At 36.5% G+C, this 144179-nt stretch overlaps 5 protein-coding genes and 5 long non-coding RNA genes across 15 annotated transcripts in view; 8 read left to right on the forward strand and 2 right to left on the reverse strand.

Moving 5' to 3' along the window:
• Positions 1-9718: 9718 nt before the first annotated feature.
• On the reverse strand, positions 9719-58494 carry LOC113504330 (dymeclin). Its single transcript, XM_026886591.1, has 17 exons — positions 58366-58494; positions 57122-57267; positions 54379-54525; positions 18203-18365; positions 17722-17867; positions 17268-17387; positions 16664-16806; positions 15858-16070; positions 15551-15627; positions 15029-15151; positions 14446-14571; positions 13537-13699; positions 12863-12961; positions 12615-12673; positions 11981-12154; positions 11432-11557; positions 9719-11065 (listed from the first exon to the last, which is right to left on the reverse strand). Exons 2-17 carry the CDS (start codon positions 57259-57261, stop codon positions 10916-10918), a joined length of 2169 nt encoding a protein of 722 aa, XP_026742392.1. The 5' UTR covers positions 57262-57267; positions 58366-58494; the 3' UTR covers positions 9719-10915.
• Positions 24733-26309, forward strand: LOC113504333. Its single transcript, XR_003401552.1, has 2 exons — positions 24733-25026; positions 25675-26309. It is a non-coding gene; the product is annotated as an uncharacterized LOC113504333 (long non-coding RNA).
• LOC113504332 lies at positions 37655-39133 on the forward strand. The gene is made up of 2 exons (XR_003401551.1): positions 37655-38096; positions 39000-39133. It is a non-coding gene; the product is annotated as an uncharacterized LOC113504332 (long non-coding RNA).
• Positions 45001-47423, forward strand: LOC113504331. The gene is made up of 2 exons (XR_003401550.1): positions 45001-45555; positions 47100-47423. It is a non-coding gene; the product is annotated as an uncharacterized LOC113504331 (long non-coding RNA).
• On the forward strand, positions 50993-52761 carry LOC113504334. The gene is made up of 2 exons (XR_003401553.1): positions 50993-51339; positions 52005-52761. It is a non-coding gene; the product is annotated as an uncharacterized LOC113504334 (long non-coding RNA).
• A 328-nt stretch (positions 58495-58822) lies between the features above and the next one.
• Positions 58823-65841, forward strand: LOC113504108 (putative ATP-dependent RNA helicase TDRD12). Of its 2 annotated transcripts, XM_026886222.1 has the most exons (3): positions 58823-59650; positions 60719-61317; positions 61599-65841. In XM_026886222.1, the coding sequence occupies exons 1-3, from the start codon at positions 59379-59381 to the stop codon at positions 65780-65782; spliced, it is 5055 nt and encodes a 1684-aa protein (XP_026742023.1). In that variant the 5' UTR covers positions 58823-59378; the 3' UTR covers positions 65783-65841. The 2 variants fall into 2 exon arrangements, with proteins under 2 accessions (XP_026742023.1, XP_026742024.1); XM_026886223.1 differs by lacking the exon at positions 58823-59650 and having other exon boundaries at positions 61202-61320; positions 61601-65841.
• A 9967-nt stretch (positions 65842-75808) lies between these two features.
• LOC113504109 lies at positions 75809-81036 on the forward strand. The gene is made up of 2 exons (XR_003401535.1): positions 75809-76757; positions 77324-81036. It is a non-coding gene; the product is annotated as an uncharacterized LOC113504109 (long non-coding RNA).
• Positions 81037-81172: 136 nt separating this feature from the next.
• The window catches only part of LOC113504196 (WD repeat-containing protein 7), a 108111-nt gene continuing 45104 nt past the window's right edge, over positions 81173-144179 (reverse strand). For 4 of the 5 annotated variants that reach the window (XM_026886365.1, XM_026886368.1, XM_026886369.1 and 1 more), the window contains 14 exons: positions 93332-93498; positions 92737-92900; positions 91696-91842; positions 90990-91135; positions 90382-90493; positions 89859-89985; positions 88294-88435; positions 87327-87386; positions 86383-86568; positions 85585-85711; positions 85138-85315; positions 84626-84752; positions 83804-83974; positions 81173-83086 (listed from right to left, as the gene is read on the reverse strand). In XM_026886365.1, the coding sequence (XP_026742166.1) occupies positions 82914-83086; positions 83804-83974; positions 84626-84752; positions 85138-85315; positions 85585-85711; positions 86383-86568; positions 87327-87386; positions 88294-88435; positions 89859-89985; positions 90382-90493; positions 90990-91135; positions 91696-91842; positions 92737-92900; positions 93332-93498 (2027 nt within the window). In that variant the 3' untranslated portion in view covers positions 81173-82913. The remainder of the gene's footprint in view (positions 83087-83803; positions 83975-84625; positions 84753-85137; positions 85316-85584; positions 85712-86382; positions 86569-87326; positions 87387-88293; positions 88436-89858; positions 89986-90381; positions 90494-90989; positions 91136-91695; positions 91843-92736; positions 92901-93331; positions 93499-144179) is intronic. The other variant, XM_026886367.1, reaches the window with a different exon arrangement.
• LOC113504198 (cuticle protein 38-like) lies at positions 118830-120430 on the forward strand. Its single transcript, XM_026886371.1, has 2 exons — positions 118830-119393; positions 119592-120430. The coding sequence occupies exons 1-2, from the start codon at positions 119382-119384 to the stop codon at positions 120306-120308; spliced, it is 729 nt and encodes a 242-aa protein (XP_026742172.1). The 5' UTR covers positions 118830-119381; the 3' UTR covers positions 120309-120430.
• Positions 131853-137606, forward strand: LOC113504197 (pupal cuticle protein PCP52-like). Its single transcript, XM_026886370.1, has 2 exons — positions 131853-134600; positions 136695-137606. Exons 1-2 carry the CDS (start codon positions 134589-134591, stop codon positions 137565-137567), a joined length of 885 nt encoding a protein of 294 aa, XP_026742171.1. The 5' UTR covers positions 131853-134588; the 3' UTR covers positions 137568-137606.

Below are 144179 nucleotides of genomic sequence, written 5' to 3' on the forward strand. Positions count from 1 at the left end.
AAGTCCATCGTAGAGATGTCCACAAAAGCATTTTTTCTTTTATGATATAATGAAGGTATGGTTAGGTAAAATCTCACGTGACGTCACTTACCAGTACTAGAAATTCAATTTTATTACATAGTCGGCGCATAATTTGAAAATCATACTACTGTTATAAATAAAACAGATTGATGATTTTAAAATTGTATTAAAACATAGGATGCCTAAGCCTCTATGCCATTCAATTCAGTATTTAAACCTGCGGGCACTAAATTCAGAATATAAATATAATATAATATAAATAAAAAGTTAACTAATTTATATTACAAATTAAAACTAATGCACCCGTATTAATCTTACGACTCTGGCAGACACAGAAAAAAAATCATAGAAAAAAATACTCTATGGTTAATCTTCTATGTAGGCCATAGACATTTGTCATCGCCGGCACATCCTGATACACCTTTATGACAAGACAAATTGATCAGCTTAGTTTTATTTTAATGCTAAAGTTAATGGTTACCATTTATTTCAAAACTATGCAATGGTTTCCATAAGTGTTATGACGGATTAAGATTCACAAACAGAATTTATTAAAGTTTTTAAATATCTTAATTTGACAAGGAATGTCGGAATCTCGCCTTGTTGTGGGTAGAGCTAGATTTAAGATGCTCTTACTAATAATTATCATGAAACAATTTTAGATTTTATAAAATGGCTGAATTGATAGATACTGTATACAGTAGGATTTAGTATATTTTCTCACTCAAATTTCTGGTTTGCTTGTCGTTCCAGTTGGATTTTTGCAGCAGGCTGAAATTTTCAGAGTATTTACAAACCCGATGACAAAGCAATTTACAACTATAAAAACGACAGGACTGATTTTGGGTCATCGGGTTTGAAAATACTTTGAAAATCCAACTGGCAAATAATGTTCAGAGGTAATAAGTTGTGTGTTGTGTAAAAGAAGAAGCCACTCAACGCCATGTAGTGCTCTCTCGCTTCCACAACTGCAACTACTTTAAACATGGCGGTACCCAGTCTCGCTACAATAGCTGGTTAACAAATAGAAGAAGAAAACCTAATTTCAAAATTAGAAGTCGCAAATAATGTTCAGATGTTTATTGTCTACGGCTAGACGTGCGTTAAATAGTATAGAGAATAGAGATGGGAAAAGCAAGCCTTAACTGAACTCAGACTGACTTGCATCAGGCTTTGTAAACCAGCATATTATCTATGACTATAATGATATTGTGTAACTTAAATGTATCATTAAGGGCCTGTTGTGTCCGTCCGCCTGTCACCATGATGTCTCACATACCTATGCACGTAGAGGTATAAACCTCATGGATACATTGTATTTAACATTTCTAAAATTTACTATAGCCATCAATAAAAACACTTAACTATCCATCTTTTACAACGCTGAATAGTAAATTCAGTTTTCTTTTTTGTGCAAATCAATCTAATTTCAGCCTATCGAGCACCACAACTCGACATACCTAATCCTCCCGAAAGTTGCCACAGAACACCCGGTATTCCGTCTTCCGCAGACCGCATCCATTCCAAAACCAAATTATGGTTTTTGTCTGTACTTTAATATGATATCAAAAAGTCTTCAATGATCCACAATAGAGAGCAGATTTTTTTTTGATTTTCAGAAGATGAAGAAATCTGTAGCTGAGAATTGCAGTAGATTTCCAATTCATACGTCGCTATACCCTCATATTTTGCGAATAACTAAGTTAACAAATTCAGTAGAGAACTGAATTAGTACAATTTCGTTCGTTGCAGTGTTGTTTGACATCTCTAGAGCTTTAAAGTTTGCATGCAGTGCATCTTTGGCTTTTCGCCAATACGGGTGCGTCGACCCCTTGCTACTATTTCTTTTTTCGTGTCTGAGAATTTCAGATAGACTCGTAATAGGCGGATCGGTTTATAAATATGAAGTTCGTTTAACTAGTTTGATGCATTGTTATTGCATTTAAAAGTTAAGTATCAGCTTTTGGGAAAGTTTGATTTATCATAAGGTTGATTTAAGTATGACTTTTTTTTTAAGTAGGCTATGAACTACATTAAATATTTCGTTCAAATGAAATAATTTCATAAGTTACAATTCGACCGTATTTACCGCACTTTAAAATAACAATTTTGAGTCAATTAAATTAATATATCAACCACATACACTTTAGTTAGGTGATATAACAATAAATTTGAACCGCAACGCAATATAGCCACCGCAGGATGTGATACCGATACCGCGAGACTAGTACTGACAAATCTATTCATATTATTATAAACATACGAGTTGGTAGCCATTTTGTGCTAAAATTTAATAACGAGGTTTACGAAATAGGATATTACTTGAAGAAGATATCTTTGATGATCTTTTATCCTTGTCCCAAATGATTTTAGACATCAATTCTGATCATTGGAATTGTATATCGGATATTTTTTTATTGTAATTTTGTTCTTTTTGCGTTTTGTTTTATTTCAGGTGTTACAGAAATGACTTGTCGTTTTTTAACCCTTATCGTGTCAGAGGTGGCTAACACGACTGCTAGGCTCTAGTTGTTGGGTTCGAACCATAGTGGGAGAATTTGTTGAAAAAAATCACGAAAATCGGAATCATCGGTATATGCATGAAAACCCGACCGATTTAAAAAGTTTCTTTTTGAAGACAACAGAACAGGCAAGATATCGGAGTCAGAAACTATGGCGACAACTTTCCTGAGAGAACAGAACAGTCAGATCAATGAAATTTTGTAAGACTAGAAAGAGGTCCTTACAAATTTTCTTTGTAATTAGCCTTGAAAAATCAATTCAACGATTTGTATACACACTGCCATAAGAGATACGTATATACACAAAAAAAGTAATTAATAATAGTAAAACAAACGAAACATATAATTTTCTGGTACATTCACAACGACAGGATACCACGCTTGGCGAAACCCTAGTACAGTCAAATCCACATCAATGGCGTACATTTTGACACCACTTGAGCTTTTATCACACAGTAGTGAGTTCAATTTTTGTATTAATTTGTAACTTAAACATGGGGCCAGCTGTACTTGTATTATTTGGACAAACTTATCGAGTAACAGATCAAAAACATGCATGAGATGATACTGGTATGTAGTTGGTTACGGTTTTTGCAATATTTACGGTTTTTGCTTATTGCCTAGCTAGTTAGGACGAAAGTTTTCGGTTAATATTTTCGTAGTTAATTATATGTTTTTTTTTACACTTTAAACTTTGTCATTTTAGGCTATGTATTTTGTCATTCCATACATAGCAATTACTTTAAAAAAATACACAACATCCAAAGAGCCTGTATTTAAAAGTACAAATATGGGTCAGAAACAATCACTTCACGAGAAAATCAGTTAATAAGCCGCACTCAACTTTCAACACAACAATTCAACCATATTTCAAAAACTTTCCCGCCTTAAACGTCAACACATACTTAAAAAACAAGTCCAAGTTCAAAAAAGTAATTAACTCATCAACTGTCAATATACAGCCTACGATACAAAAACTTTTTATACGAAAATCAAATAGTAAAAAAAAACACACGGTTCGCGTTCCATTTCGCGCCACTCACTGCACGAAAATATGGCGGGAAACGTTGACAGACTAAAAAGGTATTGTGATAAATTGTTTCAATTATCATTCCAGTTGTGTTCCCGTCCAAATAAGAGTTTGTAACGTTGAGAGAATATATGAGGCGTCGGAAGCGGGTCAATGGATAAATAATTGAGTTGACGATTATGGCAGCTAGCGGTCAAAGTAGATAATAACAATTATTTACATTGCCTGTCATATGGAGGCAGTTTAAATACAGTTCCGTTTCATATTGTATCGCGTTAACACTGTCAAGCACAGGAAAACTTAAAACCATCATAACAAGACTGATAAGCAACCCTACCGGCTACCACAAAGCTTAGTTACCGCTTAAAGTTATATTTGTGGAAGAAAGTCATCTTTCTAGGCTATGTGACATTCAAAAGATTTACAACCAATATCTGCATTAAACGCAAAATTTTAGTTGTTTTTTTTTTAACAACTCCACATACAATAAACCTACATAGCGGCTTAGGCAACTGCTTTGTACAGATTTGACGATTTCAAAAATCACGCATCAGTATTAAAAACTATTAAAAATATAGTTACCTAGTACCTAATTCTCTCCCGGCTTTCTTCTATATACCCGGTAAAAATTCTCGATCTAGTATCACGACATATTATTCAATTTCAGGTCTTATTCATCAATCTGTGACACAGACAACACTAATCTCGTCTCGTCGGCAATCCATTTGACTGAGGAAATTATTCATTCAGCCGGGAGTTAATAAAGTTATGGCATGAAGTTTTTGCTGCCAGAGCGCGCTTAATATGACTGCTACGGGACTGGACGGCGCTATCCGCGGTGTATTATGCTGTCTCTTTTCTACAATCGCAATGTTTCTGATGTGAGTTCTCATAGTACAGGCATAAGTCTCTGAAGTAGTTATTTGTTTATTGTATGTTTTATGCTAATGTTATTTTGATTTTCTTTTTATACGTGTGAAGAGTCAACTCTCTCTTTGGACCGTTGGATGGAAATTAAATTCTGTTTTGTATGGAATTATGTATGACATCGTTTAAATAGATTTACGGATATAGAACCTCTGATACTTGGTTAATAATTTAATTATACGAATCAATGACCGACTGAATTCTTTAGTATCATTTATTACAAATACGTAGTTTGTGTTGTTGTAGAACATCAGGATAGACCGAATCGATTTTGAAAAAACTTTGAAGAATTAAAGGTCGAGTTATTCGTAGGTGTCATAGTCTATTTTAACCCAAAACTTGGGCCGGGTCATAGTTCCTAATAACGGGACGGCTTTTCTTTTTAATGATTTAATACAATCCCGTGGACGTCCCTTAGAGTAAATAGCTATTAAATAATGCAACGGCTTATTTATGTGTATTTATCGGGAAAGCCCTACTAGTTACGGACCGGAGTCCGGAGCACTAATACCAAATATGGTGAGTTTTAAATAAGAATTTGGGAGTACTCAATTACGTGCTTCAAATACTTCTTCATTTGTCTTAAGAATTCAAAATAAATTAATCTGAGTGCCTCCAGTTAGCAAGTGTCGTCAATGCTTAATACTTATTCTCTGTAATTGTTACTGGTTCACACAACAATGGGACAGGCTGGAAAAACATTTGAGAAGTCACTCTTTAGCGTAAGAGCTGCGAGTAATGAAACTAGAACAGTTTTTTTTTATTTATAAAATAAAATCCCTCTTTTTGGCGCCATTTTACCTGACAGCTAACCTAAATTGCACAATTTAATCATTTCGTTAAAGATCCCACAGCAGAAAAGTTTCTTCTCCTTCCAAACTTCTCCATTTTTTGCAATTTCTGGCCACAAGCGCCCCGAATTTAAATGCTAAAACACACATGAACATAACTGTCTCCTATAACCTTCAGTAAATTGAGTAATAAGTTATCTATAGAATCCGCAGATAACAACATTCTTGCGTTATCTGCAGATTACTTAGCTTTTAACCTTAATGCATGTGACATCTATTTACTTAGACCTTGGACTTCCTTATAAATGTCAAAGGTTTTCTATTGACTTGCGAGTTACGAGTTATTTTTTGCGATGCAATAACCATTTAGGTTTTATTTACTGCATTCGTCATTCATATATTTTTTATATCTTAGTATAAATCAATATTTTTATGAATAGCTAATAATTAGCCGGGATTTTTTGAGGTTAAGTAGTTTCAAAAATAAATGAATTAAATGTGTACCAGTATTAAACATAATAATTCTTATTCGAGAATTTGGGACCAGCTCTAAAAGCAATACAAGCAAAACTTTACATTTTCTAGTAACTGCAGAAAAATGAATCAGATTTTTCTATATCCACATTAAATTTCTTCTTCATATACATCCAGTCCAATCATATTTTTTTTAAGACGTGATGACTTTTGAGTCCTGTCATATAAGTTACAATAAAATTCTTTCTAATAAGAATAACGGACCTCCTTTTTCGACGACTCCAAAACCACGTGCAATAATGCAATAGTCTTATTAGTCTTATATTGCATTTTTTTCTGACAGGTGACTGAAAATCTTTCGTTTTAATTATTTTAGGTAAAAATTAAATAAATTCTCGCAAATACCAATAGCCATCGACCGCATCGCAAATTACTGAGTAATTAATTAAACAAACGAACTGAAAGGTTTAATTAAGGCTAAACCATTGGGTATTAAGCCATTAAGTAATTGGTTTAATTAAATAGACATGCAATGGTTACGTACACAGGTTACATTCCAAACAGTTGCATGTGTGAAGCAAAGTATGAAATGTAATTAAAATATTATGTTATGATTGGTCAGTTGAAAAAGGGATGGTCAGTATCATCGGATGGCAAAACGTGAAAATGTCACAGTATTGAATTATTATCGAGATTGTTTCTGTGGACGACAGCCAGATTTTTCACTATTTATTTAATAACAGTTTACTTTAGCATCTTATCGGGTTAGCTTTCGGACGGATTGGGTTCGCGAGTCAAACTTTCTTGAGATAACTTCATGGGAAGAAACCCGGTATTTTCTAAAGGGGTGCATGGAGGCACGTCCAACATGCAGATGCCTTGTCGAGAAATTTAATCTAAAATGTGACGGGGTATCTACCAGGGCTCATTCACGCATGCTCTATGGGACAAGAGACATGAAGAATCCGAAGTACATGCAGAACTATTGCATACTATGTGTGTAAGAATAATTAGACATTGTATTGTGGATGCTATGTGGGTCAGTTCCTAACATTTGACACATAACTGCGGCATCTACTTGCCTTTCTACGCATGGTAATGTTAATTGGCAAGTGGTTAGTCGCTGAGCACTAGCTTGACCCCACTCTATCCTACTGCCACGATAGGCAGCAGTGGGCAACACCAGTGAAGAGAGATGCGATGATGAGATATAATTTCACCACTATTTTTCATCCTTTGTGAAGTATGGTGTCAGAGCAATATGCAGTGGAATTGAATAAACATCACATAAACATCAGGAGCTTTGTTCAAAATATTTCATATAGGGTGGCTTGGTAAAGTTTGGCATACATTCTGGTAGATCAGTGTCAGCATTTTGTGAATTAAAAGAAAATGACCTAAATGTTTCCTTATTAACTTTGTTAGACAAGTGCTCCATCAATTTCGATTATATTGAAGGATCCTTTAAATTGTCCTAGGATGTGTCTTGTGGCTCTGGTATTAATAATCAGTTATCATGTTAGATCCTGACTTACCATGAGTAGAGGAGAGGACTATAAAAAAACTACAGAGTTTGCAAGAAACAGAAGAGATATTTTACTATAAATAATATTATTAGATATAGTCTAGTTAAGTCTAGACATTTTATTCGGGCTAGGATGTTGATGTTTAAACTTTCTCATGTATGTCAATTATTGTTAATTCTTTTCGTAAATAAAATATATCTTTAATCCTAAACCAATAGATATTAAGGTGTTGATAAACATCTATTGACAGTTTAATTAACCCTTATAACTATTTTTTTTTATAGTAACTGTCTCCGGTTGGGTCCGAAACTAGTCGGGCTACCCCCATAAATATGCGTGACTAAACCGTTAAATCACTTATAACTATTATTTCATCATGTGAAATTTAGATCAAATTAATGTAAAAACAGAGAGACTGCAATGCCAAGACTATAGATTTGAATAACATTAATAGGAGTAAACAATTTCAAGGATAAATTTAAATCTTTACATGGTATATAGCATTTAAAAGATCAATTATATTTTGGCACTAAACTAAAAAGGTAATATTTAAATTGACTAATACTTTTGTTATGAGTAAACAAAAATTAAATATGGGTGTAAAGAGGTTTTATTTAAATTAAAATCATAGAAAAATAACATTTTGAAATTAGAATCTTTTCTCAGTTCTTCAATGGTCACTGGTTTGTTTTGAATTCTTAAATGTTTCTGTAGATTTAAAAAGGTTAATTAGAGAAATAAAAATAAATGTCAATGATACCAAATTTGATTTGACTGTTTTGTTTATAAAATCAATACTATCTACCCTTAATAGAAATAGAACTACTCTAAAGTAAAAATAGCGATACACAGAGACAAAACTCACAGTATACACAACACTAACAATAATCTAATAAAAACAAATGCTATATAATAAAAATATCAAATAAAAACATAAAATGACGCGGCACGGTACAAGAGCCGTAAGTTAATTAAAATAAATACAGTCTTAGAGCTAAAATACAGAACACATAGCTTAAAATAAAGTAAATACGACAGATTGTATTTAATTGTATGAATAATAGAAATAAACGAAATATGAGTAAAAACAATATTAAACTTACCGAAAACGTTCAGTCCAATTTGTCTCGTAAAAAATACAGTTAAATGCCACAATTAATTTCACCAGTAAATAAAAAGTCTACATTATATTATATTAAACATTCCCGGTACAAAATTTATCCAGAAATAATAAATTTTGTATAAAATAAGTATTGTTTACGCACTTCGTTCACAACACAACACTTCTCCGATTGTCCATTGATTTGATTTTGAATCAGAAAGAAGTAGGATTGTCTATAGCTTTTTTTCTTACTATTTTTTTAAATTGATTATTATGAAACTAAAACGATATTGTTGATATTTCAACAGTTTAGCAATAAATTTTATACAACAAATTATGGAAAATATCTATCAGGAAAATCAGAAATCTAATTTGCACTTTTGCACGATTCCATATGTTGTCTATGCTGTTGTGTTGCAAAATCATTTGGCGGGAAAACTTAAGTGAATCTGAATTCAGTAATCAGTGGGTATAGTCTGATTAATCTATATTCAAGCCCATTTTTCAGTGGAGATTTCTTATTAATTTTTAATTTCTGCAGTGTATAAAATATCTAATTAGTATAATACATATTTATCCATGCTTAGTTGTGTCCAATGCTTTGCAGTGCCTTTAAGGTCAAGCGTTTTCGGTAAGTCGTTTAGGATCTGTTATCAGTATTTCATTTTTGATAAGTTCTTTGATAATCGATAAAATTCTAAATGAAAATTAGAAATATGTTATTATTCTATTGAAAAGTTATAGGAAGTACTTGGTATTCCCATTTTTACCACGGCTATTGTCAATAGTTATTATTTTTATGCACGTTAGAACTTGCAGATGGCCATCTTTAATTTAAATAAAGGTTTGTTTGTCGGTTTTCTATGACTCATGTAATTATTTTATTAATTACATTAGTCCCATCGTTATATGCAGAATGCAGGTAAATAAATTAATAAAACACATTTTGTTTAAATATAAATTATTTATTGATTGTTCACTAACTATATTGCGTTTATACACTACTTGTAAATGTAATTAGACATAGTGACGACGGGCTGACCCGTTTATTTAAAAAATGAGCACATCACTGTTTTTAATTCAATTTATTAATAACAACCAGGGTAGTTTTGTATTATTTTTATTCGATTTTTTAAGAAATCCTTTTCACAACCGAAATATTTTTGGGTATGTCAGAAAAAAAGATAAATCTGCACAAAATAAACCATCGGAATAAAAATATTTTTCCAAAAAATAACAGTGATATGCACATCAATCAATAAGTATAAGTAATTTTACATATTATCATATTAAATATAAAAAGAAATAATAATAATTTATTAAATATAAAACCCTCATGTAGGGTACTCGAAGAATAAAACAAAACAACTTCTACCTTCAAAAAACTTATTTTTAAAAATGGTAGTTATACTATTCGTCTTACATATAGACTTTATTATAGTTTTGTGAAATACAAATAAGTGTTTAAAGTACAAAAATCACATTTTCAAAAATCTTTTTGGTCATGTCGCGTCGATTGGCGCCAATCTTACTTTGACAGTCCGTCATAATATTAACGTGTAACATTACCCTCTTTTTGCAGTCGGATAAATATTTTGACAGTATAATGACATTTATGCAGTCGCGGTTCTACAGATTTCTAGACAAATATCTAACACTAGCTGTTGCCCGCGGTCCCGCCCGCTACAAATCGAAAATGATCCCACAGGAACATAAAACTATTCTGTGATTAGTTTTAATTCAGGTTATAAGCCATATGCGTATCAAGTTTCGCCTAAATCCTTAAGTTTTCACGATGGTTTCATCACCGTTTTCCAGATATCTCAGGATGATAAAAAAACACAAATAACATTAAAAATCACATTGGTACTTCATCTAGTGTCTTTTTAATGTCATCGCGTGGGGATCGAACCTGCACCTCGGGCATACAAATCCATACACATAACCGCAAGGCCACCATGACTACTAACGACAACACGATACACTATCGGAAATACTAATAAAAAAAAACAGTAATAATTGTACAAATGTTGCATACACTTGCTTGTACGAGATAAGTTAACTGAGAGCTTACTACCACCTTTTAAAGAAGATAGTTACAACTGTGGAAGCGAGAGGGCGCTACATAATATAGTGTCTTCTCCCTTCCACGTTAGTTAGTCTTTAAGAGGTGGAATGTAAGCTACCTGGCCTCAAATTCCGCTATTTACAATGTCTGTCTGAATACGGATTAAAATGACACATTCGTATTCCCCTAAGCATTTTTCTAACACAATAATTGGAAATTCAGTATTCATTTCAGGACAATGCAAAGAATTTCCGAAATTTCTAGCAACACAAATGAAATGTTGGCTAGAAGCTAAGGAGAATACGAATAGTGTCAAATTTAATCCAAATTCCATTCATTTATCGGGCATTGTTAAAAGCGGATTTGTTGCTTGCCTATCTCCCAAACACTAACACAATATGGTTCTTAGAGTCCTCAGCACTTTGTCGACACAGTTTTCTCTGTAGTCTGGTAATCAGCAAGCCAACAGGTCCAGGGCTCTGGCGCCGCCCTCGCTGGCCCAGTACACTCCGCCGCAGGAGTTGACCAGACCCCATACGTAGGGCGTGAAGAACTCCTCCGGCCTATCTTCTTCCACGTACCGGAATTTAAGATCGGGGAATTTCTGGAAAAGTTTTTTATTAATCAGTTATTAAGTCTCGAATTAAAGAATTTGGTCACAATTTTTTTTTTGCATTCAATTATATTGCATTAAATCTTTATTATAATTTGTGGATAAATTGCTTTTGTTCTAAGGCAAGTAACATAACACTTAGAATTCTTTATGGTCGTTATATATAATTTTAAACAACTCCCGCTTTAAGTAATTTAATCTGGTTCACACTGGTTTCTGGTTACAATGGTTTCACCATACATTTCATTCAAGTGAGATGCACAAAGACAAGCATTCGTGGGGATCGAGCCTGCGACACACTCTGTGGGTGTGGCGTGGTGACCACAACCACTCGGTTATACGTGCAGGAAGATATACCTTAAGTCTATCACTGGACCACTGCTCTGCTCCCTTCTTGATACACGCCAGCACCTCGGTAACGCCTAGGTCACCGCCGGCGCCTTCTTGGACCCGCTGTAACCGCGTCGAGAAGTATCCTATGACCTGCAGAAGTATGACACACTATTAATAAAGATTCAACGACTTTTTAGCGTTCCGTAACCGAAAGGTAAAAGCCGTAAAAGGTTAGTCTGCTAATCCGCCACCAGGCGTCATGCACCGTGATAACTAAATTGTTGAATTTACACAGATTAGGTTAGGCAACGGTTGCGAATGTAATGTATTTATTGGTAGTTGAAATTTGAGAGTTGTTGTTGTTCATAAGCCTATTTTTGTGAATCCTTCATAGTCGTAAGCCTTAAAACCCGCTTCTGTGAGCACTTACGTCCGTTTTATTCAAAATAATTAATAAATAACTTTAATTTTTGATCCCCAATAACGCAATTTACTACATTAAAAAAAAACGACGACCAAAACAAAATACACGAATGGAAAATTGGTTTCAAAAATCTGGTTAAAAATCCCCACCATATCAATATTCTGTGCGACTGGGTGTTGGTGGTGATGCTGCTGGAACAGATGCCGCTTGTGCAGCAGAGCGTACACCACGTTCAGGTTGTTGCACAGCTGGTGAGCCACGCACGAGTTGATGATCTCTAGCAACATGCGAAGAACCTCGTCCAGGACACTTATGTGATCCATCTGTGGAAGTAATAAATATAAAACATACACAAATATACAACCATCATTACCGTCCTAGCCTTTTCCCAACTATGTTGGTTGGAGTCGGCCTCCAGTCGAAGTACCAGTGTTTTTTTACAAGGAGCGACTGCCCATCTGACCTCTTCAACCCAGTTACCTGGGCAACACGATACCCCTTTAGGGGTAGGCCGTTAGGCTGGTTGTCAGACTTTCAGGCTTTTGACTACCTGTAACGAATGTCAAAGATATATGAATAATAGCCGGGACGCATATTTTAATATGCCTTCCGAAACACGGAGTTACTCGTAGCTTAACCTGTAATCGATTCGCTTATGCACTTATAGCTTAGCCATGTTTTCTCCTCCTTGTATGGGACCAAATGACAGATATTTTACGTTGAATGAAAGAAGCATTAACGAAATATTTCATTTCCTTACAATTACAATTACTTTTTACTTACAATTTCTTCAGTTTTCTCTTCAGCGTGATGTGGTAATTCTAAACTATTGATGTCGCCTCCTGAAACATACAATAATTCTGTTTTAAAAACAATTCTTCACCAATTGCTCGACATCTAAAAACATTTACCATTTCAACATTATATTTGATTTACTTTTTTAAACAATATTGGCAATTTTTTTCTTATAACTATAACCAAACTTATTAACCAAATATTTGTTGTTTAATAGAAGAAAATAATATTATTACCTTCGATCTCACTGCATAGCCTTGCTCTTCGTTTTGTTAACGTTTCAAATAATGAAACTAATCTTTGCGCTACGTAGGGATGTAGATTTCTGAATTCACCTGTGGAAAAAAACTTTTGTGAACGAATTCGGTAGAAACTCGGGCTTACGCATACAGGCATATATTCAGGGTCGGAGGTAAATATTCAAGTTTTTTAGTTTATAAATAATCTCAACAAGTCATTTGACTTGAATATTTATGAAACCCAATTTAACCCAATGCCACACAAGGATTAAAATTATTGAAAGCGAAGTTATCGATTAGGAATAAAAAAATTAAATTCTGATCCTAACTTAGTTGACAATCTCTTTTTTTGCAATAAGTAGCCATTTCCTCTTTCGTCTCCCACTTGCTATGGAGAGAAACGGAATATTTTAGTTGGTTTCATTAGATTCCGATTCTTTAGATGAACGTGCCAGGCAAAAAAATATTCTCAAGGCGACGATGCTGGTCGGTAAGGGCACGGGCATGGTCGCATACTTTTTAATACAGAGATTTTTTTTGCCGGACACGTTCATAGTGGTGTGGAACGGTGCAGTGGGCAGTCGCCTTTTAAGGAGTTGCAGTAACGGGTATATGTGGGGGGCAGCCTCAGGCCAAGTTCAGCAGAAGGCCAGGCCTGGTGTGGTACTGACTGCTCATGTTGGCGATGGCGGCGAGGCAGTTGGTGTGCAGGTACTTGTCCCGCACGCGCGCCATGTTGTACTGCAGCGCGCGCAGCAGCACCAGCACCACCAGCCCGCCCAGAGAGATCTCCGAGATCACGCGCTCCGTGTACCACGACAGGTTCTTCAGCATCTACGAATATTTAAACAATTTATTTAATTAAAGAGTATTTTGGCATCGATTTTTATTTACTTAATCATTTATGTACACACAGAATTGGAACAAACACAACATTACAGATTGGATGTAAAAGAGTGATGTAATTTGTTGTTTTAGCGGTAACAATAATACATCTGTGGTTTTTCCCTAGTTTAGGTTAAGTTTGAAATGAAGGAGGTTAAGTTCAGTACTCTAAATTACTAAACAAGATTATACTGGAAATACCCTTCAAAAAAAATAAATTATTCCAATTCGATTTGAATTTAACGGTGTAGCCGATGTAGCAGAGTGTTATTAGGTACAGCCTGGTTACAGAACCTTAATAAGAGGGTTCCGTTTTTACCCTTTTTGTAAGGAACCCCAAAAATTTTGGAAGTCAAGCAATCAGTCGCTGAAACAGTTATCGCTTGAGGCCGACTACAATATAGCTCGGCAAATCGGATTGCTATTCTGTTAAAAATATTGCATCTTATTCTTTTCCGGATTCCTATCCGGTATCAAATGACTCCTTCCTCTTAGGGTTGAGCGGAAGGGAGCGTCAGACTTCTACTGACCAAAACCCACCCATGTTCCATCCATTGCCCTGCGTGTACCGGGGCCACGGTAACCCTATTGGACAATCCCTTTGCCCCACATCGGTTAACCCGGAATTCCTTCCCCAGAATTTCTATAAAAAAATCGACTACTTGACCAATAAAGCCCAAAAAATATATACTTACAATTAAATGCACGCCTTTGATAAGCGCTTCATCCTCAGTCAGTATTAGCAGCACTATTAGCGACATGTATATGTGATGTGAATTGTTGTCGGGCGCGTTGTACAACACTTGCAGGATAGGCACTATCTGTGGAATAAGATAAAAATGAAAAAGTGAAGCAAATATTCGGAAACAAAACTATGTAAATGGTGATAGTGATTCATTTTTAAATGATAGAACGGTTTACTGACGCGCATTTATCGGGATTGCCTGACTAGTTTCGCGACGCCTCATGATTTAGGACTCCGTTTGGCTCAAAACTAGTCGATCTATCAAGAAATATGCGTGAATAAACCATTGCATCATTTAATAATTTCCCCTCTTTTATAATTTCTCCCCTATCTCTCTCCTCTTTCTCTGTAATTAATATCGATGCGCGTTCCAAGACACGAACATCTATATTATACTTCTTTAAAATTGCTATTTAGTAGTCTAATTTCATTAAATGACTTTTGATTTAATTGTTTGGACTGAATAATAATCCAAATGTACATAAGTTACAACAGATCATATATTTTAGATCACTTTTACTTTTTGTACTCACCAATTGATCAATTTTCTCGACGTTGCTTATGTGCCGTTTGTACGCTGTACACGAATGCAACATTAGATACAGCAGCAGTGTGGAGTGCTCGCAGCCGGCCGTCGCGCAAATCGCTTTGTGGAGCTGTGGAGTTTGAATGGTTTATTACTATTTTCATTATATTTTCATGTCGCGGTGTTTGGAGTTAAAGTCTTCTTTAAGTCTACACCTAAATAAAGGTATGTCATAATTTTTCTTCACGAGATATTCCCTGGAAATATTTCAAATACAACAAAATGAATTAAAAAATCTTACATTCGTAAAACTGTTTAATAGCTCGACCGAAATTTATCAATCATTTATAAGAAAACTCACAAATGATTCACTTTAATAAAAAACAAATCATTCGGGAGCTATGATGCCACAGACACATTGAAACGTCAAGATATAACACCCCTCTGTTTGCGTAGAGGGTAAAAAAGATAAATTAAAAGGGTTCCGATTTGAGGCTAAATTCATTCAATTATGTCATTGAATACTCACAGCTGCCATGTCAATTCTTGGTGGAGTCAATTGTGGTCCACCATTTGATTCTTTCTGTGGTGTGGGCGCAGACGTTTCTGTAAAGAGAAGTATTGTACAATGATTAATGTACAGTGTACCCCTGTATTAATGAAATATTTTAATAGTACCTCCTTCAAAAAACTTCAGAATTAAAGAATTTAATCTTTGTGTCTCGGGGGGTTTCACAAACATTGAAGTCACATGCACAAAGACACCCAGACTCAGGACAAGCATTCGTGTCACTAAGTAGGGATGAAAAGACGTGTTACCCAAATTAGAATCTTACCTGCAGTATCCTCACAGCATAACAAGGCGTTCCTATACAGGTTATCATCGTTCATACAGTGGTTCGCCAGCGTGAGTAACAGCAAACAGGACTGGTTAGCTAGAGGGTGTTCTCTTTTGACCCTCTCTTTTAGTTCCTGTCTATCTAGCGGAGGCTGCGTATAGATCGTCGGACGAGACGAAGAGTTGAAGGTTATCATGTTCCAGAGACCAGCTGAAAATTGAAAGTCATGTTTTTATTATTTACTAGCCGTTGCTGCTGTTTTTGTTGCCCGTCTTGTAGTTTAGTGTAAACACAAGGAGACCTATTTTTTTGTATTCATCCCGCAAAACATAAATTGATCAAATTACTAAGAGTGACGTCACGATTGCTTATAAATTTTACGAAATGGGTTCGTCACAAGACCTGTCTCCTAAACTTTAAAGCAAAGTTTTTCAGATAAAGGTAAAAAATACGTGACTTATATTTTTCAATTTTCTAAATGAGGGCCAAAATATTTTTTTTTCCATACCCTGTCATCCCTATTGTAGCAGGCTGGCCCGCTAACAGCAAGCAATAAATAAATAGTGGTTTCTTAGGTTTGCGCGAATGTTAGACATTGAAATGAAACTACTTTTACGGATTTTATCGCGGTTTAATAAATAAATGAATAAATGTTTAAAAATAAATAAATGTTTGTACGCGACCCGCCGCGTCAGCTTGATTAAGGACTCCGGTTGGGTCCGAAACCAGTCAGGCAATCCCGTTAAACACGCGTAAGTAAACCGTTACATCATTTAATGAATGTATGTATGTATGAAACTTACAAGCAAAGTTAATGAGCAGACTCCCGCCGCCCGCGTGCGCGCCGAACATGCTCGGCGGCGCGGCGAGCATGTTCGACAAGTTGTTCAGTAACGTCTTCACTAGTAGCGGCGCGTGCATGCCGTAGCGGCCTTGGAAGAGGGTTCTGAAACAAAGGAATTTAATGATATAGCAACATACAAAAGATTTTTAGTATAAAAACTACGGAGAAAAAGTTGATGTAATTTTTAAGGGATCAGATTACAGATATTGCTCGTTAAATGAAAATTGATCCCTGCATTTTGCCAAAGGCGCGGAGAGCACGCTTGAGTAATTCCGTGACTCTAGCTTAGACAAATGTAGGGGACTGGGGAGTTTTAAGTCAGCGGATGTTTTTAATCAGCGAGAATCCATCCATCCATCCTTCCAGGTTGATATCATTATCTTTGCACCAAAAAACAGGACAAGCATTTGTGTGGTCCATGAATGCTTGTCCTGAGTCTGGGTGTTTTTGTGCATGTGACGTGAATGTTTGTGGAACACCCCGCGACAAAAGCATTCAAATCTTTAATGTGAGAGTTATTACAAAAAAAATATAGATTATAGGTGATTATCGGAGTATCTCACCTATAAATTAAAGAGGTATCGACCAGCCTCGTTTGTCCGTGGACCCCGGCGAACATGTACACAGACATGAGCACCAATATTGTGTTGATGCACTCCAAGTGTAGGTAATACGTGTTGTCTCTGAAAATAACAAACGACATTTATAATTAAAGAAATAATGCTTATTTATGTTAGATAGCTTTTAATAACCAGCCTATTTACGTCTCACTGCTGTGCTCTGGCCCTGGAGGTCCACACACCAAACCCAATTTGCGCGAAGTGCCTAGTGCATGTGAATTATATGTTTGTGAAACCCCCTGCGACACAAGGATTAAATTCCTTAGTGCGGGAGTCGTTTTTTTAAACAAAACAAACTACCCATTTCATCTCCCGAGGGAGTGGATGTCCATGAGCATTACCCCGCCCTGCCATATAGTAGTAATAAGTAGGTAAAAATTATATGTTAAATACTTACGTGACCGGTACATCTATGATGATTCCTATCAGGGCATCGATGAGCATTTCCACACGGCTCTCGGTGCCGGTCAGTTTCGGAGATGTTTGTACTTCTAAATCGGGAGTCGACGGGACTGCGAGTGGTGATGGCGTTTCTTGTGGAGTCTGGGGAGAAAATAATGATTTTGTAAAACCTATGTACTGATGCAAATGCGGTATAAAGATGATTGCTAAATAGCGTAAACTTCTTTCGAATAGAGCGATTTTAGTTCAGTTTGTTTTGTATTAAAAGCAAATTATGCGCGATTTTTCATGTCGATTATTCGCAAATCTAAAATAACCCCATGGGAACATAAAATCGGGATACAAACTCCTATGTCTGAAAACTGGTTATAAACTATCTGTGTACCAAGTTTCGTCAAAATCCGTTCAGTGGTATTTTCGTGAAAGAGGAACACACACATACAAAATTTCTCCTTTATTATTAGCAGGTTACGCACATTAGACTCTTCCCTGGTATCAACAGGTCCATTTCCCACCCTCCTTTCCGCTTGAACGTCCAGATGCCTGCAGAGCTCGTACTCAGGCACCATTTCTACTAAATACTTGCTCACGGCGCGGATCACGAACAGTGCGTTGAACGTCTGCCATGCTAACATCACGCTGTGGACAAAAAGACAAGTTTATGTTAGAATGAGAGGTAGAAGGTGAAAGGTTATCTAATACCAGCTGTTGCCCGCGACTTCGTCCGCGTGGTTAGAAGATATAAGTTAGGAATTTTTAAACGGCTGCCCTCGAAAATGAATATTTTCCCAGTTTTAGCCACATTTTCCATTGTATCTTCGCTCCTATTATTCGCAGCGTGATGGTTTATAGCCTAAAGCCTTCCTCGATGAATGGTCTATTCAACACAAAAATAATTTTTCAATTTGGACCAGTAGTTCCCAGTAGCGCGTTCAAACAAACAAACAAATAAACTTTTCAGCTTTATATATTAGTATACATATCTAATATATAAAATTCCCGTGTCACGATGTTAGTTACCGTACTCCTCCGAAACGTTTCGCTAGTATAGATATAAAATTTCCGTTTCACGATGTTAGTTACCGTTCTCCTCCGAAACGGCTTAACCGATTTCTACTAAACTTTATATGCGTATTCAGTAGGTCTGAGAATAAGCTACTATCTATTTTTCATAGCCCTAAGTGATAAGGGTTGTCCACCGTTAATATTTTGTCTTCACTGTGTCAATCATCGACTGTTAGGCGGTACGCAGTTCGTCGCTTTACATACATATATAACAAGATGTCCCTAAACGCGAACGAAAAACTACATTGTATACTAATGTGAAATTCATCATTGATATAAAAAAAAAATGCATTTTAAGGTTTCTGGGCGTAGATATGCTAAAGAAAAGCAACCGGTTTAGGGACACATCAAGTGGCGGTTCCCACGAATGTATTTAACATACCTGTGTCATAATATTTATAATTTTTAGAAGGCTTACGAGCCAACCTCCATGAATAAATGACCGTACCAACGATAGCTTAAACCCAATTTTAATTTTCATAACATATTGTTAAAGCGACAACGCCGGCAACCGAAATACATCATCTGCCAATGTTTCAATCGACTAGCTATCACGGTTCATACAGAAAAAGTATTGAGGCTTTTTTAATGCGCAACTTATTTTTTTACAATTAATTTGACAGGTTTTATTGAGGTTTCTTAATTATTATGTGTTATACACGTGTAAACATTTTGAATTAATAAATAATTTTATTAATTAATGAGTCACAGTCCAACTTATTCATACATTTAAAGCAGGGCAATAAATCAGTTGTAAGAAAATCATGTATGGAATAACGTGAATATGTAATATATTATTATTATTTTCTTAATTATTCTAAGACACCACCGACAAACGGACGGACTTAAAAAGATTTTACCTTTAATACCCAGTCATCTTTCTTATGTCATCATCATCATCGGCCTAGCCTTTTCCCAACTATGTTGGGGTCGGCTTCCAGTCTAACCAGTTTCAGCTGAGTATCTGTGTTTTACAAGGCGCGACTGCCTATTTGAACTCCTCAACCCGGTTACCTGGGCAACACGATACCTATTGGTTAGACTGGTTGTCAGACTTCTCAAGCTTCTGACTATCTGTAACGACTGTCATAGATGTAGAAACAACAGCTGGGAACAATTCAACGTGCCTTCTGAAACACGGAGGAACTCGTTATGACAAAGATGGTCACCCATCTACGGACCAACCGCGTCAAGCGTAGCTTAACCTGTGATCTCCTCTTCTTATGTCACTGCGCTTAAATAAAATGAAAATATTTGTCGCAATGAAAACATGTGCTCGATGAATGATTCTCGAATTAAGTGTATTGGTAATCCCCGTAACTAAATTATTACACTAACTCTTGTTATGCGGATTCATAATTATAATTACAGTTTGTTTATTCACACATATTCACGTTCTCTCAACTTACCCTTTCGTATTTTACACCCGACTAGTTTCGGACCTAGTTAGCCGACAATAGGAAATCATCAAAAATGAATCCTTCCGCTTTGGGTTAAGTGGAAGGGGGTGGGGAGGGTCAGACTCCTACTGTCTAAAACCCACCCATGTCCTTCTTTTGTCCATCGTGTACCGGGGCCACGGAATCTATATGTATAATAATATATAATATATAATATATAATCTATACTTATAAATAAAGCTGAAAAGTTTGTTTGTTTGTTTGTTTGAACGCGCTAATCTCAGGAACTACTGGTCCAAATTGAAAAAATATTTTTGTGTTGAATAGACTATTCATCGAGGAAGGCTTTAGGCTATAAACCATCACGCTGCGACTAATAGGAGCGAAGATACAATGGAAAATGTGAAAAAAACAGGGTAGGTATAAATCATCTTATATCTTCTACCCACGGGGACGAAGTCGCGGGCAACAGCTAGTGTATAATAAACATCGTCTACGATTAAGGTTCTTATTTTTATATTGATTGCTAGCTAGCCGCCTTCAGCTCACGCTAAAGGTTCCGGTTGTGTCCGAAACTAGTCGGGAAAGCAAACTCCAAGTGAGCCCTTCTTGAGCAATTAGGATCAATACTAGTCCCGGAATGAAATCAGGGACCAGATGACCTTGTGCTCACACAACGGACAATAATATTAATGTGTGTTATGTTAGCGCATAAGGAAAACTCTATGATGATTAAAAATTATAATGAAGTAATGCTTTACATAGGTCGCACCAGTGTACTTATAAAAGACGTGCTTTCGAGAGTTACGATCATAGTTTGTTTTGAGACTACACAAGTTATTTCTTTCACAAATGAAGTTAATATTATTATTTTTTGCTTTACTGTCAGTTGTATATTTCGCTGCGGGTGACCCTCCTGGAAGTACGTATTAAAATAATATTATTTTATTCGAATTTAGGTATTCTTTAGGTGTAATAAAAAAAACTAAGAGTTCAATCAACTCTTGAAATTGTGGAAGCTCGGCTCTGTAACGAATTACATCGAAATCGGTTCACTTTATTCGGTATACTTTCGCGTTTATTGTGAAACGGTATTTTTTAAACACCTATTTACATTTAATATTTAGAGGTTTCCAAATATTTAAATCCGATGAACATAGGCACCCAAACTCGGAACAGGAACAGGAGATCGAACTCCCGAAAAGACGCTTATGGTTATTAGAACGGTGGGGTTACTTTCGCCTCAGACCTCTTCCCGTATAGGAAACGTTTGAGCATTGATCATCACACTAGCTCGGGTTGGTCACAATACAATGTTGCATAGACATTTACAGATTCTAAGATTTGGAGAAAGAAAAAAGAAAAGTAGACTAAAACAATTAAAAAGAAGAGACTTTAAAAAAGAACACATTTTTTCAGATACCACAAAGACACGGCGTACACCAACACGCGCGCGTTTATCAGCATTAAGGATTAAAAAACTTTACGACGCGAACATACCTGAGGAGTATAGAAGATATTTTCATAAAGCGACCACCGAGAGCCCCAAAAATGTTTCGACTCACCCAATCTAACAAGAATGAGTCAATCGTTAGGCCTTTGTTGGAATCGTTCGAAACCCGGATCGCTTTAAACAGCGCAGTGCAAAATAGGCCGCAAATTAACTTCAAACAATCGAATATCTTATGAGTGGATACATGTTTTTAGTGATAACTAGTTCTTGTAGTTGTTTAGAATTTTATAATAATAACAAACTATAATTGACCATTTTCTTAAAATATTCTATAGTAATTGCAATCTCAAGAACTACTTTATTACTTAATAAAGAATTAAGTGAGATTTTCCGTGCCCGACCGGGACCACAAACGTACATAGCTTTAAGCATACTGTAACAACTTCAACACATTGTGGAATGCAAATAAATTATATGAATATGAAACAAGTAAACATGTTTCTTTGTGTCATGAAATATTCTAGTTATATTTTGAGTATCAGTGACGAATCGTATCGTATCCTTGACTAGTTTCGGACCTAACCGAAGTCCAAAATCGTGACCTTACGCGACGGGAGGGGTGGTGAGTTTGATTGATGACATACGAAAAATCACCATCGTCCTAGCCTTTTCCCAACGATGTTAGGGTCGGCTTCCAGTCTAAACGGATGCAGCTAAGTACCAGTGTTTTACAAGGAGCGACTGCCTATCTGATCTCCTCAACCCAGTTACCTGGGCAACACGCGATACCCCTTAGTTAGACTGATTGTCACGAGTTTCAAGCTTCTGACTACCTGTAACGACTGTCAGGGATGTATGCACAACAGCCGGGAACTACAACTTAACGTGCCTTCCGAAACACGGGGGCAGACAGACAGTTGCTAATAGTGTCATAATATGTACTGTTGATTATGGAAAATCAACAAATGACTGCCACTTTGGGTTAAGCAGAAGGGACACTCCTTCTGCTTGATCCAAAGTAGAAGAATAAGGATTCCGATTGGGTCCGAAACTAGTCGGGCAAAAAACCCTTCTTGAGAAATTAGGATCAACAGAAGTCCCCGAATGAAACAAGGGACCAGATGACCTTGTGCTCACACACAGGACAACAATATTAATGGGTAATGTGTTATGTTAGAGCGCATAAGGAAAACTCTATGATGATTAAAAATTATAATGAAGTAATGCTTTACATAGGTCGCACCAGTGTACTTATAAAAGACGTGCTTTCGAGAGTTACGATCATAGTTTATTTGACCCTGCACAAGTTATTACACAAATGAAGTTAATATTATTAGTTCTTGTTTTAGTGTTAGTCGTTTATTTTGCTGTGGGTGACCCTCCCAAACGTATGTATTAAAATTATATAGTTCTCCTAGTATTATCTGATCACAACTCATAGAATAGTTTTTATCGCGATGTTTCGTTTTTGTGCTATGTTGTGGAGTTTGTTGCGCCGTTTCTTTTTCACAGCTAGAGCACTTAGGAAGCGGTGAAGGGTGGGCGATACGGGGAGCTGTCTGTGTAACTTTGACATTCAATAAGTGCTACTTTGTAGCCTATTTTGGGATCATTTTCGACTCGAACAGCTAGCAATACAATATACCAGCCTGTATACGTCCCACTTAGGCAGAGGACTGCTCCCGTATACGGAGAGTTAGAGCATTGATCATCAGCTAGCCCGGTTTGGTCACATCACAATGCTGCGTTGTCATTTACAGATTCCAATATTTGGAGTCCAGGTTTCCTTCCATGCTGTCCTTCTTCGTTTATCAAGAGCGTATTAAAATAATAAAGAAAGTACTTAAAAAGAACATAATATTTGGTTACAGATAGGACAAAGAGACGGCGAGGTATACCAAAACGCGCGCGTCTACCAGCTTCAAGGATTAAAAAACTTTACGACGCGAACATACCTGAGGAGTATAGAAGATATTTTTATAAAGCGACCACCGAGAGCCCCAAAAATGTTTCGACTCAACCGATGTGAAATGAGTGACTCCATCGTTAGGCCCTTGTTGGAATGGTTTGAAGCCCGGCTACCATCAAACTGCGCAGTGCAAAATAGGCCGCAAAGTAACTTCAAATAATACAAGATCATATAAGTGAAAAAATATATTTAACACATAGCTAAAACACCATGTTTTTAAATGTCACTCCATTGGGTCATCGGGTTTGAAGCTACCCTAAAAATTCAGCCTGTTCAAATCGGGAAGTGCCTCAAAATTGAGTTGCAAAAATTCAACCGGAAGGACAAACAAACAAACAAGAAAAGTGTGTATATATAAACTAAAAAATATATAGATTAAAAAAATCTAAAAGCCCACATTTTAAAATATCGCTCAAATCAAATAATTTCAAATCATTTTTATTCAGCCAATAGGATAGACGTCATCATTTTTACATGTCATTTTAAGCTAGCCGACATTTCTGAGCTGGCTAACCCGAGAAGAAACGTCAAAACAAACTCAGGGGTCATCGCCTCTTTTAAAGTCCAGACAATTTATTTTCTGTAGTAAGTCAATAAATGCAGTGCCTTTTCTGGACTGGTCTTTGGCAGAAAGAGCCAGATCAATCTGAGCAAGCCTGCGCCATCAGTATGAAGGATTGCAACGCATTGCCATACACCGACACAAAAACACGGATGACGTAGCACGGCGGTTCAGGTTAAGTCAGTAAGAGTCTGACACTACCCGTTTCCTCCCCCGAGGGAATGGGTGTCCATGAGGATTCCCCCACCTTAACAAAAAAAAAACGACATTATTCGGCTCGCATGCCCCGAGTAGCCTCTTGCATCTCAACCATTTATAATAGAGCCGCACAGCCCACACGACACACGACGATACCGCCAGAGGCACGGTAAAATTAAATTGACTGCACGGATAGCTAAGTGTTTGAGGTCACCACACCAAACCCACTGAGCAAGACGTGTCGCGAGTTCTATCCCCTTGTTTTACAAACATTTGTGTGATCCACGAATTCTTGTCCTGAGTCTGGGTGTCTTTGTGCATGTGATTTGAATATTTTCGAAACCCCCCGCGACACAAGGATTAAATTCATTCATGCGAGAGTCGGTTTTATAAAAAATACACTACATAAACAATACATTAATTGTTTATGTGTTAGCGTATAAGGAAAACTCTATGATGATTAAAACTTATAAGTAATGACTGTATAGTTAACATAAACCACATCACCGTACATATAAAAGACGAGCTTTCAAGAAATACGATCATAGTTTGTTTGAGACCACACAAGTTATTACTCTTACAAATGAAGTTAATATTATTATTATTTTTTGCTTTAATGTCGGTTGTATATTTCGCTGTGGGCGACCCCAAATGTATGTATTATAATTTATATTATTTTAATAGCATTTTGTACTCCTGACGCAAAAAGTCTGAACATTCGGAAACGGTTTGAGTAATTTCAATTTCTTGTTTTACGTGAGTGTTTTTGGACATGTGGTTGTTTTACGTGACATGGATCAAAATCGGTGAAAGTGGAAAATAATAATCGAATATACTTGAATAGGACCTAAATGAAAGCGCACTGAAATAGAACATTGAATTATCAAGTGTTCTAAGACTGATGAGGAAATTGTGGTGGAAAAATGGGATAGGGAAATCCAATGATTTGTCGTGAGGGTTTTTGTCCGGATTTTTTGTTATATATCAAGACATAGCTATGTATGACTCTTATAATAAGTATCACCAGCCTATATAAGTCCAAAGTTTTGGACACAGATCTCTTCTCGTATAGGGAAGGTTTGAGCATTGATCACCACGCGCCACGCTAGCTCGCTGCGAGTTGGCAATTCTGGATCCTATATTTGGAATTTCTGGTTTTCTCAAGATGCTTTTATAGTTCCTCAGGGGTGTCCTTCAATAATTATATTTAAGGAAGTATTTAAAACTGAAAAAGTCCTTTGGCCCTTTGCCTGCGTTGGGATCGAACCTTCATCGGTTGATAATACATGTTTATTTTTCAGATACTAAATGGAGACTAGGAGGTATAGAAATAGGCACGCATTTACCAGCATCAAGGATTAAAAATCTTTACGATGCAAATATACCTAAGGAATACAGAAGATATTATAATGAAGCCAAAACCGAGAGCACCAAACAAGAATGACTCCTTCGTTAAGCGTTCTGTGGAGCCCAGTAGTGGGATTGCCCGAAAGGGTTACCGTGGCCCCGGTACACGAAGGATCATGGGTGGGTTTTATTTATTGGAAGTCTGACACTCCCTTTCGCTCAACCCAAAGCGGTAGCGGGGCTTCGTTGGCAGCCCGGCTACCTCAAAGTGAACTGTCCCAAATAGGCCAATAGGAACAACAAAATATACAAATTTAATAAAGGGAACTTCAAATAAATGCACATTTTTCTTCTGTCATTATAGGTATACTCATTAGTTATATTGTAGATATAGAAATATACATATTTTAAGTTTAAAACTGACGTTACTGCATAATAAATGCGTAATATGCTTTATGATGCACCTGGTCGAAAAAAATCTTAAAATGTATACAATACACCACATTTCGCTTAGATAAAATTTTCTTCCAAACCTCCATTTCAAAAATACATCCTGTAGAGTCTGATCACTCAATAAATCATTATTATATCATATGTGTTTTGATTGCTATATTATATAATTTCCTGAATCGATTTAAAACCGCAAAAAGTGGTTGACCGGGCCGACAAAATATCAAAAATGAACCTTATGTCCTTGTATCAAGGCATAACCCCTGGCATAAACAAAAAATCAAAAAGCAATTATAAAGAATAGAGATAGGTATTTAACATGCGGTAAATTAAAGTGACAGTTTAATTGATATTTTATTTGATTATCTGACCTGCTTTTATCTGAATGTTTGTAGACCGGTTTGTAATTTTACACTATTTCACTCGAAGATGTAAATAAATGCGATCAACATCACATACATTGTTCTGAACCCAAAGTAAGTTGCTAAAGCACTTGTGTTATGGAATTCAGATACAACGGAGGTACCACAAACACCCAGACCCAAGACAATGTAGAAATGTGAATTTTTACATTCACCCGGCCGGAGATAGAACCTGGGAACTCAGAGCTAGCGACACCTTGAAACCGGTGCGTACGCCACTCGACCACGGAGATTGCGCCAGATATACAAATATCTGCAGATAATGTTCATAAAAGCTTATGTGTATAGTTTTTCGGACTATTATTTAACTGCCATACTTAAGCGAAAACGAAAACGTGTGTAAATACAAGTTTTAAAACAATCAAATTACAAGAACTGGTCAACAGAATAAATAAATGAATTCATTCGTAAACAGGTGCAAAATCTCGAACTTTAGAAGTCAACAATAACTATACGACACCAAGACAGTACTGACAATCGCTTCTTGAGACGAAGGTAAGAAAAGTCCAGATAAAAACAAAACCGCATCTAAATAGGTTCACCCGTTTAAGAGGTAGGGTACCACAGAAACACATCAGTCAAACACCCCTCTTCTTGCATCAGAGGTTAAAATTAGAGAGAACAAAACAGTAGAATATAGCACTGATGATGTATGTTAAGAATATGTACTATGTGAATGAAAGACGGCCTTACAAATCAGCGAATCCAAAAAACAAGAGCTAACATATTTGGGTTTTCGATAATTTTTTCTCAGTTAATTTTTCAATCATCAACATAGACACAAAGTAAAAGTTTAATTCGGTTTTTGTACGTCTAGTTCAATTTGAAAGTAAAAGGGAAAAAAGCTCTCACCTATCAATATAGTCAATAACCAAAAACCGAACATCCTTTACATCATGGGCTAACTAATCCATCAAAATTAGCATCTCAATTCGGAACAGTATTACACAATAGTTGAGGACACACCCCTTTTTGAACGTTGTGCAATCGAAATTCGTTTATAAGTGGGGCTTACTTAAAGTTAAATACGTTGAACTCAAAACACAGTTTGCGATAGATACGGGCAGATAGACAGAACTATGAAGATATTATATATTTTTGTCTTATTTTTCGTGTTGGTCGGCGCTCAGAAGAAAATAGCACCCGGTAAATATTGAACCTTATTAAAGTAACTATCGTGATGAATGATGATTCATTATTAATGATTTATTTTATTTTTTATTTAATTATCAGTCTAGTCCACCATTACAGGTAACTTAACCTAATGCGGTAGCTAGGACTAAGCAAGGGTATAAAATGATGATTAATTATAACTATAGCTCTTGATTAAGGACTCCGGTTGAGTCCGAATTTTTGACAAATATTTTTTAATTTGTCTATTTATATAATAATTGTATAGCTATTACGGGTTATGAAACAGCCCGCTGTCAGAGGGACTTACAGATATCGGAGCCTTAGCTATAGTAGTATTCCATCTTCCCCTTTACGAACGGTATCCAAAAAACTGGTTCCGGCTATATTTCTACCGCAATATCCCCATAATTTGTCCTAGACCAAAATTACAATTTATCTATAAAAAGAAATATGACACAAATATTTACAAAATCCTCTAATTTTGTTCCAGTTCCCAACTTATCACCAGCACAAACGGGAGGATTACTGCCTTTATCATCTTTATTTGTATTCCAAACCAGTAATATAAACTTGAACAAAAGGAGACATAAGCATAACAAAAAATAAACTAAACAAGCATAGAACAAGGAGGAATACCATCGTGTCTTAGAGTGAACATGTTGCAGTTTTTGAAGCAGGATGGCAAAAGGAGCACAGTTTTCAATCCAGTATAGACCTACTACCGACGGAATATAGTTCTTTTTCAATCATCTTTGTGCATGTGATTTCGCAAATGTTCAATTCACATGCACAAGACATCCAGGCTCACAATGCTTCCCACGCGGGGATCGGGCCCGCGACACGACGCGCGCGCTGAGTTTGCCGTGGTCACCTATACCACTCGGCAATCCTTGCAGTGAAAGAAGATTGAGTTGGAATACTGTAACCAGCTTTAAGGCATGCAGTAGGGAGAGTTTGAAAGGTCGATCGATAGCTTACGACGCTGATAAAACTGGATCTATGGGATCTTGGATAGTCCCGGCCAGGACAGATCGGGAATCAAATCACGTTTTGGGAATAAGCTTGGCCTGTGCCACTAGTTTCAATACTCAATACTTTATTGCTTCCATGATGTAGATACAGGTGCCAATTTTAGGTACAATGAACAATTATGAACCCCGTAGGGCACAGCATTATGGTAGAAGAGAGGAAGAGCTCTGTTTTATAATTAATTAATTATTTCGCTTTTGTATACGACACTTTGTATTGTTTCATTTCTCCGAGCGTGTTTTGTACACGTATTAAATCGAAAAGTCATGTCACTTATCGGAAAGGCATGTCATTCTATTGACTGGCATGTTAGTCTTGTGGTTGGTGGCCGTGGATGCTTTAATGGAAGGCGTAGGTTTGAATTAGTCATGGCTAATATAACCATCAACCAATAAAAATATCGATAAAAAAAAGTAACACTTTTATTAGATAAATAAAATTATCATAACCGAATAAAAATATCGTTTAACAATTCACGAGTTGTGCCTAACAGTAACACCTGCACTCAGCGAAACGGAAATATCACTATGCGATGCGAAGCATTCAAATTTCAGCTTTATTTCACTTACGATGAGATTTATTTTCGACTTTTATAGATGTGTCAACTTAACATCTTAATATTTTAATATGATGCATTCGGAATGTATGCTCTATTTTGTTTAAAATAAAGATCAATATTGAATTCAAAGTTTTATTCTGTTATTGTAATAACTTTTGTTTGAAATAAATTAAACGATATTTTTGCTGTGACGACGATGACGTGATTGGTTGATTGTTTCAACGTAATTTAGTAAAAGATATTTCGGCCGGTCACAGGTCAGTGCAGATTTACTACTGTGACGATAAAGTTGCATTGTTGTTTTTTTGATTAGGTACTAGTGTACTACGATAATAAAAGACTTTTTTAAGAAACTTGTAGTGTGTTTGAGACTTGTACTTTGTTTGTGAGCGTGCAGCAATATAATTTAAAATGCCGAAACGAAATGCAGAAATTTGGGAGCATTTTGAAAAGTGCACGGGAATGGAAAAAATAGCTAATTGTAATTACTGTAAGAAAAATTTATCGTATAAAGGTACTACAAATAATTTAAAAATTCACTTAAAAACAAAGCACCTCAGCGTGTATTCAAATTTAACACGAGGTGCACATGGAGTAAGTGGTGAATCTGATGGTCAGATAAATGTCGCAGCTGGTGGTGTGGCTCGTCGAGGTGATGGTGTTGGTGGTGGTGGTGGTAGTGATAGGGGAGGTGGCAATGGTGGTGGTGGGGCTGGTGCCGCAACCATTCATCCTAATCTGGACGGTAATGGTCTCGATTCAGCAACTTTTCCAACTCCAAACCCTGTTGTCTCTAGGGCTGCAGCATCCTCATCTCATGAACCACCTAATAAAGTACAACGCATGATGTCTTCCTACTTACCTAAGAAGCTACGGCCAGGCGATAAAAAAATCATAGACAAATGCCTCATCAAGCTAATAACATACGATTGTCAACCATTTTCGATAGTTGAGGATATTGGGTTCAGGGAGTTTGTTCATGCTTTAAATCCATCGTACGAGTTGCCAAGCAGGAAGACAATTTCATCGTCACTACTACCTGCATTTTACGAAGAGCGTAAGCAATATTTTCTTGATTATGTTAAGGACAACGCGGAAAGTGTATGTTTAACAGTTGACTGCTGGTCCTCAAGAACCATGGACCAATATATGGGTGTTACTGCTCATTTTTTTTCTAATGACTTAGAAATGAAGTCAGTTTTACTACAGTGTGATCAACTCGATGGCAGTCATACAGGTTCAAGAATTGCGCAGGAGCTTCAGAATATAGCAGATGCATGGGGTATATCTCAAAAAGTTATATTTTTTGTGTCAGATAATGCCTCAAACATGCTACGAGCAAGCTCTTTACTTAATTGGAGTCACTTTGGATGCTTTGAGCACAAATTACATCTACTGGTCCAGGATGCTTTAAACATTAGCAAAGATACGATCGACAAGGTTACCAGAACGGTATCGTTTTTCAAAAAGAGCTGTATTGGTAAAGAAAAGTTAATGAAATACCAGATGAATAACCAAAACGTCCAACAGCCTCGAACTCTTCTGAAAGCCATTTCCACCAGGTGGAATTCGACTTTTCTAATGCTGGAGAGATTTTACTCTTTAAAGGAAGCAATACAAGCAACAGTTGCTACTATGAATGTTGCTCTCCCTATAATACCGAACGAAGAGTGGGAGTGCATCGCGCAAATGTGCGTTGTTTTAAAACCATTTTACGAGGTTAGTAAAGTAATGAGCGGAGAAAATTATCTGACCGCGAGTACCGCTATGGTTTTGACCTCAAGCTTGATGTCTGTTTGTGACAGTCTGGCATCCAGAGATTTTTACGCACCTGTGATAGATCTATTAGGAAAATTAAAACAAGGGCTGACAGAAAGGCTGGGTGATATTAAGAATAATCCACACATTACCATGTACAAAGTCGCAAAAATACTACTTCCAATAATAATGAAACACACTTTCAGAGCAAGACAACTTTAATGAAATATTACCGCGGTGTCATTCTTCGGCTGAAAATCTTAACACCGCGATACAGAAAGATGACGTCACTGACATATCGCCATCTATTAGATTTTGACAAAACCACAACAAATATTTTATAAGCCTAAACATTAAACATTCCGCCCACCATGGACGGCTCTATCCATCAAACAACATCAAAAATAACTTAAATCATATAATAATAACTTAAATTACAAGCAGCACTAATTACAAAAGTGACAATAAAACCAAGTAAAAGACACAAGTTCATTCAAATAAGTACACACAAAAGAAACCTGAATATAATATAAATTTAATTAATAAGCTGATAGGCAATCACTAAGCATTCACAGGTAAAAAAATTAATTTTGATATAGGTCTTTTGATCTCATTATTTTTACAGCGTATCGTTACCACGCGAGTGATGTTGTCCAAACCTGGATGCTTATTTTTAATGATACCGTATAGCCATCTAGCGGGTGGAAGACCATCTTCCTTCACCAGAACTACGTCCCCAATCTCAGGTTCAGGTTTACAATTTGTCCATTTATATCGGTGCTGCAATTGAGTCAAGTACTCCAGCGACCATCTACGCCAGAAGTTTTGAACCATTTTCTGTGTAAGATGCCATCGCTTCAGGTTACTAACAGATGAATTTTCATAATTAACATCGGGTACAATTACCAGAGGTTCACCTACGAGAAAATGCCCAGGCGTCAATGGACATGAGTCCTCTGGGTTGTTAGAAAGCTGAGAGATAGGCCTCGAGTTTAGACAGGCCTCAATTTGAGCCAGCACAGTTGTCATCTCTTCAAATGTCAATGTACTAGTGCCTATAATTCGTTTTAAATGGTGCTTCGTGGATTTTACACCCGCCTCCCACAATCCTCCAAAGTTTGGAGCATGGGGAGGTATGAAATGCCAGGTCGTGCCATTCGTAGATAAGAAATCCGCTATTTCCGAAGCTACCGTAGACCTTTCAGCATTGAATAGTTGTCGCAATTCCCTTGCACTACCAACAAATGTGGTCCCGTTATCACTCCATAGGTCCACTACTCGACCACGCCTGGCTACAAAACCCTTTAAAGACGCAAGGAAACTCTGAGATGTCATGTCGCTGACTACCTCGAGATGAATAGCCCGAGTAGACATGCAGACAAATAAACATATGTAACCCTTAATGGAGTGATGACCACGACCTTTCGAACTTCGGATGCTGATTGGACCTGCGTAATCCACACCACTGCATTGGAAGGGTTTCTGAACAGACACCCTAGCCTTCGGTAATTGACCCATCATTTGTTGATGAGTTTGTGTGGAATGTCGAATACATGTTGCCTAACAAGAGTCTTTGCATTAAGTATCCAGTATTTGGATCTTAAGTAATTTAGCATCAATTGTGGCCCACCATGCAAAGTTCTCTCGTGAGCCTCTGCAATCAAAAGATTGGTAAAGTTTGATTTATGCGGAATTAGAATGGGATGCTTCATATTCTCATCAATAGAAGCCCGGTGCAAGCGCCCGCCGACTCTTAAGATCCCGTCATCGTCCAGGAAAGGGCTCAACGAGATAAGTCTACTACCCTTACTTAATTTACGGTTATTTTTTATAGCTTCTATTTTCTCGTTAAAGGACTGGAGCTGACAGAGTTTGATACAGGTGAGTAAAGCTTCATTTAATTCCTTTGTAGTTAGCCAAGTAGTTTTATTACATCCCAATTCCTTCCTTCGTAGAAATCGTTTACAATAAGATATTACTCTTATTAACCTACTGAACTTAGAAAATCTAGTTAATAGACTATCATCAAATTCTATTGCATGACATTTTGTTTTTATTTTCCTTTCTTCTAATGTAGTTTCTTGTATATTTCCTCTATTATAGTCTATTTTTTCATACTGTAACCATAAAGGGCCTCTCTTCCAGAGTCGCAGGTCGTTACATTCGGAAGGGCTAACCCCCCGATACGCGCAATCTGCCGGATTACAAGCACCATATTTACAAGCAGGATCGCTTGATCTGAAGGGCATATGTACAATATAACGACCAGATTCATCTCTTTTAGTCGTGTCCTTAAAAATCTCTTCACACTTCTGCTCCTCCGGGGTCAAGTAGACTTTATCTTTAACACTTTTGGGCTCAACTTCTAGTTCCCAGAATTTTTTGAGGAGTGTATTCTCATCTAATTCCATTGAATGCAAACTCACAACAGTGTTGTGACACGTCTCGCTTTGGCTGACTTGTTCGCCGACTTGACCAGACAAGATCCAACCTAGTTTCGTATTTTGTGCGATAAGTAGACCAGGTGAACCTTTGACTAAACCTTCTAATAATATCTGGCCGTAAACATCAGCGCCTAATAGCAAAGGCGTCTGCTAAAACCAAAGACGAGATTGAATTAAATACATTCGTTCTAACCTTCCTTTGCGGTAAAAGAGAAGTTAGTTTGTTTAAAACATAAGCCTTAACTTCAACAACAAAACTAGGGTCGATGCGCGATTTAACCTTTACAAGGACTGAATTTAACGAAACCATTGATTGCCCTTGATCACCACCTATACCGGACACCGAACTCCTAGTTGGTATCTTTTTTAACCCTAAGAGCTGTACTGCGGACTCCGTTATGAACGAAGCCTGAGAACCCTGGTCTATCAGAGCTCTTAAAACAATAGCAGTACCGCCCTTTAATTCCACAGCTATTAAAGCCGTGGCCAATAAGATTTGACTATTACTATTCGCGAAACAACTTACAACTTTGATGGACTTGCTCTGGTTGGAAGTAGTTGCGATAGGCTCATCACTGTTCTCTCCAACTTGATCCGTTGCTTTGCTATCACTAACGGATTTCGAAACATTCCTAAAATGAAGGAGAGTATGATGCTTACCCCGACAAATATGACATCTTGAAGATTGGCGGCATACATAGACGGAGTGATTTCCACTTAAACAATTGTAGCATAAACTGTTTGTTTGGACAAAATCACGACGCTTCTCAACATCGAGGACACAAAACTTTTTACAATTCGCTAACTTATGATCGTCTTTACAAAAAGGACATAATGCAGAAGAAATGTGGTACGTTTTAATTGGAACATTACGGTTCATTGGACGTTGCCCTTTGGTATTCAGAAATTCTAATGCCCTAAATCTCTGTTCCAAGAAAGATTTGAATTCCCTAAAGCTAGGTAACGCGTCTGAATCACTTATTTTTAACTCCCATTGCTTACGCGATTCGTCATCTAATTTTAAACTCAATATATAAATAACAATAATGTCCCAATTATCAACGTTAATACCCAAATTTTCTAAAGCATGTAAACATTCACTAGACGTGTCCAACAATTCTTTTAATGCACTTGAAGACTCAGTTACAACATTTCTTTGGCTCATAAAACGTTTCAGTACACAATTTGCCAAATATTTCTTATTATTATATCTATTTTCTAATTGCGACCAACAAATTAAGAAATTATCACTAGTTATAGGAATATGACGCAAAAGACTCTCAGCTTCACCCGATAAATGAGTTTTTAAATAATGTAATTTTTGAATATCATCTAAATGTTTATTATTATAAATTAAAGACGTAAATAAATCTCTAAAAGAAATCCATTCAGAGTATTTTCCAGTAAAAATTGGCAACTCAATTTTAGGCAATTTAACAGTACAGATATCCCTGATGGAATCCCTTTTAGAAGGTTCAGATACCTCACCTTTACTATTCTTACTGAGCACTGTCTTCAAATCTTCATTTAGCTTGGCCTTGTAATCAATAAATAGTTCTTCTGTAATTTCATGTAAATTTTTCAGATTATAATCACTAATTTCAAGTTCAGCAGGGCTCGAAGATGTTATAATTTTTTTGTGTGTATCACAAAATGTATCCCAATTAGATTGTAAATTTTCCAATCTGGCTTCAATGTATGAACTCGTCATACGTTCTTTGGGCGATTTCTTATAATTACATTTCGCCCTATTAATGGCCGTATATAAATTGAATTGGAGATTTGATAGAGCTTCCATGCTTGCAAAATACAGAATAAAGTTAAACGTCGTCACCCACTATAATATATGAAAAACTGCCGTTGCGATGTAGAGTCCCTCTCCGCGACGCAGCTGTAGCAAACCTGATCCAGCACCGCGACACAGCAGCACGATTGATCCAGCGCCACGGCACTGCAGCACACTTGCTCCAGCCCCACGACTCAGCACCACCTCACTCGCTCCGCTGACTCCACTATGGCTGTTGAAGCCGACCAGCTGGAACTGCTGCACTGCTGGAACCACTGCACACTTCTTCGTGTATTACTACAACTCGATCGTACTCCGCGGTAGATAGATAGGTAGACTTTTGCACACCAATCCTTTATCCGGCTCGAAGGACCATGTACAAAGTCGCAAAAATACTACTTCCAATAATAATGAAACACACTTTCAGAGCAAGACAACTTTAATGAAATATTACCGCGGTGTCATTCTTCGGCTGAAAATCTTAACACCGCGATACAGAAAGATGACGTCACTGACATATCGCCATCTATTAGATTTTGACAAAACCACAACAAATATTTTATAAGCCTAAACATTAAACATTCATGTGCACACTTTTGGACCCTCGGTACAAGGAAGTGGCATTCCCTGACGCTCCATCACTAGATAGAACTAAATCATACGTTCTGTCATTGATGGTAGCATTACTGCAGACGAACGTTGAAGATCTTTCAGCGACGATGGATAACCAAGATCACCAAATATATAGTAGCGATAATTTATCAATATGGGGTGAATTTGATTCCAAATTAAGATCATCTCATGCTCCAAAGACATCTGAGATGAAAGCCAAAGAAGAACTGGATATGTATGTAAAGGAGACAATAATTTCTAGAAAAGCATGCCCACTGAGTTGGTGGCGAACGCATAAATGCATATATCCCATGCTGTATAAAATATTCAAAACTAGATGTAATATTATGGTGACGTCAGTTTCTTGTGAACGGGCATTTTCCAAAGCAGGATATATTGTAAACGATCGAAGAACCCGTCTCACAACATCTAAAGTAGCTCAAATTATGTTTTTAAACTGTAATAAAATGTAAATAGTGTGTAAATAAGTAAAACAAAAAAAATACAAAAAAGTTATAAAAAAAACTATGGGTATAAAACAAAAAAATACAAAAATACACGTTATTGTAAATAAAAAAAAATTGTAAATAAGAAAAAATGTGAATACTTTTATTGATACACTGTAAATATTATGTACAAAAAATCAATGAACTTTTAAATACGCCTAAATAAGCTGATAACTATCCATTATGTCAGCTAGACAGTCCTAAGCCTGTGAAAGTATGAAGGAAAGTTCATTGAATAAAAAATTACGTAGATATAATCAACCATTCACGATCAACATTAGCGAAATTTATTTTTCAACGGAATAAAATATTCGATATTTCCAACCAATAAAATTATCGATAAAAAAAAATATCAATTATCGGTTAACAGATAAATAAATTCAACCAATAACGCCATCTTTAGTTTGAATCCCACCCAGGACAATGTTTGAGCAATGAGTATGATCATGTCTAGTACTCATGATACAAGCTTTGATCAATTTGAGACTAGATGGCGTTGTGGGAAGGGACTGAAACATTATTCTAAAAAAAATACTCTTGTGTATTACTAGTCCGTTTTTTAAATAAAAAAATTTTTTTTCTATAAAACGTCTTTTATTTAGACATTCAAAAGATTTATCCAAAGAATACTTCCTAATGTCACATGTCCACGCGAACGTGATGTTAAAATGTTTAATATATAAAATTTTTTTCCCTATTGATGACAATATAGATAAATTACATTGATTTATTGATTAAAAAATCGAAATATGTCTAAATAAATGGGCAGATAATGACAATTATTAACATACCATCCGTTAATATTAGGTTGGATATACACAGGACATTATCTCGAACGTACCTAGTAATATACTCAATACTCAATCATTTATTGCATTCCATATGTTACAGAGATGGTAGAAAGAGTTCAATATGGACCCTGTTGGGCACGCAAAAAATATAGGAGAGAGGAAGAGGGCGAAATAGCAATTTGGACAAATTAATATTCGTTCGAATCCTACTTAATAGTGAAAGTATGGATGGTAAGTGTATGTATGAATGTTTGTTCCTCTTTCACGCAAAAACTAAACTTGGTACGCAGATGAACACATCGATATTATGTTCCCGTGGGAACATTTTCGATTTCTAGCAGGCGAACCTGTGGGCAACACCTAGTTATAGAATACAGAAAAAAGGTCAGGGGCCCATTTAATTCATTCTTAATTCATCGGTTACCTCAAAAATTCGTACAACATAAACCGATTTTGTTAAATCTGTTTTCATTTACCCTGAAATTTCTGCCATTTTTCCCCCCCAAATGACATCAAGTTTATCTCAGTACTTTTTCATTTGAAGTCGGTTGCATGTTTTTGTTACAACAATATTATATTGAAATATCAAACCTCGGGCATAGGCTAGCTATCACCCGTAATATAACGATACTTTCAAACATTTCACGAACGTCTCATCTCATCTATACACATCCTTAGAATTCCAAACGCGAAAAGCCGTATAGATAAAAACCCTATATTAAAAGTTACATAATAAAATTAGCATACAGGTATATAAGTGACAGGCTACTTATGAACGAGGAAAACTTATCCGAGCTCATTACTTCGGGAATATTCAAGAAGACAACATGAGAATATTGTTTTTAATTTTGCTGTTCGTGTTTGCTTTTGCGCAGAATAATCAGAGTAAGTTATTTAATTATTTACTAGCTGTCGCCCGCGACTCTGTCTATGTGGACTTCAGTTTATATCGCGCGGTAAGTTCTCATTATTAAAAAAAAAAGTGTCAATATATCCAAAAAGCACCTGAAAATATTTCTTCATTTTAAATAAAAAAAATTAAGCAATTATATTTGAAAGCCGTAGTCCATTCCCAAAAAAGTTTTGACCCTCCATGGGTTACGGGGGCTCAAAGTTCATATTTCTACGGGAGTGGACGAAGACTTTGAAATTTTGCTTAAAAATTGTTAATTCAAAATCAAAGTCTAAGTCTAACTTGGAGGAAATATTCCGGTGGTGGTGTGGTGGTTGGGGCTAGTGGACCGTGCGTAGCGACCCTAATTTAATATGCGTTGTAAACAAAAGCGTACTAACAAAAGAATACAGGTTTCTTGTTATTTTCCTGTTCATCCAATAATTAGGTATACGGATAGTAAAGACCGGTTATTTATAAGTTTTGATCACCTGCAGACTCCCACTCGGAAAGTTATATTTTTACAATAGTGTATTGTCAAAAAAAAATCTGTTAAGACCTGCAGTTATTTCCAAAAAATATTGGATACGTATTTTGGTTTTATCTCGTAAACGAAAATGAAAAGGATACAGTGATTTAAAATCTCGCGTGACGTCACTTACCAGTACGCTTTTTACAAGTAAGTGATGTTACTTGCCCCCACTGACATACATTTTATCATCTTTAATATTCTTTGTTTTTTAATGATGTAACAAAATAGCGTGAAAGCGAGACAGACAGACAGACATAGATACTTTGGCATTTATAATATTAGTATGGATAATGTCACGAAACTCTCGCTGTGTCCGTTTTATTTACTTCTCTGCTTTGACTTAGAACTATTTTCGTTGTTACAGAATCCAGTTCTACAAACTACAAAAGACCGGGTTTCAGGGGTGGATACTTGCCGAAATCGAAAATCGTATCGCTGTACAGGTCACATAACATTAGAAATAATGGCTAATTTCAATAAAACCGAATTAAAAACTCATAGAATCTATACACTTACACATAAGTATTATTTTTAAAACTGTTTCTATCTGATCAATGACCATGAGGTATAAGATCGGTTTGATGTAAACTTTCAACAGCATCGTATGAACGTAATAATAAAGGAAAAGCTATTTGAACTTACAGTTAAAACATATTAAAAATATTAGACACGATTTTTTTCTTTACCAAAATAGTAAAACAAAATAGAAACCTAAACAAAAACTTGATAAAATTATAAATATTAGCAGACCCAGCAAACGTCGTTTTGCTATGGTGCAGAAAACAATATACGACTGAAAAATAAAACCACTTAGGGGGATGAAAAAAGATTTTCCGAAGAAAGTCCGATTCATAATCCTACCCAATATGAATACAAAATTACATAAAAATCCCTAAAGCCGTTTCTAAGAATTTGACCTACAAATACCACGATACCGGAATTTAAGAAGATTGTACCGTTAATAGCGTATTACACAGAGCAGAGCGGCTATAGCAATATTAGTCTTAGGGTCTGTTTCACAATCACTGATTAGCTATCTGGCAGTCATTCTTTGTATGAAAATATCTGTCAAGTAATTTAACGGGAACGTGGCGGTGGTAAAACAGTCCCTGAGAGTTGGTTGCTACCACCCAGACTTAGTCTTTAGGAGCGGCTGGTGACGTAACTAGGTGCCATAAAAACAAATTATGACAGGGTTTAAAATGTATCAATTGTGCGCAATAATTGTGGTGTGAAATACTGAATCATTTCACACCACAATTATTGTGTTGTATATATTTGTATGATTTTATTTCATTGTATTTTAGGCATTACTTGAATGTATACTTAATAAAAATAGATGAATTTATGGAATGTTATTTTTCATTTTAATGTTAGTTTAAATATCTCACAGCTGGAGAAAGATTAAGCATTGATAACTACGATTGCGCATTTGCGGGCGATTGCAAATTAAAATCCAAAAGATTAGTGTCACTACATATTATAAAACAGAAGGGCTTTTTCTGTCCCTGTTTCCCCTTGACTACTTAAATCTTTGAAACTACTTGACGGATTTTGATGCGGTTTTATTCTATACCAATATTATAAAGAAGTAAAGTTTGTGTGTTTGTTAAATTGTAAGGGGGGTAATCTTGGGATCTACTGAACCGATTTTAAAAATTCTTTCACTAATAGAAAGCCACATTATTGCTGAGTGTCATAGGTTATACAAAAAACTGAAAAATAAAAAGGTGAAAATGGTAAAATCGAAAATACGTATAACCCTCCTTTTGGCAGTTAGAAATTAAAACATGTACTAAAAAGGATTATCAACATTATACCCAACGAGGTCAGCTAGTAATAGATAAAGTGATTTATGAGGAAGGTTTTTCAGTTTCTTCTTGCATAATTTAGTAGAGAAACTGAGTAAATTTTGGAGGTTTCAAATTTATTTACTATTTTTTTACAATGAAAGCGTCATTGTAAACGCTGGCTTAACCGCACGAGATACATCAAAATAATGTTCTACAATATTGTACAGCATAAAGAGATCTACAAAAAAGTCAGCGAGAGCATATATTATCTCTATCTTTTACGGTTCGCTCACAATAACCACTTCTTTTGTAACCATTTAATTTTATACTTTCATCGCAAACGCTGGCTTAACCCTATGACATCAAAATAATGTTCTACAATATTGTACACCATAAAAAAATCTACAAAAAGCCTCAGACATCATATGTCTATCTTTTAAGATTGACTCACAATAACCATTTTTTTGGCTAATAATTTTATTCCAAAACAAAACTTCTTTGCGAAGCTGTTTTTGTTGATATGGTACTGATCCTTATCAAAATAAATACGACTACTGTGACAAGTATTCAATTTTTCTTTCGAGCGCGAAGGTTAGTACTTGACGTCGAATGGTAAGTACTTGGTGTCGGATGGTAAGTACTTGGTGTTAGATGGTAAGTACTTGGTGTTAGATGGTAAGTACTTGGTGTTAGATGGTAAGTACTTGCTGTTAAATGGTAAGTACTTGGTGTTGATGATAAGCACTTGGTGTCGGGTGGTAAGTACTTGGTGCCTGATGCTAAGTACTTGGTGTCTGATGGTAACTACTTGGTGTCGGATGGTAAGTACTTGGTGTCTAATGTGTAAGTTTAAATAAATAAAATGTCAGACAGTACCAGTGTTCGAAAAACCGACTGCTTTAGAGAAGCTCTCCACCAAGCCACCATTGATGGTCACCCATCCAAAGACCGACCGTATCAAGCGTAGCTTAACCTGTGATCGATCCACTCGTGCAGTTGTGCTTAGCTACGAGCTCCTTAAGTGCTCTGAGAATAATGAATAAATACTATTCATTTATCACCTAGCTCTTGGTCTATAATTTAATCCATTACCTATTTATGAAGAGTTTTCCTTCTATTTACCTGAGTTTGTTATTTATTTGTAAACATACGGACGTGTAACATTTACAATGAAGATTTTATATATTATATTCTTATTCTTATTATTCGTGCTGGCTGCTGCCAAATCAACATTGAAAGGTATTTATTAAGTTTAGTTATTTTATTGTAATATTATGTCTATAAACAGACCTAGGCTTGTTTTTAACGAACGAAAATAGTTATTGCTAGATGCTTTCATGGCAATTTTCAACTGAATCTAAAAAGGTGACACTTCCAATATTGACCATTAAAATCGGTCTAGCTTAAATGGAGAATAAATCGTAAACATGCAATAGAAGATAGTTTTCTATCAAAAGTAAATCTAAACTTCTGTTTCAGAGAAACCACATCATAATCTGGGACTATCAGCAGAAGATATCAAAAAATATTACCATTCTGTAACCCATGGTACAACTCAAAATTAAAAAGTAAACGAAAATGTCAAAATGTGGAAATAAATTTAAGCGATTTCACATTCAAATATCTGTAGTCAATGTACAAAAACATTTTAATCAAATCAACCACGTCAACTTATACATACATAAAAATGGGCCCACAAAAAGCACCACGTGTATTTCATCAAACGACAATCATCATCATTGGAGAATAAATGTTTGCCAGAGCTTTCAAAATAGCTGAATTATCAATATTTGATTGGAATTTAAAAATGTGTCTATGAAAAAACATCTCGGGAGCTCTAGAGAATATGTGAAACAATAACAATTAACATTCAACGATCGCGTAAACAATCAATCATAACGATGCTTTATTTTCTATAATAATACTACATTTTCTACCACTTTGCTCACCTTGAGATACAGGCGTTTGTTCCACGCTTATCAATATGTCCATTAGGCACAAATTGATCTGTCATCTGGTCTAATATTTTGGTTGCCACGATCAAGGCCAGCTTTAATTTTACAGGCAACTGTTGGCCTTTGGTTGTTGCGACCAGGAAGAACGCTACAACAAACTCTTAAGTTGATTTCATTCCAGTTTTGGATACTTAACAGCGTCCGCCTTCTCTTTCACAACTGTGTGAATATAACATTAAAACGTGACGGTAGGAACACTGCGTCAACCGTGACGTCAAAGTTTGATTGGTTGACGCGCGCATGGTTTCAGCAACCAAGCGTGCAGTGATGACTATGATGACTATTGGGCACATATACTGGCATTCATCAATGCCTTATTTTTACTACTACTGTAATGCTACTTTTTAATGGGATTAGACATTTTTAATATTATCATTTATACCAACCATATATATCTCAACGCACAAATATCTAAATTCATCATGCTTCACACAGTTTTTATACATACATATATCAAGATTAGTCTCTTGTATCTCTTACTTTAAAATATCGGCGGCAAATAACATAGTGTAACATATACAGTTCATTTTATTAATACTTTAATTTCATTTAATTAATATTTTACCATTTTTAGTAAAATTTGTAATTTAAAGTCAACCATCCGTACTCTTAACAGATAAATGTAATTTTTTGTATTATTTTTGTGCATTTATTTTTATTACTTGTACCTCGTTCAGAAGGTGGAGAATATCGGACGAGTTGCGGTTGCATTTTTGGCACAAATTCTTTTGTGCATAAATCGTTATTTGTAAGTGACATAGGCTATACAAGTACATCGAGGTTAAGCAGGGCTTGGTACGGTCGTAAAGGTGGTGTGACCTTTCCCTCTTCGCAAAATAATGCCTGTCGCACTTGATCTGTAGTTGTAGAGTTGGTTCAAATTTGTTTGTAGGAGTTCTGAGTAAGAGACGTGGTTTCTCAATGCTGTTTTATTTGCTACTGACTTTAAAGAATAATTTATATTTAATATTATAACGACACATGCAGGTTATACATATTTAAAAGGAGTTGCACACATACATAAGGTTCTAACACAACATCGGTTCTAACACAACATCGGTTCTTTTCAACTAAAAGTTAAAATACGTTGTGTCTTAATTTCTGTCTGTAATATTCTAAGCTCGTTTCTTTTGTTAAGTTATTGTAAATTAAGTACTGGGCCTCGTTGGATGCAGGTGGTAATGAACCGGCCGCGATGAAGAAGATGATGATGAAGTACCTACTATAAAGACATATGCAAAAGGGATAATGCTTTCGCATAGATGTATTTTGTCTGCAACACGAATTAAAAACACACGATTATAAAACTAGTTACGTACTTAGTAGCGATCGTTTACAAACATGCAGAGACTTCCAAGTATTTAAAGCAACATATTATAAACATGTCACAGACACCACAATCGCATACAAATTACACATTACAATTACCTGCAATAAGGATAAAACAGTTAATAAACCTGGTATTTTTATAAAAAAAGACGCCCGCTTAATGGAATTTAATCCTTGTGTCGCGGTTTCATAAAAATTCAAGACTAATGCACAAAGATAATCAGGACAAGCAGTCGTGTAACACAAAAAAGCTTGTCCTTCGCGGGGACCGAATCCGCGACGTGTCGCGCACAGTGAGTTTGTCTTGGTGACCTATACCGCTCGGCTGTCCGAGCAGAGGAAAATAAGAAAACTATATTTTTATATGTAGTAAATATTGTGAGAATGATTCGTTATGAAATGATGCAACGGTTTACTCACGCGTATTTATCGGGATTGCCCGACTAGTTTCAGACCCATCTGGGGTCCTTAATCATGAGCTGACGCGGCGGGGTCGCGAGTCTTTTCGAGCAATCATGATAAATAAGAGTTAATAAACCGTTGCATCATTTAATAACGATGACGTGAGGAATTCTTTCCTTAAGCATTATTATGGTTGGTGGAAGCGAGACAGCGCTATACACGGTGTAGAGTGCCATCTCTCTTCCTCACCGACAACATTACTTTAAGTCGTGGCGGTAGGCGGCGGGACATTTTCCAGGTAAGTACTAAGAAAGATATAGATCTGGCATTTTATTTGCCATTTCCCGTTTATGACTCGTTCTAAGATTCTCGTTTGTGAGCAATCGGGGAAACTATCATGAATAATGTTGTTTTTACAACAAAAACATACAACAGACTTCAAATAAAAGACAATGGAGCCAAACTTTTAAGGGACCAGATGACAGTTATTTCACGTTAAATGAAAAAGGAATCAACAAAATCGGTTAACCTAGTCCAAAGTCCTAAGTTAAAAAACAAAAAAGTGGGTAGATAAGCTATTTATCACATGTTCAACCTACCTAGGTCAGAAAGTAAACACAGTTTTACAATTGTTGCCGATTTCGGTGAGAACAAATTCAGGTCATTCCGCTTTCTTTTAAATTGCTACATATTATAAGAATTGTACTGGCCTAGATAAAGAATAAACGGTACCTAATTCGTATATGCAAATTTTTTTAACTTTATGATATATGATCTCCTGTTGGATCCAAAACTAGTCAGATAATATGATTAAACCGTTAGTGTTTAATAATTTATAGAATTTAAATTGTTGAATTCTATTAATTATTAAACGCTAAAGGTACATAGAATAGTCCCATAAAACTAACTGTGAAGTAAGAGCCAAATTCAATGTTATGATATATGCCCGACTCTAATGCTGCACTAACTGTGCGCAACATGTCGGGGGTTCGATACCCGCGTAGTACAAGTATTGTAGTGTAGTGGTGACTACTTGAAGTCTTGAATGTTCGTAAACCCCCGAAACAGAAAAATAAAGTTTCTTATTGCGTTTAAAACAAAATACTACACAAAAATAACTGCCAATCGACAATCATTACGCATCACAAAAATATAAACAGAAAAACCGTTCCACGCAACTTTGAACGGGCGTCGAATTATAACCTTCTGTTGTCAACTTGTATGATGGCTCAGTTTAAGAGCGAATCATTCATGTAGCTTGCCACACTGTATTTGTATTCCTAGCAGGATAGACGTACTGTCACAATAATGAAGTTTATTTTCGTATTGTTTTTGTTCCTCGTTTTCGCTTCGGCGCGGAAATATAAAGGATTGCCTCCAGGTATATATATTTTCACATTCATATTAATTTTAAGTCGTAAAGTTGTATTTGGGTTTAAAGGTCATGTTAATGTTTTGCAATTTTCTTTCGTATCCATCCAACAGTTTTTTGCGTAACATTTTAGTTTTGAATCTAGTTGTGAGACTTGTTTTTTTGTTCGCTTTTTGGATTTTGTGTTTTTTAATCGGTGAAACTTGCAACTTGCAAATGAGCTTACCTCATTTTATACTAGTGCCATTGCCCGGGTGGGCGATTTAACTAGTTTTGTTTGACCTTATAAGGTACCTAGTATCAACCTACCTGTTTGTAAGCATACATTGCGAAAGAGGTTTTATACCAACATTTACTTAACTTAGATATACAGTTATCTTCATTTCATTTAGAATGTTTTACGCTGGGGTATTTATATATTAATCCGACAACTATTAATAAACCATTGGATCTGATTCACAAAATAAGTCGTAATAAAACTGCATTACGCTCTAAAACAAAGAACTACGCTATATCGGACATTCTCATACACTCATTCATTCCATTCAATCATTCGCTCACATCTCAAGGCAGACGAGTGATTTCTCAAGCCTTACAGTCGTTTGACATTCGATATTTGTTTTCTTTGTGACGTCTGTTACCTGTCAGTTTGACGCTGTCAATTTGACAATTATCTTTTTAATGCACAGGCGACAATGTTTTATGTATTCCGTAAACAGTATTTTTTTTTAAGATTAATTAAGGTTAGGCTTGAGTGATGAGTGATGAATCACACATAATAATTATTGTGATTTAAATACGAGCTTAGACCTTATCTCGTTAAGGGGAAGAATACTTTACTGTTAATTTTGATATGATACCTATGTATTGTCAAACGACGCGATATTGATTAGAGCTATTGTTAATTGTTGGATACAATTATTCTAACGGGAAAACATCGTTTTACTATAATACCAACATAATATTTTGTACCTCAGACGCATACAACATTATGTGACATTAACGGTAAACAATCGTATCATCATTTGAGATCCTATACCCGTTACAAGTGCTCAGATTTAATGTCGTATACAACTGAATATCTCTTTTTCTAGATGCCATGGGACTTAAAGTCGTATACCAGTGTATAGAACTGGTTCTTGCGAGTGTAATTTGCAAAAAACATACATTTTATAAAAAACGGAGTTTACTATTGTGTACGTCTGAGGTACAGATTATATAACGTGTCATAAGCGCACTAGGTTGTTTGTCTAGACACAAGTCTTCACCACTTGAAGTAGGTTGTCGTGCCTACCGCCATACCTTGAGTAACTTATGGAGTTGCATGCTGATTTTTCTAAATAGAAATAACATTTTAGTACTTCACAGCTAGAGTTACTATTGTACTATTTTAGAACTGGTTTTTTTTGTGTTCTCTGTTAAAACACGCAAGGAATAAAAAAATTCTTATAAATTTTCGCCAAGAAATCCGGTGGAGCTGTCAAATGAAGCTTAGACAAAGTAAAAAAAGGCACCAACGGGCTAAAACTAAAAAAAAACCTCTTTGTCCCCAGGTTACACGATAGATGACAACTTCGGCCTACCATCGAAGAGAATCCAAGCCCTGTACAGATCAGTGTCCAGCCCGAGCCCAAACGCAAACGAAACCACGAGATAAAAAAGAACAGTGCTGTGTTTAGTGTTACAAACTATTAATATGCATGAAGCTACCGTGAGCAGTAATGTAAAAATTAACGATTAAATTATTTGTTATGTCTAATTAATGTATTTTGTATGACGTAGTTTTAAAATTGTCGGTGAAATAATGGCGATGACGCACGGATGGTATCATAAAGTCATAGGTACATTTCATCATAATAATATTCCTTTTCAGTAAATCAAATCTTATTAAATGATGTAACGGTTTACTCACGCGTATTTATCGGGAGTGCCCGACTAGTTTCGGACCCAACCGGAGTCCTTAATCATGAGCTGACGCGGCGGGCGAGCGAGTCGAAATTTAGTCGGGCACTCCCGATAAATACGCCTGAGTAAACCGTTACTTCATTTAATAATGAATCAGTCTCACGATAGTTATTATAAAAATCAAATTTTAGATTGATTGGGGACAAATGGAAAACGAATCTTTCCCAGCTTGATCCAGTCACAGTTTAACCCTTTGGCATCTGACGTGGCCTGACACAAGGTGACACAACCTTAAAAAGTTGTCAGATGAGTCAGTTTTCTCACGATGTACTCATAGACATGATCTTAACTATATTTTTTTGTTTTTAAAACGACTCCCGCAGTTCGTAATTTAATCCTTGTATCGCGAGGGGTTTCACAAACATTCAAGTCACATGCACAAAGACACCCAGACTCAGGACAAGCATTCGTGGATCACACGATCTCTTGTCCTACGCGGGGATCGAAACCGCGACACGTCCCCCACCGTGGCACTCAGCTATCCGTGCAGTCAAAAAAAATGTAGACACTACAAATAAATGATAACCTTTACGATAAACTTTGTTTATTTCCTTCATCAGTTCATTTAGACGAGAAAAATCACACATGTCGCAATACATTGCCGGCTATGATACATCACTTTTGATACTTGCTTCGTGGCTACGCAATGTATTACAACCCGAACGGTAATTCTCGCATCGTAAGAGAGTAGGAGTTGTTAATGAGACGTTATGACGTCACACAGCAAGCTGCGCATGAGTTGCATTTCCGCATTTTCAAGATCCACTATCGTAACTGTTATGTCTTTCTATATTAATACTATGTGACTACCTGTGACTTCACCTGGATTTTTCCTTGATAGATCGTTATAAGGGAAAAATCCATCAAGATTGTTGTATTTTGGAAGTTGACTACCTGTAACCAGCATCTCCATCCGCCACGACTAGAAAATGATCGCACAGGTACATACAATTGGGGGTAAAAACTCATGTGTCAATCCAGTTTATAAACTATCCGTGTACCAAATTTCGTCAAAAACCGTTCAATGGTTTTGGACATGAAGGACTGGACTAGGCCAGCAATGGGAGAACATAAACTTCTAATAGTAAAAACTGTTTTTTTTTTCATTTCTACTTCCATATAATTGCAGAATTATTTACGTACCTAATGTTTTTGAACCGGATCCAGTTGACTGCTGAGTCTACGTAAGTAGAAAAACACTTTCTTGGGAGATAGTTACTACATTGTCTGATCTCATATGATGCGTTATATGACGATTTTTAAATAGAAATACACTAATACTATTCCTATTCCATAGTCCTTATTAGCCATCAGCGCAAGGGCCGAAATCAAAATAGCTACTGTTTCATTCATCTGTCACAGATGTAAAAGGCTACTGATTATTATGATGATTCATCATCATCATCATCCTAGCCTTTTTCCAACTATATTGGGGTCGGCTTTCAGTCTAACCGGATTCAGCTAAGTCAAAGTGTTTTACAAGGAGCGACTGCCTATCTGACCTCCTCAACCCAGTTACCTGGGCAACACGAAACCCCTTACTTAACTTCTGACTACTCGTAACGACTGTCAAAGATATATGAATAACAGCCGAGGCCCAAAATTAAAACGGCCTTCCGAAACACGGAGGCACTCATTATGACAAAGATGGTCACCTATCTACGGACCAACCGCGTCAACCGTGGCTTAACCTGAGATCAATCCACTTATGCAGTTATAGCTTAGTCACGAGCTCCTCGTGATCTCTTCTATTATGATGATTCCCGATAGAGAAAAAATAAAAATTGATCTCTGATTTTTGCTAATAGAATTAAGAAATCGGCACAGATCGCCAGTAAGTAAAAGAAATAAAGAAGCAGTGGCTTCTTATGCGTATTAAGAGATGTTACATAAATTATGCAAAGATTGTTGAACAAAATATTTATTTATTTAAACTTCTTATACAATACATGTACAATGGCGGACTTAATGCCTTAAAATGTGAATAAAACTATGTGATATAACAATGCATCTAATGTTGATTACATAGATCAGCGTGTAGTATAGTTCACCTCACTAATCGCTAATGACCATTGAAACGAAGAGCGGGTTCGATCCCCGCGTTGGACATACAAGCAATTTTGTTTGATGTAAAAATTAAATGCTTGTACTCTTAATTGAATCCTAGTAACATAATGATTCCTAAATTCAAATGCGCATGAGTCGATTTGATAAAAAAAAGTTTAAAGGAATATTTGAATACGTTTTTTACGGAAACCAATTTTTTCCAAAAAACCTCTAAACTTCAAAAAAAAATGACTAAAATACCTTTCGTAGATAAGGAAATTTTTAGCGACAACTGGTTTGCTTCTAGCTTTGTTCTCGTGCACCGAAACACTATTCTAAATATCACTGGGGCTATTTAAAATAAAGATTTTCTTGCACTATAACTAACAAATGCTCAGAACAAGATTGCTCTCAAACGAAGATATTTGAATCAAAACCAGTTCATCTATTTTAGAGATCAAAATGCGACAAATAATAATATGCATTCTATACACAAGCTTTTTAAAACACACGGATGAATTTAATTGATCACACGAAACATATTGATATTCATTATTTATACACCGTGATTTTTTTATTCGTCTTACAAAAGCAGCCCAGTTCATGTATCCAATGACTAGAACACGTTCATGATAAAAAAAATAGGTATTTATGAGATTTCAATAAATTAAAAATGCAATTTTTATTCAATATTATGATGTAATTCGTAGTTTTTTAGAAACACAGCTCTGTTGCGAGCGCGGTCCGAGCCTTGTAACAATGGTGAGGGGTGCGGGCGGCGGCGTTTTTATAATTTTTAAGAATATATTTCAGATTTCTTTTGTTTAATTTTTCTTCGTACTTATTACCTTAAGTTGACGATAAAAAAAAAATCACGCCTAGGGGCATTTTACGTCGGATACATGAACTGGGCTGCTTTTGTAAGACGACTAAAAAATCACCGTGTATAAAACAGTTCACGTTGTTTGTCGTAAGTGCAACGCGGGTATCCCACGTTACATGCATTTTCTTAATTACTCTAAGACACTGACAAACGATGAAGAAAAACATCGTGAGGAAACCTGGATCCCAAAATCCCAAATATAGTCATCTGAAATCTCCAACATGGTGATCAATGCTCAAACCTTTTCCATACGGGAAGAGGCTTGTGTCCACCAGTGGGAAGTATATAAACTGGTATTATTATAACGTATTTATTTATAGAGATATCCTGACTCCTTCCGAACCAAACCGGAGTGCTTAATCATGAACTGACGGCGGGCGAGTCCAACTCATGAATAAGGACTCCAATTTTATCCGAGATTAGTTGAAGTATTTGATAGAAACTCTAGGCCACATTTAAATTATTAGCCCTCCTCCAAATTCTTATTTTTGTTATGCCCGACAGGGCCCACAATGCTCCAAAACTAATGTATCTTGTGTACCTACCACCTAAGTTCACATTGTGGAATGCAATAAACGTATTGAGTATTAAATAATATAGTTATGAATCTGTCTCACGAAACTTGTTAAAACAAATAATATATTTTTGCATATATTTTGATATTGAGTCACGAGTAAACCAGTTATCATTCTTATTCTTAATGGAAACCTAAAAACCAGTTTCGTACATAACTTGTGACCTCTTGCAAGTTAAAAAGCGAGGACCAAAAACAGACACAACTGAATAAGATTTGTGAATTGATACTTGTGGCATCATGAGGTTTTATTTGTTATTTATTTTAATTAATATATTTATTGTTTATAGTGCAATAAGTACGGAAATGAATACCGATCATGAAGGTACGTTTTATTCCTTTTTGTTTTTTTAATTTCTATAATTTTTGTTGGAGAATTACGGGATTTTGATTCAAGGTTAAATCTTTTTATAATCATTATAGTTTTCTTCATTTTGAAGCTTCCTAGTAAAATAATATTTATAATATAATGTTTGTGCTATATCTCCTGGTATACAGGGTATGTTTTGCCCCTTTTTTTTGCTTTTTTGGAAGGTTATTTACCACAAAATCCTGTTTTGACACCGATATCTATTATTTTTTTAACTTTTGGAACAACCAAAAATTAACATTTGAGCTTGAATATTTCAAGCACAATTTTGATGATATTATGATGGCTGTCATAGTTTTGAATATAAATTTAAAGAAGTCCGATGTTTAAGCCGTAAAATTACCACTAGATCGGGTACTACGCAAATTGGATTAAATTTAAAACTATTCCTATTCTCTTAAGCATTTTGCCAATACAATAATTGGAAATTCATCGTATTGACCGTGAGTGTTCAGCCCCGTACGGAATTTAACGAACAGTGCCAATTTAATCCTATTTCCATTAATACATCAGCCACCGTAAATAGCAGAAAAAGGGCCTTGATAAACTACTAATAGTCATCACTATGCTGACGATGATGTAATGAACGTTTAATAAAATATATATTTCTTTCTTTCTAGATCCTTGGAAAGACAAACTTGGCATTTCGAGCAAGAAAATGGTTAAAATCTACAACAGATTCGGCGGTGCACATTAATGAAACAAGCTGTCTTCTTGCCTCAGCTCAGACTGCACTCCAGACCCTAGACCCTCAGACCCCCGGGATCATCAAACATGATCAAAGAACAATTCAATTCTTATTACATGGTTCACCATAAAATGAAAATCAAAAGTTTTTTTCAAGTAGGCCGTTTTCCAGGCACTTTCAAAACTTTAAGGTGATGGCTCTAGCTGCGCGGTTCTAAAGTATCGCTCTTATGGAGAAGAACCAGCAAGAACTTCATAATCATCATCATCAGTCCATATTCTTCCACTGCAGGACATAGGCCTCCCCAATTGCACGCCGCATCGAGATCCTATCTTCGACTGCTCGTATAATCTTTGTACATTTTTTTTGGTAACCCTGCTCAACCCTTTGCCTGTCAAGGACGTTAATTAACTCCTTCGTCTTTGCCTGAGTTTGTCTGCTTCTTTTAGCCTTGACGAAAGCGGCAAATAGCATATGGAAATTCATGTTAAGTATTCTATTTGATTTAATTCCACAGTGAAGTTTAGATTCAGAAAATTATTGCTGTTTATCTAAAATATATTAATATAATCGCTGTCTGGGTTTTTGAAAAAAAAAAAACATGTTTTGAATCATCTTTTTCGTTTCTTAATTTTATATATGTGTTAACAACAATAAACTAAACTGGTTCTACTGGCATCTATTTAAAATTATCACACTAAAAGGTCTAATTACCTTTTAGTTTTACTCTACAATTGGAAGTGTTTCGGAAGGCACGTTAAATTGTGGGTCCCGGCTGTTAGTCCTACATCTTTGACAGTCGTTACAGGTAGTCAGAAGCTTGAAAAAGTCTGACAGCCAGTCTAACCAAGGGGTATCGTGTTGCCCAGGTAACTGGGTTAAGGAGGTCAGATAGGCAGTCGCTCCTTGTAAAAACACTGGTACTTAGCTGAAACCGGTTGGACTGGTAGCCGACCACAACATAGTTGGGAAAAGGCTAGGCCAATGATGAGTTTTACTCCACAATTTAAAATAGTTTTGTAGCTACCCTGGGCCGTCCATGTCTGTTCTTCTATAGGGCAGGGGTGGATGGCCCCTGGTTACCCCATGTCATTTTAGATTAATGTTTTCAAAAAGGCATCTGCATGTTAGACCTGTGTCCCCGTGCACGCCTTTAAAAAGAACCGAGTCTCTTAACATTCACTTATCCCGTGATTGAAACTGGTTAAAAACGGTGTAGCGTTTTAATCATAATTTGAAAACCATGTATAAATGTTATGATAATTAAATTTTAAAGTAAAATAAATAATTTATAAGCTCTTTAATATAGATAAAATAGCAATAAGGAAGTGACTTCTTGGTATATATTATGAATATTTTTTAGTCGCAGAACACATTTAGCGCATAATAATTATATTAAATGATGCAACGGTTTACTCACGCGTATTAATCGAAACATGCATCGAAACCAACATCTTAACTATTTTAAATGATTCATCGACTAGTTTCTGGGTCCGAAACTAGTCGGGCAATACCGAACACGCGTGGGTAAGCCTTTGCAACATTTAATGATGAATCATTTAAAATAGTTGAGATGTTGGTTTCGATGCATGTATTTGTCCAATGATTTTATTTAGCTTATAAAAGTGGAAATTTATAATAAAAATAAAATAGTGACTACTTTTGTCCTTACTTTTCTTTTCCATTTAGTAAATCCTTGTTTTTTGAACAATCAGCCGCAGAGGGTCTATTAGGGACGATGCCTGCCAGGCCAGCGACATTGTCCGAAAGGGTTAACGCGGTTCGGGTCGGGTTTTAGTCAGCAAAAGTCTGACACTCCTTCCGCTTAACCCAAAGCGGACTTTCTTAAGACTTTTAGGAACACATTCGATTGTCCAAAATATACTCTATTCTCTCTTCAACAGGGTGGATATTCCCTTAATTTCACTTCTCTTTGAAATAGGTAGGAAACATGACTTATAACACTTATAATAAAAGGATAGAGGAAAGAGATCGCATACCGAATTCTTATCTAGAATCTTTTGAACATGGAATGTTCTTACAAAACCCAGTATATAAACTTATTTGTCGCGTCCAACCCTCAACAGATCTCTAATATTCAAAATCCGACCTTATGCCTTCGCAATAAGGTATGACAATGAAAAAAGTCCTTTGGAATCATGTCTAGAATCTTTTTAACGTGAAAAGTAATCGATGTAGGTACAAAACCCCGTAAATTCGTTTATTGGTCGAGTCCAGCCGTCAAAAGACCTCTAATATTTAAAATCCTACTCTAGGTCGACCAAATAAGGTATAAATTCACTTACTTGTCACTATTCGGTGCTGCTAGTAGCTCAGTGGCCCTGGTGATGAAGACTTGCACGAGAGAACCAAGGTTGCCGGTCTGTGGGTTGTTTTGGAGAAACTTTTGAAGTAACGCTTCTGCACTGCCATCGAACATTAATTGCTCTTCACTGAAATATAAAGAAAAAATAATTAGAATTAGATTTTAAAAATCTAAACAACCACGTTTTTAAATGTCATTCATTTAAAATTTTACCGAAATCGGTCCAGTCGTTTTTATAGTTGTAAATTGCATTGACATCGGGTTTGAAGCTACCCTGAAAACTTCAACCTGCTAGCTTATCGGGAAGTGCCTCGAAATTGACAAGAAAGATACATACAAGACAGTGAGTGTATAAAAACGTCAGAAAATGGTTAAATTGAAAGCGCCTATTTATTGAGTGACAAACATTCAGCATGTAACTAGTATTTTTAATTATATGTATAGCTTGCATATGAATAAAAAAAATCTTTTCTTATACCTTTACACCAAACTTTACATTTTTACAACACATTATACAGGATTGGATAAAGATAAATAGATACATGGTGCCACAAATACGTCTTATTGTTAAAAGCGATCTTTTATAGACAAAGTTTGGATGAACTTTACTCTGAAGGAGTAACATTGGTACCGGTAATACCTAGTTGCTTACTTTGGCACTAGATGGCGTTGTTTGCATGTTGTAGAATATTATTATGATAAACTAGCTGTTGCCCGCGACTTCGTCCGCGTGTTTAGAAGATAAGTTAGGAATTTTTGAACGGAATAATTTTCCCTGCTTTTTCCACATTTGCCATTGTATCTTCACTCCTATTAGACGCAGCGTGATGGTGTATAGCCTAAAACCTTCCTCGATGAATGGTCTATTCAACACAATTTTTCATTTTGAACCAGTAATTCCTGTGATTAGCGCGTTCAAAAAAACTAACTCTCCAGCTTTATATATTAGTATAGATAATTTGGTCTTACCCCACAGAAAATTACAATAAACAGTCAGATATTAAAAATTGCACAGAAAGTAACCAGTACCTATTGACGTATGAGTAAACAATTATTATTTATATTATTTTAATAATTTACATGCATGCAAGGGAAAATAACAGAGAAAATTAATATAATGATGAAAGCTCTGCACATTGCAAAATAGCCAATGTTTAGTGAGTGAGTATTGTAGTGTTTATGTCTGCGAGTGTGTGTATATGTATAATTATGCGATTATAAAAAAAAAGTCGTTCATAGATATATCAACGCATACAAAAAAAAAACTATTTAAAAACCAGTGTTAAACTGTATGTAGGAAACAAAGTAACAAATAGTTTTAGATAATAATCATGGGAACCAATTATAACGATAACGTTCGTTACATGTACCGTTAAGTAACATTCATTTTACTCTGATAAGGAATAAATAAAACAACGAAAACTCTGTTAAAAATGTATTCGTATATATTTACTACTAGCTTTTCGCCCGCGGCTTCGCCCGCGTCGAGATCGAGTTATATCGCGTGTCCAAGAGAACTCTTCAAAAGTCCGGGATAAAAACTATCCTATGTTCTTTCTCAAGGTCAACTCTATCTCTGTACCAAATTTCATTAAAAGCAGTTCAGTGGTTTAGACGTGAAAGCGTAACAAACAGACAAACAGACAGACGGACAGAGTTAATTTCGCATTTATAATATTAGTAGGGAAGTAGGGATGTTTTGTAAAAATAATAGGTCAAGTTCGACGAGGAGTATTGCGTACAAATGGGATTAAGATACACAAATCCGTTGAGTATAAAATAAATTTATAGGTTACCCTCAAATTTATTAAAAGTATTTATTATCCTCATATTTACAACAATTAGCTGTTGAACGCAGGCCCGGTCGATAAAAAACGAAAATGATTCTACGGGCAAATAAAATCGGGATAAAAACTCTTAAAAATCCAACGTGTTAATCTTGGTTACAAACTATCTTTGTGCCAAGTTTCTTCTAAATCCGTTTAGTGGTTTTTGCGTGAAAGAGGAACAAACATACACAAACTATCACATCAATATGTCTGCTACATCATAACTGTTTTATTACTGTCCTTATTAAATAATTAATTTTGCGTATAATAATTTTCTTGTATAAAATTTGGAAACAATGTATATGGGTAAAAAAATGGTGTTTTTTATACGTAAATCGTAGTCGCAAACGGTAATGTTGTTTGAAACCTGTCAAAACAGTCACACTTAGCGAGGACAGAGTATAATGAGCATAGCATGAAATTAAAGATTTGAATAACCATTTGTTTGTTAGAAGGGTTCGGTTGTTCAAGTGCTCAGAAAAATACAAAATCATCTACACAAAACCATGGCTTCTGTAGTCAGTTAAGGCAAAAGGCAAAGATTTTTGTTGTTGAACGGCTCGTGCCATACGGAATTTAGTCCTTGTGTCGCGAGGGTTTCACAAACATTCAAGTCACATGCACAAAGATACGCGGACTTAGACCAAGCATCTGTGGATCACACAAATGCTTGTCCTTCGTGGGGATCCAACCCGCGACACGACGCGCTCAGTGGACAGACCTCAACCACTTGGCTATTCGTGCTGTCTATCCATTAAAACTATCTTAAAAACCTTTCATAATTATAACTAACAATTTTTTATAATAGCAATGATTATTCAATTACCAATCACCTCATTAGAAATATCCACAACTGTGAATGTATATTCTAATTAAATGATTCTATATACTTACGCGCTTGACGGAGGATTAATATTGAATGCCAGCAACTGATTCCAGAACGGATCGTTAGGACAGACGGCCTCGGACGAACAGAACTTCATCAACAGCTCGTTGGAAGACAACTCCGAGTATTTGCTTATAGCTACACCCATTTTCTTCTGGAAAACGCAATGATAATATAATTAAACTTTAAGTCATATTATTATTAAACCTTATTTGAGCTGGCAACATCCTGCAAAAGTACTACAACAGTTTCTTTTTTAATCCTAGTCTCAACATCATGAGAAGTAAAATGATCTGCATCATAATATTCCATGGATTTTGAAAAAAAAATAGGTTTTCAATAAATTAAACTACTATTTACTCTGTAAAAGTATTATTATGTACAATCATTACATATTTCTTTGATCATAGTATAATTAATATATACATAGTTTCTTTATTTACAAAATTTCAATTTCTATTTATTTGTACGTCTGCAGTATATTATTAGCTTGTGTGGTGTAATTTATGCAGTATTAACTGTACTTATTGCTACTTTCTCCTTGCTAAATAACAATAGTGTTTATTTAACCATGACATATGTTGGTGAACTAAAATTGAAATCTAATAAACAAGTATAAAAATAATGGCTATAAATAGCTAGAAAACATTAGAATAGGTAACAAAAAATCATAAGTCACATTTATTTTATTATAATATAATTATGGTGGGATATGCACTCTTTTGGGGTAGGCCTACATTCAGAAGTGGATGGCAATAGGCTGAGAAGATGATGATGATGATGATGCACTTTTTTTAATGACCAATAAGTAGTTTGAAATACAATTTAAGTGAATGGAAATCTTTTTATAAAACTAATTATCTTTTTTGCATAAAACTTCTTTTATAAAAGAACCCACTCACATCATATGGCTCTTAAAAAAATATTTGAAATATCTATGACTAACACGCTATCGATTATACTAATTTGACTCAATGAGAAAAATAAAATTGAAAGGTACTCAATGGTAAATGATTTGCCCGATGACAGTACATCACGCACTTGAAATATAATAAGGATATCGTTATTCTTCATATAACTATTATACTTTACTGCAAGGTATATGTTATTAAACAATAAAACTAAAGGATAACAAGATTTATGGCCGTAAACAGATATGTGTAATGTTTCTTTCCCCAAAGTAAGGGAATTTGCCATTATACTAGCACAACGTGTGTATAACAATGAAAATTAACATGTCCAGAATACTTACCAGATAAATTCGTACGGTCTAAGCTAAATTTAACATTAATTAAGCGATTTAATTGTTAATTTAAACCTCAAATTGTTTAGCCACGAATTCATTGCCGATTTGACAACAGTCTGACGTTTCAGAGCAGTGACAATGACAATTTGAAAATTATTGCGTTCATAGTCAAGGCAAAGAAAATCGATTGATCAGAACTAGATATGAAGGTTCTAATGTTTTTCTTTTTACTTAAAACTGAAAAAAAAATTTTAGAATTTAATGAAGCCTTAAAATAATCAGATTCTTTTTGTAGATGTAGATTGTGGATATTTTATCTAAAAAACAATAATATGTGCACACCTTCAATTCAACAATTGTTCTTCAAGAGTACTTTAAGTTTGAGTTAACTATTTATGGTATTAATCGTTGTTACAGAATGGTATCAGAAGTAATATCATCTATGCGAAATTTAGCCTTCATCCTTTTGTGAGACGGACGGACAGGAATGTTACAATTTATTTGTAAAATACATAATTACCAGAAACCTTGGGAGATTCTTTTTCCTTTGCCTTATGCTCTAAAATTACCCATCTTTCAGTCTGAGGCACAAGTAAATCATAAGTAATAATAATCGATACATCTATACAAACATTATGAAGCTGAAGAGTTTGTTTGTTCAAACGCACTAATCTCAAGAACTACTGGTTCGAATTGAAAAATTCTTTTTGTGTTGAATAGACCATTTAAATTCCATCTGATGTATCACTAGGTGTAATTTGCTAATAAATACATTAGTTATGTCTTTACAGTTTAAGATAACCGTGATTCGTAAATATAATGTAACTCACTTGTTTGTTGTTCACTTTCTTTAGTTCCCGCCTCACCGAGTACTCGTTCAATAAAGTTCGTTCTCAGTTCCGTCATTTCCAGAATCTATCGTTCATTCTTGCGACCATATTTTATGAAAAGTTTTCTCAGCGACCGGTGTTGTACTTGTTTTTCGTTGTTTTATGAATTGCAATCAATAACATTGTAATATGGAGTCTGAAAGCTATGAAGTAAAAGTACTGCATTATATAAATCCACATTTGATATGGGTTTTAGTTAAAAATGACAATGAAGAAAATAAAGTTCACTTCGAACAAATAGGTATTTATGGTATATTGCCACAAAATGTAACTTTGGAAATAGATTGCGTGGTGAAAACTGAGCAAAGCGAGGAGTGGATGCCGGCTGCGGTTTTTGTTATGAAAAGAATATTCATCGAATCGTCAAGACTTTGGTTTTCTCCTACCTACTTGGATAAAAAGTAAGTCTAAAATTTCGAGTTTTGAATTAAGCTTTTGAAATCTGATACTTATATCCTTGGTTTCTCAAATATCTGTAAACAAAGGCTTGGATTTAATTATCGTGCTTGGCAGAACACTAGTAATACTCAATACTCAATTATTTATTGCGTTCCATATGTACATCAAGGTCTTAAAATAAAAATCGAATAATACAGAACCATTATGGACCCTGTCGGGCACAGCAAAATCTTTGGAGAGTACCTACCTACTCATTCTTTTTAACAACACAAGCTAGCTTCAGCCTTTCTTGATAGCGAGACGATCAATCGTCCATCAATCGATCGTCGTCAGTCACATTTCTTAATGTTTCAATTAAAACAATGTTATAATGATAAGTTATGTGTTATAAGCTAGTTCTTCGGAAACTTGTAGGATATTATTAAATTTATAATAGCTTACAACTGTTACTGCAACTTACACATTTAACTTTAAGTGATAGCTGTACAAATATTATCATAATAAGACAAAAACCAATATTTAAATATGTATAATTAATTGTAGGCTACAATAAATATCATATTATGCCCAGTATATGTTTTACCTATTTTGTGGTTAAGCTGGTCTGTGTAATTTTTTGTTGAGTTTATTATATCACATGTTATAAACAATCACATCAATTAAGACTGTACTTAAATCTTTTAATTCTCTACTTAATTGGTATAGGTAATTAGGTACTCAATGAAATAAATCCATCTTAAAAAAGAGAATCTGAATCTTGGGGAGTGTTTTTATAAAAAAAACATGTTTAAAAAAATTAAGGACTGATTTGTTTTAGTGGTTTATTTGACTAAGTAGTTAGTAGTTTATTGTTGTTATACATTTTATTCTCAAAATGAGTTCTAGCCAAAATCACACCAAGATTTGCTATGTTGCTTAGTACCTATTAAAATTGAGTAATGTGTTTACCAAGCAGGTCAGCTCAGTCTAATTGGAATCTAAACCAGATATCAAGTAGTTTTTATTTGTGACTGCCTTTAAGACCTTCACCACCCTCTGTATCATACAACATAATTTCCTTTGTCTTCCAGATCATCCATTTTCGATGACAACACTCATAAATATGGTGACTTAATTATAGAATTAAAAAGCGGGAAAATTGTCAGCCTATGTGACGAACTTATAGAATCTCAGTTTGCTATCGGTGATCATGGCCTCTTCCACGAAGCAATACGTGACAACATATTAAATGTTAAAGTTAACGATGTAACTGATATTATTAAGAACATTAAAAAATCCTGTTTATTGCTAAATGTTCCTAAGAACGTATGGTTGAATGCGTTGAATAACCAAACCGTAGTACTGCAGGAAGCCCAGCAGTTGGAAGCAATGATAAATTCTAATAATTTTGATGGGCACAACGGTGACAATGTTAGTATGTTGTTGACAAACAAGATGAATGATTTGAAGTTATGTAAGGATGTTGACGAGGAGTCCGCTGGACGAGCCAGTTCTCGTCAGAGTCCCAGGCCCAGTCTTTTAAGCGGAGCCCTGAAAAAGAAGCTGGAATTACTTCAAGCTCAAAGTCAGGATACTACGGACTCTGGGCCTCAGAAAAGTGCAGTTGTTTTGTCCCAGGAATGTAAAAAAGAGAAAGCTCTTATTGATGATGGCTATAAAGCTGAAAAAGGTATGTTTTTCATGTTATATAAAAGACTGTTATTTTCGTGTTTCAGAGTTATAAAAGTTATTTATAAAGTTAGGTGTATAAAATCTTAAAAGAGGGTTTATAATTTAATAAAAATAAAAAAAATCTAATTCTCTATTTTTAGTATAAAAAAAGTATAAAAGTTGATTGTTTCATTCTTATCACATCAAATTTTTGTAATGATTTTTTTATACATTCCATTGTATCTATCTACAAGTACCAACATACAACAACAAAAACAAAATGCAATTCTTTCATTACAGGTAAAAAACAAAGAAAGCCAAGCACCTCACACAAAAGAGAAGTCACTTATGTAGCCTTTGGACCTGCTGGACTCAAGCCTCAAGAATTCGCCGTGCACAAGCAACAACTTCTAGAAGACGAGGAACCGGTTAAGAAGGTTCCAGAACACAAGAAGGAACCCCAAATAGAAGTAAAACGAGATGTATACTCTAAAACCGACTCTGAGGTAAACATAAAAATAACTAATCTAGATATACTACAAAAAATAAAAGCTAAAAATGATTTGTTTGATAAAAATACTAAGAAAAATAATACTGCGACTAAAGCTGAAACTCTCAGTGCTATGACAAATAAACTAAGGTACCTAGAAGATAAAATATCCAAAATTAATGACAGTATGTCTTCTACATCGGATAAATCTAGTTCTGTAATTGATGTAGACTCGGACAACGAAAGTGTGACAGCATTAGAAATTAAACTAGGCTTGAACAAAACTAAAGTTAAGAAACCAGTTGAGTCTGAACCGCTAAACTTTGTGGAAGACATAAAACCTCATGTGAACCCATTTAAAAATCTAGACGGTAGTGTATCTATTTTCGTTGACAAGTTAGTTAGTCCCGTCCTCATGGTACATACGAAAAAGAATAATCGAATTCAAACGGTAAACAATATGAGAGACATTCCCTTCGGTAAGGATATTCATGTGGCTCTAAGAAATATGTCCGTAAATGAACCAATGAGACCTCAAACGGTCTCTTGGTCTACAGTACTTAGAGGCCACAGTTTGTTCTTAATAGGCCCATTCAATAGTGGAAAATCCATGGGATATTTGCCGGCAGTTAGTCGCTTAGTTAATGATTATAAAAACTCGACTCAACCTATTTTAGGACTTAGTACTATAATACTATGTGCGACTTCCCATTCCGTGGCGTCGGTCGAAAGTGCGTGTAAAATGTTCCTACATGGTGCTAAGATCTTCGCTTGTTATGCAGGTATAGATGATTTAAAAATAACTACAGCGTTATTGAATGGGTGTGATCTTTTGATCTGTACTCCGACGTTGCTTGTTCGTCTCATTCGAGAGGATTTCAGTCTTGATCTTCGCAGCTTATCAACTTTCGTTATTGATGACTGTGAACATATGTCGCAAGTGTATCCGAACGAGCTCAAGTTTTGCCTTTTAAAAGTTAGAGACGTGGTTAAAGCTCGCGCTAATAAAGAATGGAAGGTTCAGTATATAGTAGTGTCTCGGATTTGGTGTGATTTCATGTTATCCCTCGCTAGAAAAGCACCTGATTCCGTTATATGTATCAGTGCATTTGAAGAGTGTGTCTTATATTCGAAAGTAGCCACTTCTGTAGAGTTCCTTGTTAGAGAAAAGAAATTAGACTCGGTTATCCAATTTCTGAAAGACACAGACCGATCTAAGAAAACTGTCATCGTTTGTCGATCAGATGATGAAGTTGATATTCTAGAAAAAACTTTAACCAAATTAAAGTATGTCACATTTGCTTGCAATAGTTCTATGACTATTCATAATTTGTACAAATTGGGTAAATCTTTGAACGAATACGTTGAGCCTGTATCGGGACCGATATTAATTTGTTGTGACGGTAATTTAGCCCACTTAAACGTGACTGATGCCTTTTATTTAGTCCACTATTCCTTACCTGCCCTGTTTTCAACGTTCTGCAAAAGATTTTCAGTTTTGAACGACAATTATCCATCCATTTTCGTAGATGAGGAAAGTCCCTTAAAAATTAAGATTCTACTTGATGATACAAATATTGAACAATTGCCGAAAATACTTCATTTCATAAAACGATGCTCGAATGATATTCCACCTCTGTTAGACGAGATTAGTACGAGCGTTCTATCAGAAAAAGACCTTAAGAAAGCTCAGAATCTAGTTTCAATATGTAGAAATCTTTTATCTCTCGGAAAATGTCCAGATTTCTGGAATTGTAGTGATAGGCACGCGGTATTCAAAGATTTCGATGAACCAAAGGCTTGGGTACCGAGAGATGGAACTATAACATTCCAGATACTGCACTATCATTCCGCTGTTTACTACTCAGCTCGAATTACCTCTTGTATCACTAAAAGTACCACTACAAAGTACCCTCAGACATACAGTTTACTATCTATTAAAATGGGAATGTATTATAGCAAAGAAAGTAATCGAAGGCTCCATGGGACACCAGTAGTAGGAGATATATGCGCGGTTACTTTAAAACAGAATCTTTTCATGAGATGTCAAGTCACGAGGATATTACAAACTACTGCCCACGGGCAGCCAAATCTTGTCCGAATTAAATTGATCGATGAAGAGAGATATGAAACGACAAAAGATGTCCAGTTGTACCATTTACCTGATGATCTTAAGAATATTGAAACACACGTAGTTACAGTTATAATGGCTAACCTCATGCCGCAGGATAAAGACGTAACATTCTCAAAACTAGCTAGAAATAAGTTGAAAAGAATCACAGATGAAAACGAAGACGTTTACTTGAGAGGTCAAATTAATTTGGTCATAGGTAATCATGTGTTCGTTAATACTGTAGAAGTCTGTCAAGATCTGTCATCGCTTGACGAAATTGTAGTTAAAAATGATTTCCGCAAAGAACTGTTAGATGGGCACGCATTAGATAACCCTAATCACATTGTAACTTTAAAGAAATTGTGTTATAATACGCCATGTGAAGACAAGGAACAAGAACTAGCAGTTGAAGTCCCAAAACCGATTAAAACATTACCTAAAGGCAGATGGGCTCATCTAGAGAGCGATACATTTTCCTCAGTTTTCTTCATGTCCGCCGAAAATCCTTGTAAATTCTTCGTCAGACCGATCAAATTCGAAAAATGTTTGACTACATTGATTAAAGATATACAGAAATATGTAGCTGATGACCCTGAACCTCTAGAAGGTGTCAATGTAGGTGATATCGTCTTGGCTGAGTTCCCCGACGACGCTACGTATGAAAGAGCAAGGATAGATAAAATTATTGATGAAAATAAAGTCAGTTGCTTCTTTGTAGACCAAGCGGACTGGAGAGTAACTCCAATTAATAAATTAAAACCCATAACTGAACAATTCATTAATTTACTTCCATTTCAAGCGATTGAATGCAAGCTAATAGGAATACAGCCGGTTGGCGACGCTTGGTCTGATTTCAGCACAAATTTCTTCGCCGATAATTGCTATGATTCAGTTGACAAACTCAAACATTTATACACAAAATACTTTACAAAAGAAAAAGCTGAATTTACGGATGGGCACAAATATGGAGTAGTTTTAGTGGACACATATTCTGAAAATGAAGATGTTATTATCAATCAAGTGTTGATTGATAAGAATCTAGCTGAGGAAACTGACGAAATACATTATTTAAATGATATACAGTTCAAAAGAGAATCATCGAAAGATACAGATACAGAATCGGATGTTGAATCTGATTTAGCAAAACCTCTTTTTGACGATAAGGACAATTTTCAATTGGTAAAGAAGTTACCTAATCATATTCTTAGGTCAGTTCCTTTAGTCGATTCTGATGACAGTCTTGACAGTTTCGATTTTGTAACTGACAGTTTCGGAAATCTGGGTTCCGTACCTATTTCTGAAGTGGTGGCTTTAAAAGAGATCCCTGAAAATGTAAATAAAATTGATACAAGTACAGTCACTCCAATTGAAAAAGTTATAAAACCAAATGATGAATCTAAAAATAGCTTAGTTACTGAAAATTTAGTAGCACAGCATTATGGACAATTTAGTAAACCGAAATTACTATGGCGACAAAATTCAAATACAGTAACAGTTAAAATAAAACTAATAGTTGACGAATATGATATCAAAATCCAAGAAAGACACATCACATTTTCAGCTGAAGCTAACGACACGAAATACGCGTTCGATTTCGAATTATACGGCGTAATTGACCCTAAAAGGTCAAACCATTCGAATAAAGGTCAATACATCCAGGTCAAGCTGTGGAAAGTGATGGCCAGAAATTGGTTGACCTTGACTAGAGAGAACGGTGTTAACAAATGGATTGTTTATGATGTGGAAAGTATAGATGTGTCATCTGGTGATGAATCTGATGATGATGATCAGAATAAGGTTAGGCATATAAATACATTTCTTGATAGCGATAGTGACGATAATTTACAAGATGATATTAGTTTCTCGTATAAGCGGGAGTAGTTTCTTGTGCCATGTTTTAAACCAACAATTTTATATTTATCATTAAAATTAAAATTCATTTATTCAAAATGGGCTGCTAATAGGGATGATGACTGGGCATAGAACGTAGAAAACTTCACGAAGTTTTAATAAAGCTTTTTATTATTATTTTTGCCAAAAGGTGGTAATTTGAGGGTTATTAAGAACATGATTAGAATTTACCTGATTGATGGTTTTACACCGTACCGTAAAAAATATGATGAATTTAAGATTCACATTGAAATTTAAGCAAAACTAATCTCGCGCTCCTTAACCTATCTATACTCTTGTTTGTCTTTTGTTTTTCGGAAATGTACGGCACCTGCCTTTCTACACATGGTGATATAAATAAATTGGCAGGCGGTTGGGTATGATACCGTCATGATTGACAGTAGGCGGGAAACACAGTGCGAGCGGCTAGGGGTGTAGAGAGATGCACCACCGATTCACCAACGGGTTCCACCCCCGAGCATATAGCTCTAGCGACCACTCTAGACAGGTGGCTAAGGCAATTAAAAGCTTGTTGTCCTGTACAGAGTGTATGCCCCCCCCCCTCCAACCATTATAGGTGCGACACCGATTCCAATTATCGTTATTACGTCGTTAGACACTCCCACCCGCGAGCATACAGCTCTAGAGACCACTAGACAGCGGGCTAAGGCAAGTAAGAGCGTGAGTCCTCGTAAGGAGTGACCCCCGGGGGCATTCAGGTTCCGTTGTATTGCTACTCAAGGCTCGCCACAAGTTGTCCTACGGCAGTACGCTCCTACAACCCACCCCTGTTCTATAAAAAACTAGACATAAGCGGCCCAAGGTAGCTGTCAAACTATTGTACTTAGTGAAAATAAAACTAGTACTAGAAGTATTAGTATTACGTTGTTAGACACTTTCACCCCCGAGCATATAGCTCTAGCGTCCTCTCTAGCCAGCCGGCTAGGCAAGATAGAGCTAGGATTCCACGTTAAGAATTACCCTCAGGGGCATTCAGGTTCCGTTGTACCGCAACTCACTGACTCTCCACAAGTTGTCCTACCGATGTATACTCCTACAAGAGACGTTCAGATACATTTTTATATCTCAAGGGTTACAAAAAAATACTTATTTACCCTCTGGTCTTTCGTTATTCCCATAGTTTGGTAAGGAATCGCCCCGAGGGGTTATTATTATCTCTTTTAAAATTCACGGGATAACCTCATGTTAAGACAATACTTTATTTCAAATAGGCCGTTTCTCAGGCACTTTTACAACGTTACATTACTGACCCTATTTGCACGGTTCTGAGTGTCATTCTTATGGAGAAGAACCGGCAAGAAACTCCATAAGAGCGTGAGTCCTCGTAAGGAGTGACCCCCGGGGGCATTCAGGTTCCGTTGTATTGCTACTCAAGGCTCGCCACAAGTTGTCCTACGGCAGTATGCTCCTACAGTAGACCTTCAGATACATTCTTAGATTTCAAGGGTTGCAAAAGTATACTTATTTACCCTCTGGTCTTCCGTTAGTCCCATAGTTTAGTAAGGACTCGCCCCGAGGGGTTATTACTAGCTCTTAAAATTCACGGGATAATTTCATGTTAAGACACTCCTTTATTTCAAATAGGCCGTTTCTCAGGCACTTTTAAAACGTTACATTACTGACTCTCTTTGCACATTTCCAAAGTGTCATTCTTATGGAGAAGAACCGGCAAGAAACTCCATAAGAGCGTGAGTCCTCGTAAGGAGTGACCCCCGGGGGCATTCAGATTCCGTTGTATTGCTACTCAAGGCTCGCCACAAGTTGTCCTACGGCAGTATGCTCCTACAGTAGACCTTCAGATACATTCTTAGATTTCAAGGGTTGCAAAAGCATACTTATTTACCCTCTGGTCTTCCGTTAGTCCCATAGTTTAGTAAGGACTCGCCCCGAGGGGTTATTACTAGCTCTTAAAATTCACGGGATAATTTCATGTTAAGACACTCCTTTATTTCAAATAGGCCGTTTCTCAGGCACTTTTAAAACGTTACATTACTGACTCTCTTTGCACATTTCCAAAGTGTCATTCTTATGGAGAAGAACCGGCAAGAAACTCCATTAGTTACTCTTTTCAAAATAAAATATTATAGTATCATTTTACCACCATAGACCACTCTAGACAGCGGGCTAAGGCAAGTAGGAGCGTGAGTCCTCGTAAGGAGTGACCCCCGGGGGCATTCAGGTTCCGTGGTATCGCAACTCACTGACTCGCCACAAGTTGTCCTACCGATGTACACTCCTACAATAGACGTTCAGATACATTTTTATATCTCAAGGGTTACAAAAGCATACTAATTTACCCTCTGGTCTTGCGTTATTCCCATAGTTTGGTAAGGACTCACCCCGAAGGGTTATTATTATCTCTTCATTACTACACATTACTCTACATTACTGACTCTATTTGCTCATTTCCAAAGTATCATTCTTATGGAGAAGAACCGGCAAGAAACTCCATTAGTTACTCTTTCAATTCACGGGATAGCTTCATGTTAAGACACTCCTTTATTTCAAATAGGCCGTTTCTCAGGCACTTTTACAACGTTACATTACTGACCCTATTTGCACGGTTCTGAGTGTCATTCTTATGGAGAAGAACCGGCAAGAAACTCCATTAGTTACTCTTTCAATTCACGGGATAGCTTCATGTTAAGACACTCCTTTATTTCAAATAGGCCGTTTCTCAGGCACTTTTAAAACGTTACATTACTGACTCTATTTGCACATTTCCATAGTGTCATTCTTATGGAGAAGAACCGGCAAGAAACTCCATTAGTTACTCTTTTCAAAATAAAATATTATAGTATCATTTTACCACCAAAGACCACTCTAGACCGCGGGCTAAGGCAAGTAGGAGCGTGAGTCCTCGTAATGAGTGACCCCCGGGGGCATTCAGGTTCCGTTGTATTGCTGCTCAAGGCTCGCCACAAGTTGTCTTACGGCAGTACGCTCCTACAACCCACCCCTGTTCTATAAAAAACCAGACCTAAGCGGCCCAAGGTAGCTGTCAAACTATCGTAATTTGTGAACATAAAACTAGTACTAGTAGTATTAGTATTACGTCGTTAGACACTTTCACCCCCGAGCATATAGCTCTAGCGTCCTCTCTAGCCAGCCGGCTAGGCAAGATAGAGCTAGGATTCCACGTTAAGAATTACCCTCTGGGGCATTCAGGTTCCGTTGTACCGCAACTCACTGACTCTCCACAAGTTGTCCTACCGATGTATACTCCTACAAGAGACGTTCAGATACATTTTTATATCTCAAGGGTTACAAAAAAATACTTATTTACCCTCTGGTCTTTCGTTATTCCCATAGTTTGGTAAGGAATCGCCCCGAGGGGTTATTATTATCTCTTTTAAAATTCACGGGATAACCTCATGTTAAGACACTACTTTATTTCAAATAGGCCGTTTCTCAGGCACTTTTACAACGTTACATTACTGACCCTATTTGCACAGTTCTGAGTGTCATTCTTATGGAGAAGAACCGGCAAGAAACTCCATAAGAGCGTGAGTCCTCGTAAGGAGTGACCCCCGGGGGCATTCAGGTTCCGTTGTATTGCTACTCAAGGCTCGCCACAAGTTGTCCTACGGCAGTATGCTCCTACAGTAGACCTTCAGATACATTCTTAGATTTCAAGGGTTGCAAAAGCATACTTATTTACCCTCTGGTCTTCCGTTAGTCCCATAGTTTAGTAAGGACTCGCCCCGAGGGGTTATTACTAGCTCTTAAAATTCACGGGATAATTTCATATTAAGACACTCCTTTATTTCAAATAGGCCGTTTCTCAGGCACTTTTAAAACGTTACATTACTGACTCTCTTTGCACATTTCCAAAGTGTCATTCTTATGGAGAAGAACCGGCAAGAAACTCCATAAGAGCGTGAGTCCTCGTAAGGAGTGACCCCCGGGGGCATTCAGGTTCCGTTGTATTGCTACTCAAGGCTCGCCACAAGTTGTCCTACGGCAGTATGCTCCTACAGTAGACCTTCAGATACATTCTTAGATTTCAAGGGTTGCAAAAGTATACTTATTTACCCTCTGGTCTTCCGTTAGTCCCATAGTTTAGTAAGGACTCGCCCCGAGGGGTTATTACTAGCTCTTAAAATTCACGGGATAGCTTCATGTTAAGACACTCCTTTATTTCAAATAGGCCGTTTCTCAGGCACTTTTAAAACGTTACATTACTGACTCTCTTTGCACATTTCCAAAGTGTCATTCTTATGGAGAAGAACCGGCAAGAAACTCCATTAGTTACTCTTTTCAAAATAAAATATTAAAGTATCATTTTACATTATAATTAATGTCTGCAAAAACGGTTATTATTATCTTTTTGAATTCACGGGATAGCTTCATGTTAAGACACTCCTTTATTTCAAATAGGCCGTTTCTCAGGCACTTTTAAAACGTTACATTACTGACTCTATTTGCACATTTCCAAAGTGTCATTCTTATGGAGAAGAACCGGCAAGAAACTCCATTAGTTACTCTTTTCAAAATAAAATATTATAGTATCATTTTACCACCATAGACCACTCTAGACAGCGGGCTAAGGCAAGTAGGAGCGTGAGTCCTCGTAAGGAGTGACCCCCGGGGGCATTCAGGTTCCGTGGTATCGCAACTCACTGACTCGCCACAAGTTGTCCTACCGATGTACACTCCTACAATAGACGTTCAGATACATTTTTATATCTCAAGGGTTACAAAAGCATACTAATTTACCCTCTGGTCTTGCGTTATTCCCATAGTTTGGTAAGGACTCACCCCGAAGGGTTATTATTATCTCTTCATTACTACACATTACTCTACATTACTGACTCTATTTGCTCATTTCCAAAGTATCATTCTTATGGAGAAGAACCGGCAAGAAACTCCATTAGTTACTCTTTCAATTCACGGGATAGCTTCATGTTAAGACACTCCTTTATTTCAAATAGGCCGTTTCTCAGGCACTTTTACAACGTTACATTACTGACCCTATTTGCACGGTTCTGAGTGTCATTCTTATGGAGAAGAACCGGCAAGAAACTCCATTAGTTACTCTTTCAATTCACGGGATAGCTTCATGTTAAGACACTCCTTTATTTCAAATAGGCCGTTTCTCAGGCACTTTTAAAACGTTACATTACTGACTCTATTTGCACATTTCCATAGTGTCATTCTTATGGAGAAGAACCGGCAAGAAACTCCATTAGTTACTCTTTTCAAAATAAAATATTATAGTATCATTTTACCACCAAAGACCACTCTAGACCGCGGGCTAAGGCAAGTAGGAGCGTGAGTCCTCGTAATGAGTGACCCCCGGGGGCATTCAGGTTCCGTTGTATTGCTGCTCAAGGCTCGCCACAAGTTGTCTTACGGCAGTACGCTCCTACAACCCACCCCTGTTCTATAAAAAACCAGACCTAAGCGGCCCAAGGTAGCTGTCAAACTATCGTAATTTGTGAACATAAAACTAGTACTAGTAGTATTAGTATTACGTCGTTAGACACTTTCACCCCCGAGCATATAGCTCTAGCGTCCTCTCTAGCCAGCCGGCTAGGCAAGATAGAGCTAGGATTCCACGTTAAGAATTACCCTCTGGGGCATTCAGGTTCCGTTGTACCGCAACTCACTGACTCTCCACAAGTTGTCCTACCGATGTATACTCCTACAAGAGACGTTCAGATACATTTTTATATCTCAAGGGTTACAAAAAAATACTTATTTACCCTCTGGTCTTTCGTTATTCCCATAGTTTGGTAAGGAATCGCCCCGAGGGGTTATTATTATCTCTTTTAAAATTCACGGGATAACCTCATGTTAAGACACTACTTTATTTCAAATAGGCCGTTTCTCAGGCACTTTTACAACGTTACATTACTGACCCTATTTGCACGGTTCTGAGTGTCATTCTTATGGAGAAGAACCGGCAAGAAACTCCATAAGAGCGTGAGTCTTCGTAAGGAGTGACCCCCGGGGGCATTCAGGTTCCGTTGTATTGCTACTCAAGGCTCGCCACAAGTTGTCCTACGGCAGTATGCTCCTACAGTAGACCTTCAGATACATTCTTAGATTTCAAGGGTTGCAAAAGCATACTTATTTACCCTCTGGTCTTCCGTTAGTCCCATAGTTTAGTAAGGACTCGCCCCGAGGGGTTATTACTAGCTCTTAAAATTCACGGGATAATTTCATGTTAAGACACTCCTTTATTTCAAATAGGCCGTTTCTCAGGCACTTTAAAAACGTTACATTACTGACTCTCTTTGCACATTTCCAAAGTGTCATTCTTATGGAGAAGAACCGGCAAGAAACTCCATTAGTTACTCTTTTCAAAATAAAATATTAAAGTATCATTTTACATTATAATTAATGTCTGCAAAAACGGTTATTATTATCTCTTTTAATTCACGGGATAGCTTCATGTTAAGACACTCCTTTATTTCAAATAGGCCGTTTCTCAGGCACTTTTAAAACGTTACATTACTGACTCTATTTGCACATTTCCAAAGTGTCATTCTTATGGAGAAGAACCGGCAAGAAACTCCATTAGTTACTCTTTTCAAAATAAAATATTAAAGTATCATTTTACATTATAATTAATGTCTGCAAAAACGTTTATTATTATCTCTTTTAATTCACGGGATAGCTTCATGTTAAGACACTCCTTTATTTCAAATAGGCCGTTTCTCAGGCACTTTTAAAATGTTACATTACTGACTCTATTTGCACATTCCCAAAGTGTCATTCTTATGGAGAAGAACCGGCAAGAAACTCCATTAGTTACTCTTTTCAAAATAAAATATAATAGTATCATTTTACCACCATAGACCACTCTAGACAGTTGGCTAAGGCAAGTAAGAGCGTGAGTCCTCGTAAGGAGTGACCTCTGGGGGCATTCAGGTTCCGTTGTATTGCTACTCAAGGATCGCCACAAGTTGTCCTACGGCTGTATGCTCGTACAGTAGACCTTCAGATACATTTTTATATCTCAAGGGTTGCAAAAGCGGACTTATTTACCCTCTGGTCTATATATTTACTATCTGGTCTGGTAGGGTGGGTTATTATTATCTCTTTTAATTCACGGGATAGCTTCATGTTAAGACACTTCTTTATTTCAAATAGGCCGTTTCTCAGGCACTTTTAAAACGTTACATTACTGACTCTCTTTGCACATTTCCAAAGTGTCATTCTTATGGAGAAGAACCGGCAAGAAACTCCATTAGTTACTCTTTTCAAAATAAAATATTATAGTATCATTTTACCACCATAGACCACTCTAGACAGCGGGCTAAGGCAAGTAGGAGCGTGAGTCCTCGTAAGGAGTGACCCCCGGGGGCATTCAGGTTCCGTGGTATCGCAACTCACTGACTCGCCACAAGTTGTCCTACCGATGTACACTCCTACAATAGACGTTCAGATACATTTTTATATCTCAAGGGTTACAAAAGCATACTAATTTACCCTCTGGTCTTGCGTTATTCCCATAGTTTGGTAAGGACTCACCCCGAAGGGTTATTATTATCTCTTCATTACTCTACATTACTGACTCTTGTTGCAAGGTTCCAAAGTGTCATTCTTATGGAGAAGAACCGGCAAGAAACTCCATTAGTTACTCTTTCAATTCACGGGATAGCTTCATGTTAAGACACTCCTTTATTTCAAATAGGCCGTTTCTCAGGCACTTTTAAAACGTTACATTACTGACTCTATTTGCTCATTTCCAAAGTGTCATTCTTATGGAGAAGAACCGGCAAGAAACTCCATTAGTTACTCTTTCAATTCACGGGATAGCTTCATGTTAAGACACTCCTTTATTTCAAATAGGCCGTTTCTCAGGCACTTTTACAACGTTACATTACTGACCCTATTTGCACGGTTCTGAGTGTCATTCTTATGGAGAAGAACCGGCAAGAAACTCCATTAGTTACTCTTTCAATTCACGGGATAGCTTCATGTTAAGACACTCCTTTATTTCAAATAGGCCGTTTCTCAGGCACTTTTAAAACGTTACATTACTGACTCTATTTGCACATTTCCATAGTGTCATTCTTATGGAGAAGAACCGGCAAGAAATTCCATTAGTTACTCTTTTCAAAATAAAATATTATAGTATCATTTTACCACCATAGACCACTCTAGACCGCGGGCTAAGGCAAGTAGGAGCTTGAGTCCTCGTAATGAGTGACCCCCGGGGGCATTCAGGTACCGTTGTATTGCTACTCAAGGCTCGCCACAAGTTGTCTTACGGCAGTACGCTCCTACAACCCACCCCTGTTCTATAAAAAACCAGACCTAAGCGGCCCAAGGTAGCTGTCAAACTATCGTAATTTGTGAACATAAAACTAGTACTAGTAGTATTAGTATTACGTCGTTAGACACTTTCACCCCCGAGCATATAGCTCTAGCGTCCTCTCTAGCCAGCCGGCTAGGCAAGATAGAGCTAGGATTCCACGTTAAGAATTACCCCCTGGGGCATTCAGGTTCCGTTGTATCGCAACTCACTGACTCGCCACAAGTTGTCCTACCGATGTACACTCCTACAATAGACGTTCAGATACATTTTTATATCTCAAGGGTTACAAAAGCATACTAATTTACCCTCTGGTCTTGCGTTATTCCCATAGTTTGGTAAAGACTCGCCCCGAGGGGTTATTAATATCTCTTTTAATTCACGGGATAGCTTCATGTTAAGACACTCCTTTATTTCAAATAGGCCGTTTCTCAGGCACTTTTAAAACGTTACATTACTGACTCTCTTTGCACATTTCCAAAGTGTCATTCTTATGGAGAAGAACCGGCAAGAAACTCCATTAGTTACTCTTTTCAAAATAAAATATTATAGTATCATTTTACCACCATAGACCGCTCTAGACAGCGGGCTAAGGCAAGTAGGAGCGTGAGTCCTCGTAAGGAGTGACCCCCGGGGGCATTCAGGTTCCGTTGTATCGCAACTCACTGACTCGCCACAAGTTGTCCTACCGATGTACACTCTTACAATAGACGTTCAGATACATTTTTATATCTCAAGGGTTACAAAAGCATACTAATTTACCCTCTGGTCTTGCGTTATTCCCATAGTTTGGTAAGGACTCACCCCGAAGGGTTATTATTATCTCTTCATTACTACACATTACTCTACATTACTGACTCTATTTGCTCATTTCCAAAGTGTCATTCTTATGGAGAAGAACCGGCAAGAAACTCCATTAGTTACTCTTTTAATTCACGGGATAGCTTCATGTTAAGACATTCCTTTATTTCAAATAGGCCGTTTCTCAGGCACTTTTACAACGTTACATTACTGACCCTATTTGCACGGTTCTGAGTGTCATTCTTATGGAGAAGAACCGGCAAGAAACTCCATAAGAGCGTGAGTCCTCGTAAGGAGTGACCCCCGGGGGCATTCAGGTTCCGTCGTATTGCTACTCAAGGCTCGCCACAAGTTGTCCTACGGCAGTATGCTCCTACAGTAGACCTTCAGATACATTCTTAGATTTCAAGGGTTGCAAAAGCATACTTATTTACCCTCTGGTCTTCCGTTAGTCCCATAGTTTAGTAAGGACTCGCCCCGAGGGGTTATTACTAGCTCTTAAAATTCACGGGATAATTTCATGTTAAGACACTCCTTTATTTCAAATAGGCCGTTTCTCAGGCACTTTTAAAACGTTACATTACTGACTCTATTTGCTCATTTCCAAAGTGTCATTCTTATGGAGAAGAACCGGCAAGAAACTCCATTAGTTACTCTTTCAATTCACGGGATAGCTTCATGTTAAGACACTCCTTTATTTCAAATAGGCCGTTTCTCAGGCACTTTTAAAACGTTACATTACTGACTCTATTTGCTCATTTCCAAAGTGTCATTCTTATGGAGAAGAACCGGCAAGAAACTCCATTAGTTACTCTTTCAATTCACGGGATAGCTTCATGTTAAGACACTCCTTTATTTCAAATAGGCCGTTTCTCAGGCACTTTTAAAACGTTACATTACTGACTCTATTTGCACATTTCCATAGTGTCATTCTTATGGAGAAGAACCGGCAAGAAACTCCATTAGTTACTCTTTTCAAAATAAAATATTATTGTATCATTTTACCACCATAGACCACTCTAGACCGCGGGCTAAGGCAAGTAGGAGCGTGAGTCCTCGTAATGAGTGACCCCCGGGGGCATTCAGGTTCCGTTGTATTGCTACTCAAGGCTCGCCACTAGTTGTCTTACGGCAGTACGCTCCTACAACCCACCCCTGTTCTATAAAAAACCAAACCTAAGCGGCCCAAGGTAGCTGTCAAACTATCGTAATTTGTAAACATAAAACTAGTACTAGTAGTATTAGTATTACGTCGTTAGACACTTTCACCCCCGAGCATATAGCTCTAGCGTCCCCTCTAGCCAGCCGGCTAGGCAAGATAGAGCTAGGATTCCACGTTAAGAATTACCCTCTGGGGCATTCAGGTTCCGTTGTATCGCAACTCACTGACTCGCCACAAGTTGTCCTACCGATGTACACTCCTACAAGAGACGTTCAGATACATTTTTATATCTCAAGGGTTACAAAAGCATACTAATTTACCCTCTGGTCTTTCGTTATTCCCATAGTTTGGTAAGGACTCACCCCGAAGGGTTATTATTATCTCTTCATTACTACACATTACTCTACATTACTGACTATATTTGCACATTTCCAAAGTGTCATTCTTATGGAGAAGAACCGGCAAGAAACTCCATTAGTTACTCTTTTCAAAATAAAATATTCTAGTATCATTTTACATTATAATTAATGTCTGCAAAAACAGCGTGAATTAGCAAAACAAGCAACCGATAGCATAGCAACCGATTCCAAATATCGTTATTACGTCGTTAGACACTTCCAGCGGCGAGCATACAGCTCTAGAGACCACTAGACAGCGGGCTAAGGCAAGTAAGAGCGTGAGTCCTTGTAAGGAGTGACCCCGGGGGCATTCAGGTTCCGTTGTATTGCTACTCAAGGCTCGCCACAAGTTGTCCTACGGCAGTATGCTCCTACAGTAGACCTTCAGATACATTCTTAGATTTCAAGGGTTGCAAAAGCATACTTATTTACCCTCTGGTCTTCCGTTAGTCCCATAGTTTAGTAAGGACTCGCCCCGAGGGGTTATTATTATCTCTTAATTCACGGGATAGCTTCATGTTAAGACGCTCCTTTATTTCAAATAGGCTGTTTCTCAGGCACTTTTAAAACGTTACATTACTGACTCTATTTGCACATTTCCAAAGTGTCATTCTTATGGAGAAGAACCGGCAAGAAACTCCATTAGTTACTCTTTTCAAAATAAAATATTATAGTATCATTTTACATTATAATTAATGTCTGCAAAAACAGCGTGAATTAGCAAAACTAGCAACCGATAGCATAGCAACCGATTCCAAATATCGTTATTACGTCGTTAGACACTTCCAGCGGCGAGCATACAGCTCTAGAGACCACTAGACAGCGGGCTAAGGCAAGTAAGAGCGTGAGTCCTTGTAAGGAGTGACCCCGGGGGCATTCAGGTTCCGTTGTATTGTATTTATTCCATAATCGCCTACTAACTAAAGTGTAAAATTAATAATTTATCTATTATTGGAATACACTGTGATTTATTTGTCGTCTTATAAAAGAGAGCCCAGTTCATGTATAGCTTAATAAGCTAATGGTGTCTTAAGGTTTTGCGCCACCACGCATTTGCGTGTTTCAGGGTCCTGAGTATTGCAATATTTCCCAGCCTTGCTATTTTTGATAAGGTTGTTTTTTATTCTGGACCCTTTTTTGCCGTCGACGCTTATCCCAATTTTAGAAGGCGAGGCTTTTCAGATTCGTTTTTCGAATTGCTCTTAGATTTTTCGTCTCTCAAAAACAAATGTTTTTAATGGTCTCTTAACGACGACAGCCCACCTCAATGCTGCACGAATTGCACTTTTACCGATTTTATGACCTGGGATAGAATTGAATATCAAAGACAGATAGCTGTGAAAATATGTGTAATAAACTAATTTAGCAGTGGATTACACTTGTACGTTGTGGTTAATCTTATTTAGCCCCATTTCGGCCTCCATCATTTAATACTATTACAGCCCCTTTTTGGCGGGGCTGAAAGGCTATTGACTTCAACCCACGCCGAGGCCACGGCGTGGGGATATTAGACTCTCACCGACTAAAAACACCCCGGGCCTTTCAACTGCCTGAACTAGTGCTACCGGATATCTCGCGCATGCTCTGTGCGTTGCGGCCGTTATCCGGTTAGACCTCTCCCAACTCCGCGTTCCCCGATTGCGAACGTCATTCACGATTTGATGTAAACTGCCCTGTTGTGTATGTTATTTGGTAAATAAATAAATGTATGCTAAGACGAGAAGGGAAACAGGTATTCAACTTGTGGCACAACCTTTCCTATATTTTTTTTACGTAGGCCAAAGTGTCTCTTATTTTAAAAACCTAGGACTTTCTGGTTGGAGTTTTGTAAAATACCTGCTTCATTTTAAAATAGTTATCGCATTTATACCTACATATCTACAAACATACAGATTGCTTAGGATATTCTAATATAAACAACATAAAATATTTTTTTATCCAACTGCGTCGAAAAGAGGATTATGCTTTTTCCTTTCTGTAAAAGTTTGATACTTTCTTTACTTTGTCGTTTCTTTTACAACCAGGTAAATACCAGACAAGTAGCATCGAAAATTCTTCTTACCCGACTGCTTCTAAGTCGTGAGGTATGTGGGAATTGATTACAAGAATTAACAAATCAATATATTTAACTAAAAATAACTAATCAATAATTAAAAGTGTCTTTTTGTCTCCTATAAACGTTATAGCCGGCTAAATACAGCCGAGCCTAATGGCTATGAGATCTAGGCTATAGATTAGTCACATTACTCCTCTCGCTAACGCTGACGAATCACTCAAATGTATTGAACTGACAAGTCAAAGTCACGTCACTGGTTTAAAAACCAATTTCATTCACAAAATTTTGATGTTTTCAATTCCAATGCGATTTAACATTGACTAGTGGTTACTGGTGATGGGGCATGGGCTCCCTTTTCCGCACGTAGGCTCCAAGTCGGCCCATTGTGCGTCAGGTGGTTTTGGAGGGCTGTCAGTCCAATCACCACAACTCCCTCCAGAAGCGCAGAAGTCTCCTGGGACGTTCGCAGGCTTCTGTGATGGAGAAAACATGTCTAGGCATGGTATTATAATCTTTGCCTTTGTAGTGACGTCATCATTGTGACGTACGTGATTCTGTAGTCTGGCGTTTATAGGAGATACTTTTCAATTATGTGTGGTGATGGAATCTTTATGATAATTAATTTCGGATTGATTTTTATATTTTGTTAAGATTGCTTTATCATAAAGATGTTTTTTCAAATTGGGGTGCCTTAATTTACGTGAGTTTTAAAAACTGCCGGATAGGTTGGCGTTGTGATTGGAATAAATATTATTTGATTAACCTCTAAATGGATCGTTATAGGTATGTAATTCCGCCTAAATTGACTGTTGATTTAAATTAGGATATCTAATTAGCAGCTTCGTGTGATTAGAACATTTCTTTTTATTTTGATACTGTAACACCGTCTCACGGCTGGGAAAAGGTTTATTATTTGTTATTTTTTTGTATATTTCTTGTGCTCTATAAGTATAGATGATAATTATAAGATATCTCATGATTTTGCATGCAACAGTATCTGATCAAAATCAGTATTATGACTTCATATTTTCAATTTCATATTCTCTGTATACTGCTATTATAATAATAGATCGATACCTCAACTTGACGTATTGACTAATTAAATGACAATATACTTCATTAAAATGGCGGCGGTTTAATTTGACTAAATCTAAAAATATAAATCTGTATAAGTTCAAAAGTACTTAAGATTGGTAGTGGGGCTCAGAACATCACTTGCTTGTAAAAAGCGCATTGGTAAGTGACGTTACACGAGATTTTAAACCACTGTATCCCCTTCGCTTTTTGTTCCCGAGACAAAGGAAGAAATACGTAACCAATATTTTTTGGAAATCTGTCTGACGGATTAAAAAAATGTTTTTGTGAAAAATCCCATTACTATATTAGATTTAAGTTTATAAGCTTAGTAATTATGCAACAAAACGTTTTCATGAGGTGATATAATGTAAGTTATAAATGAATGTAATTCTTGAGTAGTTTTAGCTATGTCTAACCTTGCCATGTCAGAGGCCTAAAGGCTACGGGCCTACTACTTAAATCTGACACCAGGCTGAACATTAACCATACGACAAAAGTCTAAAATTAAGACTGAAATAAATTAAGATTATCTCCGAATATATTACTAAGAGCTGACGCGGCCGGCAGTTCGACTCGCGATCTGGCCGCGTCAGCTCATGATTAAGGACTCCGGTTGCGTCCGAAACTAGTCGGGCAAACCCGATAAATACGTGTGAGTAAACCGTTGCATCATTTAGTAATGAATCATTATTCTGTTAATGATGGAATTTAGAGTAAGTTGTTAAGCACGTATGTAACATTATTTTTAGTATTAATAAATCCGACTGATATACGCCATAGTAAAAGAAGATATATATTCTCATGAATGTAGTATTATACTCCACTAGTTCTTGTGACTATGGTATAACATAGCATAACAAAGATATTTGAAAATTTGAATTTGAAAAGGTTGAAAATTTTGATAGTGAGTCAACCGGTCTTGTTGCAGCAATGATACTGCTCTATTCCTATTGATGATAGCGTGATGTTATAAAGCCATAACCTTCCTTAATAAATGGGATATCTAACGTTGAAAGAATTTTGTAATCGTAGTAGTTCCTCAGCTAAGCGCGTTCAATCAAATAAAAAACTCATCTGTTTTGTAATATTTGTACTTTGGTCGTGTTTTATATTCAAACTGAATTTGTATTAGACTTACGAGTAAGACTCACGAAGAAAGTTCATATTTTTTAAGTACTTGTATACCAATGTATAGTATTGTATCTTTTAATACATTAGTAGCTAAAAGTTATGATGTATCCTAGTTATAGAATAAATTATTTCATTTCATTTTTATGGCACCGTTCAGGTCCATGACAAGTAGATGTCTACATTGCCGTAGTACTGGAATTAGTGTTGCCAAAAACTCTTTGTAATTTGAAGGTTTAAAAGGATATTTTTGTTTCCGTTTGAACCTGAAAATAAACGGTCCATATTTTGATAATAGTAAGAAAATTCCTATACATGATTTGAAAATTGTGTCCTAAAAGTTGCCATACCAAAGTATTGTTAAAAGTTTTTGTACTTTAGAAAGTAATATTAAAGTTTATATTCTTGGTAAAAAATGTTTTATTTCATGTTTCTTTTTTGCAGCAACCGCCAATAATAACAAAAAATAGTTCTTTTATAACATTTATTGAATAACATCGATTACAAGTGACTTACAATAAATAATAACATCAATATTACAATAATACTTCAAATCGTGTATTTAACAAAATAAGTTAACAAATTAAAATGCAAGTGAATGTTTTCGAAATACATTATTAAGCATTAATTATTGTTAATTTTGGAATAAATAGTAAGTATATAAATAGTAAATAATAAGTATTTATATACTCATTGGTGTAGGTACTTAAAAATGTCAACAATTATGGTGTGTATTTTCACACAGTCAGATTTTATTAAATAAATCAACGACTGACGTTTATTGAACACGTGGTTGTATAAAAAGACACATCAAAATTGTTTTTTTATTTCTTTTAAGCACCTAAACAAATGTAGTATAATTTAGTTTTACAGACTAATAGCCGGTATCCAAAAGGCTGATAAATAATTTGTTGTCAAGTGATAAGCGACTGATAATTTAACACAAGACTTACAAAACAGTGCTCATATGAGATTTGACATTCAATTACTTTAGCTTTGAGGCGAACTCAATGGGTAAAACGGGAAATCTGTAACTGTCAACAGGCTGTCTCTCATGAATCGCGATATCTAAACAGTTAGAATTTCAACGGACAATGTATTTCTGCTGCCGCAAAAACAACAATTACTTAAACATAAAGATCGAGGTAAGGCAAACGGTCATAATTTGTTGGTGGCAGATAAATTTGAGGGATTTTTCCCACAACCTATTTTTTGGCTTATTTTTGCCGAATCGTCAGTGTCGCGAGCCCGACTGGCACTTGACAGATTTTTGTATTAATCAGCGCTCAGGAAACCGCCTGTCGATACATTAATTATAATTTTACATGGCCCTTAAATATTCGTTAATTATGACATTCCTAAGATTATTTAATTATTATCAAGTTTACTTCTGTTTCTTTACATTATTTTATTATTTATGACTATAATTTTAATTTACTAAAAAATGCTACGTGTTAATTACATTTTTAATTAATTTTAAATTAGTTAGTTCTTTAGAAGAAACTTTTCATCAACTATTCGAATTCCATACGATCTTTATACAAGCAATATCGCTACGTTAGGACACAATATAACAATTCAAATTCAACAATTAATTTAACTATAAGTATTCATAATAACACATTTATTTTGTAAACCGTTATAATGGAAACTTAAGAACTTATACAGTGTTTTTTTTTGTGTCAAATAATAATATTACAATCAAAAAATAAAAACAAAAAAACTCATAAAAAATAACACCGCTTTTTTCCCAGAGAAGATTGTCTATGGTTTAGATTATCTATGATTTGTTACCTATATGAGAAATAGTTTTCAAGGCATAGTGAAATAATATATAATACAATTATATATCCAAATATAATTATTCATACATAGTTACCTTCTCGGCATACTGCAATTGTATTTTTATAATAATCCCACAGCTGAGCAAAGGCGTGTAATATGATAGGGTTACTCCGCACGGCAAAGCTATTATTCATCTTAAACTCATTAAAATAAGTCATTTTATTTTTTAACAAAATTGATCTACACATATAACTTTTTTACTCATCAATTCATTTAGGCTTTCTATCTGCGGGTAACATCACAAGCTTTGCCAATAGATACAACACAAAATAAATATAATAACCAATTTATTATGGTAGGTAATTTCTACAAATCATATATTGCCCTAGATATCAAGTTCCTCTCTACAACTCCTATTCCACATTTTACACATTGAACCTGGTTTCGGATCCATCAGCGAGCATGAGGGTGACGGTCCTAGAGTTAGTCCAGACGAGGCGCGCGAGGCGGGCGGGGTTGAGCCTCGCGACGTCCGCCATCGGCGCTGTGCTGTAGCACTTCACGCAACGAGTCTGGGCGGCGCCGAGACCGAACATACCTAGGGAGGAATTGGTATTTAGTGGAAAACTGTTTTATTACTGGTATTTCATAATTTTTGGAGTAGGTATTATGGGTTGGATAAGTGAGACTACCCAACATTTAATTATACTATACTTCATTTATTATAGCATTAGACAGAAGTTAAAAAGGGTTCTTTCTAAGGCACACTTTGCAACAAAAATACAACAAACATTAAAGTTGTGATTTACGCCGAATTAATTTCTAATGTTATAATAAATGAAGTATATACTGAAACAAACTTAAACAAAACAGCTTATAGACTAGTGTATTTAATATTAAAGGTGGATGCAACATGCACGTAGTTAATAGGATGCATTAGGAGCCGTTAATCATGATGTAAAGCTTTAAACATAATATCGAGAGTCGAACTGGCAGCTGCCACTTCGACTTGCTACATCACTTCTGACCGAGGTCTGAGACCAACTGGGTAATGCCGCTTAACTGAACTTGAATCCGTCTAAAGAAAATTGTAAAAGACTGGAGTAAATTTGTGAAATTCTTTTACCGTGGCAGAAATTCAAATGCTGTTATTGGTGAAACAAGTATTAAAAGTTTTTTAAGCACCGTAGGGTATTTTTCAGGGGTCGTTGGAAATCGGTGGTCGATCCCAGTAAAATAAAAAACTCCCACCCTCCCCCACTATGATTAACTCTGCAAACTTCATTAGTACGCCATCCGAATCCACACTACTTACCGGCGGTACTCTGCCAGAACGACAGCCTGTTATCAGCCGTCGCGTATGACACGAGGTAGCGCCCGTCGGGGCTGAAGGCGCAGGCCGTGACGGGCCCGCTGTGGGCCGCCAGCGACTGGCAGCGGCCCGCGCGGAGCTCGTACATGGCTAGCTGGCCGGTATGACTGCCAACTGGGAACAAGACATCACCATAAATATAATATTCCACAACTTTCAAACAACGCCCTCTAGTCTCAAACTAAGCAGAGCTTGTATTATGAGTACTAGACAACTGATAAACATACTTATATATTTCTAAATATATACATAATATGGATAAATTACATCCAGACACAGAACAAATGATCGTGCTTATCACACAAACCTTTGTCCTGGGTGGGAATCGAAACCCCTCGAACTCCGGTGTAGCAGTCAGGGTTACTACACACTGGGCCACAAGACCAACAGGCCAGAGAAAATAATAATCATCATCTCCATACAGCTAAGTACCAGTGTTTTACAACGAGCGACTGCCTATCTGACCTCTTCAACCTATTTACCTGTGCAACACGATAAATAAAGATTGATGTTCGTTACTCTTTCACCCAAAATCCATTTGAAGGATTCGGACGAAATTTGGTATTCAGATAGTTTATAACTTGGATTACATAAATACTTACGATACAATACATACGTAAGATAGTTTTTATATTAATTTTGTGTGATGTGTAGCGGGCGGAGCCACTGGCAACAGCTACTATTCAAGTCATAATTATTAAAATGGAAATTAAATTCGAAAAAAATAATAAAAAGAAATTGAATAAGTTACAACAGGGTACACACCTGCAATCCTCCTAGTAGCTGGGCAGTGTGATACCTGGTTGTACCGACAGATGGCGGGGAACACCTCGTTCAGGCCCTTACTCTTCAGGTGAGACTGGTCCACGCAGTGCAGGATTATGTCCATCACCTGCAGATAAAAGGGGAAGTTACTGATTATACACTCACTTTCTTCTTTGTTTGTTTGTCATTCCGGTTGGATATTTGTAACTCAATTTTGACACACTTCCCGATAAGCTAACAGGCTGAAATTTTCAGTGTAGTTTCAAACCCGATGACTATGCAATTTACAAATATAGACCTGAAATAGACTAGACCAATTTTGATAAAATTTGAATGGAGTAACGTGTTAAAAATGTAGGTTCTTAGACTTTTTAAATTTATTAATTAGATTTATAATAGTATCTTTTATCTTAATACCTGTAGCGACTACCAAAAATGCACGAATAACAGCCAAGGTCCACAACTTAAGATGCCTTCCGAAACACGACAAATAGATCACATATTATACATACCTCGACCAACAACTCAGCGACCTCATTGTGCATCCTGTCGATGAGCAGTTCGATTCCCCGCAACACCTCGGCGCGGCCCTTCTGCAGCGCGAGGTAGGCGGCGGAGGGCTGCCCGCCCTGAGCGGCCGCCGCGCAGCGAGCCACCTCACGGGCCATGGTCGTGATGAAGGCAGCAGGTCTGGGGACAAAATAAGAATTCTTCTTATTCAATTCGCATGGTTGACGTGCAACCTGGTGTTGGAGTTTTTAAGTAACCCGAAGAAAATAATGGTATTTTATTTTCGCCAGATTAAAAAATAAATAAGACAGATGTATCAAATTGTACATGAAAGTTTAAAAAAATAAATATTTGTGTTAATCCTTAGGTTTTTACAAACATTGAAGATACATGTATCCCAGACTCAGGACAAGCGTTCGTGGATATTAGTAGGATTCAAGGATACTCACCTGGCAGTAGCGATGAGTGTGAGTGCGTGCCTGGCGGTGCGGCAGGAGTCGGCCTGCGGCGTGAGCGGCAGCCCGTACGTCATGGAGGGGACCAGCTTGTCAGCGTCACAGCACATCTCCAGCAAGCCTGCACGCAACATACATGATGGTGAGATAGTCATACACGTCACAAGCTGTACGATCAATAGGGGCTGTAATGTAGCGGAGAATAATTAAGTACTGCTTCAATCAACTTAAAAAGGGGGAGTTTTTCACATTTTTGCAACGCCTGAAAAAGGCCGTTAAGCTGAACTTCAATTATATGTATTTAACAACTGTACAACCTTAACATGCAAATAAACATTTTGATTTTGATTTTAGTTCTCAATTCGTCTTTTTTTTGTTAAACAAAAAAAACAACTTTGTTGTCGTTTCGGTATTATCATTAACAAAATACATTCCGACGACGATGGTTGCGCTTTTTAAAAGAAAAATAGAGCGGAAACGAGAAAATAAAAATACAAGGATATGGGAGAAACCATTATGGAGTGTACGGTCAAGTGAATGTGATTGTTTTGTGCTTTATTCTGACACACATAAAAATGTTTCAAATTATTTTTAATTAAAATCAGTTATATGTTTCTGTTCTTAAAAAGATTCTACTAGATGAACTTACTAAGTAATTGACTACATTTGTAACACTATGGTATGCAATAAAGAATTCAATTGAGGATAGATTTAGAGTCGGTTTTCCATTCACTCCATAACCTGAATATCGGCCTAATAATGCACTTTTATGACCATGTAACATTTACTTACCCAACAAAACATGGCTGACATCCAAATAAGGCTCCCATACAGTGAACCCTCTCCCTAGGAGGTCGACGGCGGCGCGGCGGAGCGGCGTGTGCGCGGGCAGGCGAGGACACGCCGAGGATAGGAGCAGGTGAGTGAGGGCCAGCGCTGTGAGGCGGGCCAGGTTGTTAGACGAGCTCAGAGTGAATCCTGGAAGATAAAAAGAGGGGTTTTAAGTATAAATTAAACAATTTAGCCTATTGAAAGCCACTGCTCGACAGGCGTAGACTAAGTTAAGATGAGGGTTTTGTAAGTAGAAATCAAGCAATTCAGCCTGATAAAACTCACTGCTGGACATAGGCGTCGATCAAGTTAAGATAAGAAGGGTTTTTAAATATCAATAAATTAAGCTAGCCTATTGAAATCAACTGCTGGAACTGGAAGTTTCAATCAAGCAATTTCGCCTATTGAAACCAAATGCTGGGCGTAGGCGCCGACTAAGTTGCTCCACAACACCCGGTAATCCGACTCCCATATCTAGGCTAAGACATGTACATTATTTAGGTCATCGGTCCATCCTTTTTAAGTATAGGTGAAGTTAATGGAACAATTTGTAGTCGTTTTTTGTTAACGCCTTCCGCTTCGACAAATTTAATCCTTGTGTCGTCGTTTACGAATATTCATGAGTAAGCATTTATCTTAGGATACGTATTACCTTATAATGAAACTGGTCATTACAATAAAAATATTTTGTTTCAATAAATTATGACTTTGTAGAAAAACTAATTCTATTGACTATTTTAACTGTCATTGAAAATAATTTGATATTCTTAAAAAATCAACATCAATACAACGTTAAATTCTATATTATCAGCCATCTCAGCTCAAAAAAATCTCCAAGAACAACAGCATAATTAAATATACCAAATAAAGCGCAGAAAAATGGACCATTAGGAGGCGCCACCTACCTTCAACCACAGAACTCTTTCGGCTGTCTCCGTCCTTGCGCCGCTTATTCCCTGCCGCCCCTATAACACAAAAAGCGAAAACCGCAAATAAATTAAAAGCTAGCATATTAAACGATGATTGTATTCACAAACGTCACTGTCTTTGTTAAATAGAATCATCATCAACCTAGACGTTTCCCAGCTATCTTGGGGTTGGCTTCCTGTCTAACCGGATGCAGCTAAGTACCAGTGTATTACCTCTGTTAAGTAGAATGTAGACACAAAATGGTTAAGTGCGAGTCAGACTTACGACACCGAAGTTCCGTACCGATACGCTGAAAATCTCAAAATAAATTGTGACCCATTACCGTTGCAACCGTCACTTGACTTTGATTTTTATTGCTATCTGTTATAGTGGCAACAGAAATGTGTGCATCAACTGCCTAGGTATCACAGTTCATGAGATACAATCTGGTGAAAAACAGATATACAGAGTTAACTAAATACAATGATTTCCTTTTTAACTTTTACTTGCAGAAGCCTAATCGGTTTTAAACATCACTAAGTTGAGATCCGTTTGTGAATACATGCATGCAAAAACAAATGGCAGATTATCTCACACTGAAACACTCACAATTCTTAAGTTGACAAGCAGAATATATATTTACTAAGAACAAGAAAGTCCAGGGATATTGAATATCAATTATCAATAATAATGGAATATATTTGTTTACCAGATTCAATTTTGGTCCATTAACTTGTTATTTTACTCAACCCAAACTAAAAACTCACCGCCATCTAGGGTTGAATGATTTTTTTAATAAAGCTCAGTTTAATTCTTACAGGTTTTGGGGTTAATTCAGCTAGAGTTTGGAGTAAATCTGGGTTAACTTCCTAATGGGTTAAATGTCTCGACATTCATTGACATCACCATTCCCGTATCAACTTTAGCTAGTAACCACGTCTCAATTATAACAGTACTCCTAACCTTCGCTGGTGATATCCTGTCCAAACTCTGCGCCTATCACTCCCAGCAGGACGACGGCTGTGGTCTGCTTCCTCTTGAGCTCCGCCAACGAGGAAGGTTTTCGGACTATCTCCTCTTCTTCCTCTTCAAACTCTTCTTCTTGCTGCAAAAGAAGTACGCTAGAGTAAGTTAGAGCTAAAGTGTTGTTAGAGGCTTGTAGTGATCTTTTGTGGAGTCATATGCGGAGTCAGGTCATCATATGTGGAGACATGTGTGAAGTCATGTCCTCATGTGTGGAGTCATATGTGGAGTCAGGGATTCATATGTGGGGACATGTGTGAAGTCATGTCGTCATGTGTGGACTCACATGTGACGTCATGTCTTCATGTGTGTTGTCATGTGAGACGTCTTGTCATCATGTGTGGAGTCACATGTGGAGTCAAATGTGACGTCCTGTCGTCATGTGTGTTGTCGTATGTGACGTCATGTCATCATGTGTGTAGTCATATGTGGAGTTAAGTCATCATATGTAGAGACATGTGTGAAGTCATGTCATCATGTGTGGTATCATATGTGGAGTCAGGTTATCATATGTAGAGACATGTGTGAAGTCGTGTCGTCATGTGTGGAGTCACAGGTGACGTCATGTCGTTATATGCGACGTCTTGTCATCATGTGTGGAGTCACAGGTGACGTCACGTCGTCATATGTGACGTCATGTCATCATGTGTGGAGTCATATGTGGAGTCAGGTTATCACATGTAGAGACATGTGTGATGTCATGTCACCATGTGTGGAGGCCAGGGACGTCATGTCATCATGTGTGGAGTTATGTCATCATGTGTTGTCATGTGTGATGTCATGTCATCATATGCGGTGTCTTGTTATCATGTGTGAAGTCACCTGTGACGTCATGTCATCATGTGTGTAGTCATATGTGGAGTTAGGTCATCATATGTAGAGTCACATGTGACGTCATGTCATCATGTGTGGAGACATGGGACGTCTTGTCATCATATATGTTGTCATATGTGGTATCATGTCGTCATGTGTGGATTTACATGTGACGTCATGTCTTCATGTGAGTTGTCGTATGTGAAGTCTCGTCATCACGTGAGGAGTCACCTGTGACGTCATGTCATCATGTGTGGAGTCACTTGTGGCGTCAAGTCTTCATGTGTGTTATCATATGCGGTATCATGTCGTCATGTGTGGACGCACATGTGACGTCAAGTCTTCAAGTGTGTTCTCATGTGTGACGCCTTGTCATCATGTGTGGAGTCACATGTGACGTCATGTCGTCATGTGTGTTGTCATATGTTACGTCATGTCATCATGTGTGTAGCCATATGTAACGTCATGTCTTCATGTGTGGAGTTATATTTGGGGTCTTGCCATCATATGTTAAGTCATGTCATCATATGTGGAGACATGGGACGTCATGTCTTCATGTGTGTTGTCATGTGTGGTATCATGTCATCACGTGTGGTGACATGTCCTCGTGTGTGAAGTCGTATGTGATGTCAGCCATTATAGTGAAGTCATGTCATCATGACACGTGTGATTCTGTTAGAGGATCAACTCACGTTAGCGACGAGCTTCTCTGCCGGTTCCTTCTGCGTGGCGTGAGGGTTGATGCTCTCGGTGTGCGTGTATAGCGGCAAGAACTGAGCCCAGTTGTCCACTAATGTCTTACGGCCTTTTGGACCGAGTCTGTACGATAAAAATTATTATTATTATAACGCAACGGCTTTAAAGTAAGTGTGTCTAAAGTCTAATTAAAGCCTGTTGTCCAGGTAACTGGGTTGAGGAGGTCAGATAGGCAGTCGCTCCTTGTAAAACGCTGGTACTCAGCTGAATCCGGTTCGACTGGAAGCCGACCACAATGTAGTTGGAAAAGGCTAAGATTTTGATGATTAAATGTTTTTTAGTTGAGGATATGCTTCTGTTTCTTTTTTAACATGACGCAAATTTCGCAAAGCGCTCTCTAGTACCAAACCAAGCAAAGTTTGTATTCTGAGTTGAAAAACACACTTATATCTTACTTTACTGATTAACATACTAAAAACATATGATTATAGTAAATATTTCTCATTTTGCTTGACTCACCTGCCAAGTTCAGCGAGTAGCAGCGCCTGCGCCGCTTCCCGAACCTCGAGGCAGTGGTGTTGCCAGCGTCGCGCCAACATCTCAACCTGTGGCCGCTTGAAGCTCTTAGCACCTAGAGTATAAAGTTCATTTTAGTATGTACTAATTTAAAATTCGTAGGCTTCGCAGAAATCAAAGCTAAGCCCAGAAAAAGTACTGCGGTACTTGGAATATGAGTAATTTGGGACAGGGGATAAGTAGTTGGGCTCAAGCGTGGGCCTTACTTAGTGTTAAGTGCTTGTGAAGGTGTAACCACTTGTGGTTTTTGAAAACGGAATTTTGGATGTGGTCTTTCGGTTCTACATATGGATTTGTTTACAAGAGGGTGCAGGTTGGATATCAACGCAAGCAATCTACTAATCACCTATTAACTTTTTAATTATTCTGAGACATCGTTGACAAACGGCGAAGGCAAATATCATAAGGAAACCTAAATCAAAAATATTGTAATCTAAAATTGTCAACCCGCAGTGAACTAGCGTGGTTATCAATACTCGGAACATTCTACATAAGGAAAAAGGGACTATGCCCGACAGTGGGACTTGTACAAGCAGGTCTATTCAACTTACCAGCAGCAACGACCTTGTCTGGCAGTAGCACGCAGTGTAGCGTGGCGAGGAGGGACCAGCCCTGTTTGATGTGAGCCTGCTGGGCTGCCAGCTGTTCCTCTCGTTCCTCATCAGCTGCCCAGGAAGACGAGCTCCTGGTGGACGGTCTGAGGCAAGGGGTGCCGACAGCGTTAAGACTTGGGAATGGTTCATAAGCTAGCTGTTTTTTCTACAGTGTTATAGTTACCGGCACGGGTTTTGAGTGCTCGGCGGAAGAGTGGGGGTAACTATACTCTACAATGGTGACATCATTATAATAATTATGTCAACATTGTAGCGTCACGCTTTATAAGAGTTACGTATATTCTATTCCACGTTTTGATGTGTATTTCGATTTAGAAGTTTGAACCATTCTCAACACTCCAATATCAAGCAAAGTTTTTTTAGGTGTGAGGCAACGAAATCTTTATAGTTTAACTATTTCTATCTGTTTGCTTGTTTATCAATGTCATATTACTTCGAAAATATTATTATTCACTTCATCTCGAATCCAAATCAAAGAGGTATACACTAAAAGACGCAATTAATCAGCCACGCGTATTAAACGTCATTTCCCAACTAGTTTCGGAACCAACCGAAACTAGTCGGGCAATCGTGTGGACTATCTGTAGGTAATCATAAGTAAATCTGCCTCCAAAGACAGCTTCAAAGCTACGCTATCCATCACCTGTGCAGTCTCCTGATGACCTCCTGCTCCGGCACGAAGCTGGCGTTGCTCATGGACATGAGGGTGTTAGCGAGCGCCACGATGGAGAGGAGGTGGTTCGTGGTCAGGGTCGTGCTCAGCTCCCAGTGGAGCTTCGATGAGAATAGTCTGGAATAGATGGGGCAATATGATAGTTAATTAAGTTATTTGGGAAGATATAAAAGAGTCACTTGTGGCGTCAAGTCTTCATGTGTGTTATCATATGCGGTATCATGTCGTCATGTGTGGACGCACATGTGACGTCAAGTCTTCAAGTGTGTTCTCATGTGTGACGCCTTGTCATCATGTGTGGAGTCACATGTGACGTCATGTCGTCATGTGTGTTGTCATATGTTACGTCATGTCATCATGTGTGTAGCCATATGTAACGTCATGTCTTCATGTGTGGAGTTATATTTGGGGTCTTGCCATCATATGTTAAGTCATGTCATCATATGTGGAGACATGGGACGTCATGTCTTCATGTGTGTTGTCATGTGTGGTATCATGTCATCACGTGTGGTGAAGATATAAAAGAATATCTCGTTAATCGGACATTAAAACCTACAAAGAGATAACTGGATATCAGAATAGATTTAATGGTTTTTTTTATATTGCCAGGGTTTTAAATCTGGACAGGATTTCGACTGTTTACCTATCAAGGTCCTTGAGATACAGCCTGTCTGTCCGTTCGTCTCCATGCTGTACCTTATAAACCGTGAAAGAGAGTTGACATTTTTACAGAACGATGTATATGAGTCAAAATCGAGGTTTAGTAATAGTTATTGCAACAAGAGAGGCCTTTGCCCTGCAGTGGGACAATAATGGCTCAATAGAAAATAAAATACAACAAACAAAAAAAATGAAATATTATTGTCATCTAACCTATTTAATTACTGTGCGGAATCCTCAGAGAATGGTTTTTTGTACAAAAACAAAGGATTGACAGTCCTGAACCCTTGCTTTATAAACTAACAGCCAATACAAAACACCTGTCTATCTTCACCACACTAAACACCATACCTGGTCAACTTCTCCTGTCTCAATAATTCGGGAGGCAGATCGGAGGTCACCAGCAGCGGGTCATCAGGGGCGGAGGCGCAGGCGTCCGCCCAGCTGCCGAGCCAGGTCGGGAGCTGGACAGCCATGTGCCCGTGACGGGAGACCACGCCGAAGCAGACTGGGACCTGTGAATGTGGAGTCAGTGGTTTGTAGGGAAAAACGCTATAAATACATAAGACTACTCCCGACTCCCGCACTAAGGAATTTAATCCTTGTGTCGCGGGGGTTTTCACAAATATTCAAGTCACATGCACTAAAACACTTAGACTCAGAACAAGCATTCGTGGATCAAATTGATGTTGTGATAAATAAATTAAAAACATATTTTCATAAGACTGTGACTTCATGAAGGCCTACAATCTAGATGTAATAGATTTTTGCTACTTAGGTATGTGTTATTTATTAGTTATAATATAAATTTATCGCGAACCCGCCGCGTCAGCTCATGATTAAAGACTCCAGTCGTGTCCAAAACTAGACGGACACTCCCGATAAATATGCGTAAGTAAACGTTGCATCCATTTAATAATTCATATGGGATGTATTAAAAACTTACCATTGGTCTCAGAAGTCCCAACTTGGATTCGCAGACCCTGTCGAGGTCCGGGTCCAGGCCCCAGGCGTGGAGTAGCGAGATGAGAATCTGTGCGATCTCCATGGTGTGAGGGGGTTCCGCCAGGGAGATATCACGGGGCCTCTGTCGCTTGCTCTGATTCGCCTCTTCTATAACAATGGGAAATGGAATTTAGACACAGAACTTAATTTCATAAATCATATTCCAAAGTGGAAGACTGTTAGGACTTTGGGTTACGATGAGATCTTGAAGGCTTGAAGAAGAAACATATTTAGATACGTCAAAATATGCTATTACGACTATTATTATTATTTTAAGATCGGTTCATCCAGTCCAAAGTTCTGAGGTAAGAAACATAAAAAAACGGACGAATTGAGAACATGGTCCTTTTTGAAGTTGATTGAAAAGAGGCAAGTTACAGCGAAATTGTTTCCTGATTTTGAGGCATAGTTTTTTTCTAAAATATGAGGACAGATTTATTTACATCAAATTGGATCAAATGTTGTTTCACCATCGTAGAGTTGAAGTACAGAATTCATTCTTAAAATTGTTTAAATTAATCTAAGCTATGTGAGTATGTGACCCTGCCAGCAATACCTCATAAAATACTGAACAAAAGATAGTTAAACTCATAATTATTGAGTAACTAACATTTCGAAGTAATTGACCTTGCACTTAACTACAAGTATGTATGAGAAATGAGGAAAAATGTTTTAAACAATGTTAGGTATATATTTAAACCTGCTTTGTAATAAAATATGTTTAGCCGTTTACGTTTGAAAATATATCAAACGCAAAATAAACGCGTATTTAGATAATATAAGTTTTTATAAAGAGATTTAAGCTACTTATAATACAAAACAATAAAAGTCAAGTGCAAGCCGGACTATAGGCTAAGGAAAAGGTATTAAAAAATAGTCACCTATCGAATTTGAAACTGTAGCAAGCGTAGCTTATTTTTAATATTTAAATACGCATAATACAGACTATTTAAATTCATAACTATCTTTGAAATATATTCAGAAATAAATATTCTGTGAAAAATTCAACATTCACCTATGATAATTATGAGATACAACCTCAGTAGTGGCTGACGGACAGACGGATGGACAGCAGTGGCTTAGTAAAAAGGTTCGTAGAATTTTGTCAACGACACTTAAGAACTACTGGACAGATTATGACGAAATTTAACAAGGACTGACTATAATTATAGTCTGATATAACGCAAATTATTTTTATTCGACTTTAAAAATTGTATTATCCTACACGACCGATTAAAATCGGACGGAGCCGCGGGCGACTGCAAGTTAATAATATTAGTAAGAACATGACACACATATAGACAAGCAAATAGTTTTGACATTTGCTATCACTATTAGATACCATTACTATGCCGTAGGGGTTTCCACAAATGCTCCGTTTCACCATATTGCATTAGAAATATAATTTGGATTCAGTTTCTGGAAAATTGCCTTAATAGTACGGTAGTCTTAAATTATTATTGACATATCACACCGGTAGCTTAGATGTTAAAGCCGTTGCGTTCAACCTGGACACCGATTCTGCTATTTACAATGGCCGATGAATGAATGGCAATTGGATTAAATTGGAAATTATTCTTATTATCTTAATCATTTTTCCAACACAATATTTGGAAATTCATTGCATTGATCTTGAGTGTGCCGGCCCGTACCGAGTTTCCAATTGTTGTATACTTAAGAGAAGTGTAATTTTAAGCCAATTTTCATTCATTCATCGACAGCAGAATCGGGGCTCAAATTTCCATTGTTCAACTCCTAAATGAGTGCAACTATTTATTCCGAGTGTACGGTCGTTATCGCAATGAATATTTCTTTTAATTAAATATAAATTTAAAGTCTTCTTCTATGCATCTCTGGGTTTTTGTGGGCCAAGTAAGATTTGTCTCTGTGTTTGCGGAATCCCAATAAATCCCAAAAGTAAACCAATTTTTTATGCGGTTTTCTGTGTGAAAGCGAGTTTCTTTGTGGTAATTCCCAGTTCCATTAAAATCGATTGCATCATTAACAAGATATGAGTGTTTATAGATCACAAATCTAATATTTCTGTAGATACTCAATACTCAATATTTTTATTGCACTCCATTATGTTCAACAGGTGGACCCTGTAGGGCACGGCAATGTACGAGATAGGAGGATGCTAACTTTATTTAGATTATGTATCACAGATTATTTTTATTTATTAAGTGGTTGTTTTATTCTATTTATTTTGTATTTTTTATCTATGAGATTATATTAACTATTTTGATACGGAAACCATTTACAAATTAAACACTACTGTGCAGTTCATAAATCGAATAGTTCTGCAACATTACTACAGATGGCGTTGCTACCATACACCAAATAATTATTCTGAAGGCGCGAGAAACTTTCTTGTTTTCGCCTTACATTGCGTGTTAATGATGGTATCACACTAATATTCTAAAACTATGTGATTATATTTGTTTGTGTGTCTGTTATAACTCCACGCTTAAACGGATGGACCAATTTCGATGATATTTGGAGAGGTACAACCTTCGGTGTTGTAAGTTCGTTTCGCAATTCACCGGAGTTCTATTTTTGGTGTAGGATAGTACATTTATAGAGTAAGGCTTTATGATTTATATAATCATGCTAAAAGTCATATAAGCAGAAATAAGGCGTGCAAAACCACGGGAATGAGTTAGCGTTATAAAAGACCACAAACGGCAATGTATAACAACTAGTATTAAATTCTCGCACCACAAAATCGAATCTAAATCAGTCGAAGCGAGAATTATCTAACAAGTCGCAATACATTGCCGGCAATGATACATCACTTTTGATACCAGAGCTGTTGAGCTACGCAATGTATTGCAAATTGAACGATATATCTCTTGTCGTCTCAATGAGGCTGGTTCGACTTCCGCAATTGTTGAACGTTGTAAGTAGGTACCTATGTCGCAACGGTTTGTGGGTTGGCAGTCGCCGCGTGATTCCTGACTGTTGCAATCTGCGCGGAGAGGAATGCGACGATTTATAATATAATGTTGCCAATGTTTCTTTAATACTAGTGAGAATATAATAGCTGACAAGTGTGATTTGTTGTTTGGTATATTTTGACTTAAGAATTACTTGATCGAATTTGATAATTTTTTGACTGTAGTTTATAAATTGAACTACAGAATGGTTATGCACACAAATGATTGTGTACACAAGTTTATTTTTCTATGATAACTTTTGGATGTCAAACTGATAGTACCTATTGTTAAAAACCTACTCTTGAGATATTCGCGTATTTTTGAGAAAAAAAAAATACTGAGATTTCTAGTCCTTTTAATTTAACAACCTGATTTACCACTGCAGAATCTACCTAGTTTCGAAAAACACAATTTAGTAATTATTTTAGTCTATAATTAAGATAAGTCTCAAACCGTATTTATTATTCAAGATCGTGAATTACCGACATTCGATTTCCGCTTCCGCCTAACACGAAACTAATACAAAATGTAAATAACTGAGATAACGAGGATATTGCGTATTTTGTATAAATTGTAGTTAAAATTCATACTAATATATATAAACGCGAAAGTATCTATGTCTGACTGTCTGTCACGCTTTCACGCCAGAACTACTGACCGCTGGTAATGGATTTTGGTACACAGGTAGTCTGGAGGCCTGACAAAGGACATGAGCTACTTATTAAACTTAAATTACTTTCTGTTTTATTTTTCTAAATGTTTATCCCACTAATATAAACCCGAAAGTTTGTATGTATGGATGTTTGTTCCTATTTCACGCAAAAGCCACAGAACGGATTTAGACGAAACTTGGTCTACAGATAGTTTATAACCAGGATCGACACATAGGATAGAGATTTTTATACCTCGTATATAGATTTTTTTATATATTATATTAACTCTAACACTCCTCTGCAGTCAGCCTAAAATGACCGGACTACAATTAAAAACTACTTATTAACCAAATAAATTAAGGAAAAGCAATCAATTAGCATAATACGGAAACGAGCATATGATTAAAATAATCCGGAATAGTTATTTTTAATGTTGATTTAATACGTAATTAATATGTATCTTCAATTTACGCACTTAACCGATAAATAAGGAAGTATTTGTTTATTGTTTTAACTAATTTATTGAACAGGTTTATTGTTTGTTTAGAATTGGAAATAAAATAAAATTGATTAGTGAACAAAATTTATTTTTAAGTAAAACTTCTTTAAGCTCCGCTAGGGGGTAAGTGGACTGTATTTGCAACTGATTGCAACGCATTGCCATACACCGACACAAAAACGCGGATGACGTAGCACGGCGGTTCAGGTTTAGTCAGTAAGAGTCTGACACTACCCATTTCCTCCCCCGAGGGAGTGGGTGTCCATGAGGATACCCCCGCCTAACCAAAAAAAAAAAGGACGTGGACGTCAATGCAATTGAAGTCCGTTACGATAATAATATGGCGTCACGTTTCTTTATCATACGGTTTCTAAATATTTTTGATTTTGTCAATAGATAATTTATAAACATCATCATCGTCATTCCCCTGCCCTCCTTCCACATGACATGTATTCTTCTTCCATAGGTACCTTTCTATCGGCCGTCATCCCACAGGTAACACTCTTTACAGCCATATCGTCTTTCACACAATCCACGCAATCACAAAAAACAAGCATTCATCGGCCAGTAGAAAATGTTTAATAAAATACGAAAATTGACATTTTAAGCCAATTTTTATCAATTTATCGGTCATTGTAAATAGCGGAATCGGGGCCCTGTTGTCGTTAAAGCTTTCGATCTCATTTCTCTGATCAACTACTTCAATCGTAACTCGTAAGTGACGGTTACTTACAGTCATTTTTATGCATTTTTGTCCGGAACCCAGAGCGTCACGATTCTTACTTGACCGTCTACTACTTACATAATTATAAAATTGTATATAGAGCAAGTAAATGTTACAATTACTTAATGATAGTGCATTGTTAGCCTTGACCTAGTCAGGGAGGCCGTGCTGTGAATACATTCGTAACTCGATCGGAAACTGATATGAATTCCAAGATTTTAAAGTTTATTTTTTGAAAATTAGCTAAATCATGTTTAAAAAAAATGATTACTCAAAAAATGGTTAAAGTGAATTTAACCTTATGTATACCTTAGATAGACATACACCTGTATTTTTTTTTTTGTAGGTATACCTTTATCATAGAATATTTTAGAAAAAAAGAGAGAAAGAGCAAGAGTGGAAAGTTTGTAATGAAAGCGTAAATAAAATATTCGATACATTAGAAACCTTTAAAATTATCCGTCTTTTTTCTTATATAACGCATGTATTATTTCTTCCTCTTGAATCACATTGTCTATGAAAAAAAACCGCATTGGAATCTGTCGTTTAGTTTAAAAGTTATAAGCATATATAAGGACAGACAGAGCGGCAGTTTCTGCGATTAACAATACATACTAATTTATCATACAAATGTATTTATTTTTCACATTCGTAAAGAAAATTCTTGGGTGTCTCGTAAAAATTACCATTTAATTCCCATGGAAAATTCTCTTCATAGTAATCAAGGGACCCCGGAAAAATAAATATCACCCAAAAAGGAAAAGACAAAACCATTATAAATAAAATAAATGCGGACAACATCACATACATTGTTCTATACCCAAAGTAAGTTGCTACAGCACTTGTGTCATGGAATTCAGATACAACGAAGGTACCACAAACACCCAGACCCGAGACAATGTAGAAATGTGAATTTTTACATTTTTACCCGACCGGGGATCGAACCCGGGACCTCAGAGCTAGCGACACCTTGAAACCGGTGCGTACGCCACTCGACCACGGAGGTAAAATACATACTAACTATAACCACCAAACAAACACAATGACATACAAAATGGCATCATACAAACAAAGAAAATACCTTTTAAATATTATGAGTACGTAATAAATAATAAATAACGTTACGATACCAAATACAAACGGAACGCGAGCCACGCCTTGACATTCGCACGTATTACGCGCATGCGCAGAGCGTAAGCGTCAATGGTATGCGTACGCGCTGACAAGTTTGCAATACTTTATATAAAAAAAAAGAATGTATCGTTTTTGAATGAATTTTTCGGTGAAATATGAATGAGAAAATTATTTCTTATGTTATTGAAATACTTTTTTCGGTATTTAATAGGATTTTTGGGAGTTTATTATAAGTAATGGAAAATCGATCATACATTTTAATTCCAACCTAATTTGACATCCTTTCCTTGGTTAATCGTAGTTTTCTAAACATACAAAACTGAATTTCTGTACGTTTGTCGGGCTCAAACAATGCTTTGCTTGTAAAACAAATATTAATTCCTAATTTTATTACTTTTTGTTAAACTGAATCAGTGTCAATATCTCGGCAATGTTTAACCAGTATAACTGGCATTCAGGTGGGTAATACTAGACCGGGTTAGCCTTCAGTGAAATGACGGGTTGTCACCTGACCGCAGGGCGTTGCTAGTGATGGGACATGTAAGACTATCGATTAAATTAAATGTCGGTAAAAAGGAAAGTAAAGGGAATGTTACGTAAAAGAACTGTTTTAAGAGAAACAATTGATAGTTTGGTCCTAAATATCATTGTTAACTTAAGAAATAAATCTTATCGGTAGATCGCGAATAATAAAAGAATCACAATGATTGCTGCTCACACCCAAATTAATACTATGGAAAATCTCAATACTGCCATCGCGCCATTTAGAAAATCTCGCTCAAATGACAACGTCATATAATCTAAACAGGTTTCGTTTATTTTTGGTTACACAAGAAAGCAAAGGAAAAAATAGAAAAATACATATTTTAATTTTTTTTAGTTGTTAAGTGAGACGATTACAAAAAATAAACAAACTGTTAAAATTTAAATACTTGATCAATTATGAGTTGAGATTTGGCTTTAGCAATAAAACAATATATATATTTTCAAAATACAACAGTTAGAAAATCAAAATCGATAACATTAACCCCATCACTAGTAACCAGTGCAGGACCTTGTACTTTAAGAAAGTGGTCGCTCACATGACACCCACTGGACTGCAGGTGACATTGTCCTTAATTATTATTTATTATAACTATATTTGTGTGACTTGTCTTAAGCCCTTATAAGTTACTAATTTGCTGACCAAATGTGGCGTGTAGTTTCAATTGCTGCTTTTCAGCCGTCATAGCCTTAATATGAAATTAAATTTTGATCATTGGAACAATGCAACAAAGGCAACTTTTTTAAATCTTATTAAAAGTTTTACAGAACCGGATATCGAAACGATGCTACTAGGTCCCAGTTAATAACATATATTTTGGAGAATTTACCAAGTAGAATATGAATTAATTTTTTTTCAGGTTAGAAAGCACCAAATGATTCCTTTCGCTGTGGGTTGAGCGGAAGGGTGTGTCAGACTTTTACTAACCCATCCATGTGCCTTCATTTGCCCTTTGTATATCGGGACCGTAGAAATTGGCTCGAGAAAGGGGAGGTCTATGCCTAGCTGTGTGAGGATAAAGGCTGTTGGTGAGGATGATGATGATGATACCAGGACCGCGGTAAGCCTTTCAGCAAATCCTAATAGCCCGGTAGACATGAGTCTTATTGCCCCCACCTTCTTGTCTTGCCATTATTTATTCAACCGTAGTTATCAATCAAACAAGTGACATTATATATATCTACATCTTAATACTCAGCCATTAAGTCATAATGTCATGGTAGCTTATTATGGACATGTAATGACTAGATCAAGTTTTTAACAAATTGTCTTTTTGTTGTGTTAAAAATGAAAGGTATTATAAGAAAAGACGACTCCCGCACTAAGATACTAAGGTTTTACTATAGAAGTTAATCCTCATGTCGCGGTGGGTGTCACAAACATTCAAGTCACATGCACAAAGATATCCAGACTCAAGACAAGCATTCGTGGCTCCCCACAAACGCTTGTCGTTCGACGCGATCAAACCCGCGACCCGTCGCGCAGATTCGGTTAGTAGTAACCTATATGACTCGGTAAGATAAATCCATTTTTACAGGAATTTTAGGCTTCCGAAACCAAAGGGTGTAAACGGAACCCATAACTAAAGCCCCATGTATACTGGTCCCTAAAAACGAAAGAGCATTGCCTAAAAATAACAAATCGTGCACTTTAGCGTTCGTAATTTTCAACGCACTACAAATAAGTGTTGTGCCAATTTATCGATATAAAGGTTAACAACAGCTTGTGTAATCGATTATCGATAAAATCGCAATTGTAATTGCTTGGGAACCAAATTTGGTGATCATGATTCATTTTTAGTATTAGTTTTTAATGTTTTATTTCCGATTAGATCTGTTTAGCCCTGAGTTTTTATTGGAACAATTTTTATGTATTATTTCGATAAATTTGTATCCTTAAAGCATAAAAGTATTGATATTTATTTATTTATTTAATAACGGTTTATTCACGACGTTCCCTGCCGCCGTGTCAACTCATGATTAAGGACTCCGGTTGGGTCCGAAACTAGCCGGGCAATCCCGATAAATACGCGTGAGTAAACCGTTGCATCATGTAATAATGAATCAGTCTCACGATAGGTACTATTAAAAAATCTTAATCGCTAAATCCGTTTGGGAACTATGATGCCACAGATAGACAGAGACGTCTAATATAACTTCTAATATCCCTCTTTTTGCGTCATCATCGGCCTAGCCATTTCCCAACTATGTTGGGGTCGGCTTCCAGTGTTTTACAAGGAGCAACTGCCTATCTGACCTCCTCAACCCAGTTACCTGGGCAACACGATACCCCTCGGTTAGACTGGTTGTCAGACTTTCTAGCTTCTGACTACCTGTAACGGCTGTCAAAGATGTAGGAATAACAGCCGGGACCCTTAACGTACCTTCCGAAACACGGAGGAACTCGTTATGACAAAGATGGTCACCCATCTACGGACCAACCACGTCAAGCGTAGTTTAACCAGTAATCGATTTACTTATGCGGTCATAGCTTAGCCACGAGCTCCTCTTTTTGCGTCGTGGGTTGAAAAATCACAGACACCTGCTTCTTGCATACATGAATGATGTTGCAATAAGAAGACTATTACCAATCTATAATTATACGCGACCCGACACACAAAACTCTCATCATTGAATGACGAGGTGTCGTGTAAATCTTTCGCTCTAATTCTCACATGCAAGCAATTTGTGGATATTAAAACTAATTTTGTAGCAATCTGGTAGTTTAGTATATATGTATACCTATATTGCAAAGATTCAAATTCGCAAGTTTGTATTTGTTCAGTTTAATAGTCAAGATATTTAAATTAATTGCAAATATTTGTCCTTGCAATATGTATGGACTTCAAAGAGTCAAGTATCTCCTAAACGGGTGACCCGATTTAGATGTGATTTTCGAGTTTCTAATTTTAAAGTTATACCTTGTTTTACAAATGTGAATTCGGAAACCCGTCGAAGCGAGTACAACTAACACTTGAAAGTTTTTTTTTAATCGGATCACGACTTTGCAATCAGTAAACTTACATCTTAAAGAACGAAACCAAAAAAGAATTTAAAGTAATTTGAGCTACTTAAAAGTATTGTAACATTTCTCAAGGAGTACCTTATATAGACATAGTACTTATTGTGTGCTAACATCTAGATCTTTGTAGCTATCAGTGATGCCCTAAAATGGTTTTGGTCGAAATGCGACCTCCATTTTAATACCTCAATGATTTTAATTTTTGTTTGTTTAGGCAATTTTCTAGTCTTCAAGTTTTTTTACTACTCCCGAACAAATGAATTCATTTTGAGTGTGCGTTTTACAAATATTCAAGTCACATGTCACAAAGACACAAAGACTCAGGACATGCATTTGTGGGTGACATAACGCTTGTCCTTCTCGGGGATCGAATCTTCGTCTCGTCGTATTTGTGGATTTGGCGTGGTGACCTTAACCATTTGGACATAAGTGCAGTCAAATTTAAAGATACATCAAAGGCTTGTTCTGGATACGGTAGCCGGGGGACCAGGTGATATGGCATTACTTTGGGAAGAGTTATACTCCTCAATTCAATTCAATTCAATTCTTTATTGCATTCCACAATGTAGGCTTAGGTGGTAAACATTTTTTGATAGGTAACAATCGTGGACCCTGTCGGGCACAGCAAAGATAAAAATTATAAATGTGAGTGGAGAGGACTTATCATTTAAGAAACATAATTAATTAGTGTTCAGTAGACTGCTGTAGGCTGTTGAGGAGATACATTTCCCCGATCGGAGATTTGTCAAAAGGAAATCTCATTGTCGTGAATTTGCAGTTTTATACCGGAAAAAGATAAGTAAATAATGTAAATGGATGAACTGAGTTAAAAATAAAGCTATTCTGAAGATGTTAACTTATTAAAACAGTATTATTCTTCGTTGATAGTACTTTAAAGCTAAACTGTACTTTTTTGTTGCTTGCAACAAAGAACCGACCGATATCGAAACGAGAATATTTTCAATTCGTTATTTTTTACGCATATTCGTTAAGCGATATCTCAAGTATTTGCACAACGATTATAAAACAATATAAAAATGCAGACAATTATAATTAGTAGTTAACATAGGAGTCAATTTCGTAACAAAATGTAGAGCGACAAAGGTTAGGTATGACTGGTAGGTTGTTAAAAAACCGGCGCCCGCGCAGCCGGTGTTGCGTCATTCGAACTTGCACTTGAGACGGAAAGAATTTAGGGTTGTCAAAAATATGCGATGAAAAAAATTAAACCATTTTTTTGTCCATGTAACCATGATTTTAATCCAAAGAGTAAAATGACGCCATGATGGACATACATGTTTTTAAATTCAAACACATAACCGACTTTAAATAATAACTACTGAGCCAATTTGATGAAACGGCAGGATATTATGGAGCAATTTTTTTTAACATCCCAATTAACTTATTCTTATGGGTCAAAATAGCAACTATGCCACTTGTAATGAATCAATAACACCGATTTATGCAGTCCAAATAAAAGACGAATTAAAATCCCCCTTTTTGAAGTCGACGGACCAAGAAGTACGTTTGTTTAACCGCAAATATGTCAAAATATCAAAACTGAGGTTCAGTTTGTTCCACCATTTTCCACAAGATGTCACTGTGCTTTGAGACCGCTTTTCTGAATGGCGGTGTTAAAATTTTCCGTGTATACTATAAGGGAGTCGAGGATTTTAATTTTTTTTGGTATCGTTTTATGTAATATTCGGATTAAAGTGTTTTGGTAACCACTACCAGTTGCTTGAATTAAACCAACCCCCAGCTTAACCCTCCGATACCGAGGGTTAAACAACGTTTATGTAATAAAGTGTAATGATAACTTGAAACTTTAACCGTTCGGTCAAATTCGTGACGGGAACTCGTTTAATATGCTTCTGTTGCTGGTTAGTTCACAATAGGTGTTTCATAACGCCTAGCTAGTCGATTAGTTTGACACTATTGTGACCTATAGCTAGGGCAGGCTAAAAGAGAGCGAGCAGAAAATAAATCTTTCTAGAAGAGGTTATGATGATGGACATTATTATTTAATAAACTAGTTATTAATTGGTCAAACGCCTATGAAAGTATAGTATTTTTCGCTAAGGAATTTAATCCTTGGGGGGTTTCATAAATATTCAAGTCACATTCCCAAAAAAAAAATACCCTTTCAAATCAACAGCTTTTTACAGAAACCAACATACAGATTCCATATTGGTATTATGACAACCCTAGCTACGAGACTACCGCGCAGTGCGCACGCGCAGCTGTGACGCAACGCTCCACATTGCCCACTTCATTCTCAGTGACTTTTATATCAGCATTGTTTCGGCATATCACTTGCATGACTACATATTAAGTGGATTTGCGACATTTTGTGAGCGCTCTATACTTCCTGCTCCAGAAACTTTTTTACTAATAAGCTATGCATGCCTTAAAATTTAAACAATTTGACAGCTGCTTATTGCTATGTGTACGGCATACATAGCTTTAAATATTGTAATTTTATTTTATTGAAGATTATTTTGTAACTACCCTATTTTTATATGATTATTACCTGTCCTATTGTTGAGCATTTACTATTTAATAAGTTCTGGTGTATGACAATTGTTATGTAAGTACCCACTCGCTGCGCCAATCGGCTAACTGTTTTTTTTTTTTAACTTGTATTTTCTCTGTAAGTGATTTGTTTATCTTTTGAGGAAATAAATATTTTAAACCACAATTTGGCTCAATACAAGGGAGGTATGTATCATGGTCTTGATGAACTTCAATAAATAAATAAATCCTTTTTTCGCGGGCAAACACCTAGACTCAGGACAAAAATTCGTGGAACACACAAACATTTGGCTATGCAGAGTTACCCAGACCAAGGACTAACATTCGTGGCATGCATACAAACACCTGTCCTACGCAAGGGTCGAACCCATGACTCGTCACATCCATTGGGTTTGGCCTGATGACGTCAACCACTTGGCTACCCATGCAGCTTTTTCCCAAAGCTATATTTGGGTAGGTTTACAATCCCCGGACACTATATACCGGTAGTTTATAAAGCGAATGTTTGACCTTTTTACAATAAATATTAATATTTCCACGTATACGTTCATTACGCCGGATCTTATATCAATCATTGCATGCTTCCTTATATATATTTGAAACTAGCCTTATTATAACATAATTAATTTACACATACGAAACTTCCGACCAAACCTTATCACCAAGAAAATAAGAGCGAAAATTAAACGGACGTGACCAAATTCGACGGCAAAGTGCAATAATCAGAGTATTATTGCAACAAACTTAACAATAACAACCAAGAAACATCCTCAAGATTCTTAACAACAAAGCCTTAGAGGTGAAAATCCATTGCACTTTTTATAGTTCAGTGCAAAACTAAAGTTGTTTTTTAGAAGGCAGTGTCCCCAGCAAGGTTAAAACTTATATCATTAGGTCCGGCTGGCCCTGACGAGGAATGCGGGGTGAAAGGCGGTCTGTAGGGGGACGGGGGAGGAATGAAGGGGAGACGGGGGGATGAGGGGGAGAAGAGGACAATGAGGGGTACGGGGTGTAGGAGGGTGGAAATGCATTGATAATGGCGGACGGAAGTCGTCGATCATAGTCTAACGGAAGTTTCAAATGGTGTTATAAACAGGCATGTTGCTTGTGTAGGTTTGTATGTTAATGTTTAAGACAAAAGCGCAAAGTTTTAAGCGAGAAAAAAATATCATGGCTTTAAGGACAGAAAAAAAACAACTGTTTAGCCTGTTTAAAAGAGGAATGTTTTATAAATATTCCAAATAGCTACCGATAAGGTATACCTCGACAATTTAATCGCGACGACTTGTTTTAGGCTTCTGACTTGATTCGTATTTTAAAGAGAAGTGTCCAAAAAGTCATAAAAATTAAGTTAATTCGCAAAGGAAAATTTGGGTTTAACCACCTCAGAAACCTGGATTCCATATATTGGAATTTGAAATATCGTTCAATAATCATTTTTTTTACTTCGTAACAGATAACTTGGAGAAGTATTCTTCTTCTTCGCTTGTTAATTCTCCGCGACAAAATGATTTCTTAATAAATGAAGAGTTTTTTTTAATGCAGAAATAAGTATTCAGATGATGATATACCACCGATGATACTATATTCAGAATCCGCTGGGGAGTTTGTTGCTCTGTTTCGTCTCTCACAGCAGAAACACTTAGGAAGCGATGAAGGGTGGGCGAAACTGGGTGCTGTCCAATGTAATCTGACCTTCAAAAAGTGCTACTTAGTAACTTAATTTGAATAAATAAATTTTGGTTTTTTTTTTGGTTTTCTGATACTGATTCCACTGAATCACTTGAAGTGAATGGACAAGCTCGCTGGGCGTGACGCGGGCTGTAGCCTACTATTATATTATTCTCTTTGTATATTATTAGGCTGGCTTTCAAGGGCTAGGTAGAGCTATTTTATGGATTATAAATTAGATACTAGTCAGTATAACAAATGTATGTCTGAGTGCCTTTGAAATGTAATGTGGATTAGAGGAGAATGATGTTTGAACTATTAAGGAAATAATGGTCGATATTGATGCATGTTGGGGAAGCCTTTGTCCAGCAGTGGACCTCAATAGGTTGGATTGATTGATATGTTGAAGGTGATAAGGGATTTAAGGTAATCATATACAAGATAAAAATAAAAAGTTTTTTATCAAGTATGTCTTAGTACTTTTATAATAACTATCGTGAGACTGATTCATTATTAAATGATGTAACGGTTTACTCACGCGTATTTATCGGGGTAACCCGACTAGTTTCGGACCCAACCGGAGTCCTTAATCATGAGCAGACGCGGCGGGATCGCGAGTCGTACTATCTAAGTACACTCGGACATAATTAATAGATACAAAACAAAAAAAAACACTGAAATCCCTCAATCCATTCGGAAGCTTTGATGCCACAGAGAGACAGACAGAAAGTCACGTCAAGCTTATGACACTCTTTTTGCGTCGGGGGATAAAAATAGCTACGAATAAGCATAAAAGGAATACAAGAAACGTTTTTAGTACTATTTTGAGATAAGTAGATCTAGTTTTCCAAAGTTTACAAAAACAATTGACGACTTGAAAGTCTACAACATTTTTGGCAAGTGAGACTATTGCATAAAAGTCTAAATAAGGCAAATACCTTTCACATAGCCTGTTATAACTCACTTTCAGCGTCCATGCGTCGTGTCCTCACTAAGTGAACGGCAGAGGGCGTGACGAGTACGCAACTATGACGGCAGAAGTTCCACAACTTGTGAATATTTGGAGTAAATTAGCTGAATCGGAAAAATTGTTTGACGATATTAATTACTTCTGGGGAATTTCTGTTGTAGAGAAAGCTTTCTGCGTTTTGGGGTCGGTGCATGGCAAAAAGTTGTAATTCATTTTTGATCATTAAACATAATAAATTTAAGTAAATCAAGTTGTATAAGTATCAGATAATAATAAATATCTGATAAAGATTATTTACACCCAAATGTTAATACTCTTAACACAAACATCAGTCCTGCGTGGGAATCGAACCCACGACCTCCCGTACATCAGTCAGGGCCACCAACCACTGGACCAACAGGTTTATCTCAAATTGAACCTTCTGGTCTCTTATAAGCGATGTCCATTCACTGAACAAGTAGACAATGGATAGTGAAGTTATATTGTAATTTGTTACCAGATATAATCTCAAAAACGTCTGAGAAGGCGAAGCTCAAGATATGAATCTAAACCAAAAAGTTCACGTCTTATTTGAAATAGAAATAAAGTGTGTTATATATGCTTTGGTTTAAAATTCAAAACTCCAAGGATATTTTTTAAATGGAGATGTGGAAGAGTTTGTCTAAAGGGATATGGTTTATAAAGCTAAAGATTCCTTTTATCAATAAAAGTAATTGTGACGTCGCTGACAGTCGTTCCTTTACTATCCATTTGAAACTAGCATATTGCCCGCGACTCCACCCGCGTCGACTTCAGTTTACAGATCGCGGTAGTTCCTGTTTCCATGGGAATGCCGGCAATAAATGTATCCCCCCCCATTACAAGGAGGTAGCTTAAAACCAGGAGAAATCGTGATAGTATCTTCTGTTCTTCTCCTGGTTCTAAACTACCTCCCCACCAATTTTCAGCTAAATCAGTTTAGCCGTCCTGGAGTTATAAATAGTGTAAATAACACGATTATTTATTTATACTTTATTGAACATAAATATACACTCGAACAATACGTTCTTGTAAGGTTCATGTACAAAGGCGAGCTTTTCGCTCGCGGCTTCGACCGCGTCCATGTCGGTTATATCGCGATTCTAAGAAAACTCTTCAAAAGTCCGGGATAAAAACTATCCTATGTTCTTTTTCAAGGTCAACTCTATCTCTGTACCAAATTTCATTAAAATCGGTTCAGTGGTTTAGACGTGAAAGCGTAACAGACAGACAGACAGAGTTACTTTCGCATTTATAATATTAGTAGGGAAGTATTGATAATGAATTGCTGAATCCGATGCAACTGGATACCAATCGATTCAGCTAAAATTGCTGCAAAGTTTCTTGATCGACAGAAGATTTCTAATAGACCAACAAGCGCGTAGGATGGGTAAACCATTTACATAGCTAAATAAAAACTAAATGAGTTAGAAGTTAGTTAATTATGTCGGTATTAACGACGACCATGTAGTAACATGTGCCTGTTCATAAGAGTAACATCAAGCAAAAAGTTTTAATGCATTTTACATTAATAAATGTAATCATTGGTCTAGAATACAGGCACAATCATTTGCTAAAGATATATTAGGAAATCTATACTTATAATGAAAATGTCTGTCGGTCTCGCTTTCATGCCAAAGTATGCATGTTTTTTTTTTGGAGTTGACTACGGCTTTGAAATTTGGCTTTTATATTATTTACTAGCTTTTCGCCCGCGGCTTGGCCCGCATCGAAGTCGGTTATATCGCGTTTCCAAGAGAACTCTTCAAAAATCCGGGATAAAAACTATCCTATGTTCTTTCTCAAGGTCAACTCTATCTCTGTACCGAATTTCATTTAAATCAGTTCAGTGGTTTAGACGTGAAAGCGTAACAGACAGACGCATAGACAGACAGACAGACAGAGTTACTTTCGCATTTATAATATTACGTAGGGATTTAAAATAAATAAATGCACCGCGGTTTTTGAATATTTTGATTTTAAGGGGTGAATCGGGAACCAACGATCTCTGTACAGTTTACAGGTACAGGTTAAGCTAAGCATGGTGAGGTCGGTCCGTGGATAGGTGACCATCTTATTTATACATCTAGTTATTTGACGGGATCCTCAGGGTCGCAAGTAAGAATCATACTTGAAGGGTTTTTTTTCACCTATTCCTCTCTTAGTAATTTAATCTTGTGTCGCGGGCGGTTTAAATTTAATAAACATTCAAGTCACAAGCACAAAGACACCCAAACTCAGGACAATTATTCATGGATCAGAACCACACAAATGCTTGTCCTACGCGGGGATCGAGCCCGCGACACGTCGCGCACTGTGGGTTTGGCGTGATGACCTATACCACACGGCTATTATTGAGTTCTATGTGCCATTCATTTCTTTCTGGATAACAAATTATTCACATGAGTTAATATTTAGACTAATGACCTCCAAATGACCTCAAAAACATACAAAGAAAAGTCCTTGCACATATATAATCATAATATCGTTACTGACGAAGGAACGCACCTTGACAACCCGCACTTACTTATTATGTGTGATGAAATATGACGCGTGTCTGTCTAAGCAAAACTAACAGTCGGCCTAACTAAACGCGCTATATCTCTACTGATATTATAAACCGCGAAAGTTTGTATGTATGGATGTTCGTTCGTAAAATCCACTGAACAAACAAACTTGGTACTCAGTTTATAATCGGGATTAACACATTGGATAGTTTTTATCCCGATTTTATGTTCCCGTGGGATCATTTTCGATTCGTAGCAGGCGGACCCGCGGGCAACAGCTAGTGATTAAAAAGAAACTCCCATAAAATCTTAATAAATAAGTAAGTCTGAAAATATGTGTAATATAAAATTAAGTTTAAACTATAGCTTCTGGAGTCAAGTGACATTTCTACAATAAATAATTTGTTTTAACAACAAAAACATACAAATAACTTCAAATAGAACCACTGAAACAAATTTGTTATATAACAATAACAAACAATTTTACTAAATTCCTATTCTGCCCTCTTCCTCTCTCCTAAATTTTTGCGTGCCCAACAGAGTCCATATTGTTCCAATGTAATTTTTTTGTGCCATCTCTGTAACATCATCTGGGACTTCGGCGTAAAAATATTTAAAACACAATCACTCTTTAAACTTACATAACCTAGAAGTACGAACAATCATTATAATTAAATACATTAGACGAATGTTGCATGAATCCAATTTGACAATACATCAAATTTAAAACCGACTCATACCAGTCACTCTTTAAAGCAATTTGATTGCAATTGTGTGAAACTGACAGCGCATTACATGAATATCGGCATCTCTTTTCTTTACCCGAAATAATAGAGCTTTACGTCTCGGTGGTAGGTTAGTAGTTTGGAATTAAAACAATTATAAATTGGTACACGTTCTAAGAGTGATATCAATCAATCAATCGTTATGAAATTATAGATATCATCTGATCTGATTGCTACAAGTTTTTATTATTATAATGATAAAATTGTTTTTGTTGTATTGCTATTGATAATCTATAAGGCCTACAGCCACGTCATCATCATCATCATCCTAGTCTATTCCCAACTATGTTGAGGGCGGCTTCCTGATTTGTTAAATTGATTAGTTAAGAAAAACGCGATAGAAATCTATTACCAAATCGAATGTAAAACTGAAATATATCAGTTGTTTATTTATTTCATAGCTAGCATCCATCAGCGGTTTCGCCCGCGTGATATATTATTATTAGTATATTAAGTTGATTAAGGGCCGATTTTTCAATCGCCAGATAACTTTTATCAGACGAATATATTTGACGTTTTGACAGCTTTTGTGTAGGAAATTTGTCAAACGGCCATATTTATTCCTCAGATAGAAGTCCCTTAAACAAACAATATTTTACCTCAAATCGCTCCAAGACGCTTACTGCATTTTTATGACGAACGGTGTTTTTTCGCCACAAAGCGTAAAAACAAACAAATTAACATCTTTAATAGTAATAGGATATGTTTATAGTACAGACACCCACCGAGTTTTGTTAAAGTACCTGAATGAGTAAAGGTATAAGGCACGTGACGTCATCAGGCTAGTTTGCAAAAGTGGCGCATAGAATAAGACCTTCGCCCTTAAATTGCACAATAACAGACTTATATAAACACGGTTTAGTTAAGCGTGGGTTATTATGTTACTGATCGGTAACAACCGTCTTATACTCTGTCCGTTTTCGGAAGGAACTTTTGACAGGTGAAACATTTTACCTAAAATTTACGTGTAACACGTCGCTGATTGATTCAATCGATATAGGGTACTTGGAGCGGAAGCTAACGCTTTCCGTGCGGGCTGGTTTCATGAGGTTTCATCCAGAATAGAGAATAGTGGAAGGATTTGGGAGACGCCTTTGCCCAGCAATGGGCAAAACAGTAGGCTTTAAAAAAAAAATCTTGGGACGGACAGAGTATAGGCTTAATGATAGTGCTATGAAACTAAATACATGTAAAGGTTTCGAATGTACATCGAAACTTGATACTAGAAGTGGTACATTTGTAACATTTAATGCTCTCGTTAATCTACATATAAAATCAAAAGGTAAGTCAGAGTTACAAACTTGCCCTGAGGGTCTACCATCACGTCTTAAAGTATGGTTATGGTTGTGGAAGCGTGACGGCGCTATACGTGGAGTAGAGCGGCATCTCTCTTCCACACCCACAATAATATTACTACAACACGTGAGGGTGTACGCTGATGTACGTTTGACTCATATTAGAAAGATCACTTCGCACAGAAAGATGACAGACTTTCGTTATGAAAGCGGTGAATCTCTACCGAGAAATCAGGTGTCCACAATTATTTAGAATCATCCTTCCTGAATCGACACACGGTTGAATTTTTGCGACTCAATTTTGACGCACTTCCCGATAAACTAGCAGGCTGAAATTGTCAGGGTAGTTTCAAACCCAATGACAATGCAATTTACAACTATAAAAATAACTGGACCGATTTAGATAAAATTAGAATGGAGTACCAATTAAAAACGTGGGTTTTTAGATGTTTTAAATCTATTGATTATTCACGCTCAATTATGAACATCATACCAAATAGGCACCATAAACAAGGTGTCACATAAGAACAAAGGATGGATGTCTTATATCCCTAAACCTAGTTCTTGAGCTAAAATAGTAAAACAAACAAATATAACTATAACCTGACTCTTCGAGAACTTCGAGAGATATTAAAACGAGTAAATTACAGGTATAAGAAACATGAACTTTGATGCTACACGCAAAAATATACCTAAAGTACTTCCCATAAAGTCCAATTCCTTTTGACACAGATTGACTTTGGGTGAAGTTGAGTTGGAATAGACCTTATTTGAATGAGATTAGGGCATAAATTGGCGTGTATGCAACAATGATAGGATTCAGTGGGTCAGTAGAAACGATTGCGAGATTTAGTTACTTGATATTATATAGGTTCCAAGTCCGTGTGGGTAGGGTGCATAGAAATATGCTTTAGTTAGGACAATTCTTGTCTTTTGTAGTCTGTGGCTAGGCAGGAACAGCTGTGCATCCTGACTTATGTCAGTAAATAGATATCACTCGCTTCACCAACTAAGCTAACCGAAAATGTCACCCGTTTTCGCGCAACAGTGTAAAAGGACCAATTTGCAGACAATGGAGGGAGTGACTACCAGATGCAGCTAAGTACCAGTGTTTGACAAGGAGCGACTGCCTATCTGACCTCCTCAACCCAGTTACCTGGGCAACACGATACCCCTTAGTTAGACTGGTTGTCAGACTTTTCAGCTTTGGACTACTAATAACGACTGTAACACGTTATGACATATCTATGTCATAATGTCGACCGTATGAAGTGTAGCTTAACCTGTGTTCGATCAACTTGTGCAGTTGTAGCTTAGCTACGAGCAATAATAATCCATATTATGTATGCATATAAAAAAGACCTGTCCTCTATCTACACAACTCATGTCCACCATACCTCGCTCAACACCACGATCCCAAGTTTCGCACGCCTCCCACCCAAACACAGTTGACATTTTTACACGAACATTATATGCCATTAAATTACGGTATTCATGTAAGAATCACAGTTTCGCGGTTAACCATGAGAAGGTCAGTCTATGGCCTAGAGGTTTGTTATCTATGGTCATTGTCTGTGATACCGTTTAACCTCTTTGGATGGAACTTTTTTTGGCGAAGGAATTTTAAATAATATTTTCAAATTCTACCGTATCCGCTGTAAAATATCTATTTTTTTCTTATTTGTTGTTATTTCGATGATAGGAATACATCTTCCGAAAGTTTAATAATCAAGCTATCACGATTAATTATAATACAGCGACATCATCATCACATTCGGATGGACTGCGGAACTTCAGTATACCTAAGAGTACCGACTCTACCCATTGAGTAGGGGGCCTTAAATCTATTTCCTTCGAAATTTCTTCTGAAGTAACAGAAAAATGTGTAATAATATCTAAAGTACCGGTTACCGACGGAAACTGTCCCTATGAAATACCTTCTTTTTTGGTTAGGGTTAGAAATCCTCATGGACACCCGCTCCCTCGGGGGAGGGAACGGGTTGTGTCAGATTCTTACTGACTAAACCTGAACCGCCGCGCTACGTCATTCGCGTTTTTCTGTCACTGTATGGCAATGCGTTGCCGACGTTGCAGTCATTCTACCAGAGCGTAAAAAAGCCATTTCACTCCACATTTCAAGCCATATCATTTGTGACTATCATAATCATATATAATCTATACTATCCCAAAAAATACAGCCGAAAGTATCCACAGGTCAGATAGCAATAAATATTTGCGTTCCAACTTTAGATAATTATCATACTAAGAGGTATTGCCAAAGATGTCTGTCGGGCAAAGGAAACGGCGTATTAAGTTTAGGTCGACTGCTATCTAGTTGACTTTATAACTCTAGTTTAAAAGTACCTTCGATTCAATCTTAACTTGCAGAACGGTAAGACTTTGAGTCTGTCCAAAGAACTTTTAAAGTAAGTATTCAAAGATTTTCTCTGTGTTACCTGACTGCAAGGAAAGGTTATGTTATTCGAGCATATCTCGTATGTACATACTAGAAGTAGTGCAGAGAGCTGGCCTGTGCCTCCGTGATGAAAATGATGCCACATTTGGGATAAAAACTATCATATCTATTAATCCTGGTTATAAACTATTTATGTACCAAGTATTGTATGAATCCGTTCAGTAGTTTTTTGTGTCAAAGAGGAACAAACATCCATACATACAAACTTTCGCGTTAATAATATTAGTAGGGTGTAAAACTCTTTACTCCTCTTCATATCTCGTAAACCGCTGAACTGTATTTTCTAGTCTACACTTTTAATAAAAACATAAAAGGAAATTGCAAAACATTTTATATATTTTATAAAAAGACTGTTATCAGATATTTAAAAGCATTTCGAAATTGGATCCGTTAATTAAAATTAGTAGGTATGTATTACAATAACGATTTCAGGCTAGATTATTTTTTAGAAAGTATAGTCTATTAGGTATACTCAAAAAATTAAATTGGTCATGTGCTCCTCTGCTCGAAGTTCATGAAGCAGAAGTATTATTTGTCGAAGTAAGATAGCAGACTATACTGTCTAGCGCTCTCTCGCTCATAGATTTGGCACACCATTAGATTATTTAAAAAATCGTGGAATAACCTTGTCATTATTGCGGAAACGGGACAGCGCACTACACGACATATCGGCATCTTGCTTCAACAATCATCATTGGCCTAGCCTTTTTCCCAACTATGTTGGGGTCGGCTTCGAGCCTAACCGGATGCAGCTAAGTACCAGTGTTTTACAAGGAGCGACTGCCTATCTGACCTCCTCAACCCAGTTACCTGGGCAACACGATACCCCTTGCTTAGAGTGTTTGTATACATCTTTTACAGTCGGGATATCTGATATCTGGTATCGAGATATCTGAATAACAACCGGGACATACAATTCAACATGCCTTCCGAACCACGGAGGAACTCGTTATAACGAAGATGGTCACCCATCTACGGACCAACCGCGTCAAGCGTAGCTAGACCTGTGATCGACTCACTTATGCAGTTATATCTTAGCCCATTATTACCTAATAGAATTCTAGTTATCCGGTATATAGTGACTCACTGTTGATACAATGTATCCATATTAATGCCTATGCTTTCCAATGACTTACTTTTGCAATGCGGCCAAGGTAATTTATACAGCCTATTTATTTTTAACGTATTTTTAATCTGTGGAATTAATTTGTTATGTTCGACCATGTACATATCATTGAATTATTAAGTGTTAAAAAAGAAGCATTCAAATTATGTATTCAAATTTATTCTTGAAAATATTTAGAAATTAAATTGTTATTATAATTTAATAGAACTGTCCAATTACGAGTCGGAATCGCGACAAATAGACAAAAGGAAAAAAAATGTTTGTTGACTAATATTTGCTTATGTTTTTTCAGTATCCCTAAAATTACTCGTCAAGCAACAAATTCGTGACCGAAACGAGCGTTGCTTAACCTTATTCTTTAAATACACAATCTGTGAAGATTTTAACTATCAAGCTATTATTTTCTGAGCAACACTCTGTTATAACATAGCCATACTTCTTTATACGTACTTACCTTACTTAAAAAGTAGTAAATATATATCATTTATATGTATGTCACAAAGTTTGGAAAGTAAAACTGTCATTATGACAATTTTCTCCCGCCAATATTTACAGTTTTTATTTTCATTAATTTCTTAAGTAATATTCGTTCATTCAGTGGCTGTATGATTAGCATAATATAATTTTATGAGGTGGCTTCTTATCAAAGTAATTGAAATGTGCTATGTTGTTTACAACTATATGTTAAATATGTATTAAGCACGCGAAAATGAACATAGTTTAATTTGTAATAATAACTTTTGAGAGGTGGTTTCGAAATTATTTGTTTAATAATATTTTGTAAGATGTAATTTTTCATGATGGCTACATTTGATAATCGAACCTTGAATGAATGTTGGTAAAAAAGGTTTTTATTAAAATAATTAATATTTATAAAGAAAAAAGAAAGGAAACGAAATCTGAGGTTTATTTTTTTTCTAAACGTTGGATAAGCATTTTATAAAATAATTTCCTTCAAACGCATAATAAATTATTTAAACAAAGAAACCGTTACAATCGTTTTGACACTGTACTGTTTGTGGTACAAATGAAAAAAAGAAACGAAATGCTATGTAATCTATAAAAAAAAACATCAAAAGGTCAAAATCTCCTTTCAAAATCTTTTTCCCAAAATGTTAAGTACGAAAAGATGGCCGCGACAACCACATTTCAATAACTTCTACAAATGAACTATGGTTAGGAACATCTGAACTAAATAAATAACGTCGACATATACCTTAAGGTAAAGTTCACGCGATCAATGCAACAGAAACGGATTCCCTCTCTCTGTATCAACAATCTTCTAACAAAACTTGCTTTTGATGTTATTCGGTAAAGCTTTGTTAAAAAACTAGGGCATTTAATAAGGCAATATTTCTGTAACACGGGGGTTTTACAGACATTTAAGTCATAGAAATAAAAAACCTCCGAATAAGCTATGTGTCAAATTATGTTGTAATACGTCAATATTACACATAACCTCCTCAAATAGGAGGGACCGATATGAAGAGAGAGAGAGTCAATACTAAACATGATTTTTTAAAAATCCATTCTTTAGCAGATTTACTGTAAATTCAAAATAATTAAAAATGAAATATAGAAAAGTTTAATAGTTACACATTTTTTTATTAAGTTCATAAGTGAAGTAAGTTATTTTCTTTAATAAAATGCGTTACAACCTACAAGACATTTTTTTAAACCTGTCACAAATCTAAGCCAAGGTATCAAACCAAACAGCCCTACACATTAAAGTAACCGATCAATTTCACAGATAAAAAAATTAAAAGTAAACCTTGTCTATGCATAACGGGGCATTTAACTAATTGCCTTTTGAGTTATCATTGTTTTGACGCATTATTTCAACATACCACAATCTTGAGCGGAGCGTGTTAATTACCTCCCATGGCAATGATCTCAAAACTCATTACTAACTGTGTATTACACATTGTTCTATACTTATAATTATAAACTCTTTAAAAAGTTAATAGAAAAGTGTTTGTAATATGGCTACAGTATATCGTAGTTTTTTTTTAGTGATTACTGTCAAACGAAAGTGAGACATCAAAGAAAAACTATTTTTAGTCTTTGTACAGGTCAGACTCAAGACAATTCTCTACAAATATGCTAAAACATCACATGCAAACATTACCTTTTGGCCGTACTAAGCGATGCTTAATGAAAGTTTTTATTTATTTTTCCGTACTAGTATTAATAAAAATAATATTTGTATACCTATTACGTTTCACGAGATACCTGGCGTCAGACGGACAGACATCTGAGCTTTAGTATGCAAAAAAACAATACACGATTAAATAAAAGTAGCGTAGATAATCCTACAAATATTCAAATAATAGTCGTTTTGAAATATGAACAATGAATTCAGATAAAACCAAATTGTTACTGACCAACTGACCTAACCGCCTATAAATAATTAAAGAAACTAAGATTTATTAAAACAGGAATTTCTTATAGAATTACCAAAAAAGGTTTTTTCAGTTATATGTCAATCTTCAATGCGTTTTATTGGAACACACCAAGTAAGTTATAATATTTTAGAAATACTTATACCAAATTACTATAATGAGCTAAACATATTTAAATAAATGCAATACATCACATCAGAAGCTCATTATCGGCCAGTTTATACCTACTCAAAAGTGACGTTAGCAAATATAATATGGCATCCATATTGGACTCATCTGTCACTTAAAATATAGACTTAGTTCTAGAACTAAGCTTGTTTATGACAAACGTTTTAAAGGACATTTCAAAAATAAATTAACACAATGTTACAAAGCAAATAATATCAATATGATTCTAAATATTCGGTGTTCAGAAAACAACATTAAAATTCGTATATCGAAGGCGATTAATAATTAAATTTCAATTGATTGCATTCTCGATTCTCGTTCCAATTTAAAAAAGTTGTCGGCCATTTCCTCGAGTATCTATCTGTCAAAAATATGTTGTACTTCCTATACACCCTTCCCGCCCTTGACTGCGGTCCACTTACTTTTTTTACGTACAGAGCACAAGCTTCGTGCAATGGTATAAAAACCAGCGGCGACCAATTGAGATCAGTCAGTAGCCTTCGAGCAGTCTAACACAGAAGTGCACGATGAGAGTTCTGGTTAGTTGAGACATTCAGTTTCATTAACTCTTTAGTGCTTTGTTCGCTACTAATCATTATTTAATAAATTACAATTTTGTTTTAAGTGCTCCGAGTTCAGTGTCTGTGATTAGTGATGTGACACGGGTGCAAATATCAATGTATCGATATAGGTGATCGTTTGTGATGTAATCGACTTTAATCGGCTTTGTTTCACAGATTGTCGCCGCCGTCCTCGCCTGCGCCGCAGCCGCGCCCTCCGGCCTGCTGGCAGCCCCCTACGGGCATGGCCTCATCGGTCACGCCGGTCTTGCGGTAGCCCACGCGGCTCCGTACGCCGCCGTTGCCCACGCCGCCCCCCTGGCCGTGGCCCACGCCCCAGTGGCTGTGGCCCACGCCGCGCCCGCCCTGCCCACCATCTCCCCCGGAGACATCGCCGGCGCCGCCATCGATGCCCACGTTGAAGCCTCCGACCACGTCCGCGCCGCGTCCGACGCCGCCCGCGAGTACCACGACCAGGCCTCCGAGCTCCACGGACAGGCCATCAACGCCGCCGAGGACCACTCCTGGCAAGCCGTCGACGCTGTGAAGACCGCTGAGGCTCAGCTGGACGGTGCCGCCGCCGGTGTCGCGCCCACACTCGCCAAGCAGCTGGTAGGCCACTCCGCCGTGGTCGCCGCCGCGCCCGTCGCCTACGCCGCTCACGGCTACGCCGGCCACGGTTACGCCGGCCACGGTTACGCCGCCGCTCCCGCTGTGGCCTACGCCGCGCCCGCTCTCGCCGCCAGCAAGACCGTGGTCAGCCAGTCCCTGTCCCAGTCGCACCCCGCGCCCGTGGTCCACGCTCCCGCCGTGGCCTACGCGCACGCTCCCCTCGCGGTCGCGCACGCCGCTCCCGTCGCTTACGCTCATGGACTCCACGGACACGCATGGTAAACTGTGATAGTATTTAGATACCAAAAACATAATACTCAATTTTCGGATTTGTAAATAAATTATATAAAAAAATACAGGCTAACAGAGGCGAGGATGTGTGAATAAATGAAATAGTAATTTTATGCATATCTTTTCTTTAACAACCTTCACGAATACTTCAAATTATTATTACGAGTTTATTCTCGAATATAATGGCGCTTAAGTCAATACAAAACCGATTACACCACGTAACAATGTAATCGATTGAAACAAATCGGTAGTTACTCGATTATTGAAAACAAATACCAGATAATGGTAGCTTAACACGATTCAAAATGTCAAGTACATATTTAAAATCACCGACCTTAACACAGTAACATTCGAATTATAATTTCCGACAAAATATACGAAATATTGATATTATTGCTAAACTTTAAATCCCAACATTAAAAAATAACCTTAAAATCTCTTTCCATCTATTACTCATTGCATTGGCATTATAACAAAATACCCTTGCAATAAAAAAGAAAAAAAGCAAAGGCGACGTCTTTACAGCCACAACTGTCAAATTATTTTTAAACACACAAAGGTTTTAACAAAGTAGTTCTAAATCCGTGAGTATTTTTAACTAATAACCTATACTCTGCATCAAGGTCACTTAGTCGGAAACTTTAAGACTTCCGCTTTTGTCACCGTATTAAATTAATTAGTCACGTTCATAACAACATATAAATTGGCATTTAATAAAAAAACACTTAAATTGGCTACAGTATTTAAAAATAGAGGCTAGACATAAAATTAATCATCTTATTTGGCTCTATTTCATAATAATTTTGAGTATTTCATCTTATTTTACGCAGTTGGTTGAAAATGTTTAAATAACTTTTTGGAAAAGACACTGATTTAATTACATTTAAAATGTCAGACATGTTTTTGATTGTTCAAAGGTAACTTTCTACCTGAACCGAAATCCAACTTTCCAGATCTTGAATTAAGACCGAAAGCCAGTCTAGAATTTTAAATACTATTTACGTATAGGTCAGTAATCATTATGTGCATGCAAGCTCACGCATATAGCATTTTGAAGATAGCAATTTTGTGTGTCTTATACTCTTGCACCGCTAAAGTAATTTTGATGCAATTTGTGATAAGGATTACTTGAAATTTACAAAAGGAAATATCTATACTTCTATACTAATATATCAAGCTGCAGAGTTTGTTTGTTTGTTTGAACGCGCTAATCTCAGGAACTACTGGTCCAAATTGAAAAAATCTTTTTGTTTTGAATAGACCATTCATCGAGGAAGGTTTTAGGCTATAAACCATCAAGCTGCGACTAATAGGAGCGAAGATACAATGGAAAATGTGGAAAAATAGGGCAGGTATAAATCATAACTTATATATTCTACCCACGGGGACGAAGTCGCGGGCAACAGCTAGTTTGGGATATAAGTCTACTGCTAGCTGTTAGATAAACCAAATATTCGCGGACAAAAGCCGGTAATGAATAACTTAAAACCCTCTTTCAAATAAATTAAATGAAAAAATATCCATCATTATCACAACAGATGGTGACTTGGCAAATCAAATTTACAAAAGATCAATTTTTATGTCATTTTTCTATGACATAGATCTTAATTCACAAAAAGTATACGTAATATGAAGTGAAAGAACATCAGTCTTAAAAATCGGTTAATAAGCAATTCAAACCGCGTCTTTCCAACAATGCGTGTTATGAAATCGGTCTAAGTAAGCCAACTGAACAGATATAAATTAAAGTAAATGGCAAATGGTAACTGTTAGGATGTGTTCATAATAGGTCAGGATTTTCGTTAAGGCGAGAGAATCCTCTTGGACACCCGCTCGGGGGAGGAAATGGGTAGTGTCAGATTCTTACTGACTTAACCTGAACCGCCGTGCTACGTCATCCGCGTTTGTGTCGCTGTATGGAAATGCGTTGGAATCCTTCAAAAACCGACACAAGGCGGGGGGGGAAGGTGACCTGTCCCTACAACAGCTAACAGGCCAAGGAGACGGAAGCGTCGTGCGTATGGGGTGTCTGACAATAGGACCACATCCATTTTTCATCATCTTAAAAAAAAATCTGCAATGTGGCAATTCAACGTTTGCTAGGACAGCAAGGTAGTACCTAGTTCTAATACGTTAAAAATCTATAAAAACCAATTGAATGTTATACTAAAATAGTTTATACATAATTTTGCAAAAGATTGAGTCGCCGTTTACCACACAGTAGTTCTTCAATAAAAAACTTTAAAACTACATACTTTCAATACCAAAACACATTTAATTAAATAACACATCCACAGGTGTTCTCAACCGAACATTGTGAAATCGTCCTTACTAACATTCTAGTCTAGAACTCTAGCGCACTACATCCTAGGTAGGCCGCCATTTTGGATTGTTACGGCAACAATCAAACTGGATATACCTAACTATTTACTTTATTATAGATTATGTTGAATCATTGGCCTTTTAGTTGTCCTTTAGAAATATTAGAATCTAATGGTGTGAGCTAACGTGGTGATCAATGCTTAAATTTTTTTTTTTTTTAAATACCTATTTATACTCACCGTAGGCTTGGCTTGGTGACCTCAGTAGCGGAGGGGATGAACCCACCACGCCAAACCCACTAAGCGAGACGTGTCGCGGTTTCGATCCCCGCGTAGGAGACGCATTTGAGTGACCTGAGTATAGGTGTCTGTGTGCATGTGGCTTGAATGTTTGTGAAGCCCCCCGCAACACAAGGTATGTTTTCCTTTATGCGGGAGTTTTTTTTTTAAGATTAATCTATACTAATATATAAAGCTGAAGAGTTTGTTTGAACGCTCTAATCTCAGGAACGACTGGAATTATTTTTGTGTTGAATGAGATGGCGCGACGAACTGGTAGATACAATGGAAAATGTGGAAAAACCAGGGAAAATTCATCTTCGAGGGCTTTCTTAACTTATATCTTCTAACCACGCGGACGAAGTCGCGGGCTACAGCTAGATAAAGAATAAAGATGAACACTATCCGTTAAGTCAGATTGACGCGTATAACTAAATAAACAATAAACGACTCAGTTCAACAATATTGATTGCATGAGCAAAAAACCTATTGAAAACAATATGTACAACCGCACGAATTCTAAACCGATTCAACGTGTACACGAAATCCTATAACTTGTAATACGCAATTCAAACCAGTTTTATAACACATCTATTAAATAGAAAGCCTAGCGCAATGCAACAATAGCGGTAATAGAGATAATGGTTTAATACAGATGCGATATTAATCTAGATATGATGTCTTCATAGCATTATCTATATCTATAAAAAAAATAGATTTCAACTTCATTCGGATTTTATCAAAATCGGTGCAGCCGTTTTAGTAGTTGTAAATTGCATTGTCATCGGGTTTGAAGCTACCCTAAAAATTTCAGCCTGCTAGCTTATCGGGAAGTGTCTCAAAATTGTGTTGCAAAAATTCAACCTGATCGACCACCAAGAAAGTGAGTATATAAAAATGTGAAAAAAAAATGATTTCAGTTTTTCTTGGTTATTTTTTGCTGTACAGAATATATTTTTCTAATTTGAGGTTGAACAATGAACAATGACGTTCTGTGAAAAGCTCTGCCGCGTTTATGTAAAGTATGAACGCGCCTGATATTAATGAATTAAAAGCGCCTTTTATTATTATATCTGCAATACGCACAGCTTTCGTTGCTTGATTTTATTTGAAAGGCGCCAGTGCACATCTGAAATGCTTCTGATTATGTATGAAAAGACGTCTTATTTTAAGTATATACAACTAGATAGCTTTAGCTTTGGTTGTACAAAGTATCTACACAACCGTAGCTAAAAACCATAGCAAATACAGTATTCATCTTAAAATCTGACCCCCAAACTAATTTGGCAAAAAAAGGCTACTTAGAAGTTTCATAACACCACAAAGAAATGAACAGCAAATTAAGCTATTACGACATATCATCAAACTCTCACCAAACTTATACATATAAGTATCTAACCACAAGAACAATTCCTGTTAATCTTCAGACCCTGACAGTCGACTATAAACAGCAAACTCTATAAAAACAGGCTTGCTACGTCACTATATAGGTTACTATAAATCACTGTCAGATTTAACACACAAGCGTACAGTTAGCAAGAAAAATCAGAACAAAATTATTATTTATTTATTAACAAGGTTATTTTGATCAGGAGTCTCTTGACGACTTGATGTCAGAAGCTTGAAAGACTGACAACCAGTCTAACCAAGGGGTATCGTGTTGCCCAGGTAACTGGGTAGAGGAGGTCAGATAGCCAGTCGCTCCTTGTAAAACATACTTAGCTGAAACCGGTTGGACTGGAAGCCGACCCCAACATATTTGGAAAAGGCTAGGATGATGATGAGCCACTTGATGACTCCCGGCGACCGAAGACGCAGGCCTTTTTTCTCCGGTTTAGATATCAAATGACTCTTTCCGCTTTGCGTTGAGCGGAAGGGAGTGTCAGACTTCTACTGACTGAAACCCACCCATGTTCCTTCTTTTACCCTTCTGATCTCTCCCTCGGATTGTTTGATAGAGTTACAGTGGCCACAGGAAATAAATTGAAAAAGAGATGTCCAATGTCTGTATCCTTAAAATAAGTTTAATCGTTTATGTTTCCTAAATGATAAGTCCTCTCCACTCACATTTATAATTGTTATCCTTTTGCTGTGCCCGACAGGGTCCACGATTGTTAACTATCAAAAAATGTTTACCACCTAAGCCTACAATGTGGAATGCAATAAAGAATTGAATTGTATTGAATTGAGATATGGGTCGATTTTAGTTATTAAAAGTCTGACATTTCCGCTCAGCCTAAATCTAGAGATATCCGGAAAAATACGTAATTAAGACGATGCGAGTCCTTATACTAAGCTTATACTTTTCAATTATACTCGGTAGCGTCTTTTTTTGCTGACGGTACTAACAATTATACGTCACCCAAAGTTTAAGAAACGTGTAATTCGTCTTCAATCTTCTTCACAACATCAATTTGATATTTAAAGCGAGGATGATAAGGTCCAAATTTCAATATTCTATGTTATAGCGAGATGAAATTGTGTAGGTATAAAAATAAACATAATATGTACAATTACGTCACAAGTACGTTGAGAGGTCGTCGCACGCGCATCTTTGCGGTTCAAGTTCATATGAATTTATATTAATAAAAACGTACTTATGTATGTTTGTAGAATAACGATTCTTCATGAGTTAAATATTCAAAATGGTGGATAATAAAAAGTCATACAACACAGTACTTTTAAGCCACGCAAAAAAGCCTTAGACTACTTTTAATAGCAGCGATCATCACATCAACATTTAAAAGAAAACGTTATGTCCTAAAAAAGGAAATTTTCGAGGCACTAGGTTCAATTATATTTTGAAGTACTTATATGAAAGATTAGCATACCATTTCTCAACTTCCCAAATAGGGATGATGACATTTTTTTCTTGCAGTGCCCGTCTTGTAGTTTTCTGTATAATAATGGATACGTATTTTTTTATTTGTCCCGCAAACATAATTTGACCAAATTACAGTGAATGAAACTTACGCGTGACGTCGCGATTGAGTATAAATTTTCCTCTATCGTTACTTCACAAGCCCCCTCTCCTAAACTTTAAAGCAGTTAATCTTTGACAATTCTAGTTTTTCTGAAAAAGGAAAAAATACGTGTCTCATACTTTTCAATTATCTAACTGAGGGACTAATGAGATTTTTTCTTTTTATACCTAGTCATCATCCCTATTATGAAACCACCAACTTAATCATTCAAAAATATGCCATAAAGATATACTTTCAAAAACATTGACTTTGTCACCTATTGGTGACAAAGTCAATGTTTTTTGTTTTTGTTTTTGACTTTGTCACCTATTGGTGACAAAGTCAATGTTTTTGAGACCGCAAACAAAACCGCGGCCAAAATAAAAAAAAAACAAATCAACAGAAGAAGATCAGGCACACCGTCACACACTCATAATTACCTAAGTGTAACATATTACGTCACTGATACCGTACGAGGTCGGCGCCCGCGCATCCGCGGTCAAGAGCAACGGAAAGTAAGACTTGATGAGTAATGATGACGAGATTTATGAAGACTCGTTTGGGTGAGACGAGAAATATTGTAAGGATTGCTATGCATTGCGTTGTGGCGCAGCTTTGGTATTACAAGTGATGGAATATAGGCGGCAATGTATTGTAAAATGTATGATGTTTATCGCAAAGTGTAAATTATGCTTAGGGATATGTTTGAAGATGTTTTGACGCTCTCTATGCACTCAGAAAGTCAAACAAAGGTAGTAGTTTTATTGCAGTATTAGTATATCTGATATAGGCTAGAAGTTTACTGTCCTAGACGGAGTTTGTTTCTCTTTGGGAAAGCCTAAGATCAGTCTGAACCTGAGTCTGTCACCAGTACTTCCCGAAAGAAATAATATTTTGGAATCGCGCACGTAGAATTATTAGAGACCTGCCATTCTCAGGCTTTTCTTTTGTCACTTTTAGGAAATCTTCACGGACAGCCTAAGGGGAGGAAACGTGTAGTGTCAGACTCTTACTGACTAAGCCCGAACCGCCGTACAATGTCTCCTGAGAGTTCTTAGGCGTACAGGAAACAAAACCATTTTGATTTTGTTTAAACCACTCCCATGTTGAAGATGATTCAATCCTTGTCTTGCGAGGGGTTTCATAAAGTATTCATGTCACTCTCTCTGACTCAAGCACAAGCATTCGTAATTTGGATTAACTTGGCACAGATAATTAATAGACCATCAAGACGGACGGCGTTTCTAACAGCATAGCGAAAATAAATTTTAAAATTCAAAATATATTAGGATAGGTGCTTCAGAAAAATTTAATATTTTTTTATGGTGTTATATAATCGTAATGAACCGTTCTATCAAATAATAAAAATAGTGGCAACTAGCCTATTTTTAGAAGAGCACGCTGTGCTCGTTCTACCTTTCCCAGCAGCTTCCCACGTTACAATGCAATAATTTAGAACAGATTGGGCGGACAGATTCGTACAAGCCACAAGCATTCGTGGATCACACAAACGCTTGCTCTACGCTGGTATCCAAACCGCCAGACTTCGCATGCTGTGACCTCAACCACACGACTATCCTTTGTTTTTTAAACCACATAAACGTCACAATACATGAGCTTTAATAAAGGATCAGTAAAAGTCGTTGAACGCACAAGTTCAGGTTCATACGAACAGAAAGAACGAACGTATTAATCCGGTTTCAGGCATCGTTGTGTCTTCCGCTGGCGGTGAAATGTTGATATTGTTGCGTTGATATTTAGTGGGTACATAAATATATATGATAAACGGTCGAGTTGTTGTGGCGAAAAGGTTGAAAATTATGTTCTTAATCGTGAAGTGAGTAAAATGTTTATTTGGTTTGTTTTTGGATAATCTTGAGGAACTGATGATAGTATAATGAATTGAGTGTGAAAACCTCTTTTTTCGGATGGGAAATTATCAAATGACTCCTTCCGTTTTCGGTTGAGCGGAGGGGAGAGTCAGACTTTTCTGACTAAAACCTATCCATGTTCCTTTCTTTGCCTTTCGTGTACCGGGGCCACGGTACCTAACCCTTTTACGACAACAGCTTTTTTAAACATATATCAACTACGTCAAATCCATAGTTATTAGGAACATTAATGTCATAACTACTACGTAATACGCAAAAACCAGTGGCATTATAATTTTCTCAGTATATTATTCAAGTTGCCTAAAAACCAGTAGGTATTTGAAATTGTAACGTTACAAGCAATAAGGAAGTTTGTTGTGATTACGTTTTGAGAGCAATTTTAATAGTTTCGATACAAACAAATTTATTACTTTGGTATTTGTTTTTTGTAGCTGTAATTAATCTGTTATTTACATAATTTGGAGATAATTGTAAAGAGTTTCCGGACGTCACTAGATCAATTTTGCTATTCAAATTGTTAGGGTTAGGTAGCCAACGGTTGAAAACGGAACACTATTACTGAGGATCCGCTGTCTGTCGGTCTATCTGTTCGTCCGTTAGTGACCAAGTTGTATCTAATGAGCCCTAATAGCTAGACTGTTGAAATTTTCACAGATGATGAAGGTTTTCTGCCGCTATTACAATTAATACTGAAAAAAAAGATGGAGGTTGGACAGCGTTTTTTTAACGATTCCCGCATTAATGAATTATTAAAAAAATGAATTAAAATCCTTGCGTAGCAATGGCTTTCACAAATGTTCAAACCAAATACACAAAGACACCAAGACTCAGAACAAGCATTCGTAGTTCACACGAGTGTCGTACGTTGGGATCGAAACCGCGACACGTCACGCACAGTGCATTTGACGTGGTGACCACAACCGCTCGGCTATCCGTGCAGCCAGACTTTACCTAGTAACATAGCTGACCGACAAATCTCTTGATGAGGGAGAGAGATGCCACTCTATACCGTGTATTGCGCTGTTAGGCTTCCATAACCATTTTTCTGCCGGGGAATCCTCATGCACGACACACGCGCTCCCTCGGGGTAGGAAATGGGTAGTGTCAGACTCTTACTGACTAAACCTGAACCGCCGTGCTACGTCATCCGCGTTTTTGTGTCGGTGTATGGCAATGCGTTGCAATCCTTCATATACCGACCGCGGGCTTCGACCGGCCACGTTTCAACCATTATAATACTGCTTTAAGATGCGGTAGACCCTCAAGAACTGTACAAGTTGTTGAACTGCATCGTAATATATATCCCTTGTCCGGCAGTCTTTATATTAATGGTGCTGTTTAAATCTATAACAATTGCAAAAAATATGTCAAGTTTAAATAGATATAGCCTAGGGGCCCGTATACAATAATCTTTTAGGTAAGACGGACTTATCATGATTGATTGTTTTGTGTGTAGTTTCGTTTTGCTTTGTGTTAATCTCGTCTTTACGTTAATATAGAGTATCAACTATCTTTATACTGAATGCTATCATTATTCGTTCAGGTTTGTTTTCTGTATGCAATGCTTTTATATGCCACTGGCTAGTGTTTTTTTTTGAAACAGAAAAATATTTAGGAGTTTTAGACTTTTGATTATATAATTGCGCCGAAACGTGTCTTAACTGAGATTAATTACATTAAACCAGCAAAACCATATAAAGAAAAAATAATTTCATATGATTGTATTTTTTTTAATTCTTAGCATAAATGAATCAAATTACGTAGTGCTGGACATTATTTTTGCTTCTTTATGTTGTAATAATAATTTTCAAATTCTTCGCACAAATAAATATAGGGCGGGAGATGCGTTTTCCTTCTTTCAATAAAAAATATATATTATTTAATTATTTCCTCACGAAAGGTACCCTAAAACCGCTGACATTTAGCAGAAAGCGGTCCAGATATGTGAACTACAGGTAATGAGGCTCGTACGAAGAATCAGAACAAAAGAGGATAAAATAAAATGTCTGTGTGTGTGTGTGTGTACGTTTATAAGTTTAAGTGTGTGTAGTATGCATAGTACAAGATCCGGGGGCTGCAGCTGAATGAGAGTTGATAGCATTTATTTATCTTTAAAACATTATAAGCGAAGAATTTTTATGGCTATGATGTATATTGGCTTTCTGTTGACTACGTCTAAATTATCTTAGTTTCATTTACCTTTAAATGCTTTAAATAAATAAATAAACATTCTACTTCCTCCTATTATATACCTAAACGTGAATGTTTGTTTGTATGGATGTTTTCATGTTTGTGACTGTTTAATGCAAAAACAACTGAACGGATTTAGACGACACTTGCTATTTTTTATAACCTGATAGATTTAATTTTCATTTTATGTTCCCGTGGGATCTTTTTCGACACCTGCAGTATTTCATTTATATAATAACTAGCTGTTGCCCGCGACTTCGTCCGCGTGTTTAAAAGACATAAGTTATGATTTATAATTGCCCTGTTTTTTCACACTTTCCATTATATCTTAGCTCGTATTAGTCGCAGCGTGATGGTTTATGGCCTAAAGCCTTCCTCGATGAATGGTCTATTCAACACAAAAATAATTTTTCAATTTGAACCAGTAGTTCCTGTGATTAGCGCGTTCAAACAAACAAACAAACTCTTCAGCTTTATATATTAGTATAGATAGATATAGATAATAAAAAATGAGCTTTTAATCAATAATCATTTTCTAAATGTACAAACCGATAAAATTCGCACAGTAGCAGGTGACTGGTATTCCAAAACTTTTATTAGTTTTTTAAGTATTTACTAAAAAAAAATTCTACCCACATTTTATTTTAAAAATAATGCTTAAAGGCGGGTTCCAATTACAGAGCTAGTTGGCTTGTTTATATGAAGATTTAATTGGAAGCCAGATAACTGAGTAAAGGTCGGCAGTTGTATTATAGACTTAGCAATTGCAAAGCGACAGCAGAAAAGAAAGTTTAAGAAAGAGATAATTGTTCAATTATTGCTTTGAAACTCTTTTTTGATTCATGATAATAATTTTTTTATGAAAAAAATCACCCCAGCACTAAGGAAGTTTATCCTTATCACGGGGTTTTCACAAACATTAAAGTCACATGCACAAAAACACCCAGACTCAATCTTGGATTACCAAAATGTATTTTCTACGCGGGGATCGAATCGCCCACAGTGGGTTTGGTTATTATGTCGTAAAAAAATACTTTTTCTGACAATTCTAATAAGTAGGGTAATCATAGTGATGCACAGATAAAAAAAATTAGGCGAACGCAACTTGTTTTGGCACGTAAATATAACTATTTCTTACTATAATAAGAAGTGGCCAATGTGGAGGAGCTCGTGGCTAAGCTATAACCGCATAAGTGAATCGATCACAGCTTAAGCTATGCTTGACGCGGCTGGTCCGTAGATGGGTGACCATCTTTGTCATAACGAGTTCCTCCGTGTTTCGGAAGCTACGTTAAATTGTGGGTCCCGGCTGTTATTTCTACATCTTTGACAGTCGTTACAGGTAGTCAGAAGCTTGAGAAAGTCTGACAACCAGTTTAACCAAGGGGTATCGTGTTGCCCAGGTAACTGGGTTGAGGAGGTCAGATAGGCAGTCGCTCCTTGTAAAACACTGGTACTTAGCTGAAACCGGTTAGACTGGTAGCCGAACCCAACATAGTTGGGAAAAGGCTAGGCCAATGAGGTGAGATAAGAAGTGGGCCGTTATTTCCCAAAGCTGTTTATCCCTTCCTCGGTTTTTTTGGCTGTGAAAAACATATTTCCAAATACATAATAACACCGCAGTTTTTAATTGAGATAGGTTTAAATTAAATCCGCCTACAGAAGCTGAGTGTTGTTTGTTTTTATTAAATATCTTGTTTCAATGTCAAATAGTGATGTATTCGTGTCTTCTTGTAAAAAACATTATAAGACGTTTTAGAGATTAAGCTCTCTTTAGCGATTTAGAATTATGAGGTATGCCAAGCATTTGTGTCATTAACGAATCGTTGTCCTGAGTCTGGGTGTCTTTATGCATGTGACTTGAATGTTTGTGAAATCCTCCGTGACACAAAAATCAAATTTAATAATCGAAACATGTAAGAAAAAAATCAACTGCAAATGCAATGTTTCAAAAGATCGTAGCATAAAGCCAAAGCAGGTTTTAGACTGATTCAGCGAACTGAAAAAAATCTAAATCTTATGCGTCACAACTATCTACAATTAAAACTGTTTAAAACTATGTCACATAGTCAAAAACTACATTAGACTTCAAGAAAACCAACAAGTATATAGATATACTAATTATCAAAAACAATAATTCATTATAGCGACAACAAATGACGTTATGTACGGTCAGCATCAAAAGATTTTATGAACAAAAGGTGCGGACTGTTTTATAACATTATACGAAATACCAGGACAAAAAATTTGTGGAAGGACTTTGAGAGGCCTTTGCTCAAAAGTGGAACACAATAAGCTAGATAAAAAAATTGTTAGATTTACAGAAGGTAAGATGAGAAGAAGAAAGTCCCGACAAAAGAAACTGCTTACAAATCGGTTAACCGATTTAGAGCTACGGTACCAGACATATTGTTGCACGGACAGACCCTCATAGCGCTCAAACTTAACATCCTCTTACAAAAGAGCTCATGAAATGTCTAGACCGATTTTGGTAGAGCATGTCTAAAAATTATCGTAAGAAAACCCTCTTTTAAAAAAAACCGTATCTAAATCGGTACTCCCGTTTAAAAGCTCCTGTGCCACAGACACAGTGATCAAAATTTTTACTTATACTTAAAATGCCTGTTCTTTTGGGACGTCGGGGTTTAAAATACATATCAATAAGATACAAGTAGATACAGCTATCATTTTTTTAACCTTTCTTACATTGTATCATCATTGCAATAAACAAAATTGTTGCAATTTCTTTTGTTCTCTTAATTCTGACTGGATTATACACTTTTCATGCTGACTGTACTATTTAGTACAGCCATGAAGAAAATCGGTTAACATAATTCAAGAGCGACTATTCAAGAATTGTAGGAATTTGGTGTTTAGTATGTTTAAAATATACGTTTTATTTGTCAATCGCAAAATATAGAGCGGTGTGTAAAAATAAGGGGAGAACTTTGCCCAGCAGTGGGATCTGACACCTGCTATATAAGAATAAAAATAGGAGCAACATTCATGACAATAATAGAATTGTTTAGAACATTTCTTAGCGTTAATGATGTTGATGTTAACGGTACTTACATGGTACATTTGGTACTCGAAAATTACAGGTTGACTTCAAGATGGCGCCCGAGCTGTCAATACCGACTTCCTGCATTCTTTGCGCCCTCGCTCGACCGCCCGAATTAGGGTTCCGTGGTAAAATTATAGTTCATAGTGTGAAACCGAAAAGATTTTTTTGAGTTACAGTTACACAGTTTTCAAGGGTCATTCGTTAGTTATAGGGTTTCATATTTTTTAGATCCTTTATAAAATTACCTCCAGAAACATCTTAAGTGAATTGCAGATTTTTTGCAAATGAAAAACATGGTTAAAATGTTAAATAGTTGGTAAACAGACTTGTACTAGACTACTACGACGTTTCGGGGGTTCGATCCCAGCGTAGGACAAGCGTTTGTGTGATCAATGCTTGTCCTGAGCCTGGGTGCCTTTGCCCACGCCATGTGTCAAGTCACATACTTGAATTTGGGGGTTTACGTTAAACGTTAAAAACCATAGCGAGGGATTAAGATGAAAAAAAATGATTGGAGCTGGAAAATCCATACCTAAAATTATCCTGGAATTCTAGCATTTTTTTTCTGAATATTTGAAATACAACCTTTCTTTGTTTTAAAAAGTAATTGCAAAGCTTTTCTGTATAAATAAGTGTGTCCTTAACTAAAACGTGACTAGAACAACATATTTTAATGTCATCAAGTTTCTTGAAAACAGTTTATGTAAAGTTGCAATGTTTGTTATTTATTGCGTGTATGTTATTTTAAAACCGCTTTTCTTTAATATTTACTTCATTTCTTCGAGGCAAGTCTAACAAAAAATGATATTTCAATAATAAAATTGGGTATTTGACAAAATAAAGTAATAAGTCTGTCATTAGTATTTCTAAAATAACATCAAATAGGTGTTTTTTCTAGAAACAAAGTTATGATGATTCAGTTCATTGAAATTTCACGTGACGTCACTCATCAGTACCCTTTCTACCCACAAGGGATGTTAATCGTGGCTACTTCTATAAAATCCACCATCCTAGATGCATTTTACTTTAAGTAACCAGGAAAAACGCACTATCACCCTAAAATGATAGAACTATTAATAGCTTTAGAGCGCAATGGAATTTCTCCCTGTTTATGAAACATATAACATATAACTGCTGTGTTTCTGATATTGTAAATATTACAGCCTTCCTCAATAAATGGACTATTTAACACCGTCAGTATTTTCAAATCGAACTAGTAACTCTTTTAATTAGCACATTCAAACAAACAAACACAATAATTGTACATATTATTATAAATTTAAATATCTTTCTGGAACTTCATTCTACAGTAAAGTAATCGAATCCAGAATACTATTTAATTACCTACATACCAAACAGACAACTTTAAAACAAAAAAACCCAAAATCAAAAAATAAGCTCAAAAAATACTTACGGAACCCGTCCGTATTCAAAAAGCGAGTTGACCTATTATATTTTTTTCTTATTGAACATCTTGCCGCTTGCTCTATATGGCGGAGTATAAATAGGTTCGGATCGAGATCAGAGGCATCAGTAGCCATCCACAGCATCCCAAGATCAAGATGAGAGTTCTGGTTAGTTTTAGTTTTTAATTTTCTTCTTTTTTGTTAAGTAACAGTGCTTTTTAATTATTTGAAGTGAATTTTTCGTTTGTGTTTTCGGGTTTGTCGGTCTTTTGGTTGTTTTCCAATTTTGAGTCAGGTTTGAGAGTCTGTGTTTTTTATTATTAAATTATATATCTTAGGTGATTTTCAAATTAATAAAAATATTTCTTTTGACTTTTTCAATTGTTAAGTATTTTTAAATGCATCGTGAATTTCAGATATTGTAGACTAAAATTGTTCAATGCCTTAAAAAGTTTAAAATAAATAGGATAACCTAACCAAAAAATGAATTATAGTATACGTGTTTGAAAAGGAAAATCGTGCTTCAACTATAATTCAATTATCTTACTAAATATATTTTTTGATTAATTTTTAATTAAGTTATTTATTTGTTTCATTGATCTTGACCGTGTAATATAGACATTTATTTAACGTTTTAATTAAAGAATTTTCTCTATTAAAAATCATATACAACTGAACTAACTGGCAAAAAAAAAAAAAAAAAAACAGACTAAACTAAAAATTCTTACAAATATTTTTTTCCAAATAACTCTTTTTTTCGAACTTAAGTTTCTTTGTCCTAAAACTTATTCATCAAAAGTTTTACACCTTTAATATCATGCGCAATTACGCTAATATGGCAAACTGTATCGACTACTCGATATTCATATCACTTATAATATAAACTAATATATTCGCGAGACAAGTTAATTAATTAATTACAATAAAAAACACTTCACAAGTGGTAAGAAAACCTATACGACGGAAGCTAGTGCTCAAATAGTTATTATAATAAAGGATACTATCTGAAACATGTCGACTTTAAGGCGGTATTTTTCGGGTTAATATATTATAGCCTTATTTTTATTATATTATAGCCCACTAGTTGTTGCCCGCGGGCCCGCCTGCTATAAGTCGAAAATGGTCCCACGGGAACATAAAATCGGGATACAAACTATCCTATGTGTTAATCCTGGTAGTTTCTATCATAAAAAGGAATGGTGAAGCACTCCGGTGGTTTTAGACTTTAAAGCCGAGATACCATTCCTCCTTCCTCAGGAAGTAAATGAGGAATTTCTACGGATTAAATAAAAAAAAAAGTTTTGTCTAAGTCAGCTATGGGATTTTTGCGTGAAAGATCACAAACATCCATACATATAAACTTTCGCGTTTATAGTATCAGTGGCAGGCGGGTGCACTACCGTGCCCCAAGATAACACTCACTAATAACACGGCTGTCTATCGGTAAAAGAATAAGCAAAATCGATTCAGTAGATCCTAAGATAACCCCTATAACAACGTCACAAAGTGAACTGAAACTCTACCTCTTCATGATATAAGTATAGATTGACTTAGTGGTAACACCGCATTACTGCCAAGTCAAAGCTTCAAGTTCGATACCAAGGCACGCACCGACTTTACGATTTTTTTCTAAATTTTATTTCAGAACAGGACATTATTACTTATACATTGACGTAAGCGACCTGTTTGCCTTAAAAAAAACATTAGATACTTTCTGTAAATAACTAATTTAATTAAGATATCAAGGCGAACTAGGACAAAAAGTAAATAATTTAATTTAGTAACATACTAGAGGGTACTACCGCCTAGTATAGGCGTCTTAAGGTATTATGTTTGTGGAAGCGAGACAGCGCTATACACGGTATAGAACGCCATCTCTCTCCCACATCGGCAGTAATATTACTTCAAGACATGTTGGAAGGTTTTTTGTAGTTTTTTGAGTCGTTCTAAAATATAGGCACATTATTTTTTCATTTGCACGCTGTGCAGGTTTCCTTTTCATTATAACCATGTTAATATCTAAATTAATTAATTTATAACAAGTGTCTAAAGACGTTCTAAACTATAGTTGACTGGCCTATTGATCTAGTGATCAGTAGCCCTGACTGGTATACCGGAGGTCGTGGGTTTGATTCCCACCTAGGACAAATGTTTGTGTGATGAGCAAAGTCATTTGTTCTGTGTTCAGAGTGTCAGCTATCTCCATAACAAATTTCATCGATCCAGCCTTACAAACATAAACTGTATACTTTCGCATTCCAGATTGTATCCACCCTCTTCGCCGTTGCGGCAGCTGCGCCATCCGGGCTCTTCGCACCAGCGGTGGTCCCAGTCCTCAAAACAATCCTGGTACCAGAAGCCATCCCCACCATCTCTCCCGGAGACATCCAGGCAGCCGCCATCGATGCTCAAGTCAAGGCTATTGACGACCAGGTCAAGGCACAAGACGCCGCTCAAGCCGCCGCTGACCAGGCAAGGGACTTGGCTGACCAAGCCAACGAGAACAACAACGAGAAAGCTATAACCGAAGCTTCTGCTGTTACCGAACAGAATCTGGACGCTTACTGGTCTGCCGAGGACAAGAAATGGCAAGCAGTTGATGCTTTGAAAACAGCTGAAGCTCAGATCGATGGTGCTGTTGCCAGCAATGCTCCTTTATTCGCTAAGGCAGCTGTCAAAGGCGCTCTTCCTTACATCTCTGCTGTTGGTCCCGTCACACCCATCGTAGCTCCCATTCCTCCAGTCATCTACTCGCCATACGTTGCTCCCTACAGCAGCGCGTCCAGTCAAACTATTGTCAACCAGGAAGCTCAGACTGAGACTAAGGCTGAGAATTCCGAGGCTGCAGTCAAGACCGCTGAGCCAGCGAAGCCAGCTGAAGAAGAGAAGCCAGTTGAGAATGCCGAGAGCGCTGAAAGCCCGAAAGCTGAGAGTCCTGCTTTGAAAGCTGTTGAGAACTTGAGCGCTAAGCCTGCGCTGGTCGCTCAGCCCCTGATCTCTGCCCCTCTGGGTCTCTACCGGTACGACGTGGCCGTGCCAGCTGTCGCCCACGTCGTTGGACAGCCGATCTTCAAGTATGCCCCGGCGGTCCATCCTGGCGTCCTCACTCCTACTTTTGTCAAGACTGTGTGGTAAATAGTTTGAAGGTGGAATTAAATTTTAATTTGACGACTATTCTATTGTTTTCTTTAGTTTTTTACGAGCTTCCTGCAATAGTCGTATCATACTTATATTGTAAAGACAAAATTAGATTCATTTCGACAACATTTGGCATTTAGCTGACAAAAAAAAATCTTTTTGAAAGGGGATGACACCGCAAAATGCAGCTAGTCGACAATAATACTTTGACCACAAACCAGTGGAAATACACACTTGTCACTATCACAATTGTCCATTCAGATCATAAAAACAACAACCATTTTTCAGTCATTTCGTAGTTGGTACCAGTACTGTTTCTGAAGAAAATAATATTAACAGAAATTCATTTTTCAATCACCATAAAATTGGATCATATAAAAGCCTAAAAAAAACTGAAGTATTAGAACGTCACACAAAGAACTCCAACCAATAATAATTATGAAAAATATTTGACATTTAAAATTATGCGCAATGAAGACTATAAAATGTTGAGTCATTGTGTTTACCATTTTTCTACGAAATGACGTTGTTGAAGGCTGATTAAACTATTCTACTCATACTGCCACTTGTAAAAAGAAATTAAAACTAGTTTTTGAATTTTTTACAATATCTTTATGGGATATAACTATTGATATATTTGTCCAGAATAAAATTAGGCTGAAACTAATATCATAACTGAGGTTGGTTTGAGTGGATGGATATTTGTCATTCTTTCACGCAAAAACCACTGAGTTGGGACGAAATTTGGTTCACAGATAGTTAAAAACCTGGATTAACACGCAGGATAGTTCTTCTTCCAATTTAATTTCCCGTGGTCTCATTTTCTATTTGTAGCCGACCGGGCTGACGGGCAACAGCTAGTAAATCGCAATAAGAAACAAAACAAATAGAAAACTTCAATTGTACGGGAATTACATTCCTCTTCAAAATCCATGAATTTGTCTTGTCAGTTCAATATATTTAAGTTAAAAGTAATAATTCATTTAATAACTTTAAGCTCATTTGAACCATGCGAAAACTTCATTTGGGTCACAATACATAGCTGAGCCGCTCAGCTCTGATATCAAAAGCGATATAACATACTCAGCAATGTATCTCAATCACAATTAATTGAACGTTTACAAGACACCGATATATTGAACTCACTCAAGGTCGAACTTTAAATGGTAATGACAATTTACGAGCAGTAAAACATGATCTTAATATCGCAAAAAAAAAGTATATGGAACTATTTATGGTAGTAATAAGCAGTTATTTTAATTACTTAAGTTAAGATTTAATTTAATGAATTGATAAGAATTAAATGAATGAAGTGTAAGCTCAAGTTTAACTCACGAATAAAGGCGACTGCCCACTACACCGTACCATACCATGACCGTGCTATGAACGTGTCAGGCAAAAAAATATTTTCTGTATTAAAAAGGCGACGATGCTGGTCGGTAACGGCACGGGCTAGTCAGGGCATGGTCGAATACTTTTAGTGTAGTGGGCAGACTCCTTTATGCAGCTTTCTATCGATGAAACAATTTAAAAAAATTGGTTCATTACTTTCGGAGATAACACCCAACATACAAACTTATAAACAAATGTTGCCTATTAGTAAAGGTAACAAGTTTTGGAACTGTATCCATCTTTTCTTGTACCATTATTTTTTCTACTGCTCCCGTACTAAGGCATTTAATCCTTGTGTCGCGGGGGGTTTCACAAACATTCAAGTCACATTAACAAAGGCATCCAGTTAGGTTCATCCCATTAGGTTATAAGTTACCACGTGGTCGCAGTCACAGGCAGAAAAGAATCATAAAAGTGCTAAGTATATAAAGATTGTCAGTATGATTTCAGGCGCTTTATAATGTTCTTTCTCAAAGCGCCTTGTAGAAAACAATTGTTTATATTCATAAACGACGACTTCAATCAGTGCAAAACTTAAGGGGTTAAAAATATAGAGCAAATAAATAAAAGAAAAAATTATCATTACTGCATAGATAGCCGAGAGGTCGAGGTCATCACGCCAAACCCTACTGAGCGCGACGTGTCTAAGATTCGATCCCCGCGTTGGATGAGCACTTGTGTGATCCAATGCTTGTTCTGAGTTTGATAGTATTTGCGAATGTTGTGAATCCAATGTTTGTGAAATCTGCGACACAGAGATTAAATTCCTCAGAGTTACACGCATTTAAAAAAAATAAAGATTAACAAAAGATGAACGCAAATGAAGAAAAACACAATATGAAAGAAAGTTCTTTTGACTTTTATGTGGTGTCTACCGTATACAGAGTATTTATTATATATCATCATTAAAAAAGGCCATTAACCACGGCTTAACCATGATTTTGAATAATTTTTTGTTGTAGCAAAAACAGGAATGCAACACGTGTGAAAAATATTAGTGTCAACCTATATCGATTCATGAACAGCCTGACTAAAGACCATAGAAATCTAAATATTAGATTTCTATGCTAAAGACGAATAGACAGCGGTGCCTTTCTTTCGGTTTTAATAATCATACATTTTTTCACGTTCTAACCAACTTACTAAGACAACGCAAACATCGACTCGGGATCCCGCCGCGTCTGCTCCTGATTAAGGACTCCGGTTGGGTCCGAAACTAGTCGGGCTACCCCGATAAATACGCGTGAGTAAACCGTTACATCATTTAATAATGAATCATTGTCACGACAGTTACTATCAAAATATCGATTTAAGGGTACTTTGTAAGTAACATTTCCAACGTTTATACTAACAAAATAATTAAATAAACTATGAAAGTTCCTTCTTTTCCCCATATATGAAAGAGTCATCCTATACCAATATACACTCTATAGAAATAACACTAACAGTTACTTTAATAAGAACCTGGAAAGACTCAAAAATGTCCGACTTCTACAATTATCCGCAACAACACATATACAGCGTGTTACATTTCCATCAACACATTTAAATACCCGTCGACCTTAACGCGATCTTTATACAGGCTGTTCAATTTATTTAATGGTTATTTTTTATTGTTTACAATAACTCCATTTTATCTTAAAAGGTTCAGCGTTGACATCTGTAAGGAAACGAATTGTTTAAACACCATAAAAAATTAAGAATATGTATTTTTTAAGCCTTTTATGATCTGATAAAGGTTTTTTGGATGTTCAATTCATCTGGACAATGCTTTTAATATAAGTTGATACAAATATCGGTCAAGTGCGAGTCTACAAATAGGAATATATAGAAAATTATAAAAAAAAAACATTTTGAGTGGTTAATTGAATCAATTTCGAAACAATTTACAAATTCAACAATTTACACGCAACGCCATCTAGTCTAAAACTAAGCAATGCTTGTATTATGATTACTAGACAACTGATAAAATAACTTAAATATTATCTAAATACTATATACTAATAATATATACTATAATAAACTATAATATACATTATACCTAAATTATACACAGACACAGAAAAAATGTTCGTGCTCATAACACAAAAATATACCCTGGGTGGGAATCGAACCCACAACCACAGCTGTACAGCAGTCAGGGTCACTAACCACCAGACCAACAGGACACTCGAAACTGACTTTACCTAAAGTTAATTTGACAATCACCAAGAAAACAATTGTCTCGCAATAACAAATATTACTATAACAACGACACAGCATTCTTTATATGGTAAAATATAAATTAAAACTAACTAAACTACACATATGGTATCCATTAATCATTTATAGTAAATATCTTGATGCAATATGATATGTATTAATAAATCTGTATATGGTATGGCTATATACTTTTAAGGATAATAAAATACAGATATAATATCCTTTGACTTTGATAAAATAGAAGAAAAAACATAATTTTAATCACTTACAAGATATACATTTACAGATTACGATATATATATCTTCTATACTTAATATATAAAGCTGAAGAGTTTGTTTGTTTGTTTGAACGCGCTAATCTCAGGAACTACTGGTCCAAATTGAAAAAATCTTTTTGTGTTGAATAGACCATTCATCGAGGAAGGCTTTAGGCTATAAACCATCACGCTGCGACTAATGGGAGCGAAGATAGAGTGGAAAATGTGAAAAAAACAGGGCAGGTATAAATCATAACTTATATCTTCTACCCACGGGGACGCAGTCGCGGGCAACAGCTAGTTATTTATAATTATTGATTACTAGCTGTTGCCCGCGACTTCGTCCACGTGATTAGAAGATCTTGAACCGTTTTCGAAGCGAACGCAACGGAAGCTCTCAAAGATGAATAATTTTCCCCGCCTTTTCCATATTTTCCCTTGTATCTTCGCTCCTATTAGTCACAGCGTGATGATATATAGCCTATAGCCTTCCTTGATAAATGGTCTATTCAACAGAAAAAATATTTTTTCAGTTTGAACCAGTAGTTCCTGAGATTAGCGCGTTCAAACAAAGAAACTCTTCAGCTTTACATATTAGTATAGATTAGAAATACCAGGACAAAGATTTGTGGAAGGACTTTGAGAGGCCTTTGCTCAAAAGTGGAACACAATTAGATAGATAAAAAAAAATTGTTTATAAAAAAAAAGTAAGTATAGATATAGATATAGATTATAGATACACCACAGACACTTATAACACTAAGTGCTTAATACGATCTTTGACTAGTTGTCAAATAAGAGGTAAAGATTATATGAAAAATAGAATCAAAATTCATTTCTTCAAGATAGGTTAGAGACAGCACCGTATTGCCCACTTTAATACCATATTCAAAAATTATTTGAATAGTAACTATCGTGAGAATGATTTATTATCGCGCGTATTTTATCGGGATTGTTCGACTAGTTTCGGACCCAACCGGAGTCCTTAACCATGAGCTGACGCGACCCCGCCGCGTCAACTAAAATTATCTCACGATAACATACAACCAAGATAAAACCTCTGAATTTAGATTATAAACTATCTTTGTACAAAATTTCGTCCAAATCCGTGCAGTAATTTCTGCGTTAAAGAGCGTCAAACATCCACCTATCAAAAAAAACTTTCACGTTTATTTTACGTCCAACAATGTTGTTACCTCTGAGTTAATATGGCGGAAGTTACTTAGCAACAGAACCCCACCCACATAGTTTTCATAAAATAGATTCTATTCAACAAGCATAATAATAGTTAACTTACGTATAAATTGGTATAATCATAGATCTATTACAAGAAATTCTTGCATAATTAACGAAGATTAACGCCTATGTACAGGCTGTTGTTATGTTAAAAGCTTTCAATTAATCTAAGAATTATTTTATATCTGCTTCTGTACGCAGTTTTTCGAGTGAACACAGATCTTGGTACTTTGAATTAATTATGAAATCAAAATTAATTGAAAGATATTTTTATTTGTAAAACATGAGTACAACACACACATAGTGTGCATGCAGGGTTCATACATGAACATATGGCTATTAGGTATATTTTTGTAGGTAAAATAAAACAGTAACCAAGATTCACCCCCTATTCAGCGACGCAAATCAAACATTTTATATCGCCACCTAGGAAGCGGTGGCGAGACGACCTCAACGCTTACCAACCAGGCTGGTTCCATACGGCCCAGAATAGAGAGTCGTGGAAGGATTTGGGGGAGGCCTTTGCCCAGCTGTGGGACACAGTAGGCTAGGAAAAAAAAAACAAGCTCCTGGCAAAATAGGTGTTTGGACTGTTGGTAGACAGACAGATGTATAAACAATAAACACTTAATATTAGGTGTTTTAGAAAAAGAAGTATATTACCTACTTCCTTGATTCAGAGAGGTACGAAAAATTGCAAGTTTCTAAGTCACAATTAATAAACATAATGTCGTGTCAACCGGCTCACATCAAACAATTCGACCTGAAACTGTCGACTATCTAGGTATGCTAGCAGAAACCTAATGTATTATTTCACTATCTGGTACCTATCCGTCTAACATGCCAGACAGCACAACACCTTTATCTTCGACCGACACAATGTAGCCGTCAATTACGAAAATAGGTCGTTTTAGAAATGGTCTGTTTAGAATAATTTATTTTAAAATGATTAAATAATGCAACAGGTTATTTATTGGGATTACTACCCCTACTAGGACTCTGTCTGGGTCCGAAACTATTCAAGCAATCGCGATAAATTCGTACTCTCTCTTAGCAAAAAAATATAATGATCACATTTAGAATATTTATTAAATTCATAATATAAACATTAATAATTAACGACACGAACATTCAAAAGTATTTTTTAACTCATTTACTATTCATCTACTTTTTGAATTATTGAAATGAATTATCAAAATTAGTATCAGCTTTCAAACAGCATCACAGTAAATAGTGTATTCATTTAGGACTAATAATATCACAAGCAAAGACACACACATACACTCAACACCCACTTATCTATCATACCAAATAAGTACATTCCCTACTGCAAAAAAAAATACTCACACCATAAGCACCAAGGTTTTATTTTAAATTTTTAACTTGCGTACTTTAAACCTAATTTCAAAAGAATGTGAAATATGTTAACTATAACACATAAACAACGCTATAAAGTAATAAGCAACAATTATTATAATTACGCTGGTTACGTAAATTTTGCGGTAAATTGTGGAGTAAGGTT

The sequence above is a fragment of the Trichoplusia ni genome, chromosome 21 (assembly GCF_003590095.1).
Source record: "Trichoplusia ni isolate ovarian cell line Hi5 chromosome 21, tn1, whole genome shotgun sequence".
NCBI classification, from domain to species: domain Eukaryota; kingdom Metazoa; phylum Arthropoda; class Insecta; order Lepidoptera; family Noctuidae; genus Trichoplusia; species Trichoplusia ni.

What these genes read in the sequence shown, in the direction of transcription:
- LOC113504108 (XM_026886222.1), top strand. Translation starts at nt 59,379, where the DNA reads ATGGAGTCTGAAAGCTATGAAGTAAAAGTACTGCATTATATAAATCCA. An exon ending in CCTACCTACTTGGATAAAAA is followed by an intron (nt 59,651 to 60,718) that starts GTAAGTCTAAAA and finishes TTTGTCTTCCAG; the next exon opens with ATCATCCATTTTCGATGACA. An exon ending in TGGCTATAAAGCTGAAAAAG is followed by an intron (nt 61,318 to 61,598) that starts GTATGTTTTTCA and finishes CTTTCATTACAG; the next exon opens with GTAAAAAACAAAGAAAGCCA.
- LOC113504330 (XM_026886591.1), bottom strand. Translation starts at nt 57,261, where the DNA reads ATGGGTGTAGCTATAAGCAAATACTCGGAGTTGTCTTCCAACGAGCTG. An exon ending in ATGCTGTGAGGATACTGCAG is followed by an intron (nt 15,628 to 15,857) that starts GTAAGATTCTAA and finishes TTCTCTTTACAG; the next exon opens with AAACGTCTGCGCCCACACCA. An exon ending in TCGAGAAAATTGATCAATTG is followed by an intron (nt 14,572 to 15,028) that starts GTGAGTACAAAA and finishes CTTATTCCACAG; the next exon opens with ATAGTGCCTATCCTGCAAGT.